Source organism: Ruditapes philippinarum, unplaced genomic scaffold (genome assembly GCF_026571515.1).
Source record: "Ruditapes philippinarum isolate M1 unplaced genomic scaffold, ASM2657151v2 ctg1448_1_1_1_1, whole genome shotgun sequence".
NCBI classification, from domain to species: Eukaryota; Metazoa; Mollusca; class Bivalvia; order Venerida; family Veneridae; genus Ruditapes; species Ruditapes philippinarum.
In genome coordinates, this window is record NW_026862677.1 from 1 (window position 1) to 128,836 (window position 128,836).

Sequence of the window (128,836 nt, forward strand, 5' to 3'; positions counted from 1 at the left end):
TATTAGAGATTGATTCCTCAATAGATGGTGATTCAAATTAAGCATTTTTGACTTTATCAAATTAAACATTCTTACCATCACTATGTGATGAGGTTGCATTTATGTTAATTGTAATTTAACTTGATGTATATTTTACTTTCAGAGCAGACAAACATTTTATGATGAATTCCCAAGCTTACAATATAGAAAGCATATAATATGTAATTATGTCAATGCTTTGTGATGCAGGCAATGCCAAACAGCAAAATAGATAATATATATCTATATGTTAGAAGTGATATTAGCCTCTGAACTTAAATTGGATTGTGGGCATGGTTATATTTATGGTTACACTTTGTATGCATAATTATGCAATAATGAATATAATATAATATAGCATTTTAATCACATGATACAGTACAACCCATGTACAGCTACACCCTTTGTGAAACAAAATGGCTGCATGGCTGAGTGGTCAGCATGTCACGCTAGTATTTTATAATCGCTAGCGTAGTGGGTTCAACATGGTTAGGGGCAAGCTGTTGTTTCCTTGAGCAAGAAACTTTACACTTATTGTTTAGTACTGGTTAGTTCCAGGAACAGATTTAAAAGTATGTCTATAAGCTATTAGCTTCCTTAACAATGAAACTAAAAGTCATTGCAGTCTTCCTTTGGGAAATATTTTTTTGATGTTGTTATTACGTGATTGCTTTAATTGGTTTACAAAGGGCTGTTCTGGACGGGTTGTACTGTATTCTCAAACATATTCTTAATAATTATCTTTTTTATGTATTATTTCATTTCTAGTAAAGGCCTCTTCAAATGAAAAGCCTGAATGTTAGTATCGTTAACTTAAATATTAACTTAACAACAATGAACTGTAACTTTAAACAAAATGGCATCTCAACAAACTTTCAAACTTTTAGTTTTTTATTAAAAAACAAAACCAGCCAAACAACTCATTGTGAAATCATTAAAATTCTGGCATTTATATGGGATATCTCATTTTTCCCTTTGGACACTATTGTTGATAATAAATTTCCCATGTCATCAGTATAGAGCCTGGCCAGTCAGCAGTTTTGTGTAATCTGAAGAGACTGGTTACTCTATACTTAACCCTAAATCTGCTGGATTTATTTAATGAATTCATCCAGCTATTATTTTTGGAACTGTCCATAATCAATTTTGGGGGATATCAAGATGAAAATCTAAAATTTGGTCAGCCAACAGTGTAGAATATGATTCTGTCCAGACTGCAGTGATATTCAGGCTGGTCTGACTAAATTCTATACGGACTGCAGTGATATTCAGGCTGGTCTGACTAAATTCTATACGGACTGCAGTGATATTCAGGCTGGTCTGACTAAATTCTATACGGACTGCAGTGATATTCAGGCTGGTCTGACTAGATTCTGTCCAGACTGCAGTGATATTCAGGCTGGCCTGACTAGATTCTGTCCAGACTGCAGTGACATTCAGGCCGGCCTGACTAGATTCTGTCCAGACTGCAGTGATATTCAGGCTGGCCTGACTAGATTATGTCCAGACTGTAGTGATATTCATGCTGGACTGACTAGATTCTGTCTGGACTGCAGTGATATTCATGCTGGACTGACTAGATTCTGTCTGGACTGCAGTTATATTCAGACTGGTCTGATTAGATTCTGTCTGGACTGCAGTGATATTCATGCTGGACTGACTAGATTCTGTCTGGACTGCAGTGATATTCAGGCCGGCCTGACTAGATTCTGTATGGCCTGCAGTGATATTAAGGCTATTCTGACTAGATTCTGTCTAGACTGCAGTGATATTCAGGTCGGCCTGGCTCTATACTGGTGGGAATGGCTAATCACATTTAGTTCCAGCAGGTTAAGGGTTAAATATCAACATTCTACAGAATGAATAACTGTCAACTAGAACTTTAATTTCTTCCTAAAAAGATAATATTTCCATTTTTACTTTTATAATATTACATTATCAAAATGGAATTTATCATTTTTCATCATAAACTTTCAATGATTCACTCATATTTTTGAGACCCCCCCCCCCCCCCCATTTTTTCAGAGGAAAGGGGGGGGGGGAATTTTACAGAGAAAGAAGGGAAAATATCACCAAATGTAATAAATTCTCACTTTTGGATAAAAATCCCCCCTGTCCCCGTGTTTTTCAAATTGTTGAATAGACACTGTCAAAATAACCCCATTCCTTTTGTCAATTCACAAACCTGAAGTATATCATTAAAATCAAATAAAATGATTGATGATTGATTTAGAAACATAAAATCTAGCAAATTTGATATCCAGAATAATATTGATGATTTCACAATTGATTTTGTTGTTGTTTATTTTCATTAACATATGGAAATTGTGAAATGTTTTTTTTACTTACCGCTACACCTATAACATTGACAATATCTGGTTGATCATAACACGTGGCATCACCTCCATTAAGAACCTGAAGTAAATGTAAATGGTTATCATAAACTTCTGTAATGTAAATGGTTATCATAAACTTCAGTTATGTAAATGGTTATCATAAACTTCGTTAAAGTAAATGGTTATCATAAACTTCGGTAATGTAAATGGTTATCATAAACTTCAGTTATGTAAATGGTTATCATAAACTTCAGTTATGTAAATGGTTATCATAAACTTCGTTAAAGTAAATGGTTATCATAAACTTCGGCAATGTAAATGGTTATCATAAACTTCGGTAATGTTAATGATTATCATAAACTTCAGTAATATAAATGGTTATCATAAACTTCAGTAATGTAAACGGTTATCACAAACTTCAGTAATGTAAATGGTTATCACAAACATCAGTAATGAAAATGGTTACCATAAACTTCAGTAATATAAATGGTTATCATAAACTTCAGTAACGTAAATGGTTATCATAAACTTCAGTAATGTAAATGGTTATCATAAACTTCTGTAATATAAATGGTTATCATAAACTTCAGTAATGTAAATGGTTATCATAAACTTCAGTAATGTAAATGATGGTTATCATACACAAACTAACCTAAAGAAATTTGTAAAATGTGAAAGCAATGATCTGATTTTGCTTCTTCAGAATTTTAGTTTTTATCAACATTTGAAAACACTGAGATGTTGGGCTCAAAAAGATTTTTCAAAACTTCTTGCAGAAGCATTTGAGCCCTGGGTTTTAGACATGGCTATTTTCAGTAGGATCTAACCCCACAGTAATGAGGGTCTCAATAGATAACTAAGTATTTTCAACAGGATTTGAACCCGCCACATTACGTAGTGATATACTAAATGAGATGTGAATATAATTATAACAATAATACTGGCACAAACCTGTGGTGGCTGCATTAGATACAGGAGATGTTTGCCATGAGGATATTTGCTACCTGTCTCGTACGGCCACAAAATCGTGATCTCAGATGATTCTACACTGCCTGGACCATTGTTGTAAATCTGGTGTAAAACAAGCAAATTCGTTGAATTTATATCTCCCACCGAGTACTGGTTATTACTAATACAACAACTGAAGACATAAGGCTTTATTAATATATTTATCATGGCATAAACAGTAATATTCTTTAAACTTGATAAATATTCAGGGCAATAACAGAGCCATAACACTGTGTTAAATAGTAATATCTGGAAATGCCAATGAGATGTATGCATACTGCATAACTAATCAAGGGCCATAAATCTTAGTAATAAGTGTCTGACCGGAACAAGGCGACTTTATGCACATCTCCTCTTCGTATCCCATAAAGTTTCATTGAATTCCAGCCAGTAGTTACAGAGAAGTAGCACGGAAACGACTATTGCTTTGGTTGTATACTGCATAAGTTATCAAGGGCCATAACTCTAAGTTAAAATGTCTGACCAGAACAAGGCGACGATATGCCCATCTCCTCTTGGTATTGAAGGTTCCAATAAAGTTTCATTGAATTCCAGCCAGTAGTTGCAGAGAAGTAGCGCAGAAACAAATATTTTTCTATATGCATACTGAATAACAACTAATCAAGGGCCATAGCTCTGAGTTAAAATGTCTGACCCCAACAAGGCAATGATATGCGCATCTTCTCTTGGTATTGAAGGTTCCCATAAAGTTTTGTTGAATTCCAGCCAGTAGTTGCAGAGAAGTAGCACGGAAATGATTTTTGCTCTATATGCATACTGCAAAATTAACTAATCAAGAGCCATAACTCTGAGTTAAAGTGTCTGACCCGAACAAGGTGACAATAATGCGCATCTCCTCTTGGTATTGAAGGTTCCCATAAAGTTTTGTTGAATTCCAGCCAGTAGTTGCAGAGAAGTAGCGCGGAAATGATTTTTGCTCTATATGCATACTGCATAACTAATCAAGAGCCATAACTCTAAGTTAAAGTGACTGACCGGAACAAGGTGACGATATGCGCATCTCCTTTTGGTATTGAAGGTTCCCATAAAGTTTCGTTGAATTCCAGCCAGTAGTTGCAGAGAAGTAGCGCGGAAATGATTTTTGCTCTATATGCATACTGCATAACTAATCAAGGGCCATAACTCTAAGTTAAAATGTCTGACCCCAACAAGGCAATGATATGCGCATCTTCTCTTGGTATTGAAGGTTCCCATAAAGTTTTGTCGAATTCCAGCCAGTAGTTGCAGAGAAGTAGCATGGAAACGATTTTTGCTCTATATGCATACTGCATAACTAATCAAGGGCCATAACTCTAAGTAAAAGTGACTGACCGGAACAAGGTGACGATATGCGCATCTCCTTTTGGTATTGAAGGTTCCCATAAAGTTTCGTTGAATTCCAGCCAGTAGTTGCAGAGAAGTAGCGCGGAAATGATTTTTGCTCTATATGCATACTGCATAACTAATCAAGGGCCATAACTCTAAGTTAAAATGTCTGACCCCAACATGGCAATGATATGCGCATCTTCTCTTGGTATTGAAGGTTCCCATAAAGTTTTGTTGAATTCCAGCCAGTAGTTGCAGAGAAGTAGCACGGAAACGATTTTTGCTCTATATGCATACTGCAAAATTAACTAATCAAGAGCCATAACTCTGAGTTAAAGTGTCTGACCCCAACAAGGCAATGATATGCGCATCTTCTCTTGGTATTGAAGGTTCCCATAAAGTTTTGTCGAATTCCAGCCAGTAGTTGCAGAGAAGTAGCACGGAAATGATTTTTGCTCTATATGCATACTGCATAACTAATCAAGGGCCATAACTCTAAGTTAAAGTGACTGACCGGAACAAGGTGACGATATGCGCATCTCCTTTTGGTATTGAAGGTTCCCATAAAGTTTCGTTGAATTCCAGCCAGTAGTTGCAGAGAAGTAGCGCGGAAATGATTTTTGCTCTATATGCATACTGCATAACTAATCAAGGGCCATAACTCTAAGTTAAAATGTCTGACCCCAACAAGGCAATGATATGCGCATCTTCTCTTGGTATTGAAGGTTCCCATAAAGTTTTGTTGAATTCCAGCCAGTAGTTGCAGAGAAGTAGCGCGGAAACGATTTTTGCTCTATATGCATACTGCATAACAAATCAAGAGCCATAACTCTGCGTTAAAGTGACTGACCGGAACAAGGTGACGATATGCGCATCTCCTTTTGGTATTGAAGGTTCCCATAAAGTTTCGTTGAATTCCAGCCAGTAGTTGCAGAGAAGTAGCGCAGAAATGATTTTTGCTCTATATGCATACTGCATAACTAATCAAGGGCCATAACTCTAAGTTAAAATGTCTGACCCCAACAAGGCAATGATATGCGCATCTTCTCTTGGTATTGAAGGTTCCCATAAAGTTTTGTCGAATTCCAGCCAGTAGTTGCAGAGAAGTAGCATGGAAACGATTTTTGCTCTATATGCATACTGCATAACTAATCAAGGGCCATAACTCTAAGTTAAAGTGACTGACCGGAACAAGGTGACGATATGCGCATCTCCTTTTGGTATTGAAGGTTCCCATAAAGTTTCGTTGAATTCCAGCCAGTAGTTGCAGAGAAGTAGCGCGGAAATGATTTTTGCTCTATATGCATACTGCATAACTAATTAAGGGCCATAACTCTAAGTTAAAATGTCTGACCCCAACAAGGCAATGAAATGCGCATCTTCTCTTGGTATTGAAGGTTCCCATAAAGTTTTGTTGAATTCCAGCCAGTAGTTGCAGAGAAGTAGCACAGAAACGATTTTTGCTCTATATGCATACTGCAAAATTAACTAATCAAGAGCCATAACTCTGAGTTAAAGTGTCTGACCCAAACAAGGTGACAATAATGCGCATCTCCTCTTGGTATTGAAGGTTTCCATAAAGTTTTGTTGAATTCCAGCCAGTAGTTGCAGAGAAGTAGCGCAGAAATGATTTTTGCTCTATATGCATACTGCAAAATAACTAATCAAGGGCCATAACTCTAAGTTAAAGTGACTGACCGGAACAAGGTGACGATATGCGCATCTCCTTTTGGTATTGAAGGTTCCCATAAAGTTTCGTTGAATTCCAGCCAGTAGTTGCAGAGAAGTAGCGCGGAAATGATTTTTGCTCTATATGCATACTGCATAACTAATCAAGGGCCATAACTCTAAGTTAAAGTGTCTGACCGGAACAAGGCGACGATGTGCACATCTCCTCTTGATATTGATGATTCCCATAAAGTTTCGTTGAATTCCAGCTAGTAGTTGCAGAGAACTAGTCCGGAAATGAAATTCAGACGGACGGATGGACAGACGGACGGAAGTTAGCTCATATACCTAAAATGTTTGTGCGGACGTACCGACGGACGGACAACGCCAAAACTATTTCCCCCTCCTGAGTCTATCGGCGGGGGATAATAAACAACAGCAACATAATTGTGTGGGTGTATAATAACTAAACAAAATGCATTGTAATTTCCAGTTTTGACCTTTACTGACCAACAGGATTCGACCTTAACTGACCAACAGTCATACATTAAACAACAAAAACAATGTAATGTCAGAATTTGACATTAACAACAGCATTTTAATAATACACCACTGAGGGCCCCTATAGCAGTAAGAAGTATACAGTAAAAACTTTGAAAACCGGAATCCTCTGAAAACCAGAATCCTCTATAAACGTGACTTTTGGTCAAGTCTGGACAGGGTCCAGTTTTCAGAGTTATTACAGTTTATCCAAGGAGGTCAACTTCATGTAAAATATCAAAAATGCTTACTTTATATATACATAGTTCACAGATTTAAATTGATTTAATAAATATGGTTCACAGAATTAACTTACTGTATAAGTATGGTTCACAGATTTTCCAATCATAAACTCATTTTTGATAGCACTTTCTCCCCGGACATCGCCCGAGTACAAGATGGCACTGTCAGGTTCAGCAATTCTGTAACAAAAAGTTTAATACATCATAATGTATTCATTTTCTATACAGTGACTTAATATATTAAAATACAGAATAATAGTCACTGCCACAGTGTGTGGTTGGATTGAAATTACAAATAGGATTTGAGGAATCATTAGCAATCAATCTAGATTTTTGTACTGTCAGCTAAATAAATCCTGGACTTCAATTTGTTGTGTCTGTATACAACATGACAAAATTTGCAGATCTCATAAAGATCGTGTTAAGTTCTCAGAATCCAGAATTTGAGCAAAAAAGGTTTAACAGTATGCTCACTTACCCAAACACTTGTAAATCAGCATTTACATAAACTACTATAGGTATTACAACTTTGTCAGCAGCTGGTGTTACTTCAACACTCGTTCTGAAAACAAAAAAAATAATAAAAAAAGAATTTATTACTTTCATGACGTTGTTTGTTATACAATGTACATGTTACATAACCATTAAATATATAGAGGATATTGAATGAGTGTAGATTTAATACTAAATTTATTGAATGAGTTGAATGAAACCATATTATAACTTTAGTATTAAATGTGCATGAATATAAGATTCTGTTTATCACATGTTCAAATTTTGAATATGTGATAAACAGAATCTTATATTGTAGTGTTACATTTCATGAAGTAACTACATTCAATAACCAAGCATAAAACATCAAAACAATGTCATTAATTTCAATATTTAAATGATGTAATAAAAAGTAGCGCATTTTGTTGTCTTAGTTATTACAATTTTTTTTTAAATTCACTTAAGATCAGGTTAAATGATACATACACATGAGCAAATGGCCAACAATAATATAAACATTCCATGAAAATTAATTTTACCAATCAATCATATATTCAACAGGAAAACAAATGGTTGAAAATACTGATGAATTTGCAATACATATTAAAAACTCTATTACAGATTAACGATAAAATATTCAAAGGCTGTTTCTGGACAAATTTTTGTAGCCAATTACCCGAAGCAAATTTACAGGATTGAGTAAAAACGTAGAATGCTTACGTATTGACCCATGCGGTCAGCTGAATGGACCTTACAGTTGCTATAGCTTTCCTGTCAACTTGGAAAAGTAATGCGAACACAGTTACTGCTCCTGCCTTTAATGGATTCCCATTGTCTTTGCTTCCAATACTCTGACACTTGATTAAAGTGTCATTGTAAACATCACAGCCTATGTCTTTCTGTTAAATAGAAAATTAAATCATTGTTTCACATAAGTTTATGATATAATTTCAATCGGCTATAAAATTTGTATTTTTAAGCTTTTTACGAAAATGGAAACATTCTGAAATTGTCATTATTTACAAAATATGGTTTGATATGGTACCTATCCTGTAACTTCCATTACTACTCCTTTGCATGTTAAGTTTGTGCTATATATTTAATTTCACTTGACAATCTTCCAGCAACATTATGATTTTGTATTTTAAAGGAACTCCACTGAGGTTCAAAAGCATAAAATTTTAATTTCTTATATAGACCAGCTGGCAACTGCGGCACTTAAAACAGAAAAATCCACAACAAATAATAATAAAATTTACTGAAAAAAAAATAAATAGAAAATCATATTTTTGTGCTATTCTTAGTCTGATTTAAGTGATCAGTGTTCCAACCCTTTTTAATTTTGGGTGGTTTTTCACAATGTAAATAATCATTACGGAAAAAGAGAGTGAACAAATTATCTGAAATTTTGCACACAAGATGGTCTAGATCTGTTTCAAATGGAACATTAATCTCGAACAATTTCTAACATTAATCCCTAACAATTATTTCTAGTCCAGTCATCTTGAAAAAACAGTGGAGTCCCTTTAAGGTCTTGTTTTAGCAGCTGTGAGTCAAGTGGTATCATTTACTATGACTTTTGTGGAATGATATTTTGTCGCCTTAATGCAATCATGGTATAAGTCCTTCTAAATTTTATAGCCGTTAATCAGTAATTGCACTTAAGGTGATGATTATTATAAGGTTTAATAAACTTACGGGGTCGGACTGCTGCCAGGTAAGACTCTTTGGTCTAGACAGGTAAAACTCGGTCTGGTACGCAATCTCCCCCATGTTTTCTATATCCACTTCTACACGAACAATATCGGATCTCCCAATCTCTAAAACTAGTTTGCCATCTTCATCTCTAATGAATTATATAAATAATAAGTAAAATTATGAACATCAAAAAACAATTTTATTACATTAACACAAAATATTATCACCCTTATTCTTTTCCAGTATTTACCTGGCAGGAAATGAGTAATGATTAATCTTATACTTATGCAATCCCCTTGTTGCGGAGGGGTTGTCTTTAATGGTTGAGGCATCAGAAATGTAGCCACCTATTATCTCTGTGTGAACTTAAGAGGCAACTAAATGGCACTGAATAACTGGAGTCCAAGCATCTGCAAGCTCCATCAGGTGGGGTGGTTCTGATCCCTGGTGTTGCTTTGAAGATTGTAACACCCAGGGTTAGCCAAAATCATCTTTCCTGTTTCAGCGCCATATGACCTACACTAAATTGGTGTGTTGTAAAAACAAACAATCAAATAAAAGTTATTCAATAGTTTATTGATGACATTTTTCAACCTGTCAAGCGATATCCAACAAACTTGTGCTGGATAATCCAGATCATTACTAGCAAATTCATTATCTGTACACACATATTCAGCAGATATAATTATATTTTCTTTATAAGCAATCACCATGAATCTTAACTATATTCTTACTATATGTAAAACACTTACTTTCTCAGTTTGGGTGATACTTTCATTTGTAAATTACTGTTGCAAATTTGGTCATCGCCACATTTTTTGAGAAACTCCACCTATAATTAACAGAAAACAACCGTTCAGAATTATATAAAGAGATATTTTCCAATCAATAGGCCTCCTGCTTTTCCATATCATATGTGCTTGCATAACAAACGTTGACAGGTAGGTTTTTTGCTTCAATTTTACATTTCTCATTACAAACAGGTATGACTGTAAAATATTTCTTACCTGGGTCATAACCATTTGATTTTCGACAGAATTTATTCCTGCATCAAGTATTGGGAATTCATTGATATCCGGGAGCGTATCTGGAGATGATGCCACTGGGGGATCTTTCTCTGGTAGTGCAAAGTTGATGCCAAATTCAATGGCCGACCATACGTCAATTATAGGAGTCTAGAATGAAGAAATCATGATATAAATGTTGTAATATACAACAAAGATTCCAAATGGACTTAACATGCAATAATGACATTAAATATGATGTTAATAATGGATCCTGTTTATTATGTTTATCCTTTACCAATTAAATACAGTTACTAATTCGTCACATTAGTGCAGATAACTGGTAAACTCTTCTTAAACTTAATAGAAATTAACCCACTACTGCACTAATTGGACAATTTCATGGTTTCTATCTTTTACATACATCTTATAATCCCAATACGCAAGTCCATCTCCATGTGATATTTTCATTTGAATAACTTTTAATGCCTTGTAAGAATTCAAAAAAAAGCTTTAAAATTGTCATTCAGTAAAGGTATAAAATGGTCATTAATCATCAAATTTGTACCCAAAACGACCACTTTTTTAACTGCTATTTTTATTAGATCCATTACAGAGCTCTACATACACTTTGAATGGTAAAGCTTAAACTTTTATGATGGACCCTGTCACACACTCCCTAAGTAATGAAATTAATATATCAATAAATACAAACCTTTAAATAAGCTGTATGAGAAATACAAGCAAATGTAGCGTCAGGATCGTCTGCTGATAGGCCCGTCGTTCTTTGTTTATAGAGTGTAAATGTATTCTTTACTTCCTGCGTCTTATTGCCGTCTTTCATAAACTCGACTCGTGGACTGAGTTTGCCTGGTTCAGCTATGATGGTGTATATAATATCAACAGGAGCATCGAATCTGAAACATATGTAATAGATATCATTTTATTTATATTCTTTGCTGGTCATATTACATTTTACACCTTTTACAAGAAGACTTAAACACCTGGAAGAAGGAAAGATTTCCTTATAAAATGGCTGTGTATATACATTGCAAGGAATAGAAACAAGTACTTCTTTTTAAGCACAAATGATTTGACAATCCTGATAGGGTAATAATTCTCAGCCCAGTATAATATGTTTGTTATATCAAAATAAAGCAGGCCTGTACAGTCAAAATGACCTTTAAAGTATTTGAGTAGGCAACAGATATTCTATAAGCTAATTTTGATGCTTGTTTGTTTTTTTTCTGTTTTTTTTCTTTGATTTTAACATATATTTGGTCATAACTTCGTGGTCAGTCCACCTCAATGACTGGGTATCTAGTAATGACCAATTTCTCCAAAAGTGACTGACTATTAATCTCACAAGGTTTCTTAATCAGGGCTGTGAGACAAAAGACAATAAGACTCTTGTGTGTCTTGGATCAACAGATGTTATCCAGAACTCCGCAAATGTGGGTTATTCCATGCTGATCCCCGTGTTCACAAAGAAAAGATCAGGATCAGGATCAGATGATCCTGATTTTATTTTCATTGTTTTATACAACTAAAATTGATGGTATTATGCTAGAAGTAAATGGTACATATTCGGAATAAAAATAATTGCTTACTTGCAAAGAAACCAACCTATTTTGGGGAAAAATCAGCAAATAACAAAACAAATACAAAAATAATCGAATCAAAATAAGGATCAATTTCAGGATCAAGATCAAAATTTGGATCAACTGTAAAATGCCCATATCTTGTAAAAATAAGAATAAATTCATTCTAAAATTTCATAAGCATGCTATCTCAAGTCCAGTTTTATTAAGTTAATACTGAATATTCAATCTATGAGGATAAATAATGGAGAATATTTGAGTTTTTAAATTTGATCCTAATCTTGATCCTGATCCTTAAATCTTTAAAAAAAATTTGTCATTCTACTGAGCTTCATGGTGCACTACCGGTAACAATAGATTAGTCTACCTATTGCTCTTAATTTCAAAGCAAAAATTTGTTTGCACCGACGGATTAGCTGGGAAAAACCCAAAATATACTGGAGTAAGTCTATTGTCATAGAGAAACTTTTTGAGGATCAAATTAGTTGACCTTGAAGTACATTGTACATACCCTATGTTCTTTCTATCAATTTAAGCAGACAGACTAAAATATAATCCAAGAATAGTTTACCTCTCTACCGGTTCAGCCGTGTACCGGAGACATAGTTTCACTTCTACGCAATACACTTTTTTGCCGTCATGTTCACATGTTTTCTGATCATCAGTGCTCATGTTAAGCTTGTTCGGGCTCACGTTAACTTTCGAGTGGAGCATGATTATAGGTCTTGTTCTCAGTAAAGCCACCTGCATCAAAGTAAAAACATATGTATTTACATACATGTACATGTATTTACAAACATTTACATATATATATACATAAAAAAAATCTGATTGAGGCTTTAAGTAATACCACACACAGAAAAAGTTTTTTTTTGCAGATTTAATAGCTTAACTGTGGATTAAGACCTCAGGTGCCCTTCTATTCATCATTCCAGACATTAGCTGGCACTCAATCAAAACTTTACAAAAGCTAGCTGTTTATAAGCTTCCTCACTTGAAAGATTCTCAAGTCCCATGTGGGACTTGAACTTAAAACGGAATAAACTTTATAACTATACCTTTGTAACCAAAGGGAAGTAACAATTACACAATTTCATCAAAGTGAGGTAATGTGCAGTAACAATTACACAGTGTCTCATCAAAGGGAGGAAATAATCTCTGTAAACATATTTGACTAACCTTGTTTTGTATGTAGCTGCCTACAAGGAGATCAGGGTAGTCATTATTGTCAAGATCCATGCCTCCAGACAGAGAATAACCAAATGTATTCCATCCAGTAGTGTCTGACAAATCACCAGCATAGATTCTCTGAAATATATAGAGAGAAAATAAATATCAATAAACCCTGGTCTGTCTATTTACCCCAAGACACCCCTAGACTACTCCAAGATACCACAAGACCACCCTAAGACACTTTGACTGACATATCATTTTTTTATACAGTCTTAATTTTACTTTGTTTACAGGAGGTAACTATGCGAGTTCACATGTACACATTGAATTATCTCCCTTTCCCTGTATTTTTTTAATGTAAGATTTTTAATATATTCTTTTTGTGCAAAATAGTTAACAACAATGTAATAACACCAAGATTGCGAGAATTTGGTGTAGTGCAAGTTCAAATCTACGACATTGTCATTTCATGAGTGACATATTTTTGATGCCTGATTATTAAATCGATCATATTCTGTTTCATGATATATATTTTTTTTATTTCACCTGTCCCACATTTCGTTAGATTAACACAGTCTTATTGTTTCAGTAAAATGTATTCAATTCAAAATATTTTTCTCTATAAAGAGCGTATATTTTAAATATTTTAGTGATGGAAAAAGCCCATACATAATTGACAATATTTGATGGATTGAATAGTAACAAGATGACAGGTAAATAATCAGTTGTCATGATAATATAATGTAACTTTCCCAATTTACACAATATATAAGTTATTTGGGGTAGTCCTGGGACAAAAAATGTGTATATTTCTGTCCCAGAGTAGTCTTGGGGTGTCCTGGGTTATCTTGGGGTGTCTTGGGGTTATTTACCCCAAGACTGACCAAATAAACCCAAATTAGATTTTATGAACAAAAGACACAATCACTTTTAGGCAATTTTCAAACTTTAATTTCAGAGGAAATCATAAGTACCCTGTCCTGCATCATTTAAGGCTGAGACAGTGTTCTGGGTAAAATAAAATTACATTTATCATCTTTCAAATGGCTTTAATTACATTTAATAAATAGAGGATATTTAAGTTTTTGCAATAAATACAGAATCTATCTTTGGATGAAAATAAATATTTCATAAGCGGTGGGAGCCACAAGTGAAATATGATAATTTTCATATCACAACTTCACAAGGTGAAAGTAAATCCTGTATTTTCAGGAAAAATTGAATTTTATGTTTCAAAATATAACACACATTTTTCTCTTTTTTGACATTTTAATTTAAAAGACTTGCCCTTAAATTTTATATTTTGGCTGAATTTATAAACAAATTTAGTCTGGCAAGACACTAATGAAAATACCGAAAATATGCTTCACTGCAGTGAAAAAAGATAGTTTATAGTGAAAATACAGAAAATGAAAACATGCATTTTATTTCATCAATATTTCATTTGTAAGTATATAAAAGAGCAATATCTTTTACAAAACTCAAGAATATGTAACACCGTTATTGATATCTTAAGTCCAAAGCAATTGATACTTTTAAATCATACCTGAGAATAAGCTTCCTTGACCCCATCAGCAGATCCATGAAATATATACACAGCACCACGCCCTTCATATGGAGCACCAACAGCAAAATCTGATAAAACAAAGACATACATAAATTTTCATTAGAAATCTATTTTCATTTTACTACTGTAAAGAAATATTATCTTATAAATTCAAATTTTCAATTTCAATGGCAGTTATTTTTTTGTTTACAAATTTGCAATTAAAGGTTAAATGAAAATATCTTAAGTTTCAATGTGGTGGAGTGGTGGAGTGATGGACTGGTGTTGGTAGTTTTCACTCCGGACCATTGCAGTAAGCCACATTGAATTTACCAGAGCACAGTTCAGCCACCGCATCATTCCCGGGCAGGCTGTCAAGCAGTTTACCAGTACTAGTTGCCTTCACTTTCGCAAGGAACTGAAACTTCTGTACATGTCAGATCAGAGGTACAGTGCGAATGACCGTAGAAAAGATTCCATGATCAATCACAACGGATGTGACCTGCACTGTCTGGGAATCGAACCCGGGTCACCCGATTTACAGTCCAAAGCCTTACCTATTGAGCTAAACGGACGGCTTCAATGTGGTGGAAATCCCTTTGATAGTTCAAAATAGAGCATTAAGAAATGCTTCCGGCAAGGGTGCAGGGATATAGAGTATGACTGAAGACATTTCGGAAGTCAACGAAATGTCCTGAACAGTATTGTTTACCTCAAGAGATTTGGTAACTCAAGTGACCTCAATCACTACAGTGTGTGTAAATTGAACTATAGTTTATCTTAAAAATTATTTGATACTGTAAATCCTAAGAAATTCTTGTTATGGCTCTGTGCAATATGACTTAAGTTCAGATCTACTTATTTCTTTTGTGTAGATCTGATGACCAACGTATATGTTTCACCTTCTTTTTAATTCGGATTTCCAGAGAAAGCTATTTTTAGCCATGCAATCAAGCTGTTTTTGTTTTTTTTCAGACAGGCATTAGAAGAAGTATCAAAATACTAGAGTTAAACAAATTGTTGATTTTTCTTTAGAAAACAATGTTTGGAGTAATTTTCATAAATTATCTTAAAAAAAGTCAATTTTTAATGGGCAAGATTGTTTTGCCAGACGGTCTGTCTGCTATATGGACATCATTTTTGTTCACGAAATCATGATAATTACCTACTCAGTATTGGTTTTCAAAGGGTTAAAACAAGAACTCACATTGCTTTCAAAATAATGAAAGCTCACAATGATTGGTTGTTTGAAAGACCACGAGATGACTACCTATGGGTGGAAGTCAGATCCTAATGCGTAGCCTTATTTAGGAGCTGATTGAAATCAGATTGGGCTCTATGTTACTTGTTACTGATATCTAAACCAGTTAAAAGTTTACACAAAGATTTATTTAGATATACAAACACGGCCCAATATAAATTGTTTACCTCCAAAATTGTCTCTGTTCAGATCGCCAGCATTTGCTAAACTGAATCCAAATCTAGCATGTAAACACAGCAAGGAATCACACTCGTCCTGACTCATACTTCGCCCCTTAATAACCTGCTTCTTGGTAAAACTGGTAATCTGAAAACAGTCAAAATGTCACATTGTAAAGGTATTAAACTACATTAAAATCTGATATGTTTTCTAATGAAAAATATGCGGCCTGACCTGGAATAAATTGATAGTCTGGAAATGGTGAATGTGTCACATTGTAAGGGTATTTTGTCATTTTGAATCGTGTTAAGTTTTTTGATAAAAAAATATTCAGCCTGAATGTGAATCAAAACTTCTTGGCAGTCTCGAAATAGTCAATATGTCACATTAAAAGGGTATTAAAAGAGAATTAACTTTTTTCCACCTGCAAACTTTTGTGAGTTAAAGAATTTCTAACTCACAAAACCCAAACAGAATTTGCATTTTTTTAACATAGTATTTACCAATATACTAAATGATGCTTATGCGTATCTTTGTTTATTAAGCTATTATTGCTATTTCGCATAAATTGCCTTCAGAGATGACTTTTCTGTTACAATTTCATTTCATTTTACAAAGTTATATCAATTTATGTTCCTTAACTATCTGCTTCACAATTAAAACTTTGAGAGTGTAAAGAGAAAGTTACTGCATTTTTCTTCTTTTGACTCACATTTTGTTAGTTTGCAAGTGCTAAATTCTAGCCTTGTGACATGATGAAATATACACAACAAAGTGGCTGCAAAAAAAAAGCTAAATATGTTACTTACCATGTCTCCATTTCCTATGTAAACATACACAGCTCCGCCCATTCTGATGCTGTCCTTTTCTTTCTCGTAGTAAAATGGACATCCAACTACCAAATCATCGTATCTGTTTAATATTGATATAAAATGTCCTTTATTCTTCAACGAGAGTAGTTTTTATGCCATATCAAATAAATATCAGATTTAAATGACATTTTCTTTATCGAAATCAAATGTTAAATTCCTATCCGTAGTGAATATTTTCATAAGCCCCTTTGGATGATACGTTAATGAAGAATTAAACAGCCAGTATTTTTTTATGTAAAATTTACTAATGAAATATCATTGATAAAAATGTAAGATAAAAATTATTGATAAAATCTATAAATAAACAAGATATGTTTGTAAAACATGTATGCCCCCTATCAGCAGCCAATTATTCATGTGATAAGGTAATTATGCATGACTTCTGACCCAGTGATCAAACAATTAATAAGGGTTATCAAGTATCTACTGGTCATGACCTTGACCTTTGACCCCTTGACCCAAAACTCAATAGGGGTCATCTGCTGGTCAAGACAAATCATCATACAAAGTTTGAAGTTCCTAGGCCTAAGCGTTTTTACTTAATTGATCAGAAACCGTTTTTACTTACAAGGTCAATGTGACCTTGACCCTTTGACCCCCAAAATCAAATAGGGGTCATTTGCTGGTCATGACTAATCACCATGCCAAGTTTGAAGTTCCTAGGCCTAAGGGTTGTTTTATTATTGATTGAATCCGAAACCGTTTTAAACATACAAGGTCAATGTGACCTTGACCTTTGACCCAAAAATCAATAGGGGTCATCTGCTGATTCATGACCAATCATTATGCCAAGTTTGAAGTTCCTAGGCCCAAGTGTTCTTTAGTTATTGATCAGAAACCGTTTTTTACTTACAAGGTCAATGGGACCTTGACCTTTGACCCCTTGATCCCAAAATCGAAAAGGGTAATCTGCTGGTCATTGAAAAATCACCATACCAAGTTTGAAGTTCCTAGGCCTAAGCGTTCTTTAAGTTATTGATCAGAAAACCGTTTTTTACTTACAAGGTCGATGTGACCTTGACCTTTGACCCCTTGACCCAAAACTCAATAGGGGTCATCTGCTGGTCACCACAATCATCATACAAAGTTTGAAGTTCCTAGGCCTAAGCGTTTTTAGTTAATTGATCAGAAAACGTTTTAAACCTACAAGGTCAATGTTACATGACCTTGACCCCTTGACCTAAAAACAATAGGTCATCTGCTGGTCATGACCAATCACCATACCAAGTTTGAAGTTCCTTTAGGCCTAAGGGTTCTTAAGTTATTGATCGGAAAGCATTTTTACCTACAAGGTCAATGTGAACCTTTTTCCCTTTGACCCCTTAACCCCCTAAAATCAGTAAGGGGTCATCTGCTGGTCATGACCAATCACCATACCAAGTTTGAAGTTCCTAGGCCTAAGGGTTTTTCTTTAGTTGTTGATCGGAAACTGCTTTACCTAAGAGGTCAATGTGACCTTGACCTTTGACCCCTTGACCCCAAAATCAATAGGGGTCATCTACTGATCATGACCAATCACCATACCAAGTTTGAAGTTCCTAGGCCCAAAGGGTTCTTTAGTTTATTGATCCGAAACTTTTTTTACCTAAGAGGTCAATGTGACCTTGACCTTTGACCCCAAAATCAATAGGGGTCATCTACTGATCATGACCAATCACCATATCAAGTTTGTAGTCCCCTAGGCCTAAGGGTTCTTTCGTTATTTGATCGGAAACCATTTTTACGTACAAGGTCAATGTGACCCTTGACCTTTAACCCCCTTAACTCCAAAATCAATAGGGGTCATCTACTGATCATGACCAATCACCATATCAAGTTTGAAGTCCCTAGGCCTAAGGGTTCTTTCGTTATTGATCGGAAACTGTTTTTACCTACAAGGTCAATTGTGACCTTGACCTTTGGACACTTAACCCCAAAATGCAATAGGGGTCATCTGCTGGTCATAAACCAATCACCATACCAAGTTTTGAAGTTTTCCTAGGCCTAAGGCGTTCTTTTGTTTATTGATCGGAAACCGTTTTTTACGCCCAAGAGGTCAATGTGACCTTGACCTTTGAACCCCTTGACCCCAAAATCGTTAGGGGTCCATCAACTGATCATGACCAATAACCATACCAAGTTTGAAGTTCCTAGGCCTTTTGGGGGGTTTTTTTTTCTTTACTTATTGATCAGAAACTGTGTTTTGCTTACAAGGTCAATGTGGACCTTGACCTTTGACCCCCTTGACCCCAAAATCAATAGGGGTCATCTACTGATCATGACAAATCACCATACCAAGTTTTGAAGTTCCTAGGCCTTAAGGTTCTTTAGTTATTGATCGGAAAACCGTTTTTGCTTACAAGGTCAATGTGACCTTGACCTTTGACCCCTTGACCCCAAAATCAATAGGGGTCATCTACTGATCATGACAAATCACCATAACCAAGTTTGAAGTTCCTAGGCCTTAAGGTTCTTTAGTTATTGATCGGAAACCGTTTTTGCTTACAAGGTCAATGTGACCTTGACCTTTGACCCCTTGACCCCAAAAAAAAAAAAAAATCAATAGGGGGGGGGTCATCTACTGATCATGACAAATCACCAATAACCAAGTTTGAAAGTTCCTAGGCCTTAAGGTTCTTTAGTTATTGTCGGAAAACCGTTTTTGCTTACAAGGTCAATGTGACCTTGACCCTTTGACCCCCCCCTTGACCCCAAAATCAATAGGGGTCATCTACTGATCATGACAAATCACCATACCAAGTTTGAAGTTCCTAAGGCCTTAAGGTTCTTTAGTTATTGATCGGAAACCGTTTTTGCTTACAAGGTCAATGTGACCTTGACCTTTGACCCCTTGACCCCAAAATCAATAGGGGTCATCTACTGATCATGACAAATCACCATACCAAGTTTGAAGTTCCTAGGCCTTAAGGTTCTTTAGTTATTGATCGAAACCGTTTTTGCTTACAAGGTCAATGTGACCTTTGACCCTTGACCCCTTGACCCCAAAATCAATAGGGGGTCATCTACTTGATCATGACAAATCACCATACCAAGTTTGAAGTTCCTAGGCCTTAAGGTTCTTTAGTTATTGATCGGAAACCGTTTTTGCTTACAAGGTCAATGTGACCTTGACCTTTGACCCCTTGACCCCAAAATCAATAGGGGTCATCTACTGATCATGACAAATCACCATACCAAGTTTTGAAGTTCCTAGGCCTTAAGGTTCTTTAGTTATTGATCGGAAACCGTTTTTGCTTACAAGGTCAATGTGACCTTGACCTTTGACCCCTTGACCCCAAAATCAATAGGGGTCATCTACTGATCATGACAAATCACCATACCAAGTTTGAAGTTCCTAGGCCTTAAGGTTCTTTAGTTATTGATCGGAAACCGTTTTTGCTTACAAGGTCAATGTGACCTTGACCTTTGACCCCTTGACCCCAAAATCAATAGGGGTCATCTACTTGTCATGACCAATCACCATACCAAGTTTGAAGTTCCTAGGCCTAAGGGTTCTTTAGTTATCAATCGGAAACCATTTGGTCTACGGACCGACGGACCGACGGACCGACGGACCGACAAGTGCAAAGCAATATACCCCCTTTTTTTCAAAAGGGGGCATAATTAACACCTAAGTGACATTACAAATGAAAATTTGTAATCAGTTTATGTTTTGTATGAAAAAAATGTGGGTTAAAAAATAATTTAACATGTAAAGTATGTAAGAGGGTGAAATAAAATTTAAACAACAGAGAAAGCCTGTCTCAGAATCTGTACAATCTTAGAATAGCACAAAAATATGATTTTCAATTTACTTCGCAGTATTTTTTTTTTTTTTAATTATCACTTTTGCATTTTTTTGCTTAAAGTACCCTCAGCTGATTTTTATAAGAAATTCAAATTTTACTTTTTGAAGAATTTGAACCTCAGTGGAGTCCATTTAAGTCATTATTCAAACTTAAACCATACCCATCATTGTTTATATCTACGGCTATCAGGTCCTGTCCATATCCGGAGAACGGTAAATCTCCAGACAGTATCTGTGAGTTTTCATATTTCAGAATATTCCCGCTCGTCATTTCTGTGAAGAAGATAACCTGACCAGTGTTTTGACTCCTTGGTGCACCAGCCACGTAGTAAGTCCTATTGGTGTTGTCAAACTTTCCTCCTGTCACAGCATAGCCTGTAGAAAAATGACAATTTTGATTTATTTTTATTTTAAAGATTTATTTTAATTTTGGAAATCAATAATAAATTGATCATAACTGGGGCAACAAAATGCAGAATTTTATATTTAACACTTTATTATCATAAAGGATGTGAAAACTGACAATTCTTGATGAAAGGGAAGTTACTCTTAAACTCTTGTTACACTAAAGTTTGGTTGCTATTTTATCTTTTCATGCAACAATGATATTTAAACTTGAATTGCATTGCACCTATTAAATTAATGTTATAAACTTGAAGTTATTTTGCAAAAATCTGGGGCTAGTAATGCACAATGACCAATAGACTGGTTTCCCTTTATTATAATAATAGCTCTATCAGTGTACATGAATATAATGATTGCGGCCCATTTCCATCTAAGAATTCTAAAACTTCTTGTCAGGGGTTTGATCTTAATGAGATTTTAGTACAGATATAGTTTTTTTGCACACCATAATTATATTGATTATGACAAATTTCAATCGGTTCTTTGTGCTTGTCAGAATAAGCCACAGTTTAAAATCTGGACTAGATTTAGCATTAGAGATATGCATTTTGTTTCACTTTGGTTTTATTCCAGGGAGGAAAATTTCTTCTTGTAACATAAACGTTATGGATACCATATGACTGTTTACATTACCAGCAATCAAGTTTATCTACCAATACTGAAAAAAATATCAGTAAAATTATCAGTATGGAATAATGAAAGCCAAGAACATTGATTTTCTGGTACCAGATAATTGGGGGTATGAGTAAAACTGGTAAAAATATATTAGATCAATTATTTTCCAGAATAGGAGAGCAAAATACAGATATTTTATTCATCTACTTAATTTCTTATATTGACCAGATTCAATTTTTAGGGACTGTCCATTATCTATTTTGGGGGGATATAAAGTTCATAAGCCAACAGTTACAAAGCAGGATAAGGGCTAAAGGAGACTGGTCCACTTTTCACTGTAGCTAAATATATAGGTACCAGTCATAAACAACAGTAAATGGATGGCCAATAACTAATTTACAGGGCTTTTTACCATGCTATCAGGTCAGAAAAAATCTGCAAAAATAAAAGAGAAAACTAAATTAATATACTAACAAAATTTCTAATTTCATCACAACATAAATATTTTTCTTGGGAAATGAAAAGAAAGTGACCATTGACTAATGGGACATCCAAACATTGCTAATTTGTGCAATAACTTAGGAATTCTTAATTTTTATTGGTTGGGCTTAAAGTCATACCAACAATGTAATGGTCATATGGCGATTTTGAAGTTTTACTGGCGGAGTGAGACTTCACTGGTACCCCTCAGTGCATTATTTGAGGCACAAACGGGCACCTGTGCAGAATCACTGACGTTCCGTTAGCTAGATAACTTCATCTTGTTCATGCTATTGCTCTTATGTCGCTAAAAGTACAAAGTACCCCTTATTTACAACGTTTGCACTATTGTTGTTGAAATGGGAAAATCGATGCAAAATGCTGGCCTTTAGTGGTAGGGCATTTTTATGTGTAGTCCTTATTTGGAAGAAAAGGTCTAAACACTTATAAGCATTGTTCAAGGTTAAATATAAACAACAAATCATGGACTGTTCTAAACTCAACAGGAAAAACAGTAGGAAGTTTCTGCTGATAATTGATTGGATTACAAAGTTCCTGCGATCATAAACAATACTCGTGTCATAAACTCAAACATCAAAGGATTTCCGATCCTTTACTGGAGAAACTACTTTACAAATTACATGTAACATTATCTGAAAAGGCTATTCTAAACAAAGTGGGTGATTAGAACATAATTTTCCTTGAAATCAAGTTCTCTCGAAAATGGTTCAACCACAAAATGTCCTCACACTTATTCATCAACACTTATAATCTAAAGGATATCAAACCAGTAAAATTTCAACACAAGAAGCGCCGCAATGCGACAAAAACCAGGTTTTCAACGTCTAAGTTTTGATGTGACAGCAATCAATAGGTCAAAGTGCACTGAAGTTATTGAGTAGAAGCTAAAAATTCTATTGTAAGCAAATGACCTTGAACTTGCTCCCAGATATCTAAGTGGAAATCCAAAGCTGCCACTCAGCAAGTTTGGTGTCAAAAGGTCAAAGCAAACTCAAGTTATAACATGAAAACTAAATACATGTACATTAACCTTGATCACAGACACCTTGGTAGCAATCCCAAGCTGCCTCTTGATATAAGCTACCCATTCATCAAGTTTGGTGTCAATAGGCCAAAGCAAACTCAAGTTATTGAGCAGAAACTGAATTTCTATTTTTAGTAACAGTGACCTTGACCTTGATCACAGACACCTGGATAGCAATCCCAAGCTGCCTCTTAATATAAGCTATCCATACACCAAGTTTGGTGTCAATAGGCCAAAGCAAACTCAAGTTATTGAGCGGAAACTGAATTTCTATCTTTAGTAACAGTGACCTTGACCTTGATCACAGACACCTGGGTAGCAATCCCAAGCTGCCTCTTGATATAAGCTATCCATACACCAAGTTTGGTGTCAATAGGCCAAAGCAAACTCAAGTTATTAAGCGGAAACTGAATTTCTATTTTTAGTAACAGTGACCTTGACCTTGATCACAGACACCTGGATAGCAATCCTAAGCTGCCTCCTTATATAAGCTCTCCATACACCAAGTTTGGTGTTAATAGGCCAAAGCAAACTCAAGTTATTGAGCAGAAACTGAATTTCTATTTTTAGTAACAGTGACCTTGACCTTGATCACAGACACCTGGGTAGCAATCCCAAGCTGCCTCTTGATATAAGCTATCCATACACCAAGTTTGGTGTCAATAGGCCAAAGCAAACTCAAGTTATTGAGCAGAAACTGAATTTCTATTTTTAGTAACAGTGACCTTGACCTTGATCACAGACACCTGGATAGCAATCCCAAGCTGCCTCTTAATATAAGCTATCCATTCACCAAGTTTGGTGTCAATAGGCCAAAGCAAACTCAAGTTATTGAGCGGAACCTGACTTTCTATTTTTAGTTACAGTGACCTTGACCTTGATCACAGACACCTGGATAACAATCCCAAGCTGCCTCTTGATATAAGCTATCCATACACCAAGTTTGGTGTCAATAGGCCAAAGCAAACTCAAGTTATTAAGCGGAAACTGAATTTCTATTTTTAGTAACAGTGACCTTGACCTTGATCACAGACACCTGGATAGCAATCCTAAGCTGCCTCCTTATATAAGCTCTCAATACACCAAGTTTGGTGTTAATAGGCCAAAGCAAACTCAAGTTATTGAGCAGAAACTGAATTTCTATTTTTTAGTAACAGTGACCTTGACCTTGATCACAGACACCTGGGTAGCAATCCCAAGCTGCCTCTTGATATAAGCTATCCATACACCAAGTTTGGTGTCAATAGGTCAAAGCAAACTCAAGTTATTGAGCGGAAACTGTATTTCTATTTTTAGTAACAGTGACCTTGACCTTGATCACAGACACCTGGATAGCAATCCCAAGCTGCCTCTTAATATAAGCTATCCATACACCAAGTTTGGTGTCAATAGGCCAAAGCAAACTCAAGTTATTGAGCGGAACCTGAATTTCTATCTTTAGTTACAGTGACCTTGACCTTGATCACAGACACCTGGGTAGCAATCCCAAGCTGCCTCTTGATATAAGCTATCCATACACCAAGTTTGGTGTCAATAGGCCAAAGCAAACTCAAGTTATTAAGCGGAAACTGAATTTGTATTTTTAGTAACAGTGACCTTGACCTTGATCACAGACACCTGGATAGCAATCCTAAGCTGCCTCCTTATATAAGCTCTCCATACACCAAGTTTGGTGTTAATAGGCCAAAGCAAACTCAAGTTATTGAGCAGAAACTGAATTTCTATTTTTTAGTAACAGTGACCTTGACCTTGATCACAGACACCTGGGTAGCAATCCCAAGCTGCCTCTTGATATAAGCTATCCATACACCAAGTTTGGTGTCAATAGGTCAAAGCAAACTCAAGTTATTGAGCAGAAACTGAATTTCTATTTTTAGTAACAGTGACCTTGACCTTGATCACAGACACCTGGGTAGCAATCCCAAGCTGCCTCTTGATATAAGCTATCCATACACCAAGTTTGGTGTCAATAGGCCAAAGCAAACTCAAGTTATTGAGCGGAAACTGAATTTCTATTTTTAGTAACAGTGACCTTGACCTTGATCACAGACACCTGGCTAGCAATCCCAAGCTGCCTCTTGATATAAGCTACCTACACACCAAGTTTGTTGTCAATAGGCCAAAGCAAACTAAAGTTATTGAGCGGAAACCAAAAGTTGACAACCGCCCGCCCGCCTGCCCGCCCGCCCGCAGACTTCGGCATTACAATAACCCGGTTTTAGTTGAAAACCTGGTTAATAAAACTGAAAATCTGAAACTGTTTCTTTCTTAAAGCTGCATGCCAGATAAGCCAAAATATTTAAAGAAAATCAAATGTGAGAAAAATTTATTAAGATTTTAAGAAAAGTAAAAAGATTCAAGTAATAATTTACATGTCATGTATGATTAATGACTGATTTTACAGCATTCATCACTATATTTCTACTGCATGACTAAAGCAAAGAGCAATTTTTGCACATTTTGACCTCCTTTTGGTTATTTACAAGAATTGTAAGTGCGCTTTGCAATGAGTAAATTACTTTCTTTGTTCACTTAAATATAATAATTTTTAAATACTTTTTCAAAATTTTCATGAAATTTATTATGAATTTTGAGGCATGCTGCTTTAAAGTGGCTTGGTCTACAATTGGCACATTTCAACATTGTTTTAGAACTTGATTGTCAGCTTCAGTTAAGGAAAGAAATCAACATCAGGGCCTATACATGGTCATTACTCATATGCGAGAATAAAGAAACAAAAATGTCCTGGTATATTTAAACTACTAAGACTACAACAATTTTTTTGTTGACGAATTTCAATTCATACCAACATTGAAATAGTCATGCTAAAGTTTCCAGCTTTACATCTGAAAAGATACCTTAGAGAACTCTTTTCTGTATCATTCCAGTCACATGACGGCATCTGGGTAGAAACACTGACCATCTTTATCGAGGGTTGACCGCAAAACTGCAGTAACTTATATGTGAAATAAAGGACTTACAACAGTTTTGTGACCAACCCTCGATACACTAGCTTAACTGTCTGAGCTCCCTCACATAAAAGATTCTAAAGTCTCTGCGGTGCAATTCAAACAGTTGCATGGGGGCAAAGATCATTGTAAGTCAGGGGCCAGTACCAGGACCAACAAAATGCATACCAAGATAATGTGGGGCTTTAAGATCATTACAAGTTAGGGGGCCAGTACCAGGCTCAAAAAATACATACCAAGATATGTGGGGCAAAAATCATTGCAAGTCAGGGGCCAGTACCAAATCTAAACAAAATACATACCAAGATATTTGGGGCAAAGATCATTGCAAGTCAGGTCAACAAAATACATACCAAGATATGTGGGGCAAAGATCATTACAAGTCAGGTCAACAAAATACATACTAAGATATGTGGGGCAAAGATCATTGCAAGTCAGGTCAACAAAATACATACTAAGATATGTGGGGCAAAGATCATTACAAGTCAGGTCAACAAAATACATACCAAGATATGTGGGGCAAAGATCATTACAAGTCAGGGGCCAGTACCAGGCTCAACATAATACATACCAAGATATGTGGGGCAAAGATCATTGCAAGCCAGGGGCCAGTACCAAGCTCAACAAAATACATACCAAGATATGTGGGGCAAAGATCATTACAAGTCAGGGGGCCAGTACCAGGCTCAACATAATACATACCAAGATATGTGGGGCAAAGATCATTGCAAGCCAGGGGCCAGTACCAGGACCAACAAAATACATACCAAGATATGAAATAAGAGGCACAGGGGGCTTAATGGCATCACTGTCTAATGTTGGAGATTTGTACACTTTCTTGATACCGAACTGCGGAGAGACGTCAACTTCTGTTAACATTCCACGCCAGTTTATTGCACCAGGAGATCCCACTATTAGTCTTTCTTCCTACAAAAACATACAGTCAACATTTATTTATATCTTACTCATAATTTCACATCAAGGTTTCGACCCGAAATGGCTGTAACTCATTATTTTTGTCATACGGGTTACAACTAGTATGCATCAAGCCAATAAATTAGGCAATTTTTGATTAATTGAAATCATAAAAATATTGTTAAACATCTCTTTTAAATAAAACAATTGCCATGACTAAGATTATGAAAGTCACATGATCAACTTTTAAACTGTTTTTGCTGACTCTGTTTATCTTGCTTCAATTTTCAACCAAAATATAAAAGATCAATTTTCTACAATTAAAAAAAAATTAATTAAGAATTTTAAATACATGTGCAATCATTAAAAAAGATTTTAAAATTAAGTGACTCAGATTCAAGAATTTAAGAAAAACAAAGTAAAAATGTTTAAATACATGTATAACCTCCTATACGCAATAAATATCTTAACAACATTTTACCTCAGTGATATAGGCACTTATTCCAGACTGACAGAAGGCATATTCTTCATGTTCTTGACCTTTAGGTAAACCCTGACATGGTTTTAGAAGCCTCCCCTGGGCTAAATTTAGATTAAATTGTAAATCCTGGGTCATTTGGTAGCATGACCCAATACCATAGATGTTCACACTGTTCCCGGTCTGCTTCAGGTCCTTGTACCGGTGGGCACAAGCCTGAAATAAAATGGGAACCGTTACTAATGTAAGCCCTTAACAGGAATCCATATCTTTTGAATTCTTTAGAAATGTCAAACATATGTTTAATAATATTTCATTAATGGAGATGCTAGTGTTTTAACAACTGAAACAAGAGGCCCAAGATGGCCCTAGATCGCTCACCTGACCAAGCAATTACTATGACAAGCAATTACTGCCCAAGTTTGATGACAACCGAGTCAACAAGAGCTGTCCGTAAGACAGCGCGCTCGACTTTTTTATTGCTTGCCAATAAAAAAAGTTTTTGCAGTAAAAGGCAATACAAGAATCTCTGTATTTTTAAAGTGAACAATGGCCATGAGCATTAAGATATTTAGTGAAGAATTATTTTACTGAATTGTGTGATACCCTTGAACACTGCAGCAAAGTTTGAAATGTTTAAGTCAAAAGAGGGCTGGTAAGAAAGAAAAAAAAACTGAGTTGAGCCTTAAATAAATTTAATAGTATTAAACCCACTTTGAGAGAATAAGGTATTTTTACGTCACTCAGAACACCTTGGTAAATGACATAATAACATAATTTTTCAAGAAATCTATGCCAAGGAAGCAGTATATTTTTGTACTTGTATTTTTGATACCCTTGAATATTACAGCAATGTTTATATGACATAATTTATGGTAAAGTGAACAAGTGGATAGGAATGAATTTTTTTAGATTTTTTAAGTTTTTTAGTGCTTGCCTATAATACAAAACATTGACAGTTAAGGGCCATAATTCAAATAAAATCTTTGACAGAATTACCTTCTCCTGGACATGTTTGGGAATCATGATTGTAAACAAGTATTCCAACTTTCAAATTAATATCTCAAACAGTTCAGTCAAAAAGTGGACTGGTACTAAAAACTTAACCAAGATTCTAAGTCGATAAAAGGCCTTAATTTTTAAAACAAATCCTTGACAGAGTTACCTTCTCTTGCGTACAGATGGGGGTAATGATGTGAAATAGCATTAAAAGTTTCAAAGCAATATCTCAAAGGGTTAAGGCAATAAGTGGATTTTACCCATATTCAATGTATTTTCTAAGTCAAAAAGGGGCATAATTCTGTCAAAACCTTGACAGAGTTATGTCCTCTTGTCTGTTGATGAAGGTCGTGATGGTAAACAAGTATGGTCAGTTTCAAAGCAATACCTCCAATGGTTTGAAATAAAGTGAGGTGGTACAAAAAACTTAACCAAGCTCAATACACTTTCTAAGTCAAAAAAGGGCCATAATTCTGTCAAAAACCTTGACAGAGTTATGTACTCTTGTCTGTAGATGGAGGTTATGATGGTGAACAAGTATGGTAAGTTTCAAAGCCATACTTGTAATACTTCTGAAATAAAGTGGGGTGGTACGAAAAACTTAACCAAGGTGTGACGCCAACGCCGACGCTAACGCCGACGCCGACGCCGGGGCGAGTAGGATAGCTCCCCTTTTCATAGAAAAGTCGAGCTAAAAATGTGACCACTTAAGTGTTAACAAGGTTTTTCCATTTTTGGGCCATGTGACCTAGTTTTTGACCCCAGGTGACCCATATTCGAACTTGACCTAGAAATCATCAAAGCAAACTTGCAGACCAACAGTAGCCACTAGAGACTTACAATGATTTTTCTATTTTTAGCTCCTGTGATCAGAGATGACCCATGTTTTGTACTCATCCAAGCATTCAACTAGTGCTTCTTACGTAATGTTTTATTTCAGCCAAAAGCATGCAGGCACTTTCTTTGAAAAACCAATAACCTTTCATAAAGTTAACTGGCCTGATTTATTAAAACTTAAAACTCCTTCATTTATCAGAAATAATTGTATAAACTCATGAAAACTTTCCATAACACACAATCATTATGCTTTTCTAACTGACTGGTCCAAAAATTCATTTATTACATTGCACACTCATAGTTGCATTAATTTTTTGATTAATGTCATGATCAATTGGCAATCAAATTAGCCATTTCAGCTCAGAACTTCAGGAGCAGTGTGCATTGCATTTAAAAGAACAATTATATCAATCCTAGCAATTATTTCAATAAAACAAATCTAGCCTTGGAGAAGGAATCTGTGTTATATAAAAGCTCATTAAATCTCTTATATCATGGAATGGCATGAAATATACAATCAATTTGTGCGGAAGATTGATTGTGCCCTGAAACCATATGCACTTTATCAATGCATGGTTGTTCATTCAAAACAAGTTTGTAAGTTGGAACAATAACACCAATCTGTATGTTTGCCAAGTTGTTTAAAATAAAGAAAGATGCAATAATAAGGATAGTAGGGGGTGTGGACGGTAAATTGCACTTTCATGTACCGTCCATGAACAGGCTCAATCAAACCTAGCCAGAGTGCAACATTGCCAATTCTGTAGTTTTGAGCTTAAATTTCTTTAGGGATTCTGTTTTTCTCTATTTTCACCCTAACCATGCAAAATATCTTATATGGACTTGTCCATCTTTCAATGTAAAAAAACAAACATGGTTATTTTCAAAATATATAGTGACTGAATCAGCAAACAAGGCTCATTTGCACATATATGCCAACTGACCTTGGTCTGCACTAGTTGCATGGGTAGAATCAGTAGCTGCTGGCACTGGCAAAGGGTGTATTTAACAGTAAATAATGCATGAATTTTTCTTGATTTGAATTTGGAACAATCAAAGAAATAACAGATCACAAGTCCAGCATGTTTACAGTGCCACAGATCAGCTTCCATTTTTTGGTCAATATACACAAAGGTTACTATCAAATTATAAAAGTAATATAATAATAATGTCACTATTAACTTTGTAACACCCACATGTCACTTTTACATAACCCGATTAATCACTGAGCAATAATAAGAGATCCAAGATTACTGCCTTTAAATGTCAATGTGCGACTTTAAAAGCAATTTCCATATTCGAAATAACAAAAACATAAAACAAATACAATTAAAAGCATTATACAATTGAAGTATGACAAATGCATGATAACAATGCATTCATACTTAAATTATTATCACGACATGGGACAAAAAAGTAAATAAGTACTTTGACTTTGATGCATAAATGTTTATTCTAAGCCGATTAAAAAAACAACAAAAATAAACCACTTCACACAATTCATACTAACCCCTTTCTTGTTCAAGTTATATCCTCACTCCCCCATAATATAGTCAAGTGTTAAAATACTTCAAAACTACTTATATCAAATTGCCAGTAACTGATAATGTGAAACCACAAATTTGAAAAGTATCTTGGTATAGATCATTGAAGATAACTTGACATTCCATTTATTGATATATCAGTTAACATCACATTTTCAATGTAAACTTATGACCACTGTTGTATATGTAAATAAATGTATATTATATGATTATATATGTTATGTATATATTTTAACAAGATATGTCGATAGGACAGATGATGCTCGACTATGATCTCAGAGCTTCATAGTAAAACAATAGACTGGATAATGTAGAAGTTTTTCTTAATTCGAAAAAGGCCAAAATTCTGTTAAAATCTACATTACAGTTATGAGCTTTGGACATGACCTTCTATAATGCTCTCAAATAAGTGTGACTGTGAAGTTTCAACCCATTCGAGATCTCTTCAGTAGTTTTGGAGATATCTATTTGCATGCAAAAACTAGAAGTGTGACGCTGACACCTTGGTAAGAACAATGTGTCACTTTAGTGCAGTAACAGGTTAAGTCCTTTAAGGTTTTATAGGAGTTAACCAGTTATTGCACTAAGGTGACAAATAGCTCTCCCTATTCTTTTAATAGTCAATCTAAAAATTGTCTTTGTAAATAAAAGGACAACATTTGTAAATAAAAGAACAACATTTTGTCAGACAGCTTACTTGGCCATTGTTGGTGCCTGACAGTAAAAATAAGTGGTATAACTCTGTTAAAAGGTAACTCAAGAGTTATGGGACCTGTGCCAATCATTTACGATATCACAGAGAACATTTTAGTGTCTTAAGATTCCCTTCAGCCGTTTTGAACATATCAACCTGCACATAAAAGCTGACACAAAGACAAAGGTGAATACAGTAACTCTCCATATTATTCAAAAAGGCAAAGCTAAAAACCTGTATATTATAAACAAACTAAAATAAACTTTTCTTCAAACGTATTTTGTTAAATGAAAATTTGTTCATCATAAAAAAAACACAATATTATTGAGAATCTGTCAATTTCCCATATCACACCTATACTTTTTGCAGTTTCAACTGACAAATGCCTGTGTAAATATATCCTGACCCTATCATCTGACCAATGTCTAACCTGTTATCTATTTGGTGTAACACCATACAACACTGACCATAGGTCAGTACAGTGACAAATGAACTTTTCAAGGTTACAATTTTTTAATACAATGATTTTATAGAAACAACCTCCTATGTACAAAGTGAATGCATTATAAAAATACAGTGGTGCATGTTCAATTTTACACAAGATCTTACAATTAAATCAGAACCTTGCGATTTCTTTCAATAAAATATGCATTTATCTTAAAAGATCTTTCTCTTTTTAAGAACTAAAATGGTAATTCAATACTTTTCTCATTATTATGACATAATACCGTCACATAATAAATTGACAGCACATAGATCTTAATCTTTCTCCTAAATTATTTATGTTAAGTTTTTACTTTCTTTTATTTTTTCTAAATCATAAACAATTATAAATAGTCAGTTACTTTTTGCAGTTTTTTTTTACAATTGGGCACCCTTATTTCACAATTTTTCCCTTACTTGTTGAGATTTTAAACAATGTTCATTTATTCTATGCTAGTAATGTATACAAGGACATGTGTGCCGTCGGTGAGACGGAAATGGTGAGACGGAAATTCTATGAAAACCTACCACAACTCCTTTGCCAGGGCCACCACTTCTTACAACCACACCAAGCCATTGATTGTTCCTTCCGTTATCTACTGTAGATGATGGACCTGCAAAGGGAGGTAATTAACAAAAGAATATAATTGTGAGTTATTCTCATTTATCTGTAATAGCATTATATAATACATGTTCTGATGTATGAGAGGTAAGATTAGGGTCCAAGGTTATTAAGACATTTTCCATGCTCAGACTCTGATCTCACAATTATTTCAATGGTCAGAAACCGGCACAAAATGTGAACTGACCAATGAAAATCCTCAGTTTTATAACCTCAAAGCCAGTTTTACATTGTTTTAGACAATGATTTTAGTCATATTATCATCAAAATATATCCATTGTTTTTCAAAGGATAAAAAAAAGCTGTGCTATCAATAAAACTAATGAACCTACTTAAGTGCAGTCAAGTAGTTGCAAAGTTTATCTATTTTTGCATCAAATCAAAGTGTAAGATGTCAAACCAATGATTTTTTTAACATGTTCACAAAATAATCATACTGAATTAAAAAAAAAATATTTGTAATTTTGTAGTCAAAAATTTAAATTTGCATACAAAAACTAAATGAAATATATTCTGAATAAATCAAAATTGTTATATTTAAATAAAAGAAATTGTTATCAAAATGTGTTTATTATTCATAATTTTGAAGTCAAAACCTTAAATTTGCATACAACAGCAAAATGAAATCTTAATCCCTGTACTTTATTGTCTCTATAGCAACCAACAAACAAAACAAGAGCCGGTTGAACCGGGTGATGCTCCCCGAATAGGTTTTGGACACAGGAAGGTATACCTCTTGTAGTGTCAGAGTTATGTCACAGACAAAGTTCAAAGAGTAAAAATAACCCAAATGTTGTGCACGACACATTGTCTAAATATGGTGATCATTTTTGTGGAATAGTTGTAAAATCCAACTTCAAATAATGAAGTTATGGACCGGACATGATTTTGCTGCAAGGTCATGCTGTGACCTTGACCTTCAAGGTAGCAACCCAAATGTTGCGCACGACACGTCATCTCAATATGGTGATCATTTCTGTGAAATAGTTTTAAAATCTGACTTCAAATAACGAAGTTATGGGCAGGACACAATTTTGCTGCAAGGTCATGCTGTGACCTTGACCTTCAAGGTAGCCAGCCAAATTTGCGCGCGACACGTCGTCTCAATATGGTGATCATTTCTGTGAAATATTTTTAAAATCCGACTTCAAATAACAAAGTTATGGACCGGACACGATTTTGCTGCAAGGTCATGCTGTGACCTTGACCTTCAAGGTAGCGAGCCAAATGTTGCGCGCGACACGTCGTCTCAATATGGTGGTCATTTCTGTGAAATAGTTTTAAAATCCGACTTCAGATAACAAAGTTATGGGCCGGACACGAATTCGGGACGTACGGAAATTTTTCGGGGAGCATAAAAAATAAAATCTTTTTCCATGTATATCATTATATCCATGGCAATCAGGAAACAATACTTTATTATTTTCTCTTTCTATTTACATCTTATCTTTTTATTCAAATTATAAAATGGATAATGTCGACAAACATCTTAGTCTGTGTATCACTTTGTTTTAACATTTTGATTAATTTCTGCACAAAATTCAAATATAGAAAGCCTTTCTTGTTTTAACATAATGCCTTGTTTGTTTTCAGAGAATATTGAAGGCATGTCTGAAGAATTCATGCATTAACGAAATGATCAGTTGGCTTTTTTTGCTGGTTTATTGGGAAATAATCACTCACTGTCAACAAGTATTGCACTCCAACACAATCCTATGGTTTGTTCTGCATTTTGTTTTTTGTTTTTTTTTAATTTTTCATTGTATAAATAACTTGCTGTGAGAACCAATATAACACGTTATCTTTATTACATTTTACAAAAACAGAACATTCATAAAGTTACAATCATTCTTGAAACAACCTTCTTAAATGGATGTTGCAAGTTTTTATGGGAGCTGAATGATAAAATCACTGCAACAAGTGCAGGCCAAGATCAGCGTGCACATCTGTGTCCCATTTGATCATGATTTGCATTGAAATAGCTATTCCGTCAGATATTAAAATAAAATTTTCCCACCTTAAAAATGATGTCCATTAAAGATACTTTAAGTGAGGTTAGGGTAACAGGAATTCGTGATAGCATGTTTCTGATTAGAATTTAAGCAAAATTTGAGAGGATGACAAATTATTCTAAATGCATTCATCTAATGAAATTAATGACAAAAGCTAGCAGAAAACCGTAGTCTTTTAATTTACATAGCATTCCGAGTCAGATGGACTTGAAAAAAAAAAGAAGATAATTTTCATTATAAGGTAAATTCAGCTTAAAAGCAATATTCAGGGTATCATTATATCCATATATCATTATATCCAACTTATTTGAAAATAGAGTCGGGACCGCAGCAACTGTGAGCTCCGTTTTGAGAGGGGTATGTACTTATAATGTGATATCGTTATATAATGTGATATCGTTGTAAGTTGAGTTTACTGTACCATAAATAATATCCAGATTTCGAAAAACATAACTATGATGTTTATTTTGATATATTTAGGTTTATTGAGATGTTAAGATTTACTTGAGATCTTATGATTGTGATTTTAAGTTTATTGAGATCTTAACATATATTGAGATCATTATGTGTATTGAGATCAAGGTTTATTGAGAACTTCTTTTGTTTAATAAGGTCTTCAGATTAATTCTGTGATCTTTACATTTATTGACATATTTTGGTTTATCGTATTACAAAATTGTTAATTACTGCATAAATATATTTTTAATGTTGCATAGTTACTTACTGTATTCATTTCTGAGCAGGAGTTCACAGTCGTTTCTGTTCGGTGAAAGTGCGTTACATTTATAAACACCGCCTGTATGATTCTCGTTGGAAAATTGAAGATCTAAATTTGGAGCACCAACTACAATACTGAAAATAGAAAATTGAAGGAAAAAAATGAAGCATTGAAATAAAACAGCTGCTTTCTTTGATCTTTCTTAGTTATGTAAAAGATCAGATTGCATTTTATGTACCAAATTCTGTAAGGGAAACAGAAATTGCTTCAACCTCTTTACATTGTAGTTCAATACAGTGGTTGCTGGTTGAATCCTCATGTGAGGTGTACTTTCTCTGTGACAATTGACCTTGTTCATCCATCGTGCATCAATCACCACTGATTCCGAAATAATGCCAGATTAGTAGTGGGTTGTTTGTGGAGAAAGTGATTATAAACTACTGGTTAGTTATCTAGTGACAATCAAAAGGCAAGATATGTCACGATCAAAAGCCATGATATGACAATCAAAAGCCAAGTTATGTCACGATCAAAAGCCATGATATGACAATCAAAAGCCAAGCTATGATGATCAAAAGCCAAGATATGTCTTGATCAAAAGCCATGATATGACAATCAAAGGCCAAGATATGTCACGATCAAAAGCCATGATATGACAATCAAAAGTCAAGATATGACGATCAAAAGCCATGATATGACAATCAAAAGCCAAGATATGACAATCAAAAGCCATATGTCACGATCAAAAGCCATGATATGGCAATCAAAAGCCATAATATGTCACAATCAAAAGCCATGATATGGCAATCAAAAGCCAAGATATGACGATCAAAAGCCAAGATATGTCACGATCAAAAGCCATGATATGACAATCAAAAGCCAAGATATGTCACAACCAAAAGCCATGATATGACAATCAAAAGCCAAGATATGTCACAATTAAAAGCCATGGTATGACAATCAAAAGCCAAGATATGTCACAATCAAAAGCCAAGATATAACAATCAAAAGCCAAGATATGACGATCAAAAGCCATGACATGATGATCAAAAGCCAAGATATGATGATCAAAAGGCATATGACGATAAACAGCCAAGATATGACAATCAAAAGCCAGGATATGATGATGGAAAGCCAAGATATGATGATCAAAAGCCATGATATGACGATCAAAAGCCATGACATGACGATCAAAAGCCAAGATATGATGATCAAAAGCCATATGATGATTAACAGCCAAGATATGACAATCATAAGCCAAGATATAATGATCAAAAGCCAAGATATGATGATCAAAAGCCATATGATGATTAACAGCCAAGATATGACAATCATAAGCCAAGATATAATGATCAAAAGCCAAGATATGATGATCAAAAGCCATGATATGATGATCAAAAGCCAAGAATATGACAATCAACACAAAAAACATGATGGTGTGTGAAAAACAAACAATAGACAGTGACCTTTCAAATGTTATACATTGGTAAATACAACTAAACTGCAATGCTGACAGAGGAGCTTCTTTGATAAATCTACTGACAGATATGCTTATACAAATACAAGAATGCCCAATGCAAATGGTTATTTAAATAAAGTAATGAAAGCACAATACTGTTTAAACACAGCTAAGAAATTAATGGCCATCCAATTAAGAATATCATTTACCTAACAAATAGGTTAATATGTTTGATAACAAATACACATGTATTTGATTTGTAATTTGAAAGATTGCTTATTCTTTAATTAATGGTAATTTAAATAAACTGACTTGAGAAATATTTCCATGCTTTAAGTCATACTAAAATAAAGCTGAATCATTATGTACAAGGTTTTAGGATAATTTATGAAAATTCAGACAAATTATTTGCTTTCGACATCAAAAATTAAATTAAAATTCAGCAAGTTGCTCTGGATAACATAATTATAAATTATTGCCCAAATGATACAATAAAAATTATTGAAATCTGACAAAATCAAGGCAATTAATTGAAATCTGACAAAATCAAGGCAAAGAATTGAAATCTGACAAAATCAAGGCAAAGAATTGAAATCTGACAAAATCAAGGCAAAGAATTGATATTTGACAAAATCAAGGCAAAGAATTGAAATCTGACAAAATCAAGGCAAAGAATTGATATCTGACAAAATCAAAGCAAAGAATTGAAATCTGACAAAAGCAAGGCAAACAATTGAAATCTGACAAAATCAAGGCAAAGAATTGATATCTGACAAAATCAAGGCAAAGAATTAAAATCTGACAAAATCAAGGCAAAGAATTGGTATCTGACAAAATCAAGGCAAAGAATTGAAATCTGACAAAATTGAAGCACAGTATTGAAATCTGACTAAGGACTTTAAATCTGAAAAAATTAAGGCAATGAATTGAAAACACAATATTATCAAATATATTGTGCATGTCATAATTATGATATTTATAGTGAAAATAAGACTCTTGATCAATAACAATATTTTTCTATTAAATGACAGCAGAAAACGTTTACATAATTATAATTATCGCTACTCTATTTAAAACCCTTAAATCGTAGCTGACGCTATAATACTGCAACAATAGATATATAACATAATGTTTTATCATTAAGTGGCCACTTGTATCTTGTTTATGAATGTGACAGGTTTTTATTAATCAATACTTAACTAAGAAGATTAAATAAAGTGGATATCCTGGTATAAACCAATATCAGTATTACGACCTCATGAAATAATTGATAATTTTATATTTATAAATATATTCACACTATCACGATTACATTCTTTGCATAATATAATCAACAACTACACTATCTCTTTTAATCTCCTCTAATTGATGACAACTCCTACACTATCACGAAGTTCTGATAATTTCAATAACACATCATTATGTTTATTTTAAGTCTATTTTTATAATATAGTTACATAATTTCAGAGAAATAAAACAGAGGGTATTGTGTGAAATATTTAGCATAAAGAACTTCAAATTAATCTAAGTGAGTGATGCTTGGACATTAAGATTTCCTTTTTCACTGCAGTTTTAATCAGCCTAAATTAATGCCTTCACGTGTAAAGATTTGGTAGTTTTATTAATGTTTAAGTTTGCACTTCTAACCCCTACAGTCCACAGGGCCCCAGACAAAGACTTGCTTGTCCATTTTATAAAATTTTTTTCGTTACTTGCCATGAATTATGATATTTATAAGAAAACTCTGGAAAAATTTTTACTCATCATCATTCTGTACTAGTGGCTGACTGTGCCAGCCTGGGCATTACAGACAATTGATTTTACTGCCCCGGCCCTGTCTCTTGAGGCCATTTAGCTTCCCTTACATCAAGGAATTATTCATCGTCCCAGTGCCAGGATAATAAAGCCTACAATCTTCATAGTCGTCAGCAAACCTACTAGTAATTACAATTAATCTATCACTTAATTACTTTAATTAAGTGAGTCTGGGACACAACATTTTTGCATGCATAGTTTATAACATTAAGAATGACAGTAAGTTAAACCACCGATTAAATATCTTAAGTCAACTGAAAAAGCTAGCCCTTTAAATATCTTAAGTCAACGGCCATCTCAATTGCACTGTATGCCAAATGCCAAACATACATTATTACCAAAATAACAAACAAAATCTGTGTGAAAGAATATTTCATGTAGTGTTGCCACAGGGTTGTTTTTTTCACAGGTTTTTTTCTTACGTAGCCTTTGTCTTAAAACAAATATTGATATATGATACCAGTTTACACAATGTAAACAATCACAATAGACTGTCTAGGCTGATTACAATGATTCCTGGAGGCAGGTTCAATTGTCTTCAACTTCAGAAAGTTCTGAATGTCTGACAAAGATAACTTATTATTGTGGAAAAAAGACATAAAATAAACAAAGAGATGTCTCCCCTTGTTAGCTAGAAATACAAAACCAGGTGTTGAACATTACAGCACACAGTGAGGTTCCCATTGTTTTCTGAAGCATTTTATCAGTTATTCATCATTTTGTCTGGCATTACTAAGTAATTTTGTCAAAATATTGTGTCAGACTTTTACTGTGAGAGACATTATGCATTGTAAAGTCTTCTCCTTGGGGGAAAAGTGTACTCTATTGTCTGCAAATTATCACCAACATCTAGTCAGTGACAGTCATTGCTTTAAAAATGAATAAATAGCATTACCATATGACCTATTGTTAATGCTCCATTGTAAATTGTGGTGAAGTCGGAGCATGAACCTGCTTTACCAATTCTAGCCAATGACAGTATCCAAGTCAATCAACTCTTATAGTGCTATTAAATGTCTTAAACGGACAATTATTTATCTTTTAATCTGGAGGAAAAAACTGACCAATTCTTAGGGCAAATTTCAAAATATGTACAGTAATACTTGACTAAAATGCCAACAGTGTAGACCAAGATCAGAGGCCAAGATCAGCACATCGGCACATGGCTGGTAGAATGGAAGATCGAATGATTTGCCAATGTGAGCATGGCTAAGGGTTAAAGCATTACCATATTACATATAAATAATGCCTCATGGCCAATTTCATAATTGAGGACTTCCTAAGTAGATTTCAAATTCAATTTAAAATCAATTTACACACCCACATTATTCTGCAAATGTTTCACAAACATCTGGTCAATAAAAAGTAAGTGCTTTCAAAACGAATAAATAGCATTATCCTAAAGCATATAACTTAATATGCCTATAAATGGTCTATTGTAAGAATACTTTTTGACTTAAGTTTGACTACTTAATGTATCGGACTGCTTACAGAATTTCCCTGCATTAATACCAGGAAATTGTGGAGGTGGTTTTGTGATGGCAACAACACTTAAATGGCCGAGATATTATATATTAAAAGCAATAAAGGGCATTTCTAGGTAACTTTACAATCTGATGGAACTTTTAACAGGATTTTAAAAATCCATAATATCCCTGCTATTCCCATGAGGATCATGGGCTTGGTGCAATATGAATCATTGGTGCAGTAATTAGCTGTTATTAAATATCAACAAAGGGTGCTTGTATTAGGATGGGGACACTTTTAACATGAAACAAATTTAATGGCAGCAAATCAGGCATATATCACAGACATGTATGTATGATATTACATAATTGTAAATCCTCCCAAAAGTTGTGGGAATATCATAATAAATGTTGAAATATCTTGGATTATTGTCATAATTTTCCAGCAGTTTAAAAGCACTGTGCCATCAAATAACCCATGAAAGATACCAGTTATCTTTGCTATTACAGTTTATTAAATCTCCCTGAATAAAAAAACGAGAGGGGCAAAAAAATCGCAAAGTTAAAAGGCAGCTGGGAAAACCTTCACATACCAAACAAAATTGGTTACTGCATCAAAACACAGTGTACATATTGTGCATTAGTTTTTATTACTTGCACAATTTTCTAAGTATATAGATATAATCAACATTCCATCGGTAATATACCAAATAGCATATTAACAAACTGTTTGCTATATAGCTGAAAGATCTGAGAAAAACAGGCTTTAAAATACATTTGTACATAAACATGATAAATTATAGGCTCAAAACAAAGCTAGCTCAATCTAAGAACTAAATAATTTTGAAGGAACTGAAGTTTCTTATAATTAAATTTATAGAAAAATAGTAAGGCTTCCCAGGCACCCCTACATCCTTCACCCCCTCCCCTAAAAAAATTGGGTTCTGAACACCCATACTCACCCCAAATACCCGCACAAAGGGGTAGGAAGTCAGGTGAAGGTATGAATGTCTTTTTTAGATGTAAAAAGGAATCTTCTACTTCAAAACATCTTGTGTAGTAGAAATCCATAGTCTTAATGTCATACTTCAAATATATACACTTTTCCCACAAAATTTAAGTTGTCTTACTGGACAGTGACTTCTCAACTAGTGTCAATGTTCTGATATGATGAATATAGAAATCCTAAGAGACCAACAAGTGTAGGACACTCCATAGTAAAATAACCATACCAATTATTTACAGTTCACAACTAAATTAATAGGGTCATCATTTCATGCATAAAATATATTTTCATCATATACTCATCATATAGTAACTATAATGTACTTTCAGCAAATGAACAAGATGGCCACACTTGTTATGTTGAAATATTTGGAAATTCATTGCCATTATAGTTACTAATATAATTATATTTACTAATATAACTATAGTAATTTCCAAAATATGTGAAGACTTAATAGGGAACAGCTTCAGTCGGAGAGAGTGGTCAGATTGGCAATGGTAGCATGAGAAGAAAAAGAAACAAAAGAAACGGTCAAATACTCAATATTACTAAGATATACTATGCTCAATTTGATATTAGAATATATTGATAATTGCTATACAGTCTCTTTGTAAATATAAGATAGACCTACATGTTCTGACTTCCCACAAAGTATATATGTAAATATGACTATAGGTGGTCACAATATAATTATAATATCATTAAAAGAACTGGCTGTTTGTTTTTTTTTATTAAGAACTTTAAAGGACCATTTAACTTTACTTGACTGCAATAGGGAACACAGCTTTACTATATTATTACATAGACAGTTTACTCATTCTTTTATTCAAATTAGACATATTCAGTAAGTCAGATTTCAATAAATTTTTGTGATTGAATTAGTTTACTCAAGGATGAGCATAGAAAATATCTTTAATGCTCTTTTACACCTAGTTAAGGATAAAAAATTTAAGAGATCCATCAATGGTTTAAGTTGTGGGCGAATTATCTGACTAGATACTTGAAAAGCAAACACAAAATATGAAACCCAATCATAAAAAAATAAACTTTAAAACTGCAGGTAAAAACTTGACATATATAGCAAAACCAGTTTGCGCTATGACCTCATTCATTTCGAGTCTACCCCCAGCAGAGATTTACTATAGGTCAGGATAGATTTCATGATATCAAATGAGCACTTTCTCTATCAAGTATACAATTTATTCACATCTTAATGTATTCAAGCAGTTTATTTTCAAGTGTAGAGTTACTGATGTATGAATGCCATGTATGGGGTGACGTTACACTCTTAATTTTCAAACATTACAAAAATGTGTCGGGCGAAATGATATCAATCTTAAAATGTTTAACACTGCATAACTGACTGTATCATTTTCAGTAAAATCATGCAATATAAATAAACTAAATAGTTTAATAATAATTATCACTGAATCACTGATAACGATATAGGTGTTAAATTTCACTTCATCACTAAGCTTTCACTGATAAAACTATGCACTTTAATACCAGATGCAAAAAATAAAACCCAATGACTTTATTACCTGAAACAATTAAACAATTCAGACTAAGCATTTATCAAGTATAATTGCTGGCTTTATAAACAATTATTTACTACAATAACCCTTAATCTGCTGAAATTTCTTAAATGGTCTTAAGTCAAGCTTTCATTTTGATATTAATTTTGGAAATCTTACCCAAAGCTGAACTTACGTCCAGCTTCCATTTTGATATCAATTTTGAGAAACTTAAATGGACTTATTTAGCCCAGCTAACCATTTGATATCAATTTTGGGAATCTTACTAAGTCCAGCTTTAATTTTGGTATCAATGTTGGGGATATCAGTGGAACAGATCAAAGTTTCAAATTAGTCTACCAACAGCATACATGCCATAACGTCCCGAATGCCCGGGATTGTCCCGGAAATCGGATGTCTGTCCCGGAGCTGTCCCGGGCATCGATTTGATCCCGGAAAAAAAATCATGATAAAATTTTTGCAAAATTTTCATAAATTTTCTTAAATCAAATCTCGCACATTTCACCTCAGGATCGTAAAACATATTCTGACCTGGTACACATAATACACAGGAACATTGACACTTACAAGTTTACAATATACAGCCCCCCAATTATCGACTGTCGATTCCCCTCGGCAATAGCTTTCTTCATGCATCGGCAATTAACATTCTCTGTTGAATTCGGCAGCGTTTAATGGTCGGGTTAATTAATGATTTACGGCCCTTAACAATTATCGTAAATCCCCGATAATCATTAATTTTTAGATTAATCGCTAACTTGCGGAAAGTCTAATTATTACAAACAATGTAAATATATCTATCAAATAAAAAATTGAAGGTGTCAAATAAATCACCTTGCTGTGTGAAGAATTGCATTACGTGACATGTAGTAATTATCACGACTTTAAGATATAACGGGTGAACAACATGGCTGCGCCCATTCACCGGGTTTATAACTTACAACTTACTTGCTTTTAGGGAATAATTAATGAAATAAAGAAATACTATAAAATGATAAATATGTCGACCTAAAAGACTACTTATAAAACTAGTAAGTTAACTGCTTATCATTAAAATTCAGGAGAAAGTTGTCCTAATTTAATAACATTATACGATTGTCACCCCCTTTTCCACAACTGCTACACACCCATTATTGTCGCGATGAAAAGTGTCCCGGAAAGCTGGTCCAAAAATATGGCATGTATGACCAACAGTATGAAGTCTGATCAACTCAGGACAATATGTGCAAGTTAGTCTGACTCTCAATACTCAGGTGACAGAGGCTCAGAAATCACTTATAACAGTCTTAACCTTTAAGACTATCATAAACATTACATTATTATCACAAGATCTAAAATATACCACAATGAAAGTAATATATGTCATAAATATGCCAGTCTTGCCAAAACATAGCAACCGAATATCACTATTGCTTACAAACAAGCACGAATCAAGAAGATTTTCTTTTCCTACCAAATTATTGCGGAGATAGACTTGCCAAAACAATGGAAACAAAAAGTTAGCAATATCATCTAACATGTCAGTCGAATTTGCCATAACAGTGGAAAAATATATAACTTATTATATAAGTTGCTTGTGTCACTGAGATCTCTACAAGTGTATGGGGAAACAAAACGAATCACAATATGCAACTTTAAGTGTTGATCAAAATACTGAGTCAGCCTCAGACAAAATTATCATCATAAATAATTGTTACAAAACTTTTTTCGAAACATCCTGGAAACATTCCTCTGAATTATACAGTCTCATGCAATATGTAACCAATCAGTTTACTCAATCAGCAAGTAAACTGGAAGGTTGACTGGAATCTTAAAGTGATTGTTGATAACAGATAAAAACTGAAGGTATGGGGGAGGCTTGATGTTTTCACCAGATTCTGATGACAGATCTGATAATTCTGGGTTACAGAAAGCTTTTTTTGATCTCAATTCTGGAAAAAAAATATCATTACTAATGATTATTTATGTACTAGCAGTTACACTAGAATCCTCAATTATGTTATTTATTGTATAATGCTGGTAAAAAATTGTATGTTTTTTTCTGATTTTAGCTGGCATTGGTAATGAGATCAGCAGTAATTCTGTTTAATATCCAGCATTAGAACTTAACTTAACTAGTGATCTCCACAGAAATTCCTTACATTAATTAAACTCCATGGTGTCAGCAAGTATTATGATTTACATCTTCAGATGCCCGCTTGTATAAGCATATCTGGAAAAAGTGAATTTAGATATGTCTAGCTGCATGTACATTGAATCAAACATTCAACATAACATTGAAGGGCTCACATTAATCTAAGGATCAACAATTGCTTAGAAATGACTTAAAACCCTTGTCCTGCTCCAAACTGTAAATACCCTGGAACCTTAAAGGGAGGATGATCCTGCTACATTACAGAGAATTGATTGCTTTACTTTGATGTCCTCAGTAATGGACCCGAAATTTATGCTCTTAGGTTGTGAGATTTGGGTCTACATGGACCATCTCTGAGGAGAATGTTAATAACTATTTCTGGGTTAAAGTATAATCTGCATTTATCAAACCCCATAGAAATTTTAGGACCTTACATATAATATATTACAAAATTCTTTCTTTTAAATTTGAGTCCAATAAACAGGCTTAACGAATAATTTTGTTTCAGTACTTTAAAAACATGCATAACCAAACTGCCGATATTACTGTCCTTGAAAGTATTTTTTTGTCCACTCTTTGACTGCCTCAATCAGTTACCGGTACTCTAGCTGACAAAGAAAGTTTACAGAATTTTTCAGTATTTTACACTAAAATAACGCCTACTTCTAGATGAGTTCAGTTTCTAGTAAGTCATACATATAAATCATTAAAATGATGACTTCTGAAAACAAACCTGTAGAACTTGTTCTAGACTAAATAATTATACAAATTTAATCAAATGCTCCCAATTCTTTTTTTGTTTTTCCTATAAGCCTTCATTGATTGAATCAATCAGATCATATGGTTTCTATGTTGATTAAATTCTACAGCAATCAGACAGCTTCTTTACTGAGTAATCTGATGTTAACTCATCAGTGAAATTTCGCAACATAATTTTATTTTTTTCCAAAATAACTGTGTTGGTGTGATATCACACAAATATCAAAATTTTCTTGGCTTATTCAACATGGTTTCACCGACTATTACATGGAAACAGTGTTTATTGATCACCAACTAGGAGGATCTATGTCTCTCATACATTCATTCAAATTTGTCAGTTTGTAATAATGGTTTACATGAAGACTCAGAGGCCAAACATAAAAAAAATATGTTTGTTTCTTGATTCTACTTACCATAAAATAATTCTGCCTCTGAGAAATAAAAGCTTTGTTTTAAAAATATGTAACATTAAGAGTTTTAACACTCGAGCAAAATCTCTATTTTATTAGCAATTTTTAAGTCAAATAATTTTGCCTCTGATAGACATTATGCCATTTAAGCTTTGTTTTTAAAAATGTAACATTAAGAGTCTTAACAATAAAGCGAAATATCTTTGACTTTAGTAGGGATTTTTTTAGACTCATTCACTAACAATATGGTAGCGCTGCAGTTTTCTAACTTTTAACTGACCAGTGAAGCATTTGCATTACTTCAAGAACAAGCAACATTTTTGCTAAGAACTGCATTGCAGTCTGCTTCCACATGGGCGTAATCAAAACTTACAGAAGTCAGGGGCAATTTATTATTATTCAAGTATTCTACGACCTTTGCTGTGTTATAAATGCTGGCCCTAAACACATTGAATAATATAGCATGATTCAAATTAATTGCATTCATATGCCATCTACAAAAACAGACAAGTCTTTTTATAAATTCCTTTTCTATAAGAAGTGCCGGAAGACCAGTATTATACAGTTTTTTGGGCCAGACTTTTCTTTGGTCTGAGAGAAAAACCAGAATTTCCAAAAGCTCTTTAACACAAGTCTTTTTTTCTGTGTTTCACAAAGCAAGACAATACAGGATTTCTCCTGTTTCATTAGTAATTCCTCTGCCTATCTATCTATATAGTATTTCTATGGTATGTATTATTTATGAGCTGGGACTCAAATGTCACTGTAAAATAAGTATGATGGAACAAAATAGCAATCACTACTCCATCTCTCCTCTACAAGGATGTCTGTATATACATGTAGTTCTGTAAAAGTCCTGATGTCCATCAAGAACAGTCTATATATAAAGGCAGGTTCTGTTAAAGTTTTACGGATTTTAATGATCGATGAAAGTTAGTTAACATTTTATATAGAAGACGAAGGGGTACATTTTATAAACAAGATAAAGGGGTATAGTTTGATATAAAGTCAGATGCACAAGTTATTTTTAACGTCTATAAAATCTATGCATTTCTATTTAATGAAAGCCAAGAAAAACAATATTTAATGAAAGCCAAGAAAAGCAAAACAAAGTATAGGTTAGGCCTCTTCATTAGAAAGCTATTACCAAACTAAACTGGTCAAGAACGGTACTGTGAATTAAGAGAACAATGCAGACCACGATTACACAGACATATAGCCACAACTCGGCTATGTAGATGGGAAAAAAAAAATACATGTCTTTTTTCAGCATTAAACATGATGAATATTATGAATTAAAACGGTTTTTAAAAAAGGGGGATGATCCCCCGAGGGCGCCACCTAATACTCTTTTGGGTTTTAAAAAAAAATTTTTACGTTAACTATATGCAAATGGGAAAAACAATGACCCACTGGGGCGGGGCCCAATTTTTACCCAGGGGCTTTTTTTTGAAAAAACTTTGGGAGACACTCACTAGAAAATTTCATGACAAAACTTGCCTAGCCTTTGGGTTTTTTAAAAGAAATTTTTTTTTGTTTTTAAAAATATGCATATGGGGAAAAACAATGACCCCCCGGGGGGGGCAATTTGGGCCCCCGGCTTTTTTTTGAAAAAAACTTTTTAGACACCATAGAAGATGTTTCATGCTAAATATCTAAGCTCTAGCTCTTTGGGTTCTTTAAAAGAAGATTTTTAAAGTTTTTAGTATATGCATATAGGGAAAATCAATGACCCCCTGGGGCGGGGCCAATTTTGACCCCAGGGCTTTTATTTGAACAAACTTGGTAGACACTCACTAGAAGATGTTTCATGCCAAATATCTTAGCTCTAGCTCTTTGGGTTCTTTAAAAGAAGATTTTTTAAGTTTTTACTATATGCATATAGGGAAAATCAATGACCCCCTGGGGCGGGGCCAATTTTGACCCCAGGGCTTTTATTTGAACAAACTTGGTAGACACTCACTTGAAGATGTTTCATGCCGAATATCTTAGCTCTAGCTCTTTGGGTTCTTTAAAAGAAGATTTTTTAAGTTTTTACTATATGCATATAGGGAAAATCTATGACCCCCTGGGGCGGGACCAATTTTGACCCCAGGGCTTTTATTTGAACAAACTTGGTAGACACTCACTAGAAGATGTTTCATGCCAAATATCTTAGCTCTAGCTCTTTGGGTTCTTTGCAAGAAGATTTTTTAAAGTTTTTACTATATGCATATAGGGAAAATCAATGACCCCCTGGGGCGGGGCCAATTTTGACCCAAGGGCTTTTATTTGAACAAACTTGGTAGACACTCACTAGAAGATGTTTCATGCCAAATATCTTAGCTCTAGCTCTTTGGGTTCTTTAAAAGAAGATTTTTAAGTTTTTACTATATGCATATAGGGAAAATCAATGACCCCCTGGGGCGGGGCCAATTTTGACCCCAGGGCTTTTATTTGAACAAACTTGGTAGACACTCACTAGAAGATGTTTCATGCCAAATATCTAAGCTCTAGCTCTTACGGTTCTTTAAAAGAAGATATTTAAAGATTTTTCTTTCGGTTGCCATGGTAACCAGAGTTCTGCATGGAATTAAATTCTTTGAACAATTTTTAAAGGTGACCACCAAAGGAACATTCCTGTGAAGTTTGGATGAAATTGGCTCAGTGGTTTATGAGGAGATGTCATTTAAAGCAAAAGTTTACGGACGGACGACGGACGGACGGACGGACGACGGACGGACGCCGGACGAAAAGCGATCACAAAAGCTCACCCTGTCACTTTGTGACAGGTGAGCTAAAAACAAAAACATTAGAGTAAGGCAACCTATAAACATTTCTTATTATTTGCCAACTAGACATAAACATTTTCAAACAGCTGTTGTGAAAAACTGTTAACAAATACCTGACAATGAAATCATGTGTACAATTATCTGAAGTGAAATATATTACCAATTTTCAACAGCAGGATTTCACCAGAGTCTGACAGGAGTTAGATAATCATTATCATTCAAGAGAACAAAATGCCTGGAGGTAATACTTCAAGTACCTTTGGTGTGTAGATAACAATTAAAGTGATGCAGAAGTAGCTAATTAAAGAGGAATAAACAATAAATCTATAACAGTAATTTTATTTATAAAGAAATCCAATCCTGCCAAATATCATAGGAAAACAGCATATTAATGTCTCTTATTAAGGCCACAATTTGACAATGACATCTGCATCAATTTTTTCTTCAGACTTACATTATTATACATGTATTTTAATTAACATCAATCACAGAAATGCAGTGCTAGAATTTAATTAAATTCTTTCTCAACTTTTTAGACCAATTAAAGAAGTATGGAAAATCCATTAAAACAACACTTAAGTATTCTAACAGGTTCAGGCACTTACACTAATTGCAGGCATGTATGCTAAAAGAATACAGGTATATACCTATTCCACAAGCAAATTACATTAGTAGAATGCCAGTTTACAAACAGCACTTTTAATGATGTAAAGACAGTCATATTGACCTACAAACTATATAGAGCATACTCAGCTACCCACAAGGCCAAAGATGAGAAAACCAGTGATGATTTGGAGGACTAAATTAAATATCGTCACTTTTGTGCAGTAATCATGGTTAACTTCTATTAAATTATATAAGGATTTAACCTGTTACTGCACAACAATCAGAAGCTGAAGCTGGCCCCAGGCTATCATGGAGTGAGACAAAGTACAGGGCCGAAAGACTGTACCAGAAAGCAATATATGATTGATATATTGATTCAGAAGTGGACAAAGAGAAAAAAGTAAGAAAGTGCTTATTCATGCATCAAATTCTGAATATCTTAACTTAAACTTTGACATGTATGAGATGTCTCCTAAATGCAGCAACACAATTATTATTATTATTATTATTAATATTATAGTAAATATATGTCAACAAAGTGCTGCAGTTACAAGTTATGACTTAGAATATAGAAAACATGCATTGTAAAAATTAGGTCATTACTGAATGAAACTTAACATTGATGTGTGAAGAACCAAATTTGACCATGTTCAAGAATGGATTTTACCGAATTGTACTATTGCTTTAGAGGCAGATACCATTTTGGCGCCACTAAGTTCACTTTACCTGTGAGCCTTGCCCCATGCTAAAACAGCATGTACAGGATCAATATGCTCAGCTAGTATCAATTGTCAGAAAATTGAGCTTATATTTAAACCAAAATCAAACAAATACAAAATGTATAAACTGTCAACAATGTATCTGTAAGGATTCAGAGGGCATGACCTTAGTTTACAAACATCACAATAATTGGACAAATCATCTCAGTAACCAATTTTCTTCTCCCCTTTATTGACAGAGGCAAATCATATTCCCCTTGAATAATCAATTAATAATCCCGGCCATATATTACCCCAATGTTAATGTCTCACAGAGAGAAAAAGTACACAAATCTTCTCAGAAAAAATGTAATTTTTTCTATAAAAATTGTTCATGATCTTTGTATGGATATGAGTTCTACTTTATCCTAGTTAATTTAGAGGGCTTCGATTTTCAATACTTCATTCACATTGTGTTATATACATTGTATAAGGCTTCTAAGATTTCTAGAAGGCCATGCAAGAAAAATATCAAAATTCACAAAAAGCAAGAAAAATATTGAAATTCAGAAAAATAAATGTTTCAATTATATATGAAGTTATGAACATGCTCAAGTACTGTGTTTGTAAAACAAAAATGTATTGTCTAAAATGAGTCTTATCTATGAATCACAATTTTTTTTTTACTTTTCATCAATTTCCTGAAATTTGAAAATCTGACCATAAAGGTCAAGGTCAATTTTCAATATTTTGTTAGGTAGGTATTTCCTGTCCAAGTATGAAAATGATTAGGTTATAGCTTAACCTATCAAAAAGATTTCCTGAGACAGCATTATATAAACTTCCTTTAAACTATTTAAACAAACAGTATTTTCTTTCCGTATATTGCTAAAGGTCTAATAGCCTGTAAGCATCATATAACAGAGATTTTCTAAGCATCATTCTGGAAGCTTACAGACATATATAATATTGTTACAGGATTGCTTCAAGTAAAACAGCTGATATCACTGTCTCCAGAGACATCGCATTTACTTATTGTTTTTTGTTTTGACAAAGAATAATGGTTTATTTTATTATTCAAAAAGCAATTACAACAAAAACATTTCCAGACTAGAAGTAACAAAATGGAAATGATGTTTCATTAGCAAGTAACCCATTTTGAGTGTTCTGATTACATTACCAAGACATCACACTCAGTCTGATACTAAATTAAACGCCAAAGAAATAACAGTTCTGTCTCGGGACTCCACTTCATATTTTCTATCTTAACTGCTACAATTAATATGTATTTTCATAATCAATTTTAAATTTGAACCTGAGAAAAAAATTCAAGGACAATAATCTCTTTCCAATGATTTAAACTATTTAAACACAGGAACTTTATCATTTTGGATATACATGTATATCATACTGACAATTGTAGACTTAGCATTTAGATTCTTCATTCTTCATTTTCACACAGAATTACATGAATAATTCCCTTGCATGATGTTTATGAACAAACAGTACACTAGCTGATACTCCTGTCAATTTGATACACATTGATATAGTTACATCCCACGTCCCACACACGAAATACTGAAATATATATCTCATAAAAAGATTATTAATTTTGTCTCACTGTCTAGATGCAGTCTAGAGTGGTGTACTAAAATCATCATCTGATTCATGACAAAATATAGGCAATCATCATGACTCAAAGATGATCATTAATAAAGCAAGCTTCTTAGAAATATTTCAACTAATCCAACAATAAATATACAGAGAAATTTGTCATTAATATCATTATTGAAAATATCCCTATTGAACAACAAAATTAACAGGTTTTCTCAACTTCAACTGCCCTACATGCGCAGATCCAGGTCGGACTTTGGGGTAGAAGAAAAAGGCCATGACTCCCCCCCCCCCCCCCCCCCCCCATCTTGGATTTAATTAACTTAAGTATGTGGAATGCCTCTGAGATTTGAATATCAACTTACAAAACGTAAAATCACAAAATCAAAATCACCCAAATACTTGTGAACATCAACAGAATTTGACTCGTGCATCCCTTTAAAAAAACTCAGTAAGTACAAGGTCATTCTTCCTTGCATTACCCCTTGCTGAAATATATTGTACCCCCCCATGGTGAAAAAAAATCCCAGGTCCATGCATGGTCATAAAGAAATAGCAATCTTACACTGCCCTTCATTTGTTGTAAAATCATGCTATTTGACAATAAAGAAACCCAATAAATGGAGACAAAAGAAATCAGTATAGGTCAGATAAAGTTCATAATTAATTGCTGATACTGCAATAATCCTACCAAGGTAACATATAATTAACAAGTCATCAAAATTTGGCAGCCAAGTAGCATAGCTTGGCAAAGATCATATATAATTATATAATATGCCCCACTTGTAAATACCGTCTTCTGCATGTAATAAACTAGTTATCATTTTCTCAATAATTACATCGATGCCAAGGTCTAATCATAATAACCGAGGCATTTGAAACTCTTAAACAAGAATTAAACAAACAAACTGGATATATATATACAATACAGTTACAACCAGGAAATGAATGTTGCAGAACAATGTGAGCAGATAACAGTGGGAACAAAGATCAACAAGCCACACAGGACGGTCACCTGCGATTTAAACAGTCTGCAAATTTGAACTTTAAGAAATTTCACCTACAATTAATTCAAACATTGAGCTTCTAAATGTCAGCATTATTTGAACCTGGGACTGGCCTGACTTCTATCATAGTAGCTAACCATGTTATTTAGTCCTATAAATAAAAATAATTATTTTTCTTCAATTTCAACTTATATATTCATATAATTAATAACAGAATTCAATGATCCTGTAAGGAATATAAAGCTTTTAAAAAAATCCTAACTCATAATACTGATTCAATTCTAACCAAAAACCATAAAGGTTTTGAAATCACCGGCTCTACAATAAAACTGATAACCTTCACTGTTGAATGTGGTTTACATGTTTTCTAAAAATTACATAACAAAATAAAGATAATTAACGGCATATATAAATAACAAACAAGCCTTACTGATGTAATCATGCGTGTGTGTGTGAATAATTATCTGCATTTAAATCTAAAATCATATGATATCTCATTTACTATTATACAATTACCACATTTTTTTAAAATGCACGTCATAACAAAACCGCAATTTTAAGGACTGATACTCTAAACTGCCAGAAGAAAAAAAAATACTTCTATTTTGTCATTCATAAGGAGTAATAATGCATACATAATGAACCCTGTCACTCCTCGTATTTTAAAGTTCAGACATATATTGTTATACTGGTGTCACTATACATACCAAAGTGTACGAAAAAATTATATATATAAATATATAAACATCTAGTTTTACTTAAACCACATAATATACTATGAATTAAACAATGTAATAAAACCATCTGGCTTGAAGTGAAAATATTTCTTTATCTACTCACCATAAAATACTTTTAGTAAATTTCAGAAAAACAACATAAAAATTACGGAAAATCTAATTTTTGCTTTTAAGACCGATTGTTTGCTGTGGTTTTAAGTAACCTAAAGAACCATCTAAATTCAGACTTGTCTAAACTTTTGAACAATTAAAATATAAATAATATTTACATTGAGATATTTAAATTCTTTATTAAAAATGCACATATTTTTGTCTTTCATCACATGAAAGTTTTGGGGTAAATTTGCATGATATATTTGCAAAAGAAAAAGAAAAATCTTGATACAAATTCAATTTTTGGGGAAAACTGCATGATTTTAAAGAATTTTTCTTTGGGGAAGCAGCCCTATCACTGCCCCTGCTATAGAAGGAAACAATAAGCCCTGAAAAGGCCAAAGGGACAGACTTTTAATATAGGCTTTTATCAAACGAGCAAAAACCTGTCCAAGCTATCATTTTCACACTGTTTATAATGTATCCCAATATATTTTATTGTAATTTAGTACACTGCCATGGTACTTACTTCCCCAGCAATTTACTATTAAAGTAGGATAAAAAATGGTTTATACACATACATAAATCGCACCATATTTTACTGTTCTTGTTAAATGGCAATATATTTCCCATTCCAATATGTCAAAATTTCCATAAAAAACATATAGCCCAGTTATTGTTATATCTTCTACACCATGAATTCAGTCACCCATTTATATTTTTATGGTACCTGTGACAAATTGGACAACCGCATCAATATGGTGGTGGGATTTATTACTATATGAAATCAAACTTGCCATGCTATTTGGCTTTAATACAGTAAACTGTTTTTTACCTTACAATGTAAATATTATAGCATTTTGACCATTTTTTTTCTAAATTCATAAATAAATTCCTTCATTAATGTCGTTTGATTTAAAACTGTATTAAAACTGCATGAATACTTTGCAGAGCTTGACAAATATTTTGGGAGCAACTTGTCCTACAGGACAGGCAGCCAGAGTCGTCCTAATAAGGACAAGCAGCTTATAATTTCAACTCATCCTGCTGCAATACTGTACTTGTAGTTCACTTAACGAAATGTAATTAATTTATTAATTAACTGAGAGCAGAAATAACTCATAAGGACATTGATGCCATTTCAACGGGACAGAAAGTAATTTCACAGCCTATTTCAAATGATTTTCCGTATTAATAGCCCAGTCATCTATATGGCTCAAACCTTCAACCTCATGCAGGTCTGCAAATACCAGAGCTGGACACTGTGAACTCTAGACCTTTACTGTGAGCACAATACAGTATTAACAATGAGCAGGTGATTCATGAGCTTGATCATTCATTTCTAATTCTGCTTAGGAGAGCAAATTTTATATATATTTTACCATAGAAAAAAATAATTTATACATTCTTAAGACCTCATACATTCTCAAGACCTCATATTTCTTAATAATGAATAATTAAATGTAAATATATTCAAAAGTTATGACACTTATACAGAAAAAAGGCATTATTCAGTGACTTAAGGGTCATAATGAGTCAACATCAAAAATGCAGAAATTTAAGTAGCATCTTTCACCAGGTTACATTAACAAACCCTGACTCCTTATAGCTGAAAAATACTGACATTTGTGATTAACAGACTTAAAATGTATTATTTTAGTCTCAAATTATTCATTCTACCTTATTTACATTAACACTGGAGTATTTGTACAAACATTCCAATTCATTTGCAGCAGAATGACACACCTACAAAACAATGTAAGCAAAGTGGAAAAGCCTATCACAGGCTTATCAGCAATGTGTAAGAAGTTCCAGATAAATTTTACATTATAATCCTTCACATTTTTGCAGTTAACTGTTTTTCAAGAGCCCTCATCATTTCAAGTAATAGCGCACATATAAATGTAATAAAACAGCATGCTTTAATTTATTCTTATATAACTGTCGGGTGCCTAAATGATTTTTCTCTCTACAATTTTGTTTCGTTTTTTTAGTCAATATTTTGCTGGCACACCAATGAATGTCTAGTATCATTATAAAACTATGGTTTATAAAAGTGTGACTGGCCACATATGAATGAGTCATGTATTTTGCTTCCAATTCTTAAAAAATTGTAATTTATTATGTTATTTGATATTTATATATAAAATATATGTACAAGTGTAATTATATTAATAATTATAATGATCATAGACTGGCTGGTCTGCCACAAGAAATTAAGCAATTAATACCATCCTAAAATGTAACTTTACATAATGGCTACAGCTTTATGATGACATTTTAGTTTTATGGAGTTTTTTGAAGGAATCAATCCCCACTGTGAATAATTTCCGGTACATTGGTTATTTACAGAAGGGATTGATTCCTCTGAAAATGTAGTCCCCACTGTGAATATCAGGTACATTGGTTATTCACAGTGGGGACTGATTCCTCAAAAAAATTGCATTGATGGAGGAATCAATCCCCACTGTTACATTGGTGAACACCATGTTATCTCTGGCATTAACTGCATGGCTAAAACTTAAAAGAATGAAGGTGGATTCATTTTGCTTAACTTCAATATGATTACATTCAATTATAAGTTATTAATATTTTCAATGTGTACAGTCATTTTGTAACTTACTAAAGAAAGCTTATTGGACATTAAATTGATGCATTATCAAGACAATTCAAATAGAACAAACTTTACAAATATTTTGAATTTTATGTTTACGGTATATACATGTATTAGGAAAATACAAGGTAAAGAAAATTTCTATCACATTCATAGTGGACAAGTTATTATGATTTAAGTGTTGAGAGTCACTTTCACTTTTTTATTGTTTTCTGCTTTTGTTATTTATAAACAATTAAAAAAGATGAGTATTCAAGGAAAAATAATCAGACTTCCTTGTCATTTAAAGTAATTAGGTACTAATATCACAGAAGTACATGTAAGTACAAAAACGTGACTGAAATATCAAACATCTAAATCTATCTAAAGTACATCATGTTATGATTTATGAATTTGAACTGTCGTGCATTTATTGCACGGTCATGCATTTATTGCGCATTAATTCAACATAAACGCATTAACAGTCAGCATCCATTTACAGAGTATTTATGGCTGGACATTATTAAGCATGCATTTTCCCAGTATCACCACGGGTCAGATTACCAGACCAATACCCAATGGCGAATATGCTTATTTTTTCCCAATCTTTAAAAAGAAATCCCAATGGAACTGAAATTCCCCGGCTTATTTGCTGGAGTTCATTCCAGCATTCAGACAGATGTTTCCACCGATTTTATTGTCAAATTTTTATGTATTTTTATGCTTTGAATGATATTTGCATTTTGCACAATTCAAAATACTACAGTATGCCAAAAGAGCATGAGAAGGTTTCAAAAGGAAACAAGTATTTTTTCCTTTTTCAGCAATTTTACGACGCAAAATTATCTAAACTGGACTATGTACTTTTTACCAAAATGGCTTGCAGGATTAAAGGCGTGGACTGCATTATAATAAGGAATTAAGTGTAGGCTGGCATAATGTACTATTAGTGCCACATTATACATATACATGATTGTGCTAGAGATGAGTACAATGTACAATGCCAGAGCACTTCAAAGTTCAAGAGAATTCTAATGTCATGTCCATTATGTCACTGATCAAACATATTACATCGCAATTGACAAGACATAAAAATTGACCTGCAAATAAATTCCATATTTTATAACATTTCTTTTGCACGCCACCCACTTGAACAATCGACAAGACACAAAATTGCCACGCAAAAAAAATGCATAATTTAATAGCATTTCTTCTGCACCCCCACCCACTGAATCAAAATTTGTCCCAAAATCCATTTTTTTTTCTAATAGTCTTATTGAAAACACTTTGCTGTGGAACAAATTGATTTTATTTGACTTGCAATTGATCCGTTTAGTGCCTTTATTAGGTCAGTAAACATCTGCTTTAATGTCATTATTAAACATCTGTCTAAAATGCCTGTTTAAACAGAACAATGACTTTTGTAAATACATTTGTATCTGAGGAAACAACTAAAATTATGACTTAATTTAGTCACTTAGACAGAAATAGCCATGCCATTTCTTTTTGCAAACTTAAGAAATTTCCTCAACAAGAATATAGAAATAGATTACATATTAAGAAGGGAATATTTATGCTTTTCATTGATGTTGCTGAACTACAAAGGAAGATTTTAAAAGAGTAATTTTTTTCCAGCATTTCAAGAAATTAATATGCTTAGGAGACGAAATTTCATGTGCTTGTATGTTCATTTATTATAATCAATAACTTTCCTTTTTCCAATTTGTCATATTCCCTGAATTTTCATGACAGCAGAAAATTGCACAATTTGCATTATTATGGAGCCGTGCTGACAATTGTATGATTTATTAACATTGCCTCAACCTGGGTGTAAAAAAAATGGGCAAACAAGGAATGATGTTTCTTTTTAAAGGCCCATCATGCCTCAGAAATGCATTTATTTTTATTTCTCATTGTTTTTTTTTTTAAAGTGTACTTTTATTAGTATCCAAAAAGTTACTCATTAACCTTTAATTGTTACCAGTCCTGTTCATTGCAATAAATTGAGCCAGTCCAACCTGCACATCAATACAATCAGACTTAGTGAAGATATATTAACTGTTGGATGAGAAGCTACAAATTTTCATCTTAATAACCTAAAAGTCAAAATGGATAAAGAACAGTCCTTAAAAATTGGAAGCTTGACAACTTCAAGAGATTTCAGGGTTAATTTTCATCACATCAAAATCTCCCATTTAGATTGAGTGTGTAAGAAAAAAGGACATGATAATATTCAAGAAGATACTGGTACATAATGTGAAATTTTTTTAGCTTGAGGTATGAGTCATAATTTAATCATGACATAACTACAAACCGGCTGACTCAGCATTATCTAGCATTTTTTTCTTTTGCGATGCCGAGAAAAAAAAGACAATAAATTTCAGCAGCCTCATATAATATCCTTCCTAAGTATGATAACTGGAACCAGTAAACATCAGTGGGCCAAGTGCAGTCAGCGAATAAACAATTACTATTGATTCACTTGTTATTATGCTATGATAATATCACAAATACTGCCATTTTTATGGTTCTTTTTGATATGAACTAAGCACTTAGGCTAAATGAAGATAATCATCTGTTTCTGATGCCAAACCATCTAAGAGCCTTGAAATTTACCCTTTAAACATTTGAATTAGGTTAATTCTTATGAACATGTTACGATATGTATAAAATTCACTTAAAAACTGATTTTAAGGGAAACCTGCTTTAAAACAACACAAGTAAGGTTAAAGGTTAAATTCTAATTATATCCAAGTATTCTAACTTAATGATAGCACACTGTGAAGTGTCTATACCAGCCCCGTTTGGGGAATGCCACCTTCATGGACACTGTCTGAATTAATGAAAAATGTGTTCTTAAACGTCCAAATTAGGAATTTTCAAGTAACTAATAGAAACAATTGAACCCATGATGGTTTAAGAGAATAGCTTCTAAGATTCAATACCCTCTGTATTTCTATTTTCTTGTATATGTATCATAATTAAGTAATTTTGAGAGATTTCCTTTTGAACAGATATTCTTTTTCACAGAAAATCAACAACAAATTTGAATGTACATATATCATGATATTACATGTAATGCAGGCAATAATTGGGATTTTTTATTCTAATTCACAATTGGAAAAAAAAAACATTATGTCTCGTCATTAAAAATGCCTATTCACAAGTAGTAACTATATATTACAAGGCAAAAAATTACATTGTGTAAGGTGGGTAGATACCAATCCAATCCATTAATATACAAACCGACACATTTCCCACATATGAAAAGTGGCTTTATCTAGAACAAGCTCATGTTGCTAGATAATTCTGACCAACTAATCAAACTGCATGGTTTCATTACCATGACAATAGGTCACCAGTACTCCATTAAAGTCTTAACTACCAGATAACATTAATGGGGGATTAATCATGAATGATTAACATGAAATCGAGTCTTTGTATTCTCGAGAACAATGGCCTACTCTATCTTATCCACTTTACTGTTCTAGTTGGTTTTTTTTACGTAGTTTATTTATCATGTTTATAAAGTAAATAAACAATTTCCTTGTCTCTATACATCACCCTTTTTCACAAATTCTAAATAGGCAATAAATAATATATAAAAATAATGTAAAAATTTGTAACAGTTACATGTAACAACAGTTAAAGGGGTTCCATTGTCTGGTCCAAAAGTCTTAAAACCTAGATATTGAAATTTCTTGCATAGATCAGCTGGAACACTTAATAAAGACAGATATGTGAAAGATAGTAAAGAAATATACTCAGAAATAACTTGAAAATGGTATTTTTGTGCTATTAATTCTAAGGCCGATTTCAATGCTTTTTCAATTTTTGGGTGGGAAAACAGAGTGAGTAAAATGATCTGAAAATCTGCACACAAGTTATTGGTCCAGGCCTACAACAAATGGAACATTGATCATTTTCAAGTCCCGTCATAACAAAAATCTTAATGGAGTCCCTTTAAATGATTCTGTGTTGAATACTTTAAGGTCTAATTAAACATAAGGCTGCGACAATTGAATGTGTTTCTTAGATTCTACAGTAAGAACTGCATGTAAAAGCCAAGTCTTTTAATTATTAATTATTATTGTCAGTCAAAGTGTAACAGTAATTTGAAGTCTCTCTTAATGTTTTAACTTACTATAAAGCCATGAGGGATGCTTTGTTTGCTGAAGCACTGCTACAAACATTACAACTAACATAATTAAATTAACATTTTGGGTAACCATTTCTATTAAGTATTATCAATATATTCATTTTTTTTCATATTAACTCTGGTAAAAAAAAAGAACAGTAAAATTACTCCAATGACCGCATTTAGATTACAGTCAATTGATGAAATTACAATAATTTTGGTCCTTATACTCTCTGGAGAATTATAACATTCTGTTGTATAGCCCTAACTTAATTCACAGAGAAAACCAAGGTTATATACACACATTTTTTGTATCTACTATAGACCTGTCATTATTGGCACATATTATATAGGTATTCTGAATGCATGGTATGGGAACAATTGCTGTGCACAGTCTATGTAAAATAAACTCAGACAATTCAATTTCTATTCTAGAAAACATACAAAAGAGAATGCGAGATGATAAAAAAGTAAAACTTATAAAAAAAAATCATTTATTATGGAAAACTGATCAATGGAATAGGGAAAAAAAGAAGACATGTGCATTTATAATGATTGTACTTTTGTAACACTTAAATTAAATTTATTTACAATTTTCAAATTTCAGGACAATTTTTTTCCTGGGTTTTACTCACATTTATGTATACAATATGTCATGTAATATCATCATCATGTATCTTTTACATTTTTAGCTCTTTTATTAAATATTTGTCCAACATTTGAAATATTGAATGTCACTCTTTTTTCTTCTAAATGTTTAACTAAAAAAAACATTTGAAATGTTAAAATAAAATTATTGCCTTCCAAAGTAAATCCAGTACAGCAGTAATTCTTGTTTTCTTTAGTGTTGTTGAAATTTTCATAACACTGGAACAAAATTAGTTCTAAATACTACTTAAATATCAGGATTGGCTGGCTGTATTTCATATAAAATTAATATCTTTTTTACAACATAACTTGAATTTAAACAACAAAATTTGCAATACAAGTTACAAACCATGTCACTTTTACCATTTCAATGAATAACATCATGTGCAAAATTTCTTGATTTATATCTTATTCATGAATCTTTCAACAATGAACAGTTTCTCCCATCAAATTTCCTTAACAGTGGGCTTTACAGCATCAACAGAAAGGGTCTATTCTACTTAGGTATCATATGGTATTACAGTAATAGATTTATATGACATTTAAGAGATATTTTTCAATGGCTTAATTCTTCCTCACTGCCCCCATGCTGCTTCACTTATTTTAACTGCATTCTCCATCAATTCTTAAGCTCAGCTTGATAAGTTTCAAACTAGGTGTAGCTTATGCAAATGTATTTCAACACTCCAGTGAATATACAGCAGGTAAAAAGAAAATAACAAATATCATAAAAACAGGCTGATAAAATCTATAAAAAGGAGATTTTCAGAAACTTTTGTATACATGATAATCATTAATTAACAAAACATTTTATCATAATTTAAATCAATTTGTACTTTAACAGGTCATGATAAGATTGTACTTACACATTAGTTTATAGTACTATTGATAAGACAGTATGCTGATTACAGTGAAAGTATACCATATATAAACATGCAATGGTATCCGTTTGGTATATCATAAGGGGAATGTTTAAAAATCATTTTTAGGAAGTAAAAACATAATATGAATGGGAAATCAATGCATGGTCAAAAAATATGCTGCCCTCATAGAGGGAAGAAAATTACAATAATTATTATGTTAATATAATTATATTTCATTCTGTCATTGTCATTGCAAAGACAGAACTCTGCTCATACCCCAGGGAACTGCTACACCACATCAAGATCAATTAATGGGGGAGTGCATAATTATCAGTATGCTTGACTATAGATTACTGGAGGTTACGTACCACGGAGGATACGTACCAGGAGGTTACGTACCATTTTTGGAGGTTACGTACCACTTATATATTTTGGAGGATACGTACCATATATATAATTTATATAAAATACAAATAATATAGAGCATAACAATTATAAAAAAAGGACCGAATTATAACTTTAATATTACTTTTTAAAAATCACATAAGAGCAATTAATATAAATGCAAACGTTTTACCGATATCTATGTATGATTATCACACATTCAGAAATGAGTAATCTAACAAATCACAAACAAATTGCAAACTATTGACATATGAGTGAATACACTGATTTATAATTGCAAGTCTCCGTTAAGTAATACTGATTTTTTAAAATGAAATTTTGCGGCGATCAACTTTTACAGAAAGCAAGCATGCATAATTTCTTTCTTAATAAGAAAACTTATTAATATTTAATTTCAGGTTGTTGACAACTCGCAATAAGAAGTAGACCACCTTTAAGTTCCAGCAATGTTACACGGCACTACGAGTGCTGTAGCTGACATGATGGAAGTCGAGCAACGGCTGGCACATATTTTTAAAAATACTTGTTAATTGTGTATTGTTGTTTCATTTCAGAGCGTGTAACATAATTATTGTTATTTTCATTTTATGCACGGTTCAGTTAACGTGTAAATGAAACTTAATGTAATGTATAAATGATAAAATATGTAACGCTTGTTTAGTTTTTTTTATTCAAGGTAAGTAATTTTGTCCGGTATATTAACATGCATATTATTATTGCTTTTGATTATTTTGTTTATTCAGTTAATTTCAGTTAAATGCGTATAAATAAAACAATAATACTATAAATGAAAAAAAAATGTTTGTTTTTTTATATATTAGCTGTGGTTTGTTTCATTGTACTGTTCATTTCAGTTTAGTGCGTGTAATTATATTAGTGTTATTAATTATTTTAAGTTTGGTGTTGTAAATAAAACTTGTTATTATCGTTAATTGCGGTTTGTTGTTTATTCTTATATATTCATACATATTTAATCTCATTACAAAATACAATTAATGCGCGAATTTGAACAATAAACGTGATATAGTTTCACACCTTATCCCTTATTATCACTTTATTATATATTTCTATAGTGGTACGTAACCTCCAAAAATGGTACATTTATGCAGTGGTACGTAACCTCCAAATTCCTGACTATATATATGCCTTTATTTCTTCAGGGGCTTGAAATAGAACTTAAAGGTTTCTTCAAATGTTCGATTTTTAATAGTATTAATATCAGTTTTCTTCCAATGCCAGAATGCTTCACTACAAAACCTAAAAATCTCTTTGTGTAACTAAATATCTTAAAACAAACAATGTTTAGTATTTCTTTCAACTATTTCTTTAAAGATACCTGAATAATTAAATTACAGGTAAGATTTACCTGTATTTTATAAAAAGCATTTTCCCCAGTGAACATTTTATGCATTAATTTTAAATTTTCATTTTATAACCTTTTTTTAATTTGATTAATACTTACTAATTTCCAATAACACTACTTTTGTCGAAATTTTGTGCTCCTGGTAATCTCTTTAATTCCTGATGTTGTGCGACAGAAAATCCAAAATAACTATTATCCGGTCCTTCTTTAATCACTGGAATAACAGTGTCTAAATTAAATCCTAAAACTGTCACTAAATGTATACATAAAATTACACAGGTGTGTAATAAATTTATATTAGGACACTCCGCCATTATCTGTTAGGTGACAATTTAGTGTCGCACCTGTTCACGAGCAAAAATAAGATTAATTTTCAGCTCCACATAAAATATATTTCAAGCATATAAGAACAAAAAATTATGCAATAATACTTATTTGATTTAAATTATCCAACACACTGAGGATACAATCGCATTGTATTGTGTTCAATGACACTACACGCTCCTGAAAATATGTGTTTTAGCAAGAGTTGTCTCCCTTTGACAATGTCGCAGAGGGCGTCAACTTAGCTAGTTACTTCCGGGGAAAAATGTCAACAAGACAAAGATGTGACATGTAAATGGAAAATATATTTTAAATAGTAGAACATATCGCAATAAGAATTCGAAGAAAATGTTATCAAACTTAATTAAAGTACACCAAGCCAAACAGTCGGCGAGAAAAGAGAGACAAGGTAGAATTGTCACATGTTTTCGCGAGTTTAAAATTATTATGATAGATATCTTTATCCATGGTCAAAGGTAATTTGATGTGAAAAAATATTTTCCAGAATTTAGTTAGATTGTTCTTCCCCTTGACAGTTCCTTCCATTACTTTTCCTATCCATTTGTTTGTGCTACTTCATGATTTCACCAACTATTAAACAAGTACTGGACCCCTGACATGCCATGACATTTAACAGGCCAATGAGATTAATTCTTTATGTACAGTCACCCGCAACAATATGAAAAGAAGGTAGCCCTGCAAATACCGACAATATGTCGGTCAAAAGCTATACATAGCTTATGTTTTTGTAAAATGTTATATATGTATACCGACAATAAATAAATTTTGATTTGATTTGAGTGCTAGGCCTAGGGGCTCATGCAAAATATCCAGGGACACTGTCCAAGACTCAAACATGTAATGAAATCTTCCTCGTTGTTAATGTCTACACACTGAAAAAAGATAGTATGAAAAACGACAAGCCCGCTGTCAAGCATAGATGTTGTTGAATGTTGTGATACTGAAAGAATTTGTTTAAAAAAAAAGATTTTATTAAGTGACATAGGCCTGACATTATTTTCACTGCTGTTGAAAAGACTACTTGCTTATAAAGCAATATTGAGTAATTAAACTGAAAATCAACACATAAAAATTGATATTTTTTCATTATTTGTTTGCTTGTTTTTGTTTGCAGAGAAAAAGAAAAGAGAAGCAATAATTGCAGCATCTGCACTAACTCATTCCCTGGTGGATCACCTGAATATAGGGTATGAAACTTAAATACAAACTTAAGATTTATTAAATAATTTTAATTATGTCTTATTCTGCTAGCGGCAACTGAATCCACCAATGCAACCACTGCAGACCAGAATCAGCTGGTATATCTACTGTAGGCACTGGTCGCTATTCAAAATCTGTTAGTACTGTGAACTGTGTGAACAGTGCCTACAGTGAAATTTTAAAAAAATCCCTAAATGATGAATAATTTTATCCATATTTAAAGATGGACTTGGCTATTTAGGATATTTAGCAGGTTAAGGGTTAATTTGGACATAATTATACTTATAATAAAACCATAAGCTTACAGATTGATAATAAAATTATAACCAGTTTGATTGTACAGGTACAAGTACATGTTATAGGCTTTATCATGTACAGTTAAACATCTGTTATACAATAGTGATATTCATTGTAAGAATTAAAACAATTAAAATGTTCAAATACAAATGTTTATGTATCATAACATTTTTCAAAATATAAGCAAGTCAAGAATAATGATTTTTCTTATCTTAAATGCTAATATTATTTATAATCCTAAAGTGATCCATTTCTTATTTCTATATAATTATGTGTAATTGAAAATAAATTGATAAGCCAACAAAAATTTAGTGTAATTTAATTTGATTTGTTTCAGAGTTTCAAGTGTATATATATGTCACCTTTTTTTGAAACAAAGAGTCTATTAGAGTGATTAGAAAAAAAAAATGACTTGATTTCTTTCAGAGTGGCAAATGCATATGTGAACCAGAAAAAGCTGGATACTGAAACAAAGATTCTGCAAGCCAATGCTGCTCAGTTTTCAAAGCAAACAACACAGTGGCTCAAACTGGTGGAGGATTTTAATACAGCTTTAAAGGTTTGCTTTATAATAGACACATACTCATGATGATTAAACTTACATAGCGGTGGCATACTGTACTGTACAGGCATCTGCGTTTCAACCCATGGAATGGTGGTGGTGGTGGTAGTTTTCATGGCAGTAAGCCAAAGTGAATTTACCAGAGCACAGTTTACCCATCTATGCTGTTATATGCTGTCAAGCAGTTTACCAGTACTAGTTGCCTTCACTTTTGCAAGGAGCTGATAACTTCTGTACATGCAACAGCAGAGGTACAGTGTGAATGGTAGTAGAAAGGATTTTATGATCAATCTCAACGAAAGTGATTTGCACCATTTGGGAATTGAACTCGGGTTGTCCGAATCCCAGTCCAACGCTCTAGGTATTGAGCTAACCAAACAGTTCAATCCTTGGAATGTGGTTCCATCACTTTATTTAGTGAGTCTGGGAGTCAGACACTGGAAGCATTTATATGAACAAGTATTTTATAATATTAATAAATGTGATACATGAACTTGCTTTTACTATAGGGCTCCAATAAATATGATTAACTAGGATGCATAATTATTTACAATAATTATTATTGTACTGAAACATTACATGTTGTTGGCAATTTTCTGAATGTTACATTTTTTTTGTAAGATTTTAAATATGTTTTATAAAAGTTCTGTAATAGTTCTGTTTTGATTGGGTTGTAAGTCAAAAGAAATATGGTAAAGATTATTATGGTAACTTTCCAGCTTTACTGGTAGAGAATGATAGACAAATGATAGATTATACCAAAATCACTTGCATGAATGCCAAAAAAATCATCTACCTTTTGTTTGATACCAGGGTAGTTTCATCATTATAAGAATTAAACGTCTCTGGTAAGATTTGAACCCACAACAAATAGGGACAAGTGATTCTAAGACTATGATCATTGCCATTCAAAAATATTTGTTAATAGCTTGACTGTTCAAAGAATAGGGAGAGCTATTGTACTCTTGTCAATGTTGGTGTGCCGTCAAAATTTGGTTAAGTTTAAGCAAGCAAGTTGATTATGATATAATCTCCAAAGCTGCTGAATAGTATGAGTTGAAACTTCACATATTTGTTCTCTGTGATTATCTATGTATTTCAGTTTGTTTTATCTTTACTTACAGGAAATAGGGGATGTTGAAAACTGGGCAAAAAGTATTGAAACAGATATGAGGACTATATCAAGTGCCCTGGAATACACATATAAAAGAAGTAAGTCAGTCAAAGTTTTTTTAACCTCGACCATGCTAAATTTCTTAAATAGACATATCTGTCTTTCATGGACTAATAATATCTATCATGTTGCAGTTAAGATTGGAATATCTGTCCTGAGGGGACCTGCCCATGGACAGGTACTCAATGGCAGATATTCTAATCTGAAGCACAAAAAGACATTTCCCTATTTTCAGATATTTTTTTCTTGTATATACCTACATATTCTATTATAATTTAAGTTCTCTTCCTCAATAAATCAATTTTTCATGAACACTTATGTCAATTTTTCTTACAAATTAATAGCGTAAGTATTTACAACTTCGTTCATAAGGCTGCAATGTTTCATTTTTAATAAAGCCGAAATTATGTCATTTTAACACTGTTCATTTATGGACTAAAATGTCACCATTGTATAGCACTTGAAAGCAATGCAGTAAGACTACCTGAAATATGTTAAACATTTATTTTTTTCTTTCAGATGAAAGTTAGCCATAAGACTAGAGATCTGTGATACATATTTTAGTTGTAATGGTTGAAAATCACATAGTTCAGAGAACAGATACTTTGACTGTTAACCCAACTTTGGATATATTAAAGCTATGGAAAGACAGTTGCAAAGATACTTTGAAGGTTGAAAAAAAACTCTTAAAATCAGACAAAGAAGGATTTGTATGTACATTTCCTAATTACTCACAAACTTTGTATTGTACAAAATATATAAATGTATATATATGCTTAAATGATTATACAAAATGTACTTTCTGGTCTTCATTGATAGAATGCTTTTTGTATAAATTCATCTGGGAGAACGACTTATAATTTATATAAGAAGCCATTGTATGTGTGGAAGCAATATCCATATTGCACTTTGTTCCTTTTGTTTTTGATTTCGTATTTTAAGATGAAAAAACATATTATATTTTAATGCATACACAATCTGTTTTTGCTCACAATGGATGCAAACACAAATTTAAAACAAGAACCCGTATAATTTTTTTTTCTTATTACAATAATCATTAACTTGGTATCAGAGCATTTTTTTCATCAGTTAAGAGGGTTAATGTACATTACATCTCGACATAAAGGAGGATTCTTGAAGTTAAAAGTAAAAATGTAAGAGAAACGAAAGAAATGACTGTGAATGTTAGAGTAAAATTTTGGCCCTTACTTCATTTAATAAAGAAAAAGGAGTGAATTTGGTTAGAATTTTATATAAAATGCTGTTTAAGCATGCATATTGTATTTGTTTGATGATGGCTTAAGTATATTAATTTATTATATACCTATAAATTTTCTCCCTAAAATTCAAGCAAATCTTGAAGCGCTTATGCCCTTCAATTGATAGAAATATCTGTATTATGTTAGTGACAAAAATGTTTTAAATATAGAAATGCTGGATTATTTTTCTCTATTGGTTCCCATTTTAGCTGTGCATTATGTAGGATTTTGGAATCGAGAAGAGATACCTTGTAGGGTGTGGCCTCTTCAACAAAAATGATGCATTCATCCGTCATTCATGAATATTATTTCTTGCCAGCTATATTTTGTGAAAATAACTGATAGACGTTCAGTAGATTGTATCTCTTTATGTCTAAGAATTTTATAGGTATAAAATAAAAGGATATTATTGTCATCTTAATGTAGTAATGGGTTGACTCCTTATATAATTTAATACGAGTTAACCAGTTACTGCACTAAGGTGACATAATGTTGTAGTAGCTTTCTGAGGTGATGTATTTTGCTACGTACTTGCATCCTGAGAAAATTGATAATTGTGAGACCAAAGGTCAATTATGTCAATTTTCCAATGTTGCATGTAGATATTACATTTTCTTCAACAGTACAAAGTATGTATTTAATTATATAGAAAATGAATGCTTGTTTTTTAATATTAATGTTTGTGTGTTATATTTTTTGCTAAAAAGACTAAGATTGGACACTTTTTGTTGAATGATACACGTGTATATGAAATTGATTTTGTTTGTATGATAAAATGCTATTATGTTATGTATTATTTATTTTTGAAATGTAAATGCAAATAAATATATGAAAACTGTAAAGTTGTTTTCTTAGTTTATTGGATTTAAAGTTTAACAACAAGCTGTTGGGAAAGACAAATACTTGAATTAAAGCAGCATGCCTCCAGTTTATGCTAATTTTCATGAAAATTTTGAAAACATACTTAAAAGTAAAATACTATAACATGAACAATGAAAGTAATTTACACATTGCATACAGCATTTACATTCCATGTAAATTACAACAGAGGCCAAAAGATGCAACATAGCCCTTACTTCACTAGTCACACAGTGGAAATATGGTGTCATTTTTCACAAGTTTGTCATTGAAAATTTTGGCTCATCTCAATGCATGCAGCTATAAACATCTTTCTTACACCCTCTTAAAATTTCTATAAGTAATAAGACATGCATGTATGGTCCCCATTTCAGAATTGCTTCAGTTATTCAGAGTATAAAGCTGAATAAAGAAAACCTTTCAGTGACTTGTTCTCATGAACTTATGAATAGATCTTCCCAAGACTTGAATGGTTCTATCTTAGGTTAATGTACAAAGACTTCAGTAAAGCACAACACAAGTATATGTAGTTGAAACAGGAAACTTTCATAATTATGTTGTCTTTATAATGTAACCGTTGAACTTACCAGTGAGGTCAGATTGGAACAACCCCTAGCCATAGCATACTGGTAATACTTGTAAATGACTGTAAACATGACCTGCTGAAATGTTTACTTGTAGAGATAATGATTATGATGACATATAAGAAAATTTCCATAAGGTCGCCAATTATAATTTAAGAAAGTTATTTACTTGACCTCTTGTGATTGCAACAATATAATATTTGTTATGCTATTTCAACAAAATCCTAATCTGAAATGAACAAAGATAAAAAAATTTTTTAAAGGATACTGCAATCGTAGTGAGCAAAAAATTTACAATTATCTTAATGTGTTCTTTATAGCAATTCTACATTTTTTTTTGTACATTTTTTTTTGCAACCAATATAGGATTAAAGGGTTTTTTGACATGACGTGACTTGAAATATTTTTCCGGAAATTTGTATATTATTTGATGTAGATCTAGACCAATAACTTGTGTGCATATTTTCAGATCCTTTTTTGCACCATTTTTCAAGAATAATTATTTCAAATTTGCAAAATGACCCAAAATGAAAAGGCTGCAATGCTATCCACTTAAATCGGACTTAGAATTGCACACAATCAATCAATATTCAATTCAATTCTGAGTATTTTCTTTTCCTTTCCAGATTTTTCCATTTTAAATGATTAACTTCATCTATAGTGTTTTTAGACTTTTTGACCTCAGTGAAACGCCTTCAATATCAATAATATAGGAAAATATTCAATATAAATAATATAGGAAAATATTCAATATCAATAATATAGGAAAATATTCAATATCAATAATATAGGAAAATATTCAATATCAATAATATAGGAAAATATTCAATATCAATAATATAGGAATATATACGAAGAGTATCAACATAAAATTTTGACCAGCAGGACTGTTGAAAATTCTTCTTACATTTGAGATAACAACAGAATAATTTTGCTTTATGAGTTTATTTACATTTCTATTTAACAAACATAACAAAATAATTTATTATATAACAATATATCACTTCATTATCACATCCTGTTTAAAATAAAATTAAATACCTTATTTCATTATACACCCTCACTTATTTGTTTTAAATATATCTTTAAAAGCGGTCCATAAATCTGAATACGACACTTTTTGTGGCGACTCAAATTTCTTGAAAATGTCACCATGATACGAAACACCCGTACCTTCAGGTAAATACTCCTGAATATTACTACTCACACGTTTATATTCTTTCTCAAAGTTATAAGTCATCATTTGCTTGTCTAAAATAGGAACTATAAGGTTATAGTTAAATATCTTGTTATTTATATCCTTCAAGGATGTTTTGAAAGTTTCTGTAATGTCCGCCATATTGGCCTCTCGGTCCTCCGGGCGTGTAAGGTTTTCACATCTTTTTATGTCCTTTGCTAGTTTCTGTCTACAAGCACGTATGTCTTCTCTAAATAGAAAGATACAAAATGGATTAAAATAAAACATAAATATGCATCTAGCAAACACATCTTATAACAAATGTATCAATAGTTTGACAAGAGGGTCAAAATAACCCAATAAATTAACAAGATCAAGATGCAAATCTTAAAGCCCCAAAAGAGACAGTACGTTACTACCAAGTGGATTATAAAATGTCCACCTCTCTACACTGGCATTGTGGTTCTAACTCAAACCAAGGAGGTTACCATACTTCATTATCAGACCCCAACTATAATTTATTCCAGAAATCCAAAAATAATCATAATAAGACCTTATTCACAACTGAACTTTAATGAATACATTTATGTTTAAACTAGTAGTAACTGAACCTCAATTCAACATTTTGTCTTAAAATATCACTCCACACAAAAAGAAAATCTTAAAAGATAAAAATCTCTCTTAATTAGATTTGTGTCTTTTATTTTAACTTAATTTGCTTGACCTTTAAATGGTGTTTTACAATGTTGGACATAGTGCTCTAACACATTATGAGCTAATTCTGAGACAGGGCCAAATTTGGCCATTAATGAACCCTTTTAACCGGAATGGTTACCGTCTGCTGATTATTATGCGAACAACGTTACCCTTAAAGGGACTCCACTGAGGTTTTTTGACATGACTGGACTGAAAATAATTTTTTGAGATTATTACTCCATTTGATGTAGATCTATACTAATAACTTATGTGCAAAATTTCAGATCATTAGCTTGCTCCGTTTTTCCAGAATAATTATTATAATAGTGAAAAATGACCCAAAATTGAAAAGCGTTTAAATGCTTTTCACTCAAATCGGACTAAAATAGCACAAACATATGATTTTCAATGTATTTCTTCTATATTTTTTGGTTATATTTTATTAATATTTATGTTTTAAGTGCTCATGTTTATCTATGTGAAAAAATAAAATTTATGTTTTGAGGCTTATAAACCTCTGTGGAGTTCCTTTAACCTCTGTTCTGGAACCAGTAGTGATAAACATTTTCCGCCAGTATTGAGCCTGTACATTCGTGTAGTCGGACCAGGCTTGATTTTTGTATTTTTCCATTGAAATCCCTTTGAATTTTAGTGGACTGATCCAAATCAAAGAAGGGCAAATCCACCTCACAAATTAAACAGATTACAATATAAAATGAAAATACATGCCTTATTTCCTTTTGTTTAGATATCCAGTTTGGTAGTAAATCCTCGTCAAGCAAAATCTGATTGAGTTTTTGTGTAGTACGGTCCATGTATGGATTATCTTTGCTGAAATCTAGTGGTTTGCCCATCCCTGAAAGGTTATCAAAGTGACCTTGAGACATGGACTCTACAATCATATCCTCCACAAGTCTGTCTAGTGTGTTACTGTAATATAAAGAAAAAAAATTTTTTTGCTTGACATTTCATTATCAATGGATAAGAATCACAAATGAAAAAAAAATATTCATCAGTATGAAAATTAATAGATTGTCATTGATAACAACAAATAGGCATTAATGCACTAATAATTAATGCTTTCATATGATTCTTAACAATTTAACCGTATTTCAATCGCTGATATATAAAAAAACGCATTCAAGTTTTTCCAGCAGCATAAATGAAGAAGAAAAAATCAAAACTAGTAATGTGTCCATGGGACACGGGTGCCCCCACACTCCACCAATTTGTCAATCTTGTGTCTCTAGGTAAAATTTTTTTTTGGCTACATATGCCCAAATTGAAAACTAAAAATCTTTTATTAAGTAAAGGGCAAATACTACAAATAATGAACAAGAGGGTAATGATGGCCCTGAGTCGCTCACAAGAAACAACAGCTTATCAGTGTTGGAATGTCAATATATTCTATTAAATTTGAGCATAGAATATGTTTAAACGATAATTTGAAGAAATGCCATGTCCTGAGGCATTTAAGCTTTAGCTTAAACGGGGCTAATCAAATTAATATGAGCAAACTTGATAAAAGACTACCTAAGAATGCTACTAAGTTTGGTGATCATCTATCAATTATTTCAGTAGGAAATGATGTTCGGAGGCTTTTCCTATTTTAAGCTTTAGTGGCCCCTAAAAGGGGCCAATCAAATTAATATAAGCAAACTTGATAAAAGAGTACCCAAGAATGCTACAGACAAAGTTTGGTGATCAGCCATTAATTAGTTCTGTAGGAGAAGATGTTTAAACGTATTTCTATTTTTAATTTTAGCGGCCCTAATCAAATTAATATGAGCAAAATTAATAAAAGACTACCAAATAATGCTACAGACAAAGTTTGGTAATCATCCATCAATTAGTTCTGTAGCAATAGACTTTTAATTGTATATCTATTTTTAATTTAAGCGGCCCCTAAAAGGAGCCAATCAAAATAATATGAGCAAACTTGATAAAAGACTACCCAACAATGCTTCAGACAAAGTTTGGTGATCATTCATCCATTAGTTCTGTAGAAATAGACATTTACAGGTATTTCTATTTTTAGCTTTTGTGGCCCCTAAAAGGGGCCAATCAAATTAATATGAGCAAACTTGATAAAAACACCTCTCGAGAATGCTACAGACAAAGTTTGGTGATCATTCATCCATTAGTTCTGTAGAAATAGACATTTAAAGGTATTTCTATTTTTAGCTATAGAGACCAGTAAAAGGGGCTAATCAAATTAATATGAGCAAACTTGATAAAAGACTACCCAAGAATGCTACAGACAAAGTTTGGTGATCTTCCATCAATTAGTTGTGTAGAAATAGACATTTTAAGGAATTTCTATTTTTAGCTTTTGCGGCCCTTAAAAGGGGCCAATCAAAATAATATTAGCAAACTTGATAAAAGACTTCATAAGAATGCTACAGACAAAGTTTGGTGATCATCTATCAATTAGTTCTCTAGAAAAGGGGAGATAAATCAGTTTAAATGCAAAATAGAGTTATGGAACTTGGTCAGTGACATACAATTATGACCCTTCATGCATATGTAGAGTTTCAAATCAAAATCTCTGATAGTTATTGAGATATGTAAAGCTTACATGTAAACATTAACCAAGAGACTAAGTAAACAGGGGGGAGATAAATCAGCCTAAATACATGACACAGATATGAGTTCTGTTCAGTGATTATTATTTATGACCACAAATAAGTACATGTGTAAAGTTTCAAGTAAATATTTTTGATAGTTCTTAAGACCTTTAACCAAAATTTCTAAGTTTCAAAGGGGCATAATTCTGCAAAAATGCAGGCAGAGTTATGCAACTTTGCAAATTGATGTACATTGTTACTATAAAAAAGTATTGTAAATTTCAATTGAATATCTCATGCCATAATTGAAATATTTGACTTTACAAAAAACTTTACCAAAATTTCTAAGTTAAAAAGGGACATAATTCTGTAAATATTGTAGGCAGAGTTATCCAACTTGTCAATCTGATGTACATTGTTACTAAAAAAAAAGTATTGTAAGTTTCAAGTAAATATCTCGAGCAATAATTGAGATATTTGACTTTACAAAAAACTTTAACCAACCGACGCAGTTGCCGGAGAAACTGCAATAGCTCTCGATATTCTTCGAATATGTTTCCTTCAAGTAATAAACATGACAACAAATATTGCACTGGCCATGTTTCCTTCAAGTGATAAACATGACAACAAATATTGCAAACACCATGTTTCCTTCAAGTGATAAACATGACAACAAATATTGCACTGACCATGCTTCCTTCAAGTGATAAACATGACAGCAAATATTTCACAGGCCATGTTTCCTTCAAGTGATAAACATGACAACAAATATTGCACTGGCCATGTTTCCTTCAAGTGATAAACATGACAACAAATATTGCAAAGACCATATTCCTTCAAGTGATAAACATGACAACAAATATTGCAAAGACCATGTTTCCTTCAAGTGATAAACATGACAACAAATATTGCACTGGCCATGTTTCCTTCAAGTGATAAACATGGCAACAAATATTGCAAAGACCATGTTTCCTTCAAGTGATAAACATGACAACAAAACTTGCACTGGCCATGTTTCCTTCAAGTAATAAACATGACAGCAAATAAATCACAGGCCATGTTTCCTTCAAATGATAAACATGACAACCAATATTTCACAGGCCTTCTTACAGTGATAAACATGACAACAAATATCTCACAGGCCATGTTTCTTTCAAGTGATAAACATGACTGCAAATATTTCACAGGCCAGGTATCCTTCGAGCGATTAACATGACACAAAATATTGCACAGACAATGTCTCCTTCAAGTGATAAACATGACAACAAATATTGCACTGGCCATGTTTCCTTCAAATGATAAGCATGATAACAAATATTTCACAGGCAAAGTTTCCTTCAAGTTATGCTATGTTTCCTTCAAGTAATAAACATGACAATAGATATTTCACAGGCCATGTTTCCTTCATGTGATAAACATGACAGCAAATAAAATACTGGCCATGTTTCCTTCAAGTAATAAACATGACAGCAAATATTTCACAGGCCATGTTTCCTTCAAGTAATAAACATGACCGCAAATATTTCACAGACCATGTTTCCTTCAAGTGATAAACATGACAACAAATGTCTCACAGGCAAGTGATAAACATGACTGCAAATATTTCACAGGCCAGGTTTCCTTCAAGCGATAAACATGACACAAAATATTGCACAGACCATGTTTCCTTCAAATGATGAACATGACAACAAATTAAGTATGGTATCTCTTGCACAAAGTTTATCAATTGCCTAAATTTGGAGGTTTTAAGTGTATTCCAGGTCTAATATTTATTCCATCTTCAGATAATACCCTGTTCCCTCTTTATCAAGGAGTTTGCTGTTTATTTTATGAATCACATACATGCCACCAGATACATGTAAGCCAAAGTATTTAAATACAAGCAAAATTTGGAAAAATTTACTAAGATTTTAGAAAAGTAAAAAGATTCAAGATTTAAGTAATAATTTACTTGTTATCTGATATTTCAGAATTTATAACAATTTCTACTGCGTTACTAACACAGTAAGGGTTATTTTTGCATATTTTTACCTCTTTATGGTAATATACGTGGGTTGCATGTGCAATTGATAATGTGTAAATTGCTTCCTTCTGGTTATCTCAAAATATTATACATCTAAATACATTTTCAAAATTTCATGAAAATAAGCATGAATCTGGAGGCATGCTGCTTTAATCTTCTTCTCTCTTATATTTAGTTATATTTACAAAAATTACAGGAAATGAATCATTGATTTCAACAATACAAATTACCCAAAAAGTGATGATAATTTTTTTGTGAATCTGTGTAATAAAGAGGTAGAGTATTTATCACAAACTGTGAGTGAAACTTCATTCTGAAAATAAAATAATCATGTTTTTCTTTAACAAATATGTTTTAATACATTATAATATTCTATTTAAATAGACAGAATTAAACATATAATCAAGCCTTATATCATCATATGTTTTTTTGACAGAATTTTATAAAATCTAAAAGGTTCATTTTTCAATTAACTCTCATAACAACTGTTAGAAAAGGAAGTGAGTTATTTCCCTTTCATTTCATTCAAAACCAAAAGAGGAAGTAAACATAGTAAAATTTCCACTAATCTTGTCAAACGGAAAAAAAACAAGTTTCAATTGATTATTTCTATGAAATACTTATAAATCCAAGTTTTAAAGTAAGTTTAAAACTTTATTTCATGTTCACAATTTCACATCTACTTGTATATAGAATGAATTATGTAAGAAACACAGATATATATAATATATATATCTATATTTAGCTCCATGGTAGGAAAGTAGTTCAGGCAATACTTCAGACAGTGTTTTAATTTTTATGTCTCCCTTTTATCAATCTCAAAAAAGAAAATATTTGTTTCAATGAATTATGTATCTCAATTAATTAGACATTAACATAATTATGTTTAACATTATAATGTTTATTCACAATTGTCGTGTTATATAAATCTAAATTTCCACATATCTGGTCAAATGAAAAGAAATATTTTCCCTTCATAATTAATTTTCAAGAAATTTAAAGCAGCACTCCTCCAGATTCATGTTAAAATTTATTAAAATTTTGATAATGTATTTGACAGTAAAATATTGTGAGGTGAACAAATCAAGTTATTTACATATTGCAATTGGCACTTACAATCCATGCCAATAACCAAAAAGAGGTCAAAATGTGCAAAAAAAGCCCTTACTGCGTTAGTAAAGCAGTAGAAATATGGTGATAAATTACTGCAAAATCAGTTTTAAATCGCAAATAATATGTAAACTTTAACATTGATATTGATTGTTTTTACCTTTCTTGAAATATTAGTACATTTTTCTCAATTTTCATTTTTTTGAAATATTTTGGCCCACCTGGAGGCGTGCAGCTTTAAAAAAATTCAAAGTTATTTTAAACTTTATTTTATATACACAATTTTTTGTCATTTGTATTAAATGAATTATGTAAGAAAGTTTTACATGAATAATTGAATTAGTGTTTAATTTAAGTGTCTCTCTTATATCAAAATTCTATGAAGAAATATTCAAATTTACGTAATAGAGAAGAAAAAATACCACAACCAAATAAAGAAAAATATGCAATATTCTTGATCAATTGATAACTTTCCGAACTTATTTATCTTATGTTTCATAATGTCCAGATTCAGGGTCTCCTGTTCTGTTCTGTTCTAGGACATAAATGACAAATAAGTAACAAGTAGAAGTCTGTGATAAAATTAATTTGACTGCTTAATGAAATGTTTTTTTCTTTTACTAATATATTACAGAATGTTTCAAGAACCTGACTACAGAGAAAACTTATCCTTGATGTTATCAGAGGTTTTACATGACATTGGTGTCAATGAAAGAATAGTGATGAGTAGGAGAAGAGGAAACATGCTGAGAGAGATTATGAGTAATATCCAAAATAGGTTATCTGGTCTAAATGTAACTAGCTATAATCTAGGGAGTCAAAGTGAAGGTACAACTACTATTGGACTTCATTCAGACATTGATATACTAGTATGTTTTCATGATTGCAATATAATACAAGAATGGTCAGAGTGGGAACCTGACAAGTTAAACTACCTCATGATACATGATGAGAACACTACTCCCGGGTATTGTTTCTTACAACTACTCAGAGATGATGAACCTCTTCCTGCAACTGTCATTCCTGATGAACACCATATTACTGATAGAAGAGGAAGAATATTGTATAAAAACACAATGATTAATGATTTGCTTCAAGGTGCTGATCAGAAGCATGGACCATCTATTGCTGAACAAGGACAACCTGGATTATGTGATAGAGACAGAGTGAGTGCTTTACCCTGTAAATCATGGCCTCAATCAGCATCAGGTTGGTTACAAATACAGGGTATTAGCAGATGGCCAACACAAGAGATGAGAAGATATGCAGCAAGTAATGGGTGTTTTGTTGTTCCAACTGGAAGTAAGGTTAGTGAATATCCTGAATTGGAATGGAGAATATCAACAACATTGGCAGAAAGATGCCTTATGTTCAATCAAAATATAACACAAATAAGGTGCTATGTACTATTGAAAATGATTCTTAAGTCATTCCTTAATCCTCAAGATGAAATTAACATATCAAGTTTCATGTGCAAAACAGTTTTATTACATTGTATAGAAAATACAGAGTCACAAATATGGAAAGATAACAATTTATATACATGTTTAACATACTGCTTATTGGAATTACAAAATTGTGTACATAATGACTGTTGTTCGCATTTCATTACAACGGAAAACAATTTGATGGCAGGGCAGTTTACAGCTGAGACAAAACATGAACTTTCAAAAAATATTTGTGATTTTATACAGAATGATAGACAATGGTTACTAAGTATTGATATTGATGATGTTGGTCATAGACTTCAAGTTAAACTGAACAGGGTACCACATAGAATTTACTATTTTCCTTCTTCCCTTGTAATATATGAAAATGTTAAAACGTTGGCATATATAAACATTGCAAATGACGTAAGTTATCAGCATATGCTTATTTTAAATTTTTTACTCAATAAAAACATTAGAACAATAAAACAATCTATAGGTAAAGTAATGACCTTCTGTGACAATGGTACTAGATTAGAACATGCTGCATTCAAGCTTCTAGCACCTTTCATTTTTACCACATACGGATCTATCCTAGCATCATCCAGCATTGGTGAAAATAATCAAGTGTCACCTCAAGCATTAGTCTGGCTATCAGCTGGTTTAAACTCAGATATCTCATCTAGCAGACTTAAACTGGCGTCAGTGTTTTACAGTACAGGAGATATGGAGAAAGCTGACCTAATTCTGAGACACACCGAACAACAATATTACTCCTATCCTGTTTTACCTATCTGTTACTGCCATCATCAACTCCCAGAAGCAGTAACAGCAGAATTCAAGAGGTTATGTAATGAACAAAGTGAGGACTGTATCAAACATATTACAGCTTTTTGTGTTAGATTTATACAGAAAGAGATCAACTGTGTTCCTAAAGAACTGCAATATGAAATGTTCACACATAAGTATGAAGACTGTTGGATGGACTGGGCTGTAGTTGATTCTCTACCTTTCTTATACTTCCTACAATACAAAATCAATCGTCATCTACAAAGACATCAAGACCAACAACAAGCACTTTGTAAACTCATAAGAACCTTAGAAACAGATAAAAACCTCAAACATAGAGAAACAGCTCTCAACATTTTAGGACAATGTATGGAACAAGAAAACAGACCTCAAGCAGCATTAAAATGCTACATGCTTTCTCTACAACAAAGGGCAAGAAACAATGCAGCAAACTACCATATATGTAAGCTCCTTTCTGGCTTACTGGTTTGCTAATAAAATGGGATCCAAAAAATTATGAAGACTAGTTTTCAATGATAGCAAACAAATTAAAATGTCAAAATATAGGCCTGCCATTACATTTTGTATCACATACTATTTTGAAATACCATTAAACATGTGACATTGAAAGAATGATTCCAACTTCATTGACTTTGAATATGTGACTTTACATTTGAGACTTAAGAGCCTCAAGTGAAGATGACAATATTGCTTAAGTTATGCAAATGCATTTTTGTAAATATTAAATCTTATTTTATAAGATGAAGTTTTTTCCAAGTTTCTTTATACAGTAGTCAAACAGTTTTAACTGTCACCTATATATATACGTGACAATAGAAGACTACATATACATACATACATATATATATATATATATACATACATATATATGTATGAATGTATGTATGTATATGAAGTCTTCTTTTGTTAAACTTGTCTATTTACAGGTAAATAGACTTTTGCAGATGATGCCATTTTTATTCATATATATTTTCCAATTTTGTGATTTTCATATTTGCACTTGAACTGAGAAATTGTTGGCGCATGCCATGGTTTTGTTGTAACGAAGAATAAAAATTTTGGGTAGCCCATACTTGTCTTTTTACAGACCCCACTACCCCAGGTCCAGAACTTACAGCAATGTCAACAAGCCCCTTTGTTTCGTTTGAGCTGCCACACCTGTATATAACATGACCCTGTCTAATGCACTGGTTGCTATGGAAAGTCAGGAGCCACCAATGTGTCAGGTCAATAAGAACAATGTAATGGTCAACTAGAAATGTGTCAATAGGACACGGGTGCCCCCACCGCGCCACTGTTCTGTCAATCTTATGACTCTAGGTCAAATATTTTTTGAAAACTAAAAATCTTTTACTAAGTAAAGGGCAAGAACTTTACAAATACTGAATTAATCCACAAGCAAACCCCAAGGTGCATAAGTACACATGCTGACCAACATTCTTGTAAACTTTCAGGCCTACAAGTGAAATACTTTTTGAGCTATGCATGAACAAGTTGAAAATTAAAAATTTAGTGATGTTGATCATTATTCCTGTAAAGTTGGTTGATTCTAACTCAAGCACTCAAGGAACAAATAACAACATAATGAAACAGTTTTTACTAGGTCAAGGGAAATAACTCTACAAATACTGGATAAATCCACAAGCGAAACCCCAGGTTCAAAACTAAATATGCTGAGCAACCTTCCTGTAAGGTTTAATGACTCTATGTCAAATCCTTTTTGAGTTACATGCGACACAAGTTGAAAATTGATGAAATTTTCTAAGTGAAGGGCAATAACTCTAAAAATACTAAATAAATTGAAAATTGCAAAAGTTTACTTAGTCAAGGGCAATAAGTCTAAAAATACTAAAAATATCCAGACAAAAATATCCAGGTGCACAACTACACATGCTGATCAATATTGCTGTAAAGTTTCATGACTCTAGGTCAAATACTTTTTGAGTTACATGTGACACAAGTTGAAAATTGCAAAATTTTACTAAGTCAAGGGCAATAACTCTAAAAATACTAAAAATATCCAGACGAAAATACCCAGGTGCACAACTACATATGCTGATCAATATTCCTGTAAAGTGTTATGACTCTAGGTCAAATACTTTTTGAGTTACGTGCAACACAAAAGAGAACGGACGGACGGAAGGACGGACGGACAAGGGTAAATCTAAATGCCCGCCACTAAAGTTGGGGCACAAAAAAAAGATAACTTAAAGCCATTTTTGGTTATCAAAATAGCAGCTGCTAACAACATCAAAATTGCATTAGAATGCCATCACAGATAATGAAGTTGTGCAATAATTTGCTGCTAATTAGTCAGTAAATTCATGATGCAGTTGAATAAACTTGGTAACCTGGTAACTACACCAAAGGGCATGTAGCACTGGTCTAGTGAACTCTACAAAAGTCATAAAAATCATGCCACTGGGGGTTAAAAATTGCCATACCCTGTGGTTACATTGACTTGAAAAGGACACTTTTCAAGAAAATACAAGACCTAAATAAGGTGTACATGATTGTATTTATCAAATTTTATTTTTTTCAACAAAAAATGTTTGTTTTACACATTTCTGTTTTTAATCTGACACAAATGTATTTTCAAAATTTTATTTTCCTAAAATAGCACATGGTGTATTTCCTCATGGGCCTCATACTTATTTGAAACTACATCGCTATGTGATAAATTTATTCAGACATATAAATAAATATACAATTCATGTACATGTGTATGAGAATACATGTATATACAAAAAGACGGTTCTGGTAATATCCAGTAATAAATGAAATACTAATGTTTCAAATTTATGTTTATTCTGCAAGCACTTTCATCAATTCAGTTATATCTTCAAGCAACAACATAAATAAACACAAGTTTGATAATAACATAATGTTATAAACAGATAAATATATGTTCCGGTTATATCATTTTGATCTGTAAGAGAAAATGTCAACCAAACAAGTCAATGTATCTACAATGGGCATTTCACGAACACAGGTTGTGAATTATAAAAAGACTGACCTAATTTTAGTTTTCTTTGCTCTTTTTTGATCCTTGGCTACAAGAGCATTGTCTTCCTCCGGTACTATGCGTTTAATTCTATACTTCAACACATTTTCCTGTGCTTTATTCACACGTAACTGCTCATACTGTTTCTGTCTCTGGGCTCTGTTGCCGAACCCAAAGCCCTGCAAGGCATATCACAAAGGTATAACAATATTAGCCCTTTAAGCTCAAGCTTACGTTAAGACTTACCTATGCTACATGTACTATACTAAATTTATTCAACTCATTCAATAAATCTAGTATTAAAACCTGATATGCAATATCATGCAACTAGTTCAATAAATTATTATATATTAACAACATAGTTTTGCATTCAATTATGAATCAAAAGCATTCCCATATTATAGCCTATATATCACATACAGTGTACACACAAATTAACTGTTTACAGTAAGAAAGAAAATTAATTAATTGACATGCTTATAAATAGTTTAAAAGTCACATTTAGCATGTTTTTATGCTATTTTTGTAAAATTCAAATGATTAGTGAATCATCCTTTTCATTAAAGATCCTGTAACTCAACTTTTTATGGTTTAATATCATAAATCTATTGCTCAAATGAAGATCTATCAATATTGTGGTTCCAAAAAGCATTATTTTTAAAGATATTACTGAATTTACATTTCAGGTTTATAAAGGGAGGTAATTAGAAATTTATTTTCTATAAAGTCCAAGTCAAATTTTTCAATAAGAAATGAATGCATATATTTTAATGATTACATAATTATAATGTGGACAAATATTTGCAGTACATATTTTACATATTCTTCGATGTTTGAAAATAGTTTTAGAACCACAATTATATACATATATAGAAATTCACTTAAGTGTGGTTTCAACCTTAATTACTACATACAGGATCTTTAAATGGCTTGATTATACTCCTGGTTCGTGGGTTAAGTCATAAAACCAAATACACTGTGGTAGTAAAAACTGAATTTGTTTGCACAGAGTGAGTAATTATGTCTTACTCTATACAAGATTGTACCTCATTGTCCAAATACTGTCTATGCTGAGCTTGCTTTGTTTTCAGATCAAAAATATCTTCATCATCCTCATCTTTCTTGTAATACTTGTCTAATAAATCATATTCTTCCAGCTTTGTCTGAAGATGGTTTACATAATTGTAATAATAAGCTTTAGTTTTAAAAGCTAAATAAATGAAGATATTTTAAAAAGGTAAACAACAAAATTATAGATTATGCATAAATTTAAGAAATGTAAACTAATACACAAACCATGGACTTCCTTGCTGGTCATAACAATTCAAAATTTTGTTGAATTTTAATGATATTATTTAATAATTCTTTACCATTTGCAGTGTAAATGCCATTTTGCCATACTTTTAATTTTACATATTTTGGAAAGTAAATGCTTAAGGGGTTAAGGCAATTCTTTAAAATCTCATTATCTGTACACTGACAGTATTTTTTCTATTAAAACACTTCAATTTCACAAAATTGGAAATGGCATGGGTGAAAGCTGTTTTTACGAATGTACTCCTGATTAATCAAAATGTTTTATAAACATTGTAAAATCAAAATTTTTATATCAATTCATTGAGAGAAAAATAGTTAGAAATATACAAAACTCATGTAGAAGCATCATAAAACTTTTAAGAATGAAACACTTCCTTGACACTGTATAAAGTTGTTTTAATGGTTGAATAGCAAAAATTAAAATATTATTTTGAACAGCTGAAAAACAAGAGCTGTCCGTAAGACAGCGCGCTCGACTTTTTTATTGCTTGCCAATAAAAAAAGTTTTTGCAGTAAAAGGCAATACAAGAATCTCTGTATTTTTAAAGTGAACAATGGCCATGAGCATTAAGATATTTAGTATATTGGACATGTTTGGGAATCATGATTGTAAACAAGTATTCCAACTTTCAAATTAATATCTCAAACAGTTCAGTCAAAAAGTGGACTGGTACTAAAAACTTAACCAAGATTCTAAGTCGATAAAAGGCCTTAATTTTTAAAACAAATCCTTGACAGAGTTACCTTCTCTTGCGTACAGATGGGGGTAATGATGTGAAATAGCATTAAAAGTTTCAAAGCAATATCTCAAAGGGTTAAGGCAATAAGTGGATTTTACCCATATTCAATGTATTTTCTAAGTCAAAAAGGGGCATAATTCTGTCAAAAACCTTGACAGAGTTATGTCCTCTTGTCTGTTGATGAAGGTCGTGATGGTAAACAAGTATGGTCAGTTTCAAAGCAATACCTCCAATGGTTTTGAAATAAAGTGAGGTGGTACAAAAAACTTAACCAAGCTCAATACACTTTCTAAGTCAAAAAAGGGCCATAATTCTGTCAAAAACCTTGACAGAGTTATGTACTCTTGTCTGTAGATGGAGGTTATGATGGTGAACAAGTATGGTAAGTTTCAAAGCCATACTTGTAATACTTCTGAAATAAAGTGGGGTGGTACGAAAAACTTAACCAAGGTGTGACGCCAACGCCGACGCCGACGCCGACGCCGGGGCGAGTAGGATAGCTCCCCTTTTCATAGAAAAGTCGAGCTAAAAAGCACTTTCGAAACATACACATACATGTATTGTGTCACAGGGTCGTTACCTTAATAGCATTGTATGCTTCTTTGGCTTGATTGAACTTCTTTGGGTCAGCAGTTGTAGACTTACTGTCCGGATGATATATCTTCACCTTCTCCAAGAATGCCTGTCGCAGTTCCTCTTGTGAGCATCCCTCGGAAACGTTCAGGAAAGTGTAACAGTCTCGGAGGTTATCTTGTATTTTGTAACCAACTCTACACAAAGCGGATGTAGTAAAATTGCTGCCTTTGTAACACAGTTTGATACGAGTTATACCATGCTTGCATAATGTAAGTCTGTATGTCACCATAGACATTTTTGGTAGATTTGAACAATTAAAATCCTCCCTGAGAACTCTACTGCACTTGTATTTAAAGTTACATCCTTTACCTTGGTGATCTGAAATTAGATGGAACAATAATACCAAAGCTACAGAAACGGAATGGGAAAAATATACTATAAAGTTCATGTTAATGTATCTCTAGGCTGCTGCCTACTGCCTTGCTATTGTTTAAACCCTTTATCATGATATAGCAAATATTATGATTTAATATGATTGGAATTTGGTTCCTAGTTATAGCCAATGGGTGCATTTAGAGTAACCAGCATTGCGACATTTCAGCTTTACTGGTGGAGACCTACCTCATGTGCCCCACTGTGCATTATTTCAGGCACAAACAGGCACCTAAGTAGAACCATCAACCTAAGTTAGATCAGTTAGTAGTAGTATACCAAAAAAGACTACTATCATGTTCTTCTCAAGGAATGCAAACACATAAGTTATTAGCGCACATGCCATTCCCAATGGATAATTTTGAACGTGAATAAATCTACATATTTTCTTTTAGTAAACTTTTATTAGAATCTGTCTGCTGCAAAATCCATGTTTTTTAAATCCTAACCCAAAAATCTAATACAACACTTACACTACCCCTAACCCTAGAAGTAAACTGCAATATGAGTGTTTTTGTAGAAAATCATAAATATTGAACAAATACATGTATTATTGGGTAAAATCATAATATTAATATTAAAAATAGATTCGGACAAATTCTAAACTAAACTTTAACAGTTTAACACCGTTTAACCGAGTTTACAAGTTTGTTCTATAAATTACGTAACATAGCACTCCGGGTCAAACAAACCAATAAGACATTTGCATTAATTTAAGTAATTATAATAACTTATTTTCACTACACTTAAGTCCTCTCTTTTTACATAATATTACATGTTTTTTTAACTTTTAAAAAAGTTATATCTTGTATCCGACTGGTACAAATGGCGTGTTACAAAGAAAGGGACGTAACTATTACAAACTAGAAATCCATTATCGGAGGCGAAACGCGCATAAAATGCCTTAAACTATAAATTTAATAACTTTTACTATGTTTGTAAAGCAAAACATTGATTCTTGACATTGTTACAATAAGATTTTGTAACATTCCTCTTTTTATTATTAATTAATTTGTTAATAATTTTTCAAGATCATAATTATGTTTCTCGTGCAGTACATGATTGCAAAAATTGCTACATGTACATATTGATTTCATTGCTTTGTTTACTGATGCCAAAGCTAGGTAGCGGATCATTGACTTGACAAGTTCCCTATTTTCTTCCCTAAGGGAATGCTCACCACTGGAACAACTTACCCCACCCCTCCTTCATTTGCCTTACTTACGATCGACATACAAATGTCTACATTACAACGGGGGTTCAACATTATGTGGGAATAGCTGCATATTAAAAGTGAAAAGAAAAAATATACGCAAGAAATCACGGATTTATAAGTAAAGTCCGTGCTAGAAATAAATTAAAATCACAATAGAGGAAACATCTATCTCTGATGATTATAACAGGGCCTGTCAAATAGAATTGGAAAACACTGAAATTGCATAATTTTAATATATATTCTTATTGCAAAACTTTTCAATTCCTAATTGTAATAAGACATGTACTGGCACTTTTTTCTATAATGGTTTTAACAGAAAAATGAATTTCTTCATGTTATGAATTTGTCGTACTGAATCATCACATTTTGTATTGTAACTGCGTGTTGCTAGAAAGGTTGTTCGATGCACATACCGCATTAATAACTTTTCTATCTTGAAAAAATATTAGAAATGATAGTTGAACGTCTCAATTCTGATTAAAAGGACACAAAGAATAGAGGAATTGATAAAAGATTGACCTTGATTTTCTGTCAGAATGTTAGCCACTTTCATGGTATTTCTGCCATCACGGCAGCATTTAAAATAAGTATCTGCCTACAACGGCAGCATTTTTTCTTAGACCGGACCAGATTGAACGTCTGTAAAACTTGCAAGAAAAGACTCACGGGGTAGATATTTGGCTTGCGTGACCCCAGTGGATGAACGTCTATATTAATAACACGAAATCTTGCCATTTATTTAAAACTTGAGATATTTTGAACTAAAAAACAGACATTTTCGCGGAATTTTCCGAAGCTGTCACTTTTAACCTGCTCAAAATAGTCTAAAAACAGGAAAAAACGAGTCCAAAATTACCTAATTACCTAATAGTATCTCCAGTCAATGGACAATAGTTTCATAGCAATGAAATGGGCCGTATTTGTGTAATATAATAATAACCTACCTGTACCGAGCGGTAAATTTCAGCTATCTGCCATCACTGCAGTGATCTGCCATCACTGGCGCCAGTAATACGGTGTGATTAAAGATTGGAATAGTTTGCCAGATAGTATGAAATGTATAACAAATCAAACACTATATCATACAACCTCTGGTAAAAGCTTCCTTGCTACAATTAAGCGGCACTGCACAACATCAATGTCATTTTCTTGACTGACATTATAAGAACACCTCCTTTCATTCTATTCTTTGTCAACTAATGCACTTCTCGTTTCTTATTTTCTGTGATTAAGTAAAACTTACTGTGATAACATAGCCAAATGTCATCTCCCACTTTTCTAACCGATTTATGTCATGTTAGAGGGTGACTGATTGGTTTGCAGATGTTAGAACAATGTATATTGTAGTATCGTCTGTAAACAAGCGAATCTTGGGAATATATGTTTTGTGGGAGGTCATTTCTATCAGCAAAAAAACAAGGTGGATTCTAGAACTGAATAAATATGTTAATATGAAGTTGAACTTTAATTATTCAGAAATAAACATTGATATATGGAAGGATTTTTTTTTATCTTTTGTAATGCACAGCTAACATAGGCCTTAATTATTGAAGTATGTTTTAGCATAGGAAAAAAATCAGTGCAATGTTTTACTAGATTAAAATTAAATTGATGCTGACTGCATAGTCTAAAAATAATTTTATAATGTTAGTCACAAAACATCAATTTTTTGTTATCTTTCTCAATAAATAATTAGTATCCACCAAGGCCATTGCTCACTAATTACTCAGCTAACAAGCCCCTTTGATGTGGTGATGTTAATTAATGGATTATTGATAAGTAAAATTAGATCTCTTTTTTTAATTCTAATAATATCTCTACGTGAAATAAATAAAAAAATTAAATAAATTTTAAAAATATCTTTTACATAATGGAAATTAACTGTATCCCACTGTAACCTTGTACGTATAATCCTTGTATCCCTGTATCCCTTGTCATGTGGGGTGAAAATAATTGTGATTTTGTGCTATATATGCATAGGATTAAAGGGACCCAAGCTCTTTGGAAAGTGTGTTAATAATTATTGGCTTTCTTTTATCCAGACCACTTGCTTAAAGGGTTTAGGTTAGAATTTTTTCAATCCCTTAAAATATCTCTTTTTTTATCTGGCATAGAAAATTAATTAATGAAAATATAGTTTATTTGTTATTTAAACCGTTATTTTCTATTTACATTTACATTCACGAATTTATATTATTATTAATATAGTTAAACTGTGATATATAATGTTGCAATGAATAAAGATAGTCCGTCAGTAATCAGTAAAATCAAATCAAAATTTGTTATACATGTATATGCATACCAAAAATTAATAAATTTTTGAATTTAATTTGAGTGGATTTTGGTATTAAAATGCGTGTACAATCTTTTTCGCAAACTCCTCGCAGCGGTTACTTCCCCTGATCTGTACAGTATCTGTTAAAGTAGCAAAGCGTGACGTAACCGCTGTGAGGAGTTTGTCTTTTTCGTCGTTTCGTGTATTAATATTTCAAGCTTTTGATAACAACGAAATCAAGCGTTTACTTTTTTATTTTGGACAATGTCAAGATTATTTGGAAATGCTGTTAAATTCCGAGATACATTTGTTTTGCCTAAGTCAGCAAAACTACAATGGTTTCCAGGTATAAAAAATGTACATTAAAAGTATTGAATGTATAATGGGCGTGAGGCGGCGGCGTAGATATCTAAGAAAACAATGAACAGGATTCGTCCCACTAACGATTCGACCAATAACACATAGTCAAAATCCTTACAGTGATTTGACAGGCATGAGTATCGGACCTGGGAAGAAAAAAATATTACCAGATTGATAAAAAAACCAGTGTACATCTTAAATGTATAAAAAAAACCCACAAGAAAATGAAGAAATATGAGCACCCTTAAAAATGTATGATACTTAAAGTACAAATTTGTTTAATTGGCTACGCCACTGCTTAACAAACTCCTCTTTACCATAGAAAACTGCATATGATTTCAAAATGAAGACTACTATAACACTTTTTTATTTTAACAGCATTTAAGAAAATCTTTGAAGTAAAAAAAATGTCTTCTTTTCAGGGGGTAGCCTGGGGTTCTCTGATATCACGGTACTTAACGTTTATCGGAAAATATTCAAATATAAATATCATAGATGAATGAGATTTTTCTTCTGTCTAATAAGTGAACCATTTCCAGAACTGTTTGTCAAAAAGATTATTTCAAAAGATCCAATTAAAATAGCATTTTAAAAACTATTTCCAATGTCTGCTATTTTGGGTAATTTCAGAGGAGCTTACTATGGTATCATGGTAATCCCCAAAAATGCAAGTATGGAAGGATAAATGAGTCAAAATCTTCAAGTTAAATTGTGAAAAACTTCCAACAGTTAACTTACTATAAAATTTAAACTATATGAACAGACAATATGTCAGTATATGTGATTATAACATATTTTAATTGACTGTGTAAAAACAATTATGGAAAATAGTAGTCAAATATAAAGATTTGCTATGTGAAAAAATAAAGTATTATTTGATAAGTGTTTTTTGTAAATAAGTTAATAACATATAACAAAAATGGTAGTCACATAACACCGTGAGTCACCTAATTCAGTGCAACTTAATAGCCCAAATTGTTGGGCAGACTTAAACAGGGTCACATAAGACAGGAGGTCACTGAATACACTGGGCCACTTCACTATGGCAGTTTTGACTGTATTTGAAATAATCATACTTAAATACATGATTGTATTATGTTGTCCCACTCTGAACATTGGTTTGTTTTTCTTTCGTAAAGTTCATTTGTTTTTTCTTTCTTCCAGGTCACATGAAGAGGGGAATGGACCAGATCCAGTCTTCTTTACGGGAAATTGATGCTGTAATAGAAGTCCACGATGCTAGAATCCCGTTTTCAGGTCGGAACTCTAATCTTAGACAGGTCATTCACATACGTCCTCACGTTCTTATCCTAAACAAGTGTGATCTTGCTGATTTATCAAGAAAGGATGAAATTGTAAAGAAAATTAAGGGCGAAGGTGTAAATAATGTTCTGTTTACTTCGTGTGTTAGTAAACATATTACAAAATACGTAAAGAATGATATAATTCCTATGATGTTACGAGATGTCAATGGTCGGGAAAGATTCCGTACCGATGTTTATAATCGATACAACATTCTAGTGATAGGAGTCCCAAATGTTGGCAAATCAACTCTTCTAAATAAACTGATGGAAACATATACTAAAAGAAGAAAATGTGCACAAGTTGGAGCTATGCCTGGAGTAACAAGATCTGTAATGAATAAAGTGAGGGTTAACTATGATCCAGACATGTATGTAGTCGACACGCCAGGAATTTTGAATGCACACATACCAAACACGGAAATGGGGATGAGACTTGCACTGTGTGACTGTATTCCTAATCATCTAGTAGGAAAGGAAGTTATTGTTGATTATTTATTATTCTGGTTGAATAAACATAAGAAATTCTCCTATGTTGACCAGTATCAAATGTCTAGTCCTACAGATGATGTGATGGATTTTATGATGGCTGTGGCATTGAAAAACAAGTTTCTACAGCCTTATAAAGACGGTTCAAATTCTACACAGACTAAATACAAAATTAACTTTGAAAAGACATCAAGTTTTATAATCAAAGAATTTCAGAGTGGAAATTTTGGGAAAGTTATGTTTGACGATGATTGCCTTACTTGAAGATTCTGCTTCTGTTTCAAGGCAGTTTTTAAATTCAACTTGACTATTTAAAGAGTATACAAATACTCCCTTTCTTGGAAAGATAACTTGAAAAAATAGGATTGTATCTGTCCCCCTTTTTTTGCCTAAATTTGTTTCAGTTTTTATTTTCTTTAATCATGCAAAGTTTAAGAAATTGTGTTCACTAGGTAAAATAAAATGTTTCATAAATATAAAGGTATGAATATTCAAGGGGAAGAAATTACATGTACAGGAAACATCTTTGAAGGTCATTGTAGGTCTCTTACAAAGACCCATAACTCTAGCAGTCATTTAGACTGAATTATACCTTTTGGTGAACTGAAAAAAAATATAGGTCAAGTTTTACCTGCAAATTTTATCTTAAGCACCAGGTAATGTATTCACTTTGTCTTATATTCACACATGTCTCCTGGTTCATCATTGTAGGACACTGTCCAAGAACCATTACTCTTAACAGGCATACATTTTCATTGAAATATAGCTTTATGTGAAGATTCTTAGATAAAGTATCATATGCAAGCTATGTGCTTATAAAAAAGTAATATACAGTGTTTACTTTTAACTAGGAATTTTTGTACTCCCTATTTATCTTGGTTTGATATATCAACATTTATAAGAAAAAAGTAAACACACTGTATGATTATATGAATAATGTATTCTTTTGTAATGTGATGTATAAAAATTTGAAATACATGAACACGTCTGGTTATAAACATAATACCATCAGTGTATTTTCATTTATTGTTTATTTTGCATTATCAATAGCTTCACACTTTGTAGCTTATTCATTAGAGCACAGCTCAAATTTTATTACACTATCTGATATAATTACAAACAACATCTTATTATTTATTTCACTGAACACCACAGGACCATAATGACAAAAATGATTTCCATATGCCCATTATAACCCATTCTGAATTTATACTCTGGTGACTGAAGTGGTCATTCCTGATACATCCAACCATGCTCCTTCGACTGAGCATAATTTCACTTTGAGCATATTTTTTAACTATTCTCAATTTTAAAGTGTAACAATATATATGTAAAATGGATATCATTTTTCCCCGATTTTTTTAAGACTGCATTCATTTATATCTATGCATTGATGCAATCACTATTTCTAAAATAGAGCTGCCAGAAACAATATTGATGTATGATTGATATTTTATCAATAATCAATACAAATTTAATTTTGACTTACTATTTAAGTGTATAGAAATGAGGAAAATTCAACCAAAAAATATACAGAAGCAGTTGTCCATGCCTAACATTATCTGTTGTTACATAGTGGAAATATTTCACAGAAATTATGACAAAAAAATGGTCTGGATAAAAATCATGCAATTAGCTTTTATAAACAAGACACTGAACAGAACATGTTTTCAACTGAAATCATTTTAACAGGTATAAAAAGTGAATAACAGGCAAGTTATTTTAGGTAATAATCAATATATTTGTGTATCCTTGATATTTGTCATCTGATGTAGATAAATCCTTGATATGCCTTGCCTTGAATCATAGACAGCTCTATTCAAAAATGATATATAATTTGCATATAAATGTATAATCAAACAAAATGAACAAGCCAAAGCCTTATTTTTAAGTATAATCAGAATTTGCTCAGCTTAATCACTTAATTACACTTTGTCTCGGTAATGTATATAATTATTCTTCTTAAACAATTTCCAAACATCCAAGAATATGTTTAATATGTACTGCAAATGTTTATGCCCATTATAAGTAATCATTAAAATATATGCATTCATTTCTTATTGAAAAATTTGGCTTAGACTTTATCGAAAATAAATTTCTAATTACCTCCCTTTATTTACATGAAATGTAAATTCGGTAATATCTTTACAAATAATGCTTTTTGGAACTTACAATATTGATAAATCTTCATTTGAGCATCATATTTATCATATAAAACCATAAAAAAACTTGAGTTACAGGATCTTTAAAGTTATGTCTATTTTAGGTCAATTACTTTTATGAAGTTGCAATCTTCTGAGTAATTACTTTCACTGATGAACACTCTTTGCTCCTCTTCAGATACGATGATAGACGTTGGTTCAAGAGCATCACGTATATGAAAATGTGTAATTTGTGTTGTACCTGGTACAATCACTCCAATCATCTCACTTTTAAACGGATAACATACAAAAACAGAACCACAGTTGGTCACTGTTATGCCGAATGGAGGTCCCATATCCGTTTTATTTACAGCTTTTAGTTGTTTGTTCACTGTAAATTCATACAAGGCATTATTGTCACTGTCTGATACAAATATGCTCTCATTATTTGTATTCAGACATATAAATTGTGGAAATTCCAATATGCCGGTATCCCTGACTTCATGTAGAATATCACCTTCCATGTTTATAACTTGAACAGCGGGAGGTTCAACAAAGGACACTGCCATGATACCATTGCGATGATCTATTCCGTAACATCCTTGCCTAACATTCAGACTGTGGCTTTCAGTTAATCCAACTTTAGTATTTAGAAACAAGATTCTGCCTTCAGATGGTAAAGTTGTCGCAGCAGATGAGGAATTAATGGTTGTAACGTCCCTAGGACACGTTGTTGTTTTCAGTATTGTTGTGATCTTACCTTCTCTATGATTCAAAACTTTCAATGATTCGTTTTCATTATCAGCGCAGAGAATTTCAGAATCAGATATGAGTGTCATTCCGGTGATGTAACAGTCATTTTCATCTTTTGCCTGCACGTTAAATTTCTGTACAAATTGTTTCCTCTTGTCAAATATTGTTTCCTTGCATTTACCTGAAAACTTCTCCAATTGTGTCTCCAGGTGCCCAAGACATGTGTTGTTTAATTTCAAAGCATTTATATCTTCAGAGGCTGAAAATTTTACAGTGTTTATGTGACTTTTAGAAGAAATTTCCTCATTTAATTTCTGATATATCTGTAGTCTTTCTTGTACGCGTTTAGATATGACAAACAAATTACTCATGTTGTTTTTACACTGATCTAGTTTACTTTGATAATCTTCAATTTCATCAAGTAATGCCTCGCATTGATCTTGAAGTTTTCCTTGTGAATACACATCTCTATCATTTACTTCGTCGACTTTTTGTATAAGTTCTGCTTCCATTTTGTCCAGATAGTTGTCGATCTCTTTACGGAACTGTTTAATTTCTTCGACAACAGCAGTCCTTCTTTTATCCGCTGTTTTCAGGCTACTGTTTATTTCTCCTTTACATGAAAATATGTTTTTCTTCAGATGATCAAGTCTGTGTTTGATAAGAAGGAGATCGTCGCTATTGTTAAAGTTACACGACTCGTATGAAACTAGCTGAATCTCACAAGAGGTATGATGAAGAAGAATACACTCTCTACACCCAACACGATCGTGCTCGAGACAATAAAACTGCACTAATTCATTATCATGAATATCACAGAGCTCAGTGCATTGGTCACTTTTAATCTGAAATTTCGGCATAACGTTTTTGGATTTGATCACGTGATTTTTGGTGCTAGCCAACTTTTCATGTGCGTTGATACACGATGAACATAAAAACTCGTTACAGTTCACACAATAACCCTCTGCTTGTACAGTATCACCGTCACACTGGCAAGATTGACATGAAGATTCTTCACAATCTAAGACTTCCATTTTAAAGTAGAATGTCGTCCCTATCTTCAATAGAATGTCGTCCCTATCTTCAAGAAGCCCAAAGTCTGTGTAAATATATCATCCGCATTTCCACCAAATCAAGGCTGTTTTATATCATTACGGTATCTATTATGACAAACTAATTAATAATATGACTGTTACATCCTGATTATCCACTTTTTATCAAAAGTTAAAACTGCACCTGCCCACTTAATAATTTGTGATGTTACCATTTATCTGTATATGAATAGATAACTGTGATGATTGCAAATCATTATCAACATTTAGTACTAGCTAGGAAGCTAAAAAATGATAAAAAAATGTTATCAAGTTCATGATAACAACTGCATAGATTTGGGCAAAACAAACACATGTTTTTGCATGGTGACAATATGTTTGTTAAGAATCACAAAACAACCCATATTTATAACAATTAAGGTACCTCGCACATTTATTCTAAAATGTTCATATATATCGGGCGTTTTTTTTTAATTGACTCTATGAATTGATATACATGATGACCATTAAAACACCTACATGTAGTTTAAACTGTACTTACATAAAAATCCAAATGGAAAGCTTATTGGTCGGCAAACCAACTGAACAAAATTGACATTGTTGCAGTATGGATCCTAGCTGTTAATGGTCAGAATTTGTATAGCCTCAAACGTCTCGAGTGGCACTTGCTTTAGCAAAATTCAACATTTAAACATGAAAATGGTGTTTAATTTAGAATTTTAAACCATACGCAGGCGTTTTCATAATAATCATTCAAGCGGAAAATATGTGTATTATATTAATGCGCAAATGTTTGAGCTGCCAATCAATCCTGTAAAGTTTCATTGAAATTGCATTAGTGGTATAAGAAAAGTAGTTCAGCCAATCTTAAAAAATGAAAATAATTAAAGGGTCATAACCTGAACAAAAATCATTTAACCATAAAAAGCCGATGTTATGCACAACTAGACTAAGTTTTGGTGAAATTGCACGAGTAGTTTCTAAGAAGTAGCCCGGAAAAGCTTCGGTGTAGCTGGCAACACTAAAACACTATTTTTATTCAACGGCCATAACTATAAGTAAAGTTTGGTTTCCCTATATGTCGCCACAAAATCAATTGGGGTCATCAAAATGCTATTAAACTGTTATATGTTTTCAAAACAACCACATAATATATTTTTTTATTCTTTATTCTTTATTTTACTTCTATACTACAAGAATTAATATTTATTAACAAAATGTTCAAAATACATTAGATCTATATACATGTTTATAATATAAGGATCTTACATAAGCCAACGACAAATCAAATGCTTTATTTCTTTTCTTTTTTATTACGCATTCACACACAATTATAGAATAATAATACAGTAAAAAAAATATTAAACCGGATATGGTCGAGACTGGCAGCCGAAATTTCCGGATCAGTTAGGATTCCGATTTCTGAGTATTTAAGGCAAGGAGATCTGATAATAATAATAAATAATAAAGTTTCCTTTTAAAAGGAAAGACTTGCACAGTTGTGCCTTCATCCCAACCCTTTAAAATTGTTTTTTTTTTTTTTGGTTTCAATCTATTATCACATTTTTTTTTAATTACGGTTTTTGTATATCATAAAGGGTTTATTTAGTTGTTTTTTTTTTTTTTGGAAAACCGAATATTTTTTGTCAAAACGATTTGAAATCTATTCTCTATTGTATAAAACTAATAAAGAAAATGATCAATCGTAAAAATACTAACGTGATACTGAAGGAAAACAAGTGTGCACATTTCATTTCCCCTTTTTCGCAGCGAAATCATTCCTTTGCTTTATAGACGAGTAAATGCACTAAAATACTTCGTTACGTGGTACCAATCACATGGACCCAGCACAGTTTTATAATATTTTATTGCTATATACATGTATATACAATACAGATACAAATTTCATATGTATTTTAAACAGCAAAAGCAAACGGGTTGGGCCCAAGTTCTTACAACATTAGCGGTCGGCCCTCCCCGGTAGATAATGAAACGAAAAAACTATATTCAATACTTAATGGCATATAACATAAACATAGTGTATATCATGTATAATTGCTGATGGAATGAATCGTAAGAAACGATTTTTAACAATATACAATAAAGTAATCGAACAGATAGAAATCAACGTTCGTGTATTTTATAAATTTATAAATATGGATGATCTAAGGATTCAGTATAACCTACCCCCCACCCCCCACCCCTAAGTGTCACGGGTTTCGTTAAGGCTGTTATGTGCATTTACTTTATATTGGGTACAGGGTATTTGTAATTACTTCTTATATAATATTCTAAGTACATTTATAACTGATTACAATAAAGGTTTAATGTTTAGGTATAAGTGAATCGATTTGTATTTTTAATAAATTTATGGACAGCAGTAAATATAACTTCATTATCTTTCGATGCTAGGCTATCACTACCAAGTAACAGTAGATTTGTATTCAGTGGGTGGAACGTCCTAGTTTCTGTAAAGAGTGTTATTCTTTGCGTTTGATAACTCGGGCATTTAAAGAAAAAATGTTCAGCATTCTCAACTGCATTTCCGCAATGACATGTGGGATTTTCACTGAGATGATTTCTAACTAAGTCACCATTTAGGTCGCTGCAATTGTTTCTTATACGTGAGTGTAAAACTGATAATAGTCTTTCACCTATTAAAAAATGTTTAGGTACAATAGGAGCTTTGAACATTTCTTTCATTCTAGTTTTAAATATGTTTAGTGATTCCGCATTACGAATACTAGCATCAAGTGAATTCCAAAGTTCAATTGCTGAAGGTAAGAAGGATCTATTATACGTTTCAGTACGACGAGCTAATGTTGCATAATTGTTATTATTTCGAAGTGGATAGTTTGATGTTTCTGAAACAGTACTTGGGAAGAGATCTTCAAGATAATGAGGGACAAGGCCATTTTTTGCTTTGTAAAACCGTGACTAACTTTTGAATTTTACGTCTGTCAGAAAGAGATACCCAGCCCTACTTCTTTAATCAATGAATTTATCGATACAGACCTAGTTAACCCAGTAACGACGCGCGCGGCTTCGTATTGCAATTGTTCAAGTGATTGCTTTTCGTTTAATGTACAACCGTCCCACACTACTGAGGCGTATTCCAAAATCGGACGCATATAAGAGATGTATATTTTATTCATAGTAGATCGTTTAAGTTTAAATTTTAATGCACGCATTGTACTTAAAACTTTTGACGCTGATAACATTATTTTTTCGATATGTTCATGCCATTTGAGATCATGAGAAATTGTCAAGCCTAAATGTTTGTGATGATCAACAAAGTCAAGACGATTGTTATTAAAGAATAAAATTGGCTTAGGATTTGTGTTTGAAGAGAAAAACATAACTTCAGTTTTATTGGGATTGAAACTCACAAGCCATTGATTAGACCATTCATTAATGATATTTAGGTCACGATTTAAAGTTGTTTCAATGAGGCCGATATTGTTTGAAGAAACAGCTAAAGAGCTGTCGTCTGCAAAAAGACGAGTAATAGAGAGTAAGTTTTCGGCAATATCATTGACGTAAATCAAAAACAATAGAGGCCCAAGGGCTGAGCCTTGGGGGACGCCTGCAGATATATTAAGGATGGAAGATAGTTCAGAGCCTATAAAGACCGATTGTTACCTTTCAGAGAGATAATCAGTAACCCAACTGAGAAGCTGGTCTTTAATACCATATTGTTTTAGTTTAAAAAGCAGACCTTGATGCCATACCCTGTCGAATGCTTTTGATATATCACAAAAAATAATACAGGTCGATAGCTTTTTGTCATAGGATTCGCAAATTTGGTGATAGATGTTTATTAGTTGATAAACAGTTGAATGTCCAGGGGGAAAACCTGACTGTAAGGGATATATCAAATTGTTTGAATGTAGATGGTTGTATATATGTTTGAAGATTACTCGCTCCATCACTTTACCTACACAACTAATTAATGATATTGGGCGATAATTAGAAGGACTATTTCTATTTCCTTTTTTAAAAAGGGGCATAACTTTTGCAAATTTCCATATATTAGGATAAACACCTTCTCGAAGAGATCTATTAAATAATATACATAATGGCTTACAAATAGTTAGTTTTGTTTCTTTTAAAATTTTATGACTTATATCATCCGGCCCAACCGCCTTGTTTATGGGTAATAGTGACAATATATCAATTATTTCTTGGTAATTAATTGTAAAATTTTCAATATCGTTGTTTGATTTTTGAATAAATACCGGAAGTTGAGTAGAAGTTGTATCAATATGCGACACTGATATGAAATATTCGTTTAAGCAATTTGCTTTTTCGGCATCAGTTTCATATTGTTGTTCATTACCATTTTCATCTACTAATAAGGTTGGTATTGAATTAAACGCATTTGAATTTTCTTTAATTAATAACTTAACTGTTTTCCAATAAAGTTTTGGATCATTTACACTTGCTTCCTCCAACGAATACTCAAGATTATTAAAAAATTGTTCTTTAGCATGTTTTTTTAAATTATTGACTTTGTTTCTTAAATGCTTGAAAGTGTTCCAATCAAAAATCGAATTAGTTCTAACTGCTTTTTTCTTTGAGCGATCACGTTGTCTGGAAGTTCTACGAATTACTGAGTCATACCACGGTTTGTCCTTAGGTCTTATAGTTACTAATCGCGATGGAATGCAGTTTTCGGCTAATCTAAGAATACTAGAAGTAAACAATTCGGTGGCTTCATGTACTGAGTTTAAATTAAGAAATGACCAATCATTATTTTGTATGAGATTATTAAGTTCCTGAAAATTTCCTCTACTATAATTCCATACACGTCTTTTATATGTTTTACATGATTCTTTTATATATTTGGTAAACAGGTAGGTTCCAAAATGGTCACTGATGTCGCGCGGTGTGATGATTATTCCAGAATCGTAAACATGAATATTATTACTAATTGCTATTGGGTCAATTAGTGTTGAGGAGTTTGCATTTACTCGAGTCGGTTCTCTAATTATATTCTTAAGGTCGTTTAATATTAAAACATCTTTAAGTTTGTGATTATTAAGGTTCAACTGATCTTCATTTACATCCCCAACTAAAATTATTCGGCTACATTGTTCAAGGGCTTTTTCTAAACAAATATTCATTTTATTCCAAAATTCGACGGGGGCATTTGGTTGTCTATAAACAGTACAAATAAGTTGCTTAGTGTGCTTGTTTCTTAATTCAATCCAAAGTGATTCTTGTAAATAGTCCTCTAATTCAAATTTTCGTTTCGAGATTAATTGGTCTGAAACATATACTAGTATACCACAAGAATGACGTGTACCGTCTTTACGGTAAAACGTGGAAAAATTATCTAGTTTAATATCGTCGTTCGACACTATATTATCAAGATGTGTCTCTTTGAAGCAGAGTATATCAAAATCAAGCCAGTTATCTTTGATATAATTTAACTTATTCCTAATGCTTCTTATATTTTGACTAAGGATAGATAGACAATCATCATTAGATTCTCCTGGACCAGGATTTTTTCAATACTTAAGGACAACAATAGAGGAGTGACATATATTAGCTCGGGGCTAAGATAGTTATCGATAGTCGTATATATTTCCATACTGTATGTTTCAAATAGTTTACACACGGTTACACTTGCAGCTACAGAAGATAGGCTAACATTATTAACGGATACCACATCAGAAAACTGATCAAGGAGTTTAGCGTACGTTTAAACATTAATAGAATAGGCATTAGCTTGTAATACAAAATTAAGAACGGATAACTAATAATCATTTGAGACTTTTTAATCCCTTGCGTACCATTGTAGAATAAACCAATCGCCATCCGCCATGCCACAGTACAATTACCCATTAGGGAGAAGTAAGCACGAATCCATACGCATGACCGACGACGACAGGTTAGTTATGTAGACATGCATAGTTAAACCTAGTACTAATTCCGTGACATCCCCTTTCCCCGATATACTGAATCCTGAACATTTTACATTTGTAGTGATAGCAATGAAGGAAAAAAGACAAAGAAAAAAATACACTTCCATTTCAGAGAAAAGTTTTGCTCAAAGCAAAAATGTTGGTTGTTGATAATTTAAAACAATTTTTCTTATTTCTTAATCAGACTGTTTGTATGTATAACAATAACATATTCCAATGCATACTCTTAAATATTAAGATTTGATGTGATCCATAAGTAATATTCTGCCTGATAGTAAGATAAGATAGATCGAAATTGATTTGGTATCTTTAATCATGTTAATGTTATTATATTCTTCAAAAAATTGACAATCTCCAAAAATGTAAATAAATAATGAAGAAAAAATTATTATTATTATTTTTTTTTTAATCTAGATTATGCCAGGCAAACTTTTTTTAAAAAGATTCCATTATGAATAGATTTATTTTAAGTATCTGCATAAACTTATTTTATAAAGCAAAACAAAATACTATACAACAGGAAACATAATTGTTTAAGCCTTTAAAATATGTACAGTATAATTATTGATGCTTTTTAATGAATATAAACACTATTTGAGTTAGACACACATTCATGTACATAAATACAAAGCAACAAAATCCTTAAAATATGTACAGTATAATCATTGATACTATTTAATGAATGCACATATAAACACTATTTGAGTAAAACACACATTCATGTACATAAATACAAAGCAACAAAATCCTGATATGCATAAATACGTCTTTCCATGACAAATATATATGTATTGACAGTAGTGATGACAGCTTAAAACATATCTCACCGGTGCATTTAAAAAATTTCAAATAAAATTGAATGTTTTTTGAGACAGACTATAGGTATGGACGCGATATAATTGCGTGGGCGGATCAGAACAGTATTTTGTAAACAAACCAGCAGACATTTTCACAAAAAATCTTACGATTTATCTTAAGTTTTTCACTTACGATAATCGTAAGTTAAATCTTAAGTCATTTTTACAAAGCCACTCGTAAGTTAAAATTTTATCTTAAGATAAAAAATTCACTTACGATAAATCTTACGACAAAAACATCCCTAGCAACGTTCATTTGATAGTGATGTGCATGCTCTATATTTGATTCCGGTTTTAAAATCAAGTAATAAAGAGCTTGAAATATGTATTGAACACAATCAAATTTCAATAAGAACAAAAAATGATTCAAACTAATATAATTGATATCTTGATTGAAGATAATTATATATATCTAAAAGATTCAGAAAGAAGGTCTACTATGTTATTAATAAATAAAAAGGTACCACTAGTACATGCTGGCAATGAAATCGAACTCACCAATTGTACAAATTATAAGTTTTCAATAATATTAGTCTACAGTATGGAGTTCACATTATTTTAAACTATTCATAACCCTCTCCATCGTGACGTCATCAAGTCATGACGTCACAAAAGTATATGTTGAAAAATAATTATACCTCAATTTGTGTTATTTATAGCATACTGTTTGCTTAATATTTAGTTGTCCTCCAACTTTGTGTTTATTTTTATTCAGTTTAGGTAAGAGATACATGATATTTTACCCTTAAGAGAGAAAAAATTACACTTACGAACGGGGAAGACCTATCGTAAAGTTACGACAGATTTTGCACTTAAGATTTTCTTAAGATTTTTTGTGAAAAGGAGATTTATCGTAAGATTTCTCTTACGACAAAAAATTGTCGTAAGATTTTTTGTGAAAATGTCTGCTGTATTCGAGTTGATACGGTCATGTGACAGACACTGATTTACATTTAATACGCGTGATAGGTTTTTAGATAAACATCAACAAATCAGCTGGTGTCATGGAAAGATAACAAGTGGCACATAATATGATAATTCACAAAGCGATTTACATGATTTGTGAATAACATCGAAAAACGAAGCAAAGGATACTTTAACGTATCTCGTATACCATGCATTAAAATAACAAGACAAGCACCCAATAAATCAAAATATATCATTCTATACACAAATTGGAATACAATTATTTCTAATTATATACATATGATAACACTCTATATATAGAAGTATTAATCAGTTTTCATTGGCCTTAAAAAACAATCGGACGGTTTGCTTATCAAAGACCAGTTATTAAAAAAAAAAAGCACAGTGTTGGGATAGTGTAAAAAAGTAATTCTAAAAAAATATATATACCTTATATATAATATATAGACAAGGGGTTGAACTCGCCAAATCGGCCGATTGTCACTAGTCCAGTACAAGTCAAAATTAAAAAGTCATTTTTACGTAAATCATATAAAGCTATATATCAAATTGCAGGTAAATGACATCACTAGACGTTGACAATAACATTATTGTCCCCACTTAAACCGTTTTTGAACAACAAACCGATATTTCAGATGGAAAATCGTATTTTTGCTAGGTCGGACACGACCGTGTAACCAGTCCCGACTCAATTTTCTATATATTATATATAAGGTATATATTTTTTTTAGAATTACTTTTTTACACTATCCCAACACTGTGCTGGGTCCCTGTGATACCAATTAATAAGCATGTATCAACTATGTTACACGATGTCAGCACGTGGCAAGGTTAATGATATGCATGGGCTATTTTTAGATTACCTCATTGCGTTCAGTAGATCTAAATATAACTCGATCATGCGTGATTTGGTAAGCAGGACCACCCTTTGAAGACGGAATACTACAGTCACCATTCTCTATTGTATAAAACTAATACAGACAAAAAACAATTATAAAAGAAACTAACTTTTGCGTCTTGAAAAACAATTGAAACGGAACAATTTCGTTTATAATTTATTACGGTTTAAACCGATAAATCAAGTAAAAATAGAAATCCTATTTATATAAACAAACTGGGATTACCGAAGTAACTAAAATAGCTTACATTTCCGTAATATTACTTCGTCTGATTCCGCAGTATGACGGAATCGCCCGAATTGTCACGATTGCAATCGGAACTACATCGGCTATTATCATTAATCCGAAGAGTGACGGAAAAGACCGAAAAGTTGCGATTGGCACGATTGCAGCTGGTTTCCCGTTCAATCATGCACCAACAGATGTAAGCAGGAAACCACCTAACCGGAACAAGTTTTCCAAATGAAATGGCTTGCAACCGTGGCTGCAAGCCAAAAAAAACAATCAAATCGCAATTTCGGCAGGTCATTTTTAAAAATAAGATGTGAACACATATTATAAAGAAATATCTAAAATGATTAAATAGAGAAAAACAGAATCCCTAAAGAAAATCCAACACGGAAAAGTGAAACAACCGCAAATGTGATCTTACGGCGGTAATGAAGGAACCTCCAATGTGACATAGTAGTGCCATTCCACGAAAAGCGTATGCCACGTTTATCATGCCTCGGAATTCCCCTTCTTTAGAAGGGGCAAATATGAGTTCTATATAGTTTTAATAACTTTTTTTTAGAGCATGCGATATACAGAAGCAGTAGCGCTGAATGTGAAATAATTTGTCACAGAAGTAAATAAAAAATGTTAGCAAAGAAATATTTAACCCATATCAATACTAAATTACTCTAACAATGCCAATTGTCAAAAAGTAAAATAAGCACATTGTGACAACTAACTGTGTAAGGAAGCTATATCAGCACACCTAAAAAGACTTTTGATTTAATAATGATAATAAAACAATTTTTGGCGTACACTGGGCCTGTAAACAAAAGTGAACAAAATCAAAAACAATATAATAAAACTTGAAAGTAATAAATACGATTTACTAACAACAAGACATGACAGTATAACGTATTTCTAAAAACTTTGTACAGTTTTCTACAAAAAGATATGATCATTAAATTTAATGTGTGCACTACTGTGAAACCTAATACAAAAGCACGTTATGCACTATATATATGACTTAAATTTTAAAGACACCGTATACCAAAAAAAAAACAAATAAGTTGTTTTTTCTTTAAAAAGGGCAGACATGAGTTTTATAATGTTAAATAATGGTTTTAGAGAATATTACGGTACCTGCATATCACCTGAAGAAAAAAGTGCTGAGCATAAAATTATTTGCAATAAAAGTAACAAAATGTAAACAAAGTAGTATTTTGACTTTCATACAAAATACCAAATTAATATAACTTTATGAACTGCTAAGAAAGCATCAAAAGCAAAAGATGGTGCATGTAATTGGCCAATTAGTAAGCATTTTGGTAACTATACCCATATAACAGGACACCAAACATAAAAAGCTTTTGAGAAACAAAAATAACAGCTTTTCTTATGGGCCTTTAAATCAAACAGTTTATTGTCGCTTCCTTTAATAGTGTATCACTAAATGTTATACTGTAAACATGATTCTTTTTTTTTCCTTCATGAATTACAACACACCTTAACTGCCATGACACTTCCCCCATCATACGTCACTATTGTCTCCTTATCAACAAACAGCTCGACAGTTCTCACAAAATGTATGTCTATTCTAATTCAAATATTTTTATGTAGTTGCAATATTTAGAAAAAGAACTTTCACTCATAAACATTTTTCTTTGCTTTTCAGATATGATGACAGAATATGGTTGAAATGAATCATGCAAAGTCCTTGTATGGAGAGGAAAAATGTGGGTCGTTCCAGGCACAATCACCCCAAACATATCGCTTTTATCCAGATAACACACAACAACGTAACCACGGTTTGTTACCGTTAGGCCGGCTGGGAGGTTCATACTTCCTCTTTTATTGATAGACTGTAAATTTCCTTTCAGGTTAAACTCATACACGGCAGAGTTTTTCAAGTCGGACACAAATATACTCTCATTATTCCTACTCAAAGACACTAAATGTGGATACTTCAACATGCTGGTATCCCCAACCTCATGAAGAATATTACCTTCCTTGTCTATAACCTGAACAGCGGGAGGCTCAACAAATGAAACAGCTATTTTACCGTCCCGATGATCTATTCCCTGACACCCTTCCCTGACATCCAGACGGTGACTTTCAGTCAAACCGTTTTGCGTATTGAGAAACATGATTTTACCTTCATATGGTAAAGTTGTTGCAGCAGAGGATGAATCTATTGTAGTAATATCAAATGGGCAAGTCGTTGTTTTTAATATTGCTTTAACCTTATCTTCTCTGTGATTAAAGACTTTTAGTGAGCTATTGTTCTGATCGGCACACAAAATTTCAGTCTCGGAAATGATTGCCATTCCAGAAATAAAACAATTTTTGTCTTTTTTCGTGTGCACATTAATTTTCTTTACAAATTGTATTCTGTTCTCAATCAAGGTTTTCTTGCACTGACCGGAAAATTTCATTAACTTTGTTTCAAGATTACCAAGACATGTGTTGCGTGTTTTTAAATTGCTTATTTCTTTACATGCTGAGAATTTATAATCGTTTATTTGACTATTTGATGAAATTTCCTCATTTATTTCTTGGCATTTCTGAAGACTTTCCTGTATGCGCTTAGCTGTCACAAACAGATTGTTAACTTTGTCTTTGCATCGATCAAGTTTAGCTTGAAAGAGTTCAATTTCATCAGCCAAAACACCGCATTGATCTTGAAGCTTTTTCTGTGAAGACACATCTCTTTCATTCACTTCATCAACTTCTCGTAAAAGGTCTGCTTCTATTTTATCTAGGTAGTCCTCCATTTCTTTACGGAACTCTTTAATTTCCTTAACAACATCCGTCTTTATTTCATCCGCTGTTTTCAGACTGCGGTTTATTTCTTCTTTACATGAAGCTAGGTTTTTGCTGAGATGATCAATTTTGTGTTTGATTAAAACAAGTTCGTCACTGTTTTCATAGTTACACGACACGTCTGAAACAGGATGAATCTTACAGGAGGCATGATTAAGAACAATACAATCTCCACATCCCACACTGTCATGTTCCCGACAATAAAACTTGACTATTTCATTCTTATGAACATAACAGAGCTCCGTGCATGGGTCAATATGAGCCTGTAAATTTGGCATTTCCTCTTTGGATTTGATCACGTGATTTGTAGTAACAGCCAACTTTCTGTGTGCCTTGATACATGATGTACATATAAACTCGTTACAGTTCTCGCAATAACCCTCTGCATTTACAGTATCACCGTCACGCTGGCATGGCTGGCACGACAAAGATGACAAAGCAGAAGGTGCTTTACGTCCCGGGACTTCCATTATAAAGACAGATGTTATTCTAATGGGAAAAACAGCATAATTATGTTTCTATACACAAAGCAATAGCATATTTGCCAATTTAAAATTATTTTATACACTGCATCACTTTTCTTTATTACAATATTACTCAGTGATATTCCATATAATATGTCCACTTGTTTTAATCTTTGTTTTACTGCTTCAGGTATCTCACCAGCGAACAAAACACTTATAAAACGTCACACGCTTATAAAGCCTTGTCTGAACACGTTTGTTTTGCAATCAAACTTCACAGTCAGCAGTTCTATAAAAACAACTATAGGCAAATGACTTATATATTATATTTATCAATCAACAAAAATTTATTATTGCACTATAGCTAAGCCAAATGATTTTCGCAGACTAATAATATGTCCCAGGCTGAGAAGATTTCTTTCACCAGCGTTTAACTTTTAAGATAATATCTTCAAAAAGGACTACATGGGTACAATTAAAAAGAACAATTTAGCAGAACGGTAGATTATGTAATTTGATCAGGACTTGGAACATCGTCTATGAATGAAATAGATTTAACAATGAGTAATCACTAGACCGTCAATACATTAAATTTATAATTACATGTCAAAAAATCTAAACAGTAGCAACAAACGTATTTACTAAATTGTGCATGCAAAAGGATTATTGGATAATGAAGTAATTAAAGTTTATATGATGAGTAACCCGATTTATTAGTGCTAAAGTGTTAGATATTACGGCATTCATTTACTTATACGTGGGTTGTCCCAATATTCTGTGACAAGATTGTTTAAAAGCTAAATAAAACAGGTACGAATTTGATATTTAAATATGTTATAAATCCATATAATTTAAACATTTTCACAATTTTTCATAGAAAAATATCAACAAACAACAAACATATGCCATAAAAACCATGGCAACTAACTGAATCGCGGCGCACGTCCAACGTCAAAGCCAGCGTTAAATCTATATAAGGCGCCTTTCTCAAATACTCTCAATGGCTTTCAACGCAATAATGGTACCTATAAATCGTCAAATTCTGAGTTAAATCATGTGGTTGTTAATGTCTGTTGAATGTTTGGATGGCATACATTAATTTTTGCTATACGCGAACTTCCGATCTCGTTACACCTGTTTTTAGCTGTAGGCAATAGTCGACAAAGATCGGTCTTCCTATCCATGTTTTCCTTATTTTCGCTTTTTGTAGCGCAAAGCTTTGGTTCCGTTCATGCCTTTTGTACACAAGTGCTCAGGATATGTTGCTGAACTGTTCTATTTGGTATATTTGTTGAAAATCGTAACAAGGGTCATCTCGAAATAGTCATGAAACCTGAGTGACCTGTTCACTGCGCCGCAAATTCTTCGAACGTCGCCATTTTTACTTTCCTATTTTATATGAGATATTTTCATTTTTCCGTATCTTTTTCGTTTCTTAAGTTATTTAACTAAAATTTTCAGAGATGATTTAAACATAGCAGCAGAGGAAGTCAACGTGACATTGTGCCGACACATCATCAGATATTTGAAATATACGTAATTAATTTCAGCCTATTCATAACAAAATGCAAATTATTTGACGTGTGCCGGCAACTCAAACCAATGTCGTTAATGCTGAAAATTTCTAAGAAACTAGAGTAAATTTTTTGTAAATGATTTGTTGTAATGTTAAATAATAAACTTAACAGTTATATGAGTGAATTACTTTCTATTGGCGTTAAAAATTAACCGGCTATAAAATTTGTCACGGACTTTTGGGACAACCCTCGTATTTATCAATTCTCAAAGACCAATATATCTGCAGTTAGTACATTACTAGCCTAAGTACGTTTAGAATCTTCAAATTGTAACTTCGTTTAAATCTGAGTCCTGAACAAGATTGAATTTCTGAAAAAAATGCTATTTCAGCGCATTAATACAACACTAAACGGTCGGAACATTTTAATTGAGCTTTGCCATAATGCAGTAGTATCTAGTGAATTTGTAGGTCATTGCCATATTTCAGCATGTCAATTAAAATGTGCAGATGTGTCTTATGTTAAGATCACATGCACGAGGCACCATCAATTAACCTATATACGCTTATCATACTATACATAAAGAATATCCTTTATATTATTAGTTTTAAAGATTTTTTTGACAGGTCATATGGCCCTATATAAACGGTTGTTAAATATAACCCAAGCCGCTAGGCCATATAACCTGTCAGAAATATTTATAACGAATTTATAATACATCAGGCATCATTTTTAGAGGAATAGAGCGAGATTTCTTTATAAATCGACAGCAGTCATGTATTTAATCTATACCGAAATCAGCCGTATATTTCATTAGTTATAAAGATTGTTGACAGGTTATATGGCCCCATATAAGCGGCTATTTGTAAATATAACCCGAGCCGCTAGGCAAGGGTTATATTGCAAACAGCCGTTTATATACGGCCATATAATCTGTCAGCAATCTTTATAACGAATTTATAATACAGCAAGCATCATTTTTTAGAGAAAAAAGTAAGATCGACAACAGCCGTGTATATAAAAATTTATAATACTACACATTTGTAACATCTCTTTTCATTGGATAATCGTGACGTTTATATAGTTTATATACACGGCTGCTGTCGATTCATGAAGAAATCTTACATTTTTCCCTAAAAAAATGATGCTTGCTGTATATAAACGGCTGTCTGCAATATAACCCTCGCCAAACAGCTCGGGTTATATTTACAAATATAGCCGTTTATATAGGGCCATATAACCTGTCAACAATCTTTTTAACTAATAATATGAACGTCACGATTATCCAATGAAAAGCGACGTTACAAACATGCAGTTTTTTTAAATAGTATTATAAGCGTATATAGGTAAAATGAATGGGTCTAGTGCCTGTGGTTCTCATACAAAGACTCCAGCTAGGGGTCCGGGTTATGCATGCAAACAACCGTTTAAATAAGGCCATAAAACATGTCAAAACTATAAATTATACTGTTAACTCAAACGTATACAAGTCCGTATTGACATTAAGAAAATAATTATGCTTTACGATTAGTATTTCCTTCATATATTACACGGCCCAATTGATACAGCTACTGCCGTTTTTAAGAGTACCAACATATTATAAGTCATAGAAACATTCCAACTTTACTGGTGGAGGAATACCCCAGGTGTCCCTCTGTGCATAATTTCAGGCATAAGCGGTCACCAGAGCAGAGCCAGGGATGTTCTATAAGCTAGTTGGATAGCTTTTTCACATGACAGAATCCAAAGCTGCAAAGCACCTAGGTGGGATTCAAACCCACAGAAGTGAGGGGCAAGTGGTTTGAAGTCAAAGACCTAATCAACTCTGCCATGAACTTCCCATAAGTATGGTGGCTGATTTGTGCTATTCGTGTTTTCGGCCCGCGACCCCGCCAAGCTAAAAGTCGAAAATTAACAAGTTAAAATGGCGGGGGCGCGTAGCGAAAACACGCTAATTAGCGCGGGCGCGGGGCGAAGTTAAATAAATAAAACTTCACTGCCCGCCCCCGCTAATTAGCGTGTTTTCGTCACGCGACCCCGCCAAGCGAAAATTAAAAAGTTAAAATGGCGTGGGCGCGGAGTGAAAACACGCTAATTAGCGAGGGTACGGGGCAAAGTTTAATAAATAAAACTTCGTCCTGCGGGGACGCGGAGCGAGATTTAAGAAATAAAACGGCGGTGTCGCGGGACGAAAACACGCTAATTAGTGCGGGCGCGGGGCGAAGTTCAAGAAATAAAACTTCGCAGCGCGCCCCCGCTAATTAGCGTGTTTTCGTCGCGCGACCCCGCCTCGGAAAAGTCGAGAATTATCAAGTTAAAATGGCGGGGGCGCGGAGCGAAAACACGCTAATAAGCGGGGGCGCTAATTAGCGTGTTTTCGCTCCGCGCCCCCCGTCGTTTTATTTCTTAAATTTATTAAACTTTGCCCCGTGCCCTCGCTAATTTGCGTGTTTGGCACAAATCAGCCACCATACATAAGACTTTTGCTAAATTCATTTGATATAAAAAGTACCTTTTAAACATATATATACCATTTGCACACAAGAAAAGAAAATATAAGCAAAACAATTTTCACAAACTTGTTTCAAATTTTTATTTCAGAAATATACAATTTCATAATGTATAAATTCATTTTTGAAAACTGGTCATACAATACACAATCAAATTATACATATATCAATGGAACTTTATACTGTCACCATTAAGAGTACTCTTAAAGTTGAAAGACATATATAAATATGTATTTTACCTTGCATAACCTATTTACTTTATAGCATAATGTCAGTGACGTCATATGGTGTTATTTCAATCTAGTGTCCAGAAATGGTCAATATTTTTTTGCAATATTCCCCAAGGGTGAGTAATCTATACATACTTAAGAAAACATACTGTTTTAGTTCTCTCCCCTAGCCACTCTGCTCTACAGTTAAGAAAGCATAATGTTTTAGTTCTCTCCCCTGACCACTCTGCTTTACAGTTTTAGCTGGGCATAAAATACATTTTGATATGATAAAATTCAATGATGAACAGCTTTCAAAGTAATATTACCAGTGATGTAGGTAATAGAGATAAGCAGCTCCTATATACTCCATTGAAATATCACTCATGAAAATCAAAAAGAGAAAAATTAGGCATTTTGTAGCAAGTTAAACTTAATGTATGTACATTTGATCCTTTTATAGTATACACCAATGTCCATTTGAAAGTTAAATCTTTTATCTATTGCTGCATGTTAAAATATTGGTACCTTTCCATGCCTTTCACTAAGAAAAAACTTAGTTGAACGTACACACTGAGCCAGTTTTTTCATCATATGAATAGTTTTGTAACAAAAATGAACAAGAGGGCCATGATGGCCCTGAAGTCGCTCACCTGTATATTGTCCCCCCGGAGCGGGGCCAGTTTAAACCCCAGGGCTTTTATTTGAACAAACTTGGTAGACACTTATAAGAAGATGTTTCATGCTAAACAGCTAAGGTCTAGCTAGTTGGGTTTTTTAACAGAAGATTTTCTAAGTTTTTTCTTTACACATATATTTAAAAACAATGACACCCCTGGGGCAGGGCCAGTTTTGACCCCAGGGCTTTTATTTGAACAATATTTGTAGACACTCGCTAGAATATGTTTCATGCTAAATGTCTAAACTCTAGCTTTTCGTTTTTTACCATGAAGATTTTTAAGTTTTTGCTATACACATATAAGGAAAATCAATGTCCCCCGGGGCCGGGCCAATTTTGACCCCAGGGCTCTTATTTGAACAAACTTGGTAGACATCCATTAGAACATGTTTCATGCTAAATATCTTAGCTCTAGCTCTTTGGGTTCTTTAAAAGAAGATTTTTAAGTTTTTACTATATTCATATAGGGAAAATCAATGACCCCCTGGGGCGGGGCCAATTTTGACCCCAGGGCTCTTATTTGAACAAACTTGGTAGACATCCATTAGAACATGTTTCATGCTAAATATCTTAGCTCTAGCTCTTTGGGTTCTTTAAAAGAAGATTTTTAAGTTTTTACTATATTCATATAGGGAAAATCAATGACCCCCTGGGGCGGGGCCAATTTTGACCCCAGGGCTCTTATTTGAACAAACTTGGTAGACATCCATTAGAACATGTTTCATGCTAAATATCTTAGCTCTAGCTCTTTGGGTTCTTTAAAAGAAGATTTTTAAGTTTTTACTATATTCATATAGGGAAAATCAATGACCCCCTGGGGCGGGGCCAATTTTGACCCCAGGGCTCTTATTTGAACAAACTTGGTAGACATCCATTAGAACATGTTTCATGCTAAATATCTTAGCTCTAGCTCTTTGGGTTCTTTAAAAGAAGATTTTTAAGATTTTACTATATTCATATAGGGAAAATCAATGACCCCCTGGGGCCGGGCCAATTTTGACCCCAGGGCTCTTATTTGAACAAACTTGGTAGACATCCATTAGAACATGTTTCATGCTAAATATCTTAGCTCTAGCATTTTGGGTTCTTTAAAAGAAGATTTTTAAGTTTTTACTATATGCATATAGGAAAAATTAATGACCCCCAGGGGCGGGGCCAATTTTGACCCCAGGGCTTTAATTTGAACAAACTTGGTAGACATCCATTAGAACATGTTTCATGCTAAATATCTTAGCTCTAGCTCTTTGGGTTCTTTAAAAGAAAACTTTTAAGTTTTTACTATATGCATATAGGAAAAATCAATGACCCCCCAGGGGCGGGGCCAATTTTGACCCCAGGGCTTTTATTTGAACAAACTTGGTAGACACCCATTAGAAGATGTTTCATGCTAAATATCTTAGCTCTAGCTCTTTGGGTTCTTTAAAAGAAGATTTTTTAAGTTTTTACTATATACAAATAGGGAAAATCAATGACCCCCTGGGGCGGGGCCAATTTTGACCCCAGGGCTTTTATTTGAACAAACTTGATAGACACTCACTAGAAGATGTTTCATGCCAAATATCTAAGCTCTAGCTCTTTGGGTTTTTTAGAATAAGACATTTAAAGTTTTTTCTTTTGGTTGTCATGGCAACCAGAGTTCTGCATGGAATTAAATTCTGTGAACAATTTTCAAAGGTGACCACCAAAGGAACATTCCTGTGAAGTTTGGATGAAATTGGCTCAGTGGTTTATGAGGCGATGTCATTTAAAGTAAAAGTTTACGGACGACGGACGGTCAACGGATGGACGAAAAGTGATCACAAAAGCTCACCCTGTCACAAAGTGACAGATGAGCTAAAAAGTAGTTTTCTCTAAAAATTGATGTATCATTTATTTAATTGGGAACTGTAAATGATTTTACCTGCAGCCATAGACATAGAAAATGTATTATTTTACTGATTTTGATATCCAGTTAATAAGTTTTACTTGCTTCAAGTTTTAAGTTTAGCAAGCACAGTGATATCTTAACTGGCTAGGAAGTTGCCTATCTCTGTTATCTATGTCTCTGGTATTACATAGCAGTGAAAAATTACCTTAAAATGTTACTTTGGCATAATAAACAAAACAAGAGGGCCATGATGGCCCTGAAGTCGCTCACCTGTATATAGGCCCCCGTAGCGGGGCCAGTTTAAACCCCAGGACTTTTATTTGAACAAACTTGGTAGACACCCATTAGAAGATGTTTCATGCTAAACATCTAAGGTCTAGCTGGTCAAGGTTTTTCTTTACACATATAGTTAAAAACAATGACACACCTGGGGTAGGGCCAGTTTGAACCCCAAGGGCTTTTATTTGAACAATCTTTGTAGACACTCACTAGAAAATGTTTCATGCTTAATATCTGAACTCTAGTTATTCGGATTTTTTGAAAAAGATTTTTAAGTTTTTGCTATACACATATAAGGAAAATCAATGACCCCCAGGGTGGCGCCAATTTTGACTTACTAGAAGATGTTTCATGCTTAATATCTAAACTCTAGCTATTTGGGTTTTTTCAAAGAAGATTTTTAAGTTTTTGCTATACACATATAAGGAAAATCAATGTCCCCTGGGGCGGGGCCAATTTTGACCCCAGGGCTTTTATTTGAACAAACTTTGTAGACACTCACTAGAAGATGTTTCATGCTTAGAATCTAAACTCTAGCTATTTGGGTTTTTTCAAAGAAGACTTTTTAAGTTTTTACTATATGCATATAGGGAAAATCAATGACCCCCTGGGGCGGGGCCAATTTTGACCCCAGGGCTTTTATTTGAACAAACTTGGTAGACACTCACTAGAAGATGTTTCATGCAAAATATCTAAGCTCTAGCTCTTTGGGTTTTTTTAGAAGAAGATATTTAAAGTTTTTTCTTTTGGTTGCCATGGCAACCAGAGTTCTGCATGGAATTAAATTCTTTGAACAATTTTCAAAGGTGACCACCAAAGGAACATTCCTGTGAAGTTTGGATGAAATTGGCTTAGTGGTTTATGAGGAGATGTCATTTAAAGTAAAAGTTTACGGACGACGGACGGACGGACGAAAAGCGATCACAAAAGCTCACCCTGTCACTTTGTGACATGTGAGCTAAAAACACGTCTTTTAAGCTAATAGAGCATATTAGAGTTGCTAGTTTTCTGCTGATATTTTAAAATAAAATTAAAATGAATGTAATGTTTCAATATTTCAACTTTTTTACAATTTCCTTTTTGCTAGAAATTTCTAAAAACTAAATATAATATTTTCTATGATAGTGTTTTGGAACAGTTTTTCCCCTTTCCAACATTTTTTAGAGGTGAAAAACATTACATGTATGTAATACCATGTGTAACCAGAGAAGTTACTTTTAATATTAAGTTTCTGTTTTCACAACATAGTGCATGCAAACTGTCAACAAGTTTTCCACTGATGTTCAAGTACTGGTGGTTCTTTTCTGTCTGTCAATCATCCAGATCTAGTTCAAGATCTTCTATTTCTTCAAGAATCATCTTCTTTTTGCCAATTTTCTCCAACTGTTCCTTCTCTGGGTTTTTTAGTTCACCACTTTGAATTTTCTTTTCCAAATCCTCAATCTGTTTTAATTTCTTTCTAAGGTTTTTCAATTTCTTAGCTATTTCTTGCTTATCACTACTCTCCCCAGACTGTTTAGTAACTTGAGAATCTGATTGGTCAGTATTTTTAGACTTTGCACCTGATTGGTCCTTGTTTATATTAATTCCAGCCAATGACTGAGTGACATTTTGAATGGAAGTTCCTGATTGGTTACCATCTTGCTGTTGTTTCTTTTTCTCTTTTCTCTTGGCATTTTTCTTGGCAGCTTTCGACATTGGCTCACTGCTGTTGACTTGTGTTTTTACACTTCCTTCACTAGAGTCTAATCCAGGTGGTAAAGAAGGTTTGCTCTTCAGCCACTGAACACCTTTGTTCTCATACCTAGAAAAGGAAATATAGGTATATAGATTAAACATAAATAGCTAATGAATGTGTAGTAAATGAGGATTATATGATTATAAAACCTTGCCTCAAGTGATTCTCTGTAAAAATGGTAAATCAAACTTTAGAAAACAAATTTTACATAAAAAATGGGGAAAAATTATATCTTTTATTTTTAAAGTTCTTTATTTCTCTTTCAAGTTGAAGTAATCAATTTCATAATAGCGACTGAACGTTTACATCAATTCCCCCAATTCATGATGACTTACCCTCATTTTTATTTTATTACCTGACCTTGGATCACTGCAAATCACCTTGGCCTTACCCACAGGAAACTTAATTTCTGGCATAACTCTTCTTCCTCACTATGTTGAACATTAATATTTGTGCCAAGTAGTATAAAAATTCCTCAAGGCATACATGGAAAATTTTCACTAGGGGAAACGGGGAAAAAGTGTTTCCTCTGCCCTTTTTCGGGTAAAACCTTCCCTTTTAAAACCGGGTTCATGTGTAAAAACTATGTCTCTAATTGGTAAAACATTTAGGTTCTACAAATTTATCCTTTGCATCAGTGATTTAAAAAAAATTAAACTTAAAAATCTTCTTGGTAAATGCCTTGCATAATGTTACCCTCATGTCTTATGCGAAAATATTAATCAATTTTGTGATTGTGAACATTTAAATTTTCCTAAATAATCCATTGGTTCAGGATTACATGTACAAATTGTCCAAACACAACAGTTACTGTCCAATTTCTATCTTATTTTTAACTATCTAGATGTATGTTTGACCTTGACCAAGGCCATAGGGACTCTACTGTCAACATATATTTTCATAATTTCATCTGCCCTTTGACCTCTATTTGTGACCTTGGCCTAGCTTCATAACAAGAAAGATTCATAACAAGAAAGAATCCAAAGTCCCTTTGTAGGTTTTGAGGCAATTTTTGATGAGTGTTGAATGCAAGATGTTTTACACTTACACAGGCATTTCTTCCTGCGGAACATAGCCATCTTTAACTCTTCTTGGCTTCCTCCAAGTGCCATCTGGTCTTCTGGTTGCTGGTATAAACATCTCACCTGTAATGGTACGTTAATTAATGTGTAAAATGCAATGATTGAATTAATTTTTGTAAATTTATCATTCTCAGACAAGTTTTTATTATAATAGGACAAAAAGTAAACTATCGGCACTTCACAGAGGCACTAATCTAGCCATTTAATCTTCTAAATCTATAGCTTAAGGTCTTCAGCATACCCATTTTATGGTTAATATACTATGACACTATGACATGACGTGAAGGCTGAAGACAGACCTGTAGCCTGGTGCGTCTGGAAAGTCCACCAATAAATGTGCCAGAAATTTGACATGCTCGTATTCATTAATCGAGCATGCCATGAAGTAAAGTGAAGCATACCTTGATGAAACTATATATAACAGGGTCAAAACACCATTTTTGGGAAAGGGGCCTCAGCCTTTTTCTTGGGGAAAATATGTGTGATTTTGGCATAATTTGGGAAAAGGGGTATCAAATTTAACACAACCTTTTAACAAGTTCTTCAAAATAGAAAAGCAAAAAGCACTGGGAAATACTAATCAGTCAGTAAAAGACCTTAATTTAACACCATCATTTAATTTTGTTCAAAATTCTGTGGGCACAGGAATTTTTTGACCATGTGATTACCAGATTGTTCTATAGTTACAGGTTAATTTGTGCCAACTGTTCAGAAAACATAACCCATATGCTTCCAAATTTTCTATAAATTACTTTTTTTAAAGATATTGAAAAAGGTGACATACTGACTTTTGTATTGAAAAATAAAAATGTTAAAAAACGGCATATAAAGTTTTGGAAGCCAGAACTACTAAATCTATAACACTATTGCCCTCGAATCTAGAATGCAAGTACTTTTATATGTAGTTTATGTAAAAATAATATTACAATGTACAGGAAATTGTTGGGAATGTGATATTTTATCTTATCTGCATTTACAGTTGTACCTATGTATAAGTGTATCCTTCTGTCCCAGGTTGTATGCATATTTCTTTTTTAAGTTGTTAAAATAACAAATAAAAAGACATTGTTTACTTTAACACACTACTCAATAAAGAAACTGTCCCATTCAAATTCAATGAAGTTTTATGGCACGGACACTAAAGAGGTGGCAGATTAATCATTTAATAACAAAAATCTAAGGGCATGTACAATGTATACAGATTACAGAGATTTTGTTATGGCTTATTTTATAACTGATATTCGGTCATATTCCCAATTGAAAATAGTATATTATTTTCCCAATCCACAAGAAAAAATCCCCAATTGAAAGTTACAAAATACAAATTTTGAATAAAAATTTCTAAAATCTTTGAAAATAAGGGCTTCTAAACTTTTATACTATTTTATAGTGTTTAAATGTGTCCTGCTTAGTGTAATCGATAACGATTTTGAAGCAGTATGATGTAGATGAATGTTTGAAGATGCCATGATACATTGATAGACCTACAGGCTAGACAGTGATTGTTTGAATTCATTTAATTTCTGCAAAATTTAAGCCATGCAATTTTCCCCTATTTTTAACAAAACATTGCTGAATTTCTCCAATCCATGGGTATTGGTCATGTTCCAAAAACCGGTTTAATATTTAAGAATAAAATGGACGAAGACGAATTGTGTGTGGTCCGAATCATTCTTATTTGATAACATGTTGATAACAGTACTATATGTTTTCAAATATACACCTGTACTTTCATCTTGAACGACTCCTGTTCTTTCTACCATATTTGTTGCCATTGTAACGCTGATTTTTTCTTAAATTTTTATATCAGAAAAAATGAAAAATGTTTCGTTCTTTAATCCAAGGGAGGTAACCTTGCTTTACAGTATCTATCAATTACCCAAAACCCCAAGTGCAAATACCCTAATGTACTAGCACATACATGTAGCTATCTATGTCTCCGGTGTATAATGCCAGAGACTTATATTACAGATTGGAACTGCACAGTACAATTATACAAGGTAGCTCAAATCTTCAGTGTGTGAATTTTTAAAAATTGCTTAGGTCTGTTATAAGTAAAAGGTTGTAAATTTTGCAAGTATAAAAAACTTGGACATTATCAGGTGATACACCTGATTATGTCTTCATACTAAAATATTTTAATATTATATTTTGCTTAAACAACTAATGGCCAATTTTTATGCATATCTGACCTGTATGTGCACACGGTGAAGTGTCTGGTTGGCTTTAATAAATGGGTGTCAATTATAGGATAAGTGCGATAAACAATTATCCAATTATAGTATTAGCGCGTTGAGTGCTACCGATAATCATGTGCACGTGTTATACGCGTATACTTGCTGTCTCATTTGTTTAGTAATACCACGGATTGTAATATAAATCCGTGGTAATACAAATCTTATTTTTTATATAGATCTATATTTTCATATATAGATCTTATTTACCAATCTTATTCACATACAGATATTATTTCATATAGATCTTGATGATTTTCTGAAAAATATATATAATATTTTCGTACAGATCTCATTCTTATACAGATCTTATTTTTCGTACAGATCTTATTTCTTATAAAGACCTATCAGAGGCGAACACAGAACAAGGTTAGCGTGTGGGCTGACATGCGGGTGGCAGATTTTGACCAAAACAACAAAAACAAAAACAATGTGAAAAAGTATGTTTTGAAGATTGAGCCACGTGACCAAAATTATCAAGATGCCTCTTGTATAGACCCTTTCATTTAAGCGATAAGCGTCGAGGAAGAGTTACTTCCCTTACCGGATGTGACGTAACTGGTGGATTGTTCTTTACAAAACTGCGTGCGTAAATGCTGATCGTTTAATTATGATTATAACCTGAAAAATTTGACTCATGCGTACAAAAATTTCATATCAAGAAAATAAATAATAAAAAAAAGATTAAGATTAATTCTTGCTATGTGGTAACACAACGGAATTTCAAAGTGAATATATCTATTAGATTTTCTCTAATGACAGGGCAAAAAGCTAGTTACTAAACCAAATTCTAATATTTTTAAACACCCATACACAGTAAAATTACCTTTAGCATTACTGAGACAAAGAAAAACAATAATATAAATCTATTTAATTTAAAAAAAATGTTAAAACATAAAGTAACAATTCTTTTGACTGTATACATGACTGTATACTATTTGTGTCGGCAAAAGGCACTCTCATAAAATCGTACATGACACCGATTGAATACGTAAACATGAATTACCAAATACGAATCATAAATATTTTGACACCTTACAAAAGTGACGTAATCTGATGTAATGTTATAACTCTAAGATATGCACCCAGGTGATTTATGATATCACAGCCAAGCGCCATTTGTATATACAACATATGTACCCTGTTAATTAACATACTACGGCCCAGTGGCGCTTGTATATTTTTATTCATCTTTTTTATTAATATCTTATCCAATTTCACAAAATTTTGGCAATTTCAATATACCCATCATACAAGAGTAAGGATTAAAATCGTCATATCCCTCTGTTAATGTACTTTATCGTATTGGCAAATATCCGCCGTATCCCCTAATGATGTTATCCAAGGGCGACAACTTGAATCCAATCTTAAATGAAAGGAAAAAAAAACAAGAAAAAAATACTTCACTTGCACAAATTACCTGATGCAAAAAATGTGATTATATATGGTGGAATTAATTGCTTTGATATAACAACTTTAAGCATCATCGGAATTGTGTTTTAACAGGCACGTTTATAAGTGCTGTATCTCTGGTTCCATGGCCCTTTTATTAGAAGTTGTTGACAATGAAACCAGTAAAATTGATAGTTCACCAAAAACGATAAAGTAATACCAAATAATATACTACTATAGTACATTCTTTAGTTTATAATTTGAGTCTTCACAGAGAAAAAATCAAATATCTTTCGGCTCAAAATAGGAGTCGTTACAAATACATAATATGTAAATTGTAATTAAAGCAGTGATACAGTACAGTATTGTGAATTTACAAGCATAATATAATTTTGAAGATAAATCAATGCTTATTAATTGATGTAGACCTATTTTATATATATTTTCTCTAATAAAATACAAGATTTATCTGTATATGTTGAATTTCATTTTGCATTTTTACCTTATTTTCTGCATTTGCATAACAATCTTGAACAATATATTTTTTTACATTTAAAAAAATTATAAGAATGAGCCATTAAGTGTGAAATGGTCTTTCCGAATTACAACCTTTGTGCTTTTATATATCTACTGTAGACATTTTATCAATTCATTTTCTTTGAAATAGCTTTAAAGAAAGAATAGCAAAGTGGTGTTTACCTCGCTACAATGGAAAACCCCATTTCCGTATTTAGCCATGCCTTTCTGGCGTTAAAGTAGGATTTGGGTAAATAAGGTTACTCTTCATCTTTTGAAACAAAGAAAGGCTATTCATCCGGATATTGCGCGCATCACGACCGGCTGAAAGAAAATTCAAAATTAAAGGGATCATTCAGGCTTTGAAATGATAAATTCATTCACAAATACATTAAAAACATTTATATTTAGCACTAAGTCTAGTGAAAATACCACAAGCGCTGACAGGAAAAGGAAAAGACCGGACAATGACAGGTTCAATTTTGACAGTTTTTCATGGTTTTCTTTCGTTTTCTTTCCCTTTGATTCGCATGTTTTTCCTGAAATATTCCTGTTAACGTGCAATAAGTGCTTTAGGAACTGGTTGAGTCCTATATAACTTCAATTTCTGTCTTAACCTTCATGAAGACGTAGAAATTTGGTGGGTCAAGTCAAAATGTAAAGAGATGGGGGGGGGGGGATTTTAGGTGTCCACCAGAAACATTATAGATCTTTAACATAAGTCTACTATGAAATTTGGTGCTACCTATGGCGCGGAAAGTTCTTATGAACTATGATTTGAGCATAACATGTTTAGTGTGCATGTAAACCAGATCTATCTTGCAGGTATTTTGTACTGTAAACAAAACAAATAAATTGGTGGTGTTCAACCTATCGTCGGAGCACTCGGAATATCCCGAAAATCTCCGAACGTAAAGGGAGACCACTGCGCACGCGTCGGCGTTTGGAAAATCCCGTCCGCCATTTTGTTAATCTCTAATCACAGTTGTTTAACGTTATTTTAATGTGCTTATTTATCAAAAAGGATATGTTAAAGTAACTTTTTATATTTATAATCGTTACTATAGTTGTTATCAATGAAATGCATGTTTACTTTCTGATTTTGCACATCATTCTCTCACCGGAAGTGTTATTTAGCAGACGCTAGCAATAGTCTAAATTATGTAGACGCTCATTAAAATTTAGCTCAAAAGGATTTCAAAATGGCGGCGCCCAGTTAACTAAGGATTTTTTCACAGCTCATTAGGTATAGGATATATATTTTTTTGAAATTTTCATTTACTTTTAATTTGATTTCATTTGAATTGATACGCGTCATACATGTTATCTAAGAGCGCTACAGCCCTCGCGGGGCCTTCGGCCCCGCTCGGACTTTCCGCGTATGAATATGTTAACCGTAAGGGTCAGTACTGCTAAACACGAAGCAGAAGGATACTTCAGTTATTTGGGATTTGGTTTTAGGAACAGCTGAGTCAATCAGCTCGTTTGTAGGTCAAATTATTAATATGAAATAGGCAAAGCCTATGAACGGGGAAGTCGTTAAAAATTCCTTTCATTTTTTCCATTTTAAAGGTGTCGTTCAGCATAGATCTGCAGAGGATGCGATTTTGCGCCATTGGCGCTAAAAAAATGGGAATGGCGCAGAAAAATCGGCAGCAAAGGGCCAAGGTTGCATACAGTACTGGACACGCGAAACCCGCAAAAGTCGCGTAATGCCGCGAGTGAAGTCTATGCCGCGACGGGACACTACGCGGTAAAACATCGCCGCATGCAAGTTCGCCGAATTTCATGGCGGTTCACGAAAAATCGCCGCGATGTATCACCGTAATTTACGGCGAATCTTCAGCAATAATTGTATTAGAAAGTACTACTTAATCATTCCCGTGGTCTTTAATTTTGAAAACTTTAAAAAAATCTTGTAAATGTCATGTATATTTATAAATATTTAGCATTTGAACATGTTCAGCATATACATTTTGTATACTTAAACAAAGCAATCAGGTGCTTGTGAAAATTAGTTAACAATAAAACGAGATTGAAATTACAAAAGGTAATTGGTACTACATGTACATCAAAGAACGCACGATAACAAATTGTCCAATTGTTATTTTGATAATAATACAAATGTAATTAAAATCCATTGTTTACTTTCGCACATATTCTATTTTAAGAACAATGCAAAGCGACATTTAGCACCGATTCACATGTGTAACTAATTATTACGTCTTACTCTAATACGCTAATTATGATTTTTGAAAATTGTAAAACATGCAATAAAACATTTCTGGTAGCAGCGGGGATTCTGTCATAAAATTGACTGAAAAAATAAATTTTTGGAAGCTGTGGTCCTTTCATATGCATTATTGTTTTGATAGCAGACACAAGTATTGCACAATATCTTCAAGATCATAAAAATGTAAATAAAATATCACAATCAAAATGCACTTACGATTAATAATATGTCAATAATTGACACAATCAATATCCAACATTTCTTTTTACTTGAGCAATAATTAAACATGTGTAATCATTCCTAAAAAATGACAAAAAGAAATGACAGTTTTTTTCTGATATATAAAAATGAGGTGGAAGTCAATCGAGTGTCGGCATTTCTTCGATGATTCGGCAACAACTACAGGTGTGTAAACATCAAAGATTCACAGATTCTTCAGAAGAGCCGACCAGTCATTTGTCAGAGGTCATTTTGTGTGTAAATTTTGTATTTGTTGTTTAACAATGGAAACATTATATTCCTTTTATTTATGGATGCTTCTTTTTGCGCGAGTGTTTTTGTGTCTTTTAGCGCTATGGAATTTCTACAATCGGCGATAATTTTGGGTAACTAACAATTAAATATTTTAACATTTTTAAAACAGGGGTGCAAATATCCGCCATTCAGAAATTATAGGAGACAAATCTTGCGTGTGTTATTTTTTACAGACGTGTAATAAATTGAGTAATGATCACCCGAGAGAACGAAATGTCCCGGTGATCCACTATAACTCTTCCAGGTCGTACGGGAATATTTATGCAGGATTAGTTTATCACATCGGTAATTTGACCATGCTTGAATTTATGTCTTATGTACTAACGTTTTCAATATGGGGATACATTTAGAAATGAACAAGTTAATGTTGTATCAAATATGTATCTTTTTATGTAACTAAATATCTTTTTACACATATTTATATCTCTACTTTAAACTCAATATGTATCCCCCCTAAAAAATATTTTTACACGAGTACATGTACACTATTTACCTGCCGATGGAGCCGCATACTTGTACTGCGTCGCATTTATACATTGAGGTCATGATTCCGCCATTCACGGAAAGTTTTTAACAGTGTTATTTGATTTCGCCGTGGTTATTTATATTTGCTGTTGGCATCAAAGATAAATAGAGAAAGGGCATTTTAGCAAATTACAAGATTTTCTTGATACAACTTCATGTAGATCTACTAATTAATTTTCGTACTTGTACATGTATATCTGGTTTCAAGTTCACAGAGTACAATTATAAATAGATCTACATTTATTATACAAATGAACATGTATTATCCCCCGCGAATCACAGCAAATGTTCACGGCAAAATCGCCGCGAGTTGAATTCGCGGCAATTGTCTCAAATTGTCGCGAATTCGCTCGCGTTATAAAGCATGAGAGTCCTACGCGAATTGTGCGGGTTTCGCGTGTCCAGTACTGTATAAAATCTCTGCTAGACTTAAATGAAAACAAAACTGTCCGCTCGGTTATTTAGTCATCCAGTCAAAACTGGTACCAAGAGCAGCACGTTACCCATTCCCCTGTAATTACGCATATTCTTGAGTTTATCCATTTCCCTATAGCTTTTGTTCACCTTATCTACTTACCGCATTTCTTCTCATAATCCCTTTCCCTCACAGATACTCATTTCTACTTCCGTAAATTTAATCCAATAATACAAACAAAAAAAATTATACAACTACTTAAGATTTAAAATGATTATCGGTAACTGAAAAAAAGTGTTTCTATTTTTAGAAAAGCTGTAAGTTACAGTATAATCTGACAGGTGTACAACTTGTTTCCCCTAAGGTCACTCAAGTTTACTCAAGCTTTGGCTGATGAAGTGTAAAAGAATATGTCTATTTCGTCATCAGAATATTTGACAGGGTGATTAACCAATCAGGGAAACATTGTGCATGACTTTTTTCATGATCAAAAAGTCTGTCGGCAAGTGTCTTTGATGTATGCTTTCTACACAGAGGCATACAAGGAGTAATAAAATCCGTTAATAAACATTGTGACAGGGACATTTGGTGCAAAGTAGGAACAATTAAATGGATAATGCACAGTATTAGACATTAGAAAATATGTGGATAAATTATGCAAATCAGATTTTTGAGCAGCCATTTGCAAAAATGTTTTGCCTGCAATTAATATTAGTTAGAAAGTTACTGTCTAGGCATTTTTTTTTAATTATTGGTTATCTTCTCTGTTTAATACTGAATCATAAGTGAACCACTTGTCATAAAATAGGATTTAAGTTCCATTACAAAGGAAATTCAATTATCTACAAACTTTTTAACAGTCATTTAGGTCAATGTTTACTTATTTTCCCCAAGGCCCATACTTTGGTCAAAATGGCCCATCATTTTCAGACCAAGTGGGCCCAGGGCCCAGTACTTTCAAATTCTCGGCAGATCTCTGGTTCAGTATTTCATGCATCGCTTCCGTTTGCACTCGGAACACTCGATGTTTATTATTTATCCGAAAAGTTGAGATTTGTTCCGTTATCGGAATACACCGATCATTGAGTTACATTGTAAATGGCGGCCCCTATCTAGAACTGACACCAAAAATTTAATTGAGGTATAGAATTCTATATATTTTTTAATTGTTTTTTATTTGATTTTCTTTTAAATATGCATGTGTAGTCTATAGCCGGGCAAGCCAAAGCCTGGGCCCGCTTTGCGGGCCCTGACTTTGACTTCCCCGTGTAAAATTATCTCCAGTGGAACTGTTTCTTCAATTATTAAGAACAAAATAACTATATCACCGATATGTGTCAACCAATATCCATGTATCGAGTCTATCGACAATATGCTTTGCTCTGAATCAATGAAATCTCTAGGATGTGCGGAACCTTTGTGTAAATACATCTCATCAGTCATAATTTGATTTTCATTTTCATCAGTGCATAATCAAAACATTGTCACTTCTACCAGGGTGTTCGATAGACTCTGAAACTCAACCTTGGGTGAACTTGCATGCAGAGACACTGGTTTTCATTATTAACAGATTGGCAATCCATATCTTCAGTAAAAATCGGTTATAAGTTTCAGGCTGTAGATTAAAATATCCTCCTTGATTGATGCCCATATTGGTTATTTTCGTTTGCACATGATCTGTTGCCTCAAATAAAAATAAAAATCATGTGCAGAGACTTTGGAAAAATTGCATCCCTGTGAAATACGCAGGATTGTGAGTGACTGGGCATGCAGATATCATAATTATTATTCATATAAGCTGTAATTAAGATCTAAATTTATAAGCAAATCAGCTTAGTTTAAAACAGCCTAAGAAATGATTGACTAGCTTTTTACTTTCTGCCTTCGCTGATTTCAACCACTGTGGCATTATAATGTACTTCTGTCTTCTATTTTCAGTGATGGTGATGATGATGTAGAAGTATTGTCTGTGAAAAAGCCTAGGAAAGAGAACACTGGGATTACTGGTTTGTTGTTGATCTTATAATTACTATACCTGTTTAACCATGACACAAGATGTTAATGTATTCTAAAGTTTCTCTTGTATAATATTTTGTTAAAATTCATTTTCCAGACATGTCAGGACATATTGTCCTGAAAAAAAAAACACTTAAAAATCACGAGGCAATAAGATGCAGGGGAACATAAACACCTCTTCTATTATAGATATAATTAACTTATAAGGCATTAAAGATCAGTATTAAAATCATTGTTGGCAACTTGGTAATTTGTCGAAACTTCTGGTTGTCACTTTCACAAATTTATGAAACATTTTATTTGATTAAACGCCTTTTTCAATAACAATTTTCAATGGCGTTGTACAATGGTACATATAAAACATGTAAATGGATAAAATCTTACTAAAATACATTAAACATAATTGAGAAATCAATTCAAACAATGAAAATTTATATTAATCATGTGTTGTATAGACTGTGGTAAAATAAATTAAAAAAAGTTAATTTTTATTATGTCCCATCTACAGTCATATACATGTATGTTTATAATGAGATGTTAATCCTGTTTAATTTTACATTAATAGAAACCAGATACCTGTGGTTTTGCTTACTTAATTGGGAAAAGGTCATAGCCTCTCAGTGATTTTTTTCACTGTATTTTACAGCCGAATAAAGGCTGTTTCCCCTAGCCCAAAATAGGTATATTTTCCCCTTAAAATGCATACATTTCCCCTAAAATGCCCCATGCTCTACCTTACCAGAACCATGACTTAACAGCATCAGCAAGAAGACAGAAATTTGTCTCTATAGATAGCCTGCATGTTAAATTGAATTAAAATGAATTCTTTTAATAAAATGTGTGAGTAAATTCTATTTTCAGTTGTTGGAATTTGATTTCATGTTTCTCCCTTTTCTGATTTATCGCGCTATATTTTCCCCTTCAGAAAGCCACAGGTCGCACAGGTTGTTTTGAAAATTGGAAAAAAAATCACTGTCTCTTGATTTTGGAAAAAATATATGGCTAAAATTGCTAATTTGGGAAATAAAAGATCCGGCATAAGTTCAGATTATTTGGAAAACTGCAAGGTTTATAAGAAAATTTCAATAGGGAAAAGGTCTTTGAATGGCCTCAGTTATGTAAAATTCACATGTTTTAAAGAAACAAGTTGCATGTATTTTAATAACAAATCTGTTTGCATTGAAACAAATTCACAAAAATGTTTTAACAATTTTACAGACACTCATTCTTACAAATATTTTGTCTGTTTGAATGTAGGTCTATTCACCAGTGCTACAGTACAAAGTATGTCCGACTGGGTACAAAGAAAAACCCCAAATTTGTTTAACTGGAGTTCAAGTAGGAATAAGGCAGTAAGCCTGCATGGAAATGGATTCAATGGAAGAAGTAATGATAAAAAAGGAATGGAGTCATCGTCCCACCATAGGTAAATTATTTTAGGTTACAACTTCATCACATGATCAGAAAATTGCGGTAAATGGAAAGTATGAATTGGTATGTTTGTGTCAAACCTTGGAACAAGTTTCATTATATGTATATTTAGTGACAGTTTGTAGCACTGTTGG

General features: G+C 32.9%; 9 protein-coding genes across 10 annotated transcripts; 4 read left to right on the forward strand and 5 right to left on the reverse strand.

Moving 5' to 3' along the window:
- Positions 1–2,367: 2,367 nt before the first annotated feature.
- On the reverse strand, positions 2,368–64,182 carry LOC132719852 (integrin alpha-PS1-like; the record flags this gene model as incomplete). The annotated part of the gene is given in 20 exon segments (XM_060703785.1): positions 2,368–2,433; positions 3,306–3,425; positions 7,213–7,318; positions 7,617–7,700; positions 8,351–8,529; positions 9,329–9,476; positions 10,081–10,160; positions 10,336–10,503; positions 11,048–11,249; positions 12,505–12,677; positions 13,113–13,241; positions 14,653–14,741; positions 16,081–16,219; positions 16,882–16,984; positions 20,893–21,106; positions 27,013–27,172; positions 27,642–27,854; positions 32,724–32,809; positions 35,554–35,681; positions 63,767–64,182. Coding segments are annotated over 20 exon segments (2,802 nt in total), but the record flags the coding sequence as incomplete, so codon positions are not given.
- A 28-nt stretch (positions 64,183–64,210) lies between these two features.
- On the forward strand, positions 64,211–69,346 carry LOC132719854 (biogenesis of lysosome-related organelles complex 1 subunit 1-like). The gene is made up of 5 exons (XM_060703786.1): positions 64,211–64,400; positions 65,127–65,199; positions 65,936–66,068; positions 67,196–67,283; positions 67,765–69,346. The coding sequence occupies exons 1-5, from the start codon at positions 64,340–64,342 to the stop codon at positions 67,773–67,775; spliced, it is 366 nt and encodes a 121-aa protein (XP_060559769.1). The 5' UTR covers positions 64,211–64,339; the 3' UTR covers positions 67,776–69,346.
- Positions 69,347–70,881: 1,535 nt separating this feature from the next.
- On the reverse strand, positions 70,882–86,681 carry LOC132719856 (dnaJ homolog subfamily C member 28-like). Of its 2 annotated transcripts, none has more exons than XM_060703788.1 (6): positions 86,601–86,681; positions 85,398–85,771; positions 83,807–83,923; positions 82,773–82,939; positions 72,549–72,749; positions 70,882–71,373 (listed from the first exon to the last, which is right to left on the reverse strand). In XM_060703788.1, exons 2-6 carry the CDS (start codon positions 85,686–85,688, stop codon positions 71,007–71,009), a joined length of 1,143 nt encoding a protein of 380 aa, XP_060559771.1. In that variant the 5' UTR covers positions 85,689–85,771; positions 86,601–86,681; the 3' UTR covers positions 70,882–71,006. The 2 variants fall into 2 exon arrangements, with proteins under 2 accessions (XP_060559771.1, XP_060559772.1); XM_060703789.1 differs by having other exon boundaries at positions 86,557–86,644.
- On the forward strand, positions 76,835–80,519 carry LOC132719855 (uncharacterized). Its single transcript, XM_060703787.1, has 2 exons — positions 76,835–77,049; positions 78,154–80,519. The coding sequence occupies exon 2, from the start codon at positions 78,155–78,157 to the stop codon at positions 80,228–80,230; it is 2,076 nt and encodes a 691-aa protein (XP_060559770.1). The 5' UTR covers positions 76,835–77,049; position 78,154; the 3' UTR covers positions 80,231–80,519.
- Positions 86,682–89,507: 2,826 nt separating the features above from the next.
- On the forward strand, positions 89,508–92,444 carry LOC132719857 (mitochondrial ribosome-associated GTPase 1-like). The gene is made up of 2 exons (XM_060703790.1): positions 89,508–89,662; positions 90,841–92,444. The coding sequence occupies exons 1-2, from the start codon at positions 89,581–89,583 to the stop codon at positions 91,728–91,730; spliced, it is 972 nt and encodes a 323-aa protein (XP_060559773.1). The 5' UTR covers positions 89,508–89,580; the 3' UTR covers positions 91,731–92,444.
- Positions 92,445–93,723: 1,279 nt separating this feature from the next.
- Positions 93,724–95,394, reverse strand: LOC132719861 (uncharacterized). Its single transcript, XM_060703793.1, has one exon. The coding sequence runs from the start codon at positions 95,392–95,394 to the stop codon at positions 93,724–93,726; it is 1,671 nt and encodes a 556-aa protein (XP_060559776.1).
- Positions 95,395–105,300: 9,906 nt separating this feature from the next.
- On the reverse strand, positions 105,301–108,270 carry LOC132719858 (protein lin-41-like). The gene has a single exon (XM_060703791.1). It carries the CDS (start codon positions 107,529–107,531, stop codon positions 105,831–105,833), a length of 1,701 nt encoding a protein of 566 aa, XP_060559774.1. The 5' UTR covers positions 107,532–108,270; the 3' UTR covers positions 105,301–105,830.
- Positions 108,271–111,620: 3,350 nt separating this feature from the next.
- LOC132719859 (partner of Y14 and mago-like) lies at positions 111,621–119,284 on the reverse strand. Its single transcript, XM_060703792.1, has 3 exons — positions 119,130–119,284; positions 117,373–117,469; positions 111,621–116,390 (listed from the first exon to the last, which is right to left on the reverse strand). The coding sequence occupies exons 1-3, from the start codon at positions 119,179–119,181 to the stop codon at positions 115,898–115,900; spliced, it is 642 nt and encodes a 213-aa protein (XP_060559775.1). The 5' UTR covers positions 119,182–119,284; the 3' UTR covers positions 111,621–115,897.
- A 2,526-nt stretch (positions 119,285–121,810) lies between these two features.
- LOC132719851 (uncharacterized) lies at positions 121,811–128,697 on the forward strand (the record flags this gene model as incomplete). The annotated part of the gene is given in 3 exon segments (XM_060703784.1): positions 121,811–122,022; positions 127,194–127,261; positions 128,529–128,697. Coding segments are annotated over 3 exon segments (344 nt in total), but the record flags the coding sequence as incomplete, so codon positions are not given.
- Between the last annotated feature and the right edge of the window lie 139 nt (positions 128,698–128,836).

Excerpts from the sequence above, each read along its gene's own strand:
- LOC132719857 (XM_060703790.1), top strand. The coding sequence starts at position 89,581 with ATGTCAAGATTATTTGGAAATGCTGTTAAATTCCGAGATACATTTGTT. Across the intron at positions 89,663-90,840 it reads AAAACTACAATGGTTTCCAG|GTCACATGAAGAGGGGAATG; the intron begins GTATAAAAAATG and ends TCTTTCTTCCAG.
- LOC132719855 (XM_060703787.1), top strand. The coding sequence starts at position 78,155 with ATGTTTCAAGAACCTGACTACAGAGAAAACTTATCCTTGATGTTATCA.
- LOC132719859 (XM_060703792.1), bottom strand. The coding sequence starts at position 119,181 with ATGGCAACAAATATGGTAGAAAGAACAGGAGTCGTTCAAGATGAAAGT. Across the intron at positions 117,470-119,129 it reads CGTTCAAGATGAAAGTACAG|GTGAGATGTTTATACCAGCA; the intron begins GTGTATATTTGA and ends GTACCATTACAG. Across the intron at positions 116,391-117,372 it reads CCGCAGGAAGAAATGCCTGT|GTATGAGAACAAAGGTGTTC; the intron begins GTAAGTGTAAAA and ends TTCCTTTTCTAG.
- LOC132719856 (XM_060703788.1), bottom strand. The coding sequence starts at position 85,688 with ATGTCTATGGTGACATACAGACTTACATTATGCAAGCATGGTATAACT. Across the intron at positions 83,924-85,397 it reads AAGCATACAATGCTATTAAG|ACAAAGCTGGAAGAATATGA; the intron begins GTAACGACCCTG and ends AACCATCTTCAG. Across the intron at positions 82,940-83,806 it reads GACAGTATTTGGACAATGAG|GGCTTTGGGTTCGGCAACAG; the intron begins GTACAATCTTGT and ends TATGCCTTGCAG.
- LOC132719858 (XM_060703791.1), bottom strand. The coding sequence starts at position 107,531 with ATGGAAGTCCCGGGACGTAAAGCACCTTCTGCTTTGTCATCTTTGTCG.
- LOC132719861 (XM_060703793.1), bottom strand. The coding sequence starts at position 95,394 with ATGGAAGTCTTAGATTGTGAAGAATCTTCATGTCAATCTTGCCAGTGT.
- LOC132719854 (XM_060703786.1), top strand. The coding sequence starts at position 64,340 with ATGTTATCAAACTTAATTAAAGTACACCAAGCCAAACAGTCGGCGAGA. Across the intron at positions 65,200-65,935 it reads GTGGATCACCTGAATATAGG|AGTGGCAAATGCATATGTGA; the intron begins GTATGAAACTTA and ends GATTTCTTTCAG. Across the intron at positions 66,069-67,195 it reads ATTTTAATACAGCTTTAAAG|GAAATAGGGGATGTTGAAAA; the intron begins GTTTGCTTTATA and ends CTTTACTTACAG.